General features: G+C 41.2%; 2 protein-coding genes and 1 long non-coding RNA gene across 20 annotated transcripts; 1 reads left to right on the forward strand and 2 right to left on the reverse strand.

Moving 5' to 3' along the window:
• Nucleotides 1-5030: 5030 nt before the first annotated feature.
• LCA5L (lebercilin LCA5 like) lies at nucleotides 5031-52397 on the reverse strand. 16 transcript variants are annotated; one of them, XM_064380153.1, is made up of 11 exons: nucleotides 52322-52397; nucleotides 50793-50858; nucleotides 43631-45404; nucleotides 42544-42696; nucleotides 33451-33529; nucleotides 25693-26204; nucleotides 23444-23581; nucleotides 11795-11879; nucleotides 9462-9583; nucleotides 9170-9287; nucleotides 5031-5984 (listed from the first exon to the last, which is right to left on the reverse strand). In XM_064380153.1, the coding sequence occupies exons 6-11, from the start codon at nucleotides 26134-26136 to the stop codon at nucleotides 5260-5262; spliced, it is 1632 nt and encodes a 543-aa protein (XP_064236223.1). In that variant the 5' UTR covers nucleotides 26137-26204; nucleotides 33451-33529; nucleotides 42544-42696; nucleotides 43631-45404; nucleotides 50793-50858; nucleotides 52322-52397; the 3' UTR covers nucleotides 5031-5259. The 16 variants fall into 16 exon arrangements, 15 of the variants coding, with proteins under 15 accessions (XP_064236223.1, XP_064236224.1, XP_012300680.1 ...); XM_064380154.1 differs by lacking the exon at nucleotides 52322-52397 and having other exon boundaries at nucleotides 43631-43739; nucleotides 45334-45404; nucleotides 50793-51130; XM_012445257.3 differs by lacking the exon at nucleotides 43631-45404.
• Nucleotides 52398-52509: 112 nt separating this feature from the next.
• Nucleotides 52510-114865, forward strand: SH3BGR (SH3 domain binding glutamate rich protein). Of its 2 annotated transcripts, none has more exons than XM_012445232.3 (7): nucleotides 52510-52524; nucleotides 68804-68989; nucleotides 88158-88238; nucleotides 97678-97752; nucleotides 99357-99446; nucleotides 111030-111162; nucleotides 114450-114865. In XM_012445232.3, the coding sequence occupies exons 2-6, from the start codon at nucleotides 68903-68905 to the stop codon at nucleotides 111126-111128; spliced, it is 432 nt and encodes a 143-aa protein (XP_012300655.1). In that variant the 5' UTR covers nucleotides 52510-52524; nucleotides 68804-68902; the 3' UTR covers nucleotides 111129-111162; nucleotides 114450-114865. The 2 variants fall into 2 exon arrangements, with proteins under 2 accessions (XP_012300655.1, XP_012300647.1); XM_012445224.2 differs by lacking the exon at nucleotides 52510-52524 and adding an exon at nucleotides 58976-59224.
• Nucleotides 114866-133381: 18516 nt separating this feature from the next.
• On the reverse strand, nucleotides 133382-141603 carry LOC105713658 (uncharacterized). 2 transcript variants are annotated; one of them, XR_001106606.2, is made up of 4 exons: nucleotides 141515-141603; nucleotides 140939-140984; nucleotides 140617-140790; nucleotides 133382-134753 (listed from the first exon to the last, which is right to left on the reverse strand). It is a non-coding gene; the product is annotated as an uncharacterized LOC105713658 (long non-coding RNA). The 2 variants fall into 2 exon arrangements; XR_001106605.2 differs by having other exon boundaries at nucleotides 140924-140984.
• Nucleotides 141604-144179: the final 2576 nt, after the last annotated feature.

A 144179-nucleotide genomic window follows, 5' to 3' on the forward strand; every position in this document is an offset into this window, starting at 1 on the left:
AGGGAGGTGTTGTTTGGATCACACATCTGTGTACAGTATCCCTGCTGAGACCCTTATCTCTTGAAGACACACTCATTCAGCTGTTACTGTTGAATTTTGGCAAATCTCACTGAGGCTAGAGGAAAAAATTCCTAGTTGACAGCTATTAACTTTCCCTATGCATGAATAGTTTGTGATGATTAAATGGGGGAAATGTAAATGTCCTTTATGTTTTACATTATAGTATCTTTTATTTTTTTTGAGACGGAGTTTCACTCTGTTGCCAGGCTGGAGTGCAGTGGTGCAATCTTGGCTCACTGCAGCCTCTGCCTCCCGGGTTTAAGTGATTCTCCTACCTCAGCCTCCTAAGTAGTGGGATTACAGGTGCATGCCTCCACACCCAGCTAATTTTTGTATTTTTAGTAGAGAGGGGGTTTCACCATGTTGGCCAGGTTGGTCTTGAACTCCTGACCTCAGGTGATCTGCCCACCTCGGCCTCCCAAGGTGCTGGGATTACAGGTGTGAGCCACGCCCAACCTACAATTTAACGTATGATGAACATGGTGCTGAATTCAGACGATAGAGAAAGGGCTACAGTAAATGTGCATCTTATGACTCTTTTCACCCAATTTCCCAGTTTTCCTCTGTTACCAGTTTCTTATGATACTACCAGTGATAGTCCATGCATTTATGAATATTAATATATGTGCTTTTAAGATAAATGTTTTAAAGTTATAAAAGTAATACCTAAAAAGATAAAAAAGTAGTACCTATTTACTGCTTTTTTTTTGAGATGGTTTTGCTCTCGTTACCCAGGCTGGAGTGCAATGGCGCGATCTCGGCTCACCGCAACCTCCGCCTCCTGGGTTCAGGCAATTCTCCTGCCTCAGCCTCCTGAGTAGCTGGGATTATAGGCACGCGCCACCATGCCCAGCTAATTTTTTGTATTAGTAGAGACGGGGTTTCACCATGTTGACCAGGATGGTCTTGATCTCTTGACCTCGTGATCCACCCGCCTCAGCCTCCCAAAGTGCTGGGATTACAGGCTTGAGCCACCGCGCCCAGCCTCTATTTACTGCTTTTTAAAAAAAATTACTTTGGCAATTCTCACATTTCACACTTTTTCATTATTATCTATATATGGTGGTCTGTGGTCAGTGATATTTGATGTTACTATTGTAATTGTTTTGGGGCATCAAGAACTACACCTGTATAAGGCCGCAGATTTAATGAATACATGTGTGTGTGCTGACTGCTCCACTGACTTGGCCATTCCCCCGCCTCTCCCCCTCTCCCCAGGGCTCCCTATTTTTTTTTTTTTTTTGAGACGGAGTTTCGCTCGTTACCCAGGCTAGAGTGCAATGGCGTGATCTCGGCTCACCGCAACCTCCGCCTCCCAGATTCAAGCAATTCTCCTGCCTCAGCCTCCCGAGTAGCTGGGATTACAGGCGCACGCCATCATGCCCAGCTAATTTTTGTATTTTTAGTAGAGACGGGGTTTCACCATGTTGACCAGGATGGTCTCGATCTCTTGACCTCGTGATCCACCCGCCTCGGCCTCCCAACGTGCTGGGATTATAGGTGTGAGCCACCACGCCCGGCCATCCCTATTCTTTAAGACACAAAAATGTTGGAATTAGGGCAGCCTTGGTCCCTAATTTCAATAATGGCCCCTAAATGTTCAAGTGAAAGGAAGAGTTGCATGTCTTTCATGCTAGCTTTTATTTTATTAATTTAATTATTTATTTGAGATGGAGTCTTGCTCTGTCACCCAGGCTGGAGTGCAGTGGCGCAATCTCGGCTCACTGCAACCCCCACCTCCTGAGTTCAAGCGATTCTCCTGCTTTAGCCTCCTGAGTAGCTGGGATTACAGGCATGTGCCAACATACCTGGCTAATTTTTGTACTTTTAGTACAGATGGTTTCACCATGTTGGCCAGGCTGGCCAACAAGCTGACCAGAGCAAGACTCCTGGCCTCAAGTGATCCGCCTGCCTTGGCCTCCCAAAGTGTTGGGATTACAGGCTTGAGCCACCTGTAAAGAGTCTGCGTTCTTAATGTTTTAGTTTGTTGAGCTGGAGATCCCAGGGAGGTCCCAGCATTGTATGGAAAAGGGACCCCCTAACTTGGGCTGCCTGGGTTTTGTCCTCAGGAGGATTCTGTGATGCTCAGTTCTCTAGTTTCGGCAGAAAGCTTACTTTAGAGCTTTGCTTACTTCCTTGGGTGCCTGATTGTACTCAGTGTTTACCTGATGACCGGCTGATTTAGAAACGTTTGCTATAGTTGGTACAGCAAGAGTGTCAGAGTACCTTCTCTGTCAGAGCTCAGGAAATGGATCTGTTTTTTAAAATCTTGTTTCCATGATCATAAAGTTATGTTCATTATAGAAAACATGCAAAAGAAAGCCAAAGTAGGAAACACTGAAAATAAATAAAAAATAGGCCCCAATCTCATACCTCAGAGATAAAGTTAGCATGTTAATCTATTACCCTCTAACTTTTCCTATGCATACAGTTAAGATGACTAGAAAAAAACAGGCTTACATTCTATTTCTATTAAATTAGTTTTCTATACAAGCACTTCTAAATAGCTCTGATTTAATATTATTTGTGCTTTCATTGTGGGTGGGCATAAGAAAAGATCCCTTGAAAAATCCTCTATCTGCTATGAAGCTGGAGCAGACATTGTCATGTTACTCAGCATACCATTTCCAGGAGTCCTCTTAGTGACTTTCTCCAGAATTCAGGCCACTATGTCATCTCACTATTTGCATATTTCCCCTTATGAGCCTATGAGAACTCTAACTCCCTCCCTCACCCCTTCTGTCCTCTTCTTTTCTATCTCAGTCCACCTTGGTTTTCATGAAAGATCAAAGCATATGCCAATTGCAATACTTACCTTTGGTTTTATTTACTTTTTATATTTTTTTGAGACAAGGTCTCACTCTGTGGCCCAGACTGGAGTGCAGCGGCACGATCCTGGCTTACTGCAACCTCCACCTTCCAGGTTCAAGCAATTCTCCTGCCTCATCCTCCCAAGTAGCTGGGATTACAAGCATGTGCCACCACACCCAACTAATTTTTTTTGTTTTTGAGACAGAATCTTGCTCTGTCACCCAGGCTGGAGTGCAGTGGTGTGATCCTGGCTTACTGCAACCTCCGACTCCTGGGTTCAAGTGATTGTTCTGCCTCAGCCTCCCGAGTAGCTGAGACTACAGATGCCCACCACCACGTTGGCTAATTTTTATTTTTCAGTAGAGTTTCACCATGTTGTGATCCACCTGCCTCAGCTTCCTAAAGTGCTGGAATTACAGGCGTGAGCCACCACGCCCAGCCTTAATTTTTGTATTTTTAGTAGAGATGGGGTTTCACCATGTTGGCCAGGCTGGTCTTGAACTCCTGGCTTCAAGTGATCTGCCTGCCTCAGCCTCCCAAAGTGCTGGGATTACAGGTGTGAGTCACCATGTCTGACCCAACTTTGGTTTTAAATACAGTTGTTTTCCCATCAATACAATGACTTTTACGCCCTTTTGAAAGTTTATTTACTATTCTTAATTTTTAAAAATGTGTTACTATTACACACCAACCCATAAACATCATTGGAAATAGTATGGTCTAAATTATAACCAAGTTGCCCTTATAACTAAATGAAGGCAAGCCAAATAAAACGAGGCTGGGAGTATAGCCTCCTTTTTATAGTCCTAATTTAAAATATCCTAAGTTAGTAAATATATTAGGACTGAGCAGCTAGCTTGAATAAATTATGTCTTTTAGAACAAGATTAACAGAAAAATGGTCAACGTACAGGTATGCAACAAATCTCAATAAATGATACTGGATCTCAGGTGTACACAAGGAAAGCAACACCTACAAAGGCAGGACATTGGATACCCCGCTGAGCTGAAAAAGAAACTCAAAAATGATTTTCATGGCTGGGTGTGGTGGCTCACGCCTGTAAATTTCAGCACTTTGGGAGGCTGAGGTGGGCGGGATCACCTGGTCAGGTGTCCAAGACCAGTCTGGCCAACATGGCAAAACCATTTTTAGTCTCTACTAAAAATACAAAACTTAGCTGGGTGTGGTGGTGCACACCTGTAATCCCACTCAGAGGAGGCTGAGACATGAGAATCGCTTGAAACTTGGTGGGGGGTGGAGGTTGCAGTGAGCCAAGATTGTTATCACTGCACTCCAGTCTGGGTGACAGAGTGAGACTATGTCTCAAAAAAAAAAAAGAAAAAAATTTTTCATAAAACTAAGCTTGGTAATTACTATATATATATATATATTTGGTGCTAGGTTCTAGGGTGGTGGTGTGATCTTGGCTCACTGCAGTCTCTGCCTTTCAGGTTCCAGTGATTCTCCTGCCTCAGCCTCCCGAGTAGCTGTGAACCACCATACCTGGCTAATTTTTTGTATTTTTAGTAGAGACGGGGTTTCACCATGTTGGCCATGCTGGTCTTGAACTCCTGACCTCAGATGATCCACCTACCTTGGCCTCCCAAAGTGCTGGGATTACAGGCGTGAGCCACTGCACCCAGCCTATTTTTTTTTTTTTAAATAAAAAGTCTTTTGATCATATTGTTCCCTTTCAAAGCTGCTGCCATGTTTTGTTTTTGTTTTTTGAGACAGGGTCTCACTCCGATTGCACAAGCTGGAGCGCAGTGGCATGATCACGTCTCACTGAAGCCTTAACCTGGGCTCAAGTGATTCACTTCAGCCTCCCAAGTAGCTGGGACTACAGGCACACACCACTGCACCTGTAATTCTCGTAATTTTTGTAGAGATGGTGTTGCACCATATTGCCCAGGCTGGTCTTGAACTCCTGGATTCAAATGATCTCCCGGCCTTGGCCTCCCAAAATGCTGGGATTACAGGCATGAACCACTGCACCTGGCCTGCTTCCATGTTTTTCAGTTACAACTCAACTCTATTGCTGATAAATTTTGTTGTGTATGATATGCATATGTCTTGGCTTGGCTACCTTATAGTTACTAGCTATGGAGTCCCACAGAATACTAAAGCCATATAATAAACCAGTCTTCCAGAAGATAATGGATGTTTCAGTTGTAAAGATGTAAATTTGTATTTAAAGTGTTATTATTGCCTAATATAAAATGGTTTTACTAGATTAGCAATAAAACAAAAATTTAATTATTGAAAGTCAATGTAAGTACTTAAAGACACACACACATACACTCCCTCTCTCACACATTTCAAAAATAAGATGCAAGGCACATAAACAGCATTATATCAAATCAGAATGCAATAGGATATTGATTATATTTAAATAATTCTTTTCCCTTTTCCTTCTGTAGGTGACAATGGCTTAATAGAATTTACCACAGTTACTTTAGAGTCTCCAAATGCATTGCTGGCGGAGGCCTGACTGGGAGGCAGGTGATGCAACTCCTTACTTTGCAAAGGCTCCTCTGAGCCTTTTGTAACACCAGAACCTGACTGATCAGTTTTCAAGACGTAGCCTGATCCAAAGAGTTCTTCCATGAGACTGCTTTTCTTATCTCTGAAAGTGGTATCTTTCACTTTTATTCTGGAAGACTTACCAAATGAGGGCTCATACCCACTGTCAGAATGCTCTAGCTCCCTTTCCTCTCTGTTACTGAGAAGCTTGCTTGTACTATGACTGCACCTCGCGCTGCCGGCATTGGCTGGCCCACCCGAAGCAGGAAGCCCATGATGCAGGTTTTCAGTTGCTTCTGTGAATGAGTAATGCCTTCTTTGTCTGAGGGGGCCTTTTGTGTAGGGAGCAGTGCATTTGCCAGGTGTGTCATCCATGTCATTTCTCTGCATGCTTCTTTTAAACTTTTCTCTTACTAGATCATCTTGATCGGTTTCTCTTTCAGGATGAATAACTTCAATTATTTTTGGTGGTAGTTCTTGCTCTTCTTTCCCTGAAATGTTTTTTTCTTGGTCTTCTTTTTTGTCTTTTTGTCTTCCAAAATTCTCCAGTAGTACTTGTACTTCCAAATGTTTATCTTTCTTTAATAAATCTGTATTAGAAAAATAGGCAATTTAGTGCTGTTTAAAATTAATGGATCTCTATTTCAAGATGGCATATTTAGTACACTTATTTGCACCTCCTCACAAGCACACTGAAATGACAGAAAAGGTAAGAAAATAGAAGCACAGACAATAGGTTACAGAGAAAGGTGCTATTAACAAATATGTTATAGTTTCTTAGAACTTTGCAAGCAAATGGGAATTATGAAACCAAAATAAAAATGACATCCATAGAAGAAAAAATAAAATTTGCCAACAAGGTTATTAATAGATGTTCAATATCCCTAACTGGATGTAGTGCCATTAAACCAATGAAGGCCAGGTGCAGTGACTCATACCTGTAATTCCAGCACTTTGGGAGGCTGAGGCAGAAGGACTTCTTGAGTCCAAGAGTTTGAGACCAGCTTGGGCAACACAGCAAAATCCCGAGTTTACAAAAAAATAAAAATAAATTAGCCGGGCATGGTGGTGCCTGCCTGTAGTCCTGGCTACTCAGAAGGCTAGGGTGGGAGGATCACTTGAGCCCAGGAGGATAACACTGCAGTGAGCTGTGATTGTGCCACTGCGCTCCAGCTTGGGCAACAAAGCAGAGCTGTTTCAAAACAAAACACAACACAATGAGGACATTTTTCATCCATTCATTTGGCAAATAATTTCTAGAGCTAGTGAAAAGATGGGGAAATTGGAATGTTTGATCCCCACTGGTGGGTGTGTTACTGGCACAGCATTTCTGGATGGGAATTTGGCAGTATCAATCAACATTTTAAGTGAATATACTCAGACCCAACAACTCGCTTCTCAGAATGAACCTACAAAAAATAGACAAAGGTAAGTGTTGATGTTTACTGCAGCATAATTTAGTAACAATAAAACCTAAACATCCGCCAAAGAAATAATGAGTAAGTAAGGTACGGCATGTGCAGTCTGTGAAATTCTAGATCATTATAGACAACGATCTGGATACATGTGAACTGATGGGGAAAGATGTTCCCACACTAGAATATAAGCACATGAGGGCAGGGTATTTTGCATCTGCTTGCTGCTATATCCCTAATGCCTTGAACAGTGTCTGACACATAGTGTATGCTCAAGAAATATTTGTCAAACGAATGGACAGACTTTCTAGGACAATATGAATTAGGACAATGGACAATGGACTGAAACATAAGCGGGAAACTTAAAACACACCAGTGACCACAGCATAGTTGCAACTGATGATCAGTTCCACCAAACTGCAACAGAGAAAGTGGCTTTACTGGTCAGTTCTGTCAAGCTGTTGTGTTATTTAAACACAGTAGTTTGCCCTCACAACTAAGGTGTGGCCCTTCTTGGGCCTCTACTGAATGCCCAACGTGTTCAACAAGAGCTCTCCCTGCTGCCTAAGGGAACACATCTGATTTGCAGCCCTGAGTGAACTCTGGGATTCATTCATCATGCATGTTCTTTCCTCAGAAGTTGCTCTTGCCCACCCTTGTGGGGCTGCACCCAGATCTCCTGTGAGCGGTAATGTAACATGAAAGCAATGAGCCATATCTTTGAAATTCCAAAGGAAAATTACCCACAACTTATTTCCTATCTAGGCAATTATTAATGAAGTATAAAGGTGGAATAATGAGACTTCCAGATGAGAGGTATACAAATTTACCTCACATGCACCCATTTACAAGAAGCTAGTGAAGGTTGTGCTCTTTAAGACATGATGGAATTTACCAAGAAAGAGGAGGACCTGGCTTAGGAAAGAGAAGATCTAGTAGAGAAAAGGAGTGACAGGAATCTACAGGAAATGATGAAGGGCGATCCCAGGATGGTGGCTCCACGGACCTCCAGGTAGCAAACACCAGGTGAGCCCGGGCCTTGGCCTGCCTTGCCCATGGCTGACCAAGTGTTGTACTCTCTATTGTGCCCTGCAGCCTGGGCCAGCTCAGGACTCTCCTTGTACCCCACGGAAGCAGTTTGTTTCCACCGACTCCCAAGAGCTGGAGGTAAGTTTGGTGACCTTAGAACAGGAAATTCTGTGCAGCCCATTCCCTTGGCCTTAGCTCTCTTGGGCCTGCACAAAAGAGTCCTGCCAGATGCCATGGATCTGATGGCTTTTCTATGTCCCAGGAGAATTCATGACTTCACCCACTGATTGGGCCCTTGTACATTTAGGGGAGCTGAAGCTGGAGTCCTTTTCCTGGAAGTCTGTATTCAAAAGTGGCAATATTGCCCTTTGCTCAGCTGGATTTGAATACTTTGCTATTCAGTTTTTCAAAGCTGAATATATTATGTAGGGATATTGTTATGAAATGGATGTTTGTATTCCTCCCTCCAAAATGTCATATGTTGAAACAAAGAAACACCAGAGCACTGGTGCTCTCAACTGACCCTTCCTCATGCAAGCATTTCATGTGGAAAGGCCACATGAAGATAGAGTGAGAAGGAGGCCATCTAAAGCCAGGAAGGGAGACTTAACCAGAAGCCAAATGGCTAGAACCTTGATCTTGGACTTCCCAGCCTCTAGAACCATGAAAAAATACATCAATGTTGTTTAAGCCAGCAGTCTGTGGTATTTTCTTCTTATGGCAGCCCAAGCAGACAAATACAGACACATATGAAGACAGGGACCCGTGAGGAAAAGCAAGGGAATGACTGGCATAAAACCCAAGATGGTGGTTGTTTCTGGTGGGCAGGGCAAGGGAATATGACTGTGAAGGGCCCACGGGTGTTCCAAGGAGCACTCATGCACTGTTTCTTAAGCAGGGTACTGGGTACACAGGTGTTCCTTTTATTATAATTCTGGAAACTGTTTTATTAATTTTTTTTTTTTCAGATGGAGTCTCTATTGCCCAGGTTGGAGTGCAGTGGGACGATCTTGGCTCATTGCAATCTCCGCCTCCCAGCTCCAAGCGATTCTCCTGCCTCAGCCTCCTCAGTAGCTGGGATTACAGGTGCCTGTCACCATGACCAGTTAATTTTTCCATTTTTGGTAGAGACAGGGTTTTACCATGTTGGCCAGGTTGGTCTCAAACTCCTGACCTCAGGTGATCTGCCCGCCTCGGCCTCCCAAAGTGCTGGGATTACAGGCCTGAGCCACCATGCCCAGCTGTTTTATGTGTGCTTTATATATATATATACTAATTCACAATTAAAAAAAAATCAAATAAGATAGACTTCAAAAAGTTGTTAAAATTACCTTCATATTTTCTCTTAGAATCCTCTTGCTTTGGTAGTTTATTGACACAGTGAGGAATTTCACGATTTATTTCAGTTGATTTTTCTTTGTGATCAATGTTTCCTGTTGCCTTTTTACCCTATAATTTAGAAAAGCAGCACAAACACATTTTGGGGGTGTCTAGATAACTTTAAGTTGCATTCTATTCTAAGGACTTACAAATACTTTTCACATAGAACCAGTGACTGTAGCCTAATTTATTTTTGTTAAGGCATATTTAATTAGACACTGCAAGATTCCAAATTTACTGTACCTTAGTTGTTAAAGGTGGAACATCTGATTTTTGGGTTGCCTGGTGTCTCATACTTGTGAATGGCAAACTTTTTCTGTCTGCTTGGACTGATTTTGTTGAAGTCTGCTTGGACTGATTTTGTTCTATAGAACAGGTAGATTATGTGTAAGAAACATATTTTACGTTTGGACGCAATATTGATTTTAAGCATAAAATAATATTTATGCAATGTAATAATAAAATATACTAAGTAGTTTCTAAATATTCAGTATATACCTAGCATTCGCTAGTTTCCTGTTTTTCCCTCCAGGACCCTTGTTTTGTTACTTTGGGCTGCACAGTGTTAGAGTGCAAAGTAGCTGTCCTCTGCAGAAGGGATTCAACACTGTAGACGTGTAACTGTGAGAGGCCAGGCCACTGAGCTATCCTGTGGCAGAGCTCTTGACTGTCAGTGGTGAGACTGTCCATGCTGAGGCGCATGACCACTCAATCTAGACTGCACTCTCCCTGAAAAGTGAAGGAAATTATATCATTTCAACAACCCCTTGGTTGATTCATCGTCTCTGGTGGCTGCTATTCTAGATTATAAACCAGAAACAAAGGCAGGCAAGGAAATTAGAGGTTGTTGCATTTGAAAGTAAATATGTAGTTACTTTTTCTAACAACACAGAGGTGAGTATGCCTATGGTACTTCTGAGTAGCATCTGCTACTGGGAGTTCTTGGGGGAAAAGAAGTGCACACGGTCTTGAAGGAAACAAGACTCTACCCATGAGAGGTGTGAACTAGTGATAGTGGCATCAGTACAGACGAATCTCAAAAGCACTATGCTGAACAAAAGCAGCCAGATACAAAAGAGTTCATGCTGTGTGATTCCACTTCCATGAAATTCTAGATTGACAAACTAAGCTATTGTGACCACGGCAAAGTCAGTGGTGGCCTCAGGTGAGGCAGGGGACTGCTGAGAGCAGGGCCACGAGGGAGCATCTTGGGGAGGTGGAAACGTTCAGTATCGTGATTGGGGTGGTGGCTCTGTGGGCACAAGCATCTGTCAAAACCCGCTGAGCTGCATGTATACTTAAAATGGATGCATTTTATTGAGGTGAAGTATACCCCAATAAAGTTCATTTTAAAAAGCCGTATATTGGCTAACAGATATACTTAGAAAGTTCAATTTTCGGCAGACATTTTGCTTAGAGTTGAAGTTATCCTCTTGCTCCACCTGAAGAAAGGACATAAAGGGCTGTGCTGGAGATGGGAGAACAGGAAAGTATTTCTTTTTTTTTTCAGGCTTAATTCGCTTTATTTTTCTTGTATAAAAACACTACATTGTAACCACAGCTGGAGCCTGGGTCCTCTGCACATAGACTCTGGTGCACACCGATGAGGTGGTCAGTGAATTCTTGATAGGGAAACTTAGTGAATACAGTCTCCTTCCAGAGGTCGGGGGTCAGGCAGCTGTAGGTCTTAGAGATGGCATTAAGGGTGGCCTTGGCGAAGTTGCCCAGGATGGCAGCGCCCCCCCAGGCTGAGGTGTAGCAGTCATTGATACCAGCAATCATGAACAGCTTCTTGGGCACAGGCGCCGAGACGATGCCAGTGTCCCTGGGTATGGGGATGAGGTGCACCAGCACAGATCTGCAAGGGGCGGTGTGGGGCTTGCCGATCTCGTTCCGCCGTAGCCTCTGCACACGCAGACAATGGAGAGCTTGGCCAGGATGATGGCCCACGGATGGCAGTGACCACCTCCATGAAGCACTTAACACCCAGACAGACATGGCCATTGTGTACTCCCCAGTGGCAACAAACGCCTTGAACCTGGTGTGCTGGCCGACTCGGGTCTGCTTCTGCACAAGCATAATCTTCAAAACCTCGTCCTTGAGAGAGGCCCCCAGGAAAAAGTGATCAGATTCCTTGATGGGCAGGAAGAGATAAATCTCCTGCAGGGACTTGATCTTCATGTCCTTGACCAGGCGGCCCAGCTTGGTGACGGGTGTTCACTCATCCTCGGCCTTGCCTCTGCGAGCTCTGTGACCCTGGCCCAGATGCCACTGCCGAAAGCTCCATGGAAGCCGTGGTTCCCCATTTCAGGGCCCCCAGCCCACGTCCCCTCCCCGCCCCCCACCCTGCACTTGCGTCATCTGCCATGAGGTGTTTTCTCAGAGAAGCAGCAGAATTTCTATTCTTTTCTAGCGATCTCACCGTATCAGTTTCATTATTCTTCTAGAATCACAAAATGTATTTTAATGCCTACTGAAGTGATTTTTTAAAATATCCATTATTTTGGTTATATAAATTAGGAAAATCTGACTAGTTACTTAAAAATAGATTTTGAGCAAAAGTAATTAAAATATACCTTTTGGATAGTCCTCGGTGTCATGTAAATTTTTAAGTATTCGATGACTATAGATGTTTTTAATTTCAAGTTCACGATCCTTTTCCTAAAGAAAACCACAATACAATTTTTTTGTTTGCTTTTGTCAACTTTGATTTCTTTTAAAAGCAATTTAAATGAGTTCAGTATCCTTTGAATAATATCTATAGATTCTACAAGAAACAGAAATAGGCCATCTCATCATATACCATTCCTGACATCAAAAAGTACTAGCTTTTTAAACAAAGTGACACATTATTGTGACTGGGACAGCATTTTTGAAGAGCCTTGCAGGTAAGCTTGTCCACTGCTTTCCCTCTGTCCTGTGGGCCTGTCCCTGAAGTTTAGGAAATGTTCTCCACTGTGCACTACAGTAGCCACTAGCTATATGTTGTGATTTCATCTAAATGAAAATAAAATTAAAATTTAGGGCCGAAAATAAAATTAAAAAAGGGCGGTGGCTCATGTGTGTAATCCCAGCACTTTGGGAGGCTGAGGGGGCGGGGGTGAATCACCTGAGGTCCGGAGTTCGAGACCAGCCTGGCCAACAATGTGAAACCTCATCTCAACTAAAAATACAAAAATTAGCCAGGCATGGTGGCGATGTGCCTGTAATCCCAGCTACTTGAGAGGCAGAGGCAGGAGAATTGCTGGAACCCAGGGGCGGAGGTTGCGGTGAGTGGAGATTGCGCCACTTTACTCCCCTGGGTGTAAGAGCAAAAGTCTGTCTTGAAAAAAAGAAAAAACAAATTAAAATTTAGGTTGTCAGCCACACTATTTGTGTCAGACACACTATTTCCAGTAAGCAGTCACCAGCTGCGTGTGACTAGTGACTGCAGTGCTGGACAGCACAGGTGAACATTTCTGCCGTCTAATAGAAAGTTTTATGAGACAGGGCTACATCTAGACAAGGGCAGCGGGGGGAAGGCCTAGAACAAGGGTATCATTGTTCAGTTTTAAATTTCAATATTGACTTTTTTGAGTCTTGGCAAAATGGACATTTTGAAACCTTAACTTGTTAAGGAACAAAAAATGGTTTTTATTAAATACCAAATGCTCCTTCTTGTATGTATACCAGGAGGAAAGAAAGGCTTTGAACTCGAGACCACTGAATTGTAGTAACAATTATAGTTAAGAGAGGTGGGCATATATGAAGGAAGGAGGAAGGAACCCAGGAATGTCAGAGTGTGACAGACATGCATGTGTACACACACACAGGTGCGTAGCACACACACACACACAGACAGAGAGAGAGACAGAGAGAAAGTGAGTTCTGGTCTCCTTGTGCCCCTTAAGGTCAAATCTATGGGCTAAGGGATATTCAGAGGGTGAGAAACATCTCTGAAGTTTGGGAAAGTCTCTGCAAAAGGCCTTGGTGTGGTTCAAGAAAATTGCAAGCCCCTTAAAAAGCGCCCCCTCCAACCTAACCGCCTCTACTCATCATGGAGCTAAAGTAACATGGTATTGCCCAAGTGGTAAGTTAGAAAGGGCTAAATACCCTGTGTAGGCCAGAGACTGACTGTGCTTCCCTTACCCTTGCAACCAGTGGGACCTGTGGTGGGAGCTGCACCTGCTCTGGAGTCCTTAGGGGTCCACATGCTCCCACAGCACAGGCTTTGTGACAGAGAATCTAGCCAGGGATCAGATGAAGATGCTCTCAGAGCATCTGCATCAATGGCAAGAGAAGATCACAGGAGTTGTTTGACCAGACTGAGAAGAGGCCGTGAGTTTCAGCAGCCACATTCAGTGCACATCAGACAGGGTCCTGGGAATTTAAGACCAATCACTTGTAAAGAGAACCAGTCTAGAGAGGGGCCAGAGGGCAGAACACAGACCAGAGGCCTCTTTTTCCCTCCGCCAAGAATACACACGTTTTCTCTCATGCCCAGGATGCCATCTCCACTGAGACGGACAACAGGGATGAGGAAAAAGTCTGCAAGTGTAAGAGACAACTTAGCATAGTAATGTTTTCAGTTAGAAGAGACTGAGACGAGCTTTTATCCATTTCTCCTCGTCCACTGCTGTCCTCATCCCTAATTTGTGTGAATGGGGCTAATAAGGAAGCATGGCTCAGTTATAGAAGATAAAGAACATTACATACGTTTGTACCTGAATTGTACAGTGCAGGTTTTCTACTCATTTGAACCATAAAATTAGTTTTTTATCAGAGGTACACAAATGGATAAAACATGAGAATATTAATCTTCTCTAGAATTTAAGTTTCTAGAGGCAAAAATGTTAACGGTTCATCTCTCTTTTCTTTTATTGTGGTAACACTTAGCCAAAAGAACAATAAATGCTGACAGTTCACCACCATGAAGAGTTGATCAAGTATATTCTGGATAATAAGTTTAAGATGAAGGATATTGTGTAAAACATTTTAGAATGATTTTTCATTCACACTGGTTAAGAAACATTTTCATATTTACAGGGACAGATTTTGATTGCCTGAAAAATTGAATTCTTTTGATTTGGTTTGGACAGTTGAGGTCGGCAACAGAGAGCAGGGAGGAGGCAGAGCCAGAACAGGAGGCCGCCACAGGGGTGGCGGGGGTCAAAAGGAAGCAGCGTGGAGGACTGTCCTCCTCGAGGCTTGGAGCAGAGCTTCAGGTTGGGCCTCATGACAGAGCTGGGCCAGAAGTCTAACACAGCAGGTCTGGAACACAACCTAGGATACCTGTGCGGTTGAGTTCAATCAGTCAAGGGAAATGAGAAGATCATCTGTGGCTAGGAATGTTCATGGAATGCTCGTGGAATACTCAGCCTACCCGCAAGCACGAAGGCTATCAAGTCAGAGTTAAGTGGGAAGTTGGCTGACGGTGTGGAATCATATTAAAGTCAGCATTGATGGCTTCCAAAAACGAGATAGAAAGCAATGTCTTATGCAGGAGCGCGACGATAGCCTGGGTATAAGATGAGATGCAGTATCTCATGTGGGAGCTATGGAAGGCCGACATCCCTCTTCCTGCTTCGGCTCATACTCCAGAAGTGGGTCTAGACCTCGGGATGACTTGAAAATGAGTTTCAAGGTACAGAAACAGAACTTTTGACTTTTGGGACCAGACTCTCCCAAGCTCAAATGATCACTTAATGTGGCTGGCTGTATTTTTCTAAAATTGCCACAAGATTTCAGTACCATATGCTCTTCAAGAACCTTGTGACACCTCCCCAAGAGGTGGCGTTCACTGCTTGAACCACCTAGGACCGCCCTGACAAATGCAGTGAGGCAGAAGTGATGCTGTGTGACTGCCAAGGCTAGGTCACAAAAGGCAATATTGCATCTGCCTGGTTCTCTCCTCTCTCTCTCTCTGGCTCTCTCCTCTCTCTGTGGCTTTCTCTTCTCATTTTCCCCTCAAATCCAGACACCAAGATATGGGGTTGTGTGTAAGGTCCCAGCCAACAACCTAGCTAAGATCTCAGCTGTCAGCTGTTACCAACTGCAGACATATGAGTGAGACTTCAGATCATTCTAGCCTCCAGCCTTTGAACCACTCTAGCTGATATCAAGATGGGAAGAGATGAGCTATCCCTATTCAAGCTCTGCCCAAATCGTAGATTCGTGAACAAAATTAATGTTGCTGGCCGGGCATGGTGGCTCATGCCTGTAATCCCAGTGCTTTGGAAGGCCAAGGTGGGCAGATCACTTGAGCCCAGGGATTTGAGACCAGACTGGCCAACATGGCGAAACCCCATCTCTAATAAAAATACAAAAATTCGCTGGGCGTGGTGGTGAACACCTTAATCCCAGTTACTGGGGAGGCTGAGGCACGAGAATCACTTGAACCCGGGAAGGCGGAGGTTGCAGTGAGCTGTGATCATGCCACCGCACTCCAGTCTGGGAGACAGAGGGAGACTGTCTCAAAAGAAAAAAAAAAAAAAAACTAAAGGCAAAAATAGAAACAAAAGAAATATTAATATCGCCATTCTGAAGTCAGTTGAATTGTGGAGTGATTGGTGCTGCAGCACAGTAACTGAGCGGTCAGGATTTGAAAACATCCTGGAAGCTTCTATTCCTTCTCCCCTTGGATGAGTGCAGGACCGACCCTGGAGGTGAGGCATAAGGGGCCACCTCCTTTTTCCAGATGAAACAGGCCTGGTGGGAGGTGGCAGTGGGAGAGTATCCTGAGTGCAGGGAGGAACTACAGGAGATAGGCCATGGGTGAATGACTGAGTTACAGGAAACCAAACTACAGGGTCCGTGGCCCCTCTTCTGCTTTCTTTCGTGCTGCTTGATTTCTTTACAGCTCTGGCTGCCTGAGCCTCTGCAGGAAGGAAGAGCTGGTGGAGCTGTTCCGTGTGCCTGCCGTTTTGTGTGGAAATGCGTGTCTTTGGTAGGTTTCTTTGCTGAATGGGAAGGCAGGCTGGCTCTGTGTCAGTGGCACTTGCGGACTGGAAGGCTTCACTCTGAGGTGGTCTTTTGATTGAATACTTCCCAAATTCCAGAATTTACTCTTTAAAGGATTTTGCCCTGGGATACCAGTCCCAGTAGCCCCATTTCTTCTCAAGCAACATATTCACTTTCCAGGGGAGGAAACAAGACTTTCTCCCCTGGTGGCAAACTTGGGGCTCTCTGATGCTGTGCAGGCTGCTGAGGAGGGTGGGGGGCAGTTGAGACTGCTGTTAATCCGTCCTCTCACTCCTGGCCCCCATGCCTGCCTATGACCAGACAAATGCCTCTCCAAGCATCTCCTGCTGTGGCTCGGGCTCCAAGTCGTTCACTTAAACGCTTCCACCCATTTTCTGTAGTCAGTAAATTTACCCACATGGCCACTGTTTGCTGAAGACCAGTTTTCTTTGCTACTGGGTGCCTGTTTTCTTTTGTAGTCCTCCACTGATATTTCCGTGAGGGTTTTTGGAAGGAAGGACGTTGAACACAGTCTATAATCACCAACAATTGAAGGCCAGACTGAACAGTGTCTTTCTCAGCCTGGCAGAACCCATTTACCTGCTTGTGAGTGTGGCTTAGGTACCTACCTTTGTGACTGCAGTAAATCTCCTGATGCTTGAGTGCCATGCTAGAAATTCTCATTTCATTACGACGTGTGTGGCCTGGGCAATGGAGTTTTAAAACCCCCTCCTCAGGTGATTAATGTACTGTCACATTTGAGGCCCACCCAAGGCTCCTTTTTTTTTTTTTTAAAGAGACAGGGTCTTGCTGGTCACCCAGGGTGGAGTGCCGCAGTGGCTCTATCCTGCTTATTGTAAACTTGAACTCCTGGGCTCAAGCAATCCTCGTGCCTCAGCCTCCCAAAGTGCTGGCATTACAAACGTGAGCTGCTCTACCTGACCTCCTTTTGTTCACCTCTGTTGATTCTGAGGTTTCTCTCCACAAATAAAATTCTAGGTTTCGCTCCAGAATTTTATTTGTGGATATTTTAGTTTGTGATTGTCTATGTTTGATTGCAATCTAAAAAAAAGAAAAACCACTTTTTATCTTCTAGAAATTCTTTGTTAGATCTGGTACAGTTTTGGTATCCTGAGATTATGAATTATTTTATTTATTTTCAGAGACAGAGTCTTACTCTGTTGCCCTGGGTGGAGTGCAGCGGCACTGTCATAGCTCACTAAGGACTCCAACTCCTGGGCTCAAGAGATTCTCCTGCCTCAGCCTCCTTAGTAGCTGGGATTACAGGCATGTGCCACCATGCCTAGATAATTTTTAAATTTCTTGTAGAGACAGGCTTTGTTCTGTTGCCTTGGCTGGTCTTGACCTCTTGGGCTCAAAAGGTCCTTCTGCCTCAACTTCCCCACAAATTGGGATTACAGGTGAAAACCACCATGCCTGGTTTGGAGGGTTATTTTAAAAATACATTTTTCTAGCCGGGCATGATGGCTTACGCCTGTAATCCCAGCACTTTGGGAGGCTGAGGTGGGTGGATCACCTGAGGTTGGGAGTTCAAGACCAGCCTGACCATGATGGAGAAATCCCATCTCTACTAAAAATTAAAAAAATTAGCTGGGCATGGTGGCACATGCCTGTAATTCTAGCTACTTGGGAGGCTGAGGCTGGAGAATAACTTGAACCTGGGAGGCGGAGGTTGCGGTGAGCTGAGATCATGACATTGCACTCCAGCCTAGGCAACAAGAGCGAAACTCTCTCTCAAAAAAAAAAACATTTTCTGTCATTTCCATGGAGCTTTGGCAGGGAGGGAGAAAAAGCATGTGTTCAGGCCATCTTTTTGATTTAGCCTTTTATAATGCATAAAATATGTAATTGCATAAAATTGCATTTTAAAAATGCATAAAATATGTAATTTCAAAAACATTTATCCTTTTGAAACTTTATTACACAAATTAAAATATAAAAATAAAAGTAGAACAGTACAGTAAACCTCCATGAGCCGGCTTCACTAATGAGCAACTCATGACCTGCTTCCCACTCTCTCTCTGACCCCATTCCCCAGCCCTGGCTTATCTGAAGCAAATCTAGATCTCTAATAACTTCTTTTAGTATCTATAGCAAACAAGGGCATCCCTTTTAAAACCTAACTGCAGTATCTTGATTCCACATTCCGGCCATCACACCTGGCCAGAAAAATGTATTTTTAAAATAACAGTCCAATCAATAATAATTCCTTCACATAATCAAATATCCAGTTTAACATTTTCCCAATTGTCCTATAATTTTTAAAAGGTTTGAATTAGAATCTAAACAAGATTGAAAACACTGTGACTGATGAATATTATCTCTTACTGTCTTTTGATCTATAGAGTCTCACTCTTGCCTATTTTTTCTGCTTTGCTACTTAATCGTGGCAATTGGGGGTCTGTAATGCAGTTTCCACAGTCTCACGCTGCTGACTCATCCACCCTGAGCATGTGCCTCTCCCCTCTACTTTTCAATTGGTAGGGAGAGCCCAGTGTGTAACTAGGATTAGGTTCGGTTCTTTGGCATGAGTAGATGGTGGTATATACCTCTGTCAGGAAGCGCGTGTCTCTTTCGTGATTCTAGGAGCCATTGATGATCATTGATTAGAGCCACTAATCCATTAGGAGTTTCCAAAGTAGTGATAGTTCTAACTCTGTCATTCTTTCTTCATTATTGAGTGGAATGATTTTATAAGGAGGATCTTACCCCCTCACAAACAATTTGGTGACTCTGAGGAGTCGTTCATACAGCAAAGGTAAAATGATTCTTCTTGTCCTCTATTGGCCAGTTTTCAAGCCAGCGTGCTGTTCCATAGTATCCTCCACAAGGACTCATCACTGAGGCGTTTTGTTTTTTAAGTATCATTATGAACTTTGGATTCATTTGATAAGTTTTAACCTGTGCAGTTATCTTTATTGATCCTCAAATATCCCCATCTTTGGCCAGTAAGAACCCATTCTAGATGGGCCTGAGTCCTTTTGATATTACCCTAATGGTCCTTCGTAGTTTCCTTGCTTTTGTATGACAGTACATTCCAGACTCATCTAGTATATTCCATGCACCAGACCTGGACTTTTTTTAGGGAGCCTTGGTTGGTTTTAGTGGGATATGGAACTTAAAGACCATAATCTAGGTGCCGGGGGGATTCACTGCTACTGGTTAATCTGAGAATATTTCACAGTTTCACTTCAGATCAAAATCAGGACTATAGGATTTTTATTTGACTCTATCTTACTTCTGTATTTTCTTTTGTACATCCCCCAAATCCCAGTTCTCAATGACGCCACCATAATCAGGAGCTTTATCCCGTAAGATATACACAGTGTTCTCAAAATAACAGTATCAACATCATTACCAACAATATCGATATTCAACAGTGTAAGATTTTTTGTGAAGTTATTTGTGTCCTTACAGTGTATCTCTCTAACCATATGCTATGACATTATGTGTTTTAAGTCACTTGGAACGGCTTCCTTCTGTGGCTTTGTGCCACCAATAGGATACAGTTGGCTTTCCCTGTCCACAGGTTCTGCATTCTGCGGTTACAAAGAGCTAACTGTATACACGTTTGGGTTCATTTGCATTTTACTTTGGATATTTAGGGTAAGCGTTCTAATTTTTTTTTTTTTTTTTTGAGATGGAGTCTTGCTCTGTTGCCCAGGCTGGAGTGCAATGGTGCAATCTCGGCTAACTGCAACCTCCACCTCTTGGGTTCAAGTGATTCTCCTGGCCCAGCCTCCTGAGTAGCTGGGATTACAGGCACCCGCCATCATGGCTGGCTAATTTTTTAACTTTTGTGGAGATAGGGTTTCACCATGTTGGCCAGGCTGGTCTTGAACTCCTGATCTCAGGTGATCTACCTCCTAAAGTGCTGGGATTACAGGCACGAGCCACCATGCCTGGCTGCTTTTTAATTTTTTTAAAAAATTTAATTCTGCTTCATACTTACAGAAATATTTACCTGGTTCCAAAGAGACATTCATGAAGTCCGGGTTCTAGAGCTATCCCTTCCACCCCATTCTCTCTCTCTTTTTCTGCTGTTATCCTAGTACTGGTATTTTTTTTAAATGTAGGCAAATATGTGGGTATATTTCTGTTGCTTCCTTTATCTTAAATAGGATTGTATTAGTTCATTTTCAGGCTGCTGATAAAGACATAACTGAGACTGGGTAATTTATAAAGGACAGAGATTTGATGGACTCACAGTTTCACATGGCTGGGAGGCCTCACAATCATGGCAGAAGGTAAAGGAGGAGCAAAGGGTCTTCTTACACGGCAGTGGGCAACAGAGAACTTGTACAGGGGAACTGCCCTTCATGAAACCATAAGATCTCAAGATCATGAGATTATTCACTATCATGAGAATAGCATGGGAAAGACCCATCCCTATGATCCAATTAACTCCCACCAGGTCCCTCCCATGACATGTGGGAACTGTGGGAGCCACAATTCAAGATGAGATATGAGTGGGGACACAGCCAAACCATGTCAAGGATATTACACGGTTTTGTCTGCCTTCCTTTCTTCACTTATCAATGTATCTTACTACTCCATAGTTGTACATGAAGATTCCTCATTCCTGATTACAGATACATAGATATCCATTGTGTGAAGGTATATTTAATTTTTTTAAAAAATAAATTTGGGGGCCGGCACGGTTGCTCACGCCTGTAATCCCAGCACTTTGGGAGGCCGAGGAGGGTGGATCACGAGGTCAAGAGATCGAGACCATCCTGGTCAACATAGTGAAACCTCATCTCTACTAAAAATACAAAAAATTAGCTGGGCATGGTGGCGTGTGCCTGTAATCCCACCTACTCAGGTGGCTGAGGCAGGAGAATTGCCTGAAGCCAGGAGGCGGAGGTTTCGGTGAGCCGAGATCGCGCCATTGCACTCCAGCCTGGGTAACAAGAGCGAAACTCCGTCTCAAAAATAAATAAATAAATGAATGAATGAATGAATAAATAAATAAATAAATAAATTTGGATCTTATTGTATATAGAATTTTGTATCTTTTCATTAAGCATTTTGTTATTAAGGATTCTCTGTTAAAAATGGTTATTTTTATTTTTTAATTTTTTTGAGATGGAGTCTCACTCTTACCCACGCTGGAGTACAGTGGCTTGATCTCAGCTAACTGCAACCTCCACTTCCCAGGTTCAAGCGATTCTCCTGTCTCAGCCTCCTCAGTAATGGGATTATGTGCATAAGTCACCACGCCCAGCTAATTTTTGTATTTTTAGTAGAGATGGGGTTTCACCATGTTGGTCAGGCTGGTCTCAAACTCCTGACCTCAACAGGTGATCTGCCTGCCTCATCAGATGAATTATCCAACTTATCCAACTCCGCCCCAACTCCTTACCCGCCAGTATTCTTCTCCTGTCTCTGAGTGACCTCAAGGCTCCTGGGAAATCTAAATTGCCTACTTGTCGTAACAAAGTTAAAGATCAGGCTGGATATGGTGGCTCACACCTATAATCCTAACACTTTGGGAGGTCAAGGCAGGAGGACTGCTTGAGCCCAGGAGTTTGAGACCAGCCTGGGCAACACAGCAAGACATTGTCTCTACAAAAATTTTAAAAATTAGCTGGGTATGGTGGCATGTACCTCGGATCCCAGCTAGTTGGGAGGCTGAGGTAGGAAGATTGCTTTAGCCCAGGAGTTCAAGGCTGCAGTGAGCCATGATGGTCCCACTGCATTCTAGTCTCGGCAACAGAGTAAGACCCTGTCTCAAAAAACAAACAAACAAACAAACAAACAAAAGAAATTATTGATATGGTGCTACGGTCTGAATGTTCGTATTACCCTAAAATTCTTATGTTAATATCCTAGCCCCTACAGTGATACTTTTACAAGGTGGGGCCTTTTGGGAGGTGATTAGGTCACAAGGGCAGAATCCTTGTGAATGGGATTAGTGCCCTCATAAAAGAGGCCTAAAGGAGCTCATTTTTGCCTTCCTTAAAAATAAAAAAAGTTGGCTGGGTGTGGTGGCTCATGTCTGTAATCCCACCACTTTGGGAGGCCAAGGAGGGAGGATCATGAGGTCAAGAGATCAGAGACCATCCTGGCCAACATGGTGAAACCCCATCTCTACTAAAAATACAAAAATTAGCTGGGCGTGGTGGTGCACACCTGTAGTCCCAGCTACTTGGGAGGCTGAGGTAGAAGAATTGCTTTAACTTGGGAGGTGGAGGTTGTGGTAAACCGAGATTGTGTCACTGCACTCTAGCCTGGTGACAGAGCGAGATTCCATGTCAAAAAAAAAATTAATAAAAATAAAAATAGTTAAAGATCCTTGTCTTAGAGAATCAAGCTTAAGATTTATTAGTTGAAGCTTGAAACAGTGGATTTCTCAAGCATCTAATCTAAATTGTGGGACATTTTACCAATCTTGAATGCAGAAAGATAGCAGAGTCTGACAAAATATTTTTAAAATTCTTATTTTTAAGCAGTATACGTACTTTTAAAAGACAGTTTTTCAAACATATTTGCAAGTAAAACTAAGATAAACTTATGGGTCATTAAAATTTACCTTAAATATTATGTGATAAGTTAGTTTTTAAGCATTAATTTTGAGTTACATTAAAATGTTAACAAATGCAATATTATTTAACGTGATGAAGTAAGAATGGTAACAAGAAGTCTTGTTAATGAATATAATTTATATTTTTCTAATCACAGTGCACATTCACCAAGCTGTTAATTCATTCTAATAACTGCAGATCCTCTGTTTACGTGATTGTAGGAAAAATATCTGAGAAAGCTATTCACGAAGTTACATAATTTAGGCCGGGTGTGGTAGCTCACACCTATAATCCCAGCACTTTGGGAGGCTAAGGCGGTGGATCACTTGAGCCCAGGAGTTCAAGATCAGCCTGGCCAACACAGTGAAAGCACGTCTCTACTAAAAAATAACAAAAATTAGCCGAGCATGGTGTCGCATGCCTGTAGTCCCAGCTACTCAGGACGTTGAGATATGAGAATCACTTGAACCTGGGAGGCGGAGGTTGCAGTGAGCCGAGATTGTGCCACTGCACTCCAGCCTGGGTGACAGAGAAAGACTCTGTCTCAATAAATAAATAAATAAATACATACATACATAGAGCTGTGGATGGGGGCCCAGACCCCCTGCAAAGGGGAGAGGAGCCTTTTACATATATATGTAAAATTTAAAAAATCATTTAAAGATATAATAGGCATAAATAGCTCATATATTTCAGGAAAGAGAATTTCATTCTTACATTTTGTTTCAAAATAAATACCTTAAGTTTTTGTTGAAGGCGTTCTACTTCCACCTGCAGAGTCTCGGTAGCTGTTTGAGCCGCTAAAGTCTTCCGATTCTCAATAGCCAGCTGCCGACTAAAGGCTCTGCTGTTCAACCTCAGTTGTTTTTCCAAGCTCTGAAAACAGTATATATTTTAACTATTCTGCAACCAAGTTAGTATTGTCAAAAACTTCAACTATAATGAAACTAACTACATTTATGAAAAGTGCACATTTTCAATATAATTTTAATGAAAGACTTATATAGGGAACATATATTAGAATGAAGTATAACTGAAAGAAAGCCCCCAAATCCCAGATCCCAGCTCTAGAGAACAAATATCATATGTTTTGAGCCTGTTTTTTTATATGCTTTAAAATTTGATTTAAAAAGTCTTTAGTTTTTGAGTTAGAGTCTCACTCTGTCACCCAGGCTGGAATGTAGTGGTGCGATCTTGGCTCACTGCAACCTCCGCCTTCTGGGTTCAGGTGATTTTCCTGCCTCGGCCTACAGAGTAGCTGGGATTACTGGTGCACACCACCATGCCCACCTAATTTTTGTATTTTTAGTAGAGACAAGGTTTTGCCATGGTGGTCAGCTGGTCTTGAACTCCTGGCCTCAAGTGATCTGCCTGCCTTGGCCTCCCAAAGTGCTGGAATTACAGGCATGAGCCACTATGCCTGGCTTCATTGAAAGATTTTGACCAGATCCTAAAATCAGTAGACATTGTTAATGGTCATTCCCAGATGACAGAGATTGAATATGGACTCCAGCCACCACATGCATCCATATTGATGGACTATAAGACAATGAAACGACTGATTTAACTCAATAATCAACTACACACATATTCATCTGCTCTCTGGAATGAGGACTATTTTATTGGAGAACTGTTTGATCTGGACTTGACAAATGGCTTACCAAAAGGACTGTTTTTCTTTGTTTTAACATAAAAGTAGGACCTCCTCCATTATAACATCAGTACTTTTCCCAAACAGGAAAGGTAAAAGATATGGAAAGCTAAAAGGATGAAAGAATCACTAAAAATACTACTCCCTAAAACATTAAGGTTAAAAAAACAATATGTTTTGGTCCACATGTTTTCCTCCACTAAATGCCTATAACCAAACAGAGATTTCTCATACTTGGTAAGTGCTTTTTATATATATATTAAAAAAAAGTTATGTAATTTATTTTGGTTTTATGTATAGATATGAAAACATGAACTACTTAGATACATATATAAAAATAATTTCCTTTCACATGACAGACATATGCTAAGTAAATACAGTATTACCTAAAAGGTCAAATAATATCACTTTGGTATACAAGAGTGAAAAATGAGGTTGCTCATTATTTTCTGTAGATCATATATCAATTTCATGTGAGAAAAATTTCTTGGAAAATACAGAATTTTAACAACAGAAGAAATAACTGAGATAAAAATGTGGAGGAAATGAACCTGATATTTACTTACTTCAAGATCATAGAAAATACTAGTGTTTCAGCATCAAATATTAAAGATTTAAATCCTAAATTAATTCCATTTATGTTTATGTCTGTAGACTCAAACTATCTAACAGGCAGAAGAATTCTTAATATGATATCAATGCCTTCCCCAAGTCATCCCTTATAATGTATTCCCCAGGATTTTGACAACCATGTGCTGTTGAGGAAAATCCACCCAGTCATCTCTTTAATTATTTTAATTCCTTTCCCTTCCCTAATATCAGGAACATTATCTGGGAAAAACTGCTTTTTTAAAAATAACTATAAATGTCTGTGTGGTAATGCCTGGCCAAACGGGTGAGGGAGAATCCAAAAGTCACTGAACGGATGCACTGAGTAGCTTTTTAGGGAAATAGCCTTTTAATAAACAGTTTAAGTGCTGATTTCAAAGAGAGTTTTCACGTAACACAATGCAATCTTTTCAGCACAGGAAAAAGTCCCTTAACAGTGTAGCTGTGTTGTCTTAGAGATGGTCATTTCCAGATAAACTAGCCTAGCCACAGAATGAACTCTTGTGCACTACAACAGGATGAACATTTCTAGTTTGAGCTGCTTCTGTTTTTCCTTCAAACCACTCCCTTTACCTGCCCTCTATTAGACAATGTAATTATTTAGTGTAGCATGCCAAGCAAAGCAGTTAGTAATGGTTTGTTACAGAGAGGGCACATCTATGATTAATGCACACCCTCTCTCTATAAATTCTGGAATCTTAAATGTCTGGGCCCCTGAAATACAGACCTGTATTTTTTTGTCATTTGCCTCCATTTTTGTTGTAATAATAGATAATTTCTGAGTAAGTTCTTCCCTTTCTGCAAGGTTTTCGTCTTCAGAAAGTTTCTGCAGTGCCTGCAAGGCATCCTTAGTCTTCAGTAACTGGCTGTCCGTTTCTCTAAGTTTCCTAGATATGGTTCTTTCCTTTTCCTGGGATTTCCTAAGGAGTTGCCTTAATTTTTTTACTTCATTCTGATGTTTAGCCATAATTTGCGGTAGATTATTTTGTGAATTCTCATATTTTCCTATAGCTTTCAAACGCCTAAGCTGAAGTTGTTTCAAAAATTGGTTTTCTGTAAGGATGGCTTCCAATTTATGATTCGTATCAGCTAATTCATTTTTTAGTCCTTTAATTTTATGAAGCCTTGCTGAGAGTATTCGATGAGCCATAGCATCTCTTTGGGCAATCATACTGATTTGAGATTTAAGAAGTGATGCATTCCAGGTGTGCTTTTTTTCAACTGATATTTCCTTCTGGCCTGTGTAAGCAGATAATCCAGTTTACTACTAGTAATATATACAGATATGCAAATATGCACAAATGCATAATCTCCCTCCTTCCCCCATGCACACACGCCACACACATACAAACAAGCGTAAGTGTAACCAGAAGGGGAGAAAAACTAACATTTAATGAACGCCCATGCTTTAGGCTAGGTACTTTATATATAAATAACTCATTTAATACAATTCTTTAAGGTCAGTTGTAATATATTTTATAGCTGGAGATTTTATTCAGCTATAAAATATATTATAACTGACCTTAAAGAATTGTATTAAATGAGACATTTGTATAGCCACAAAGTGAGACAGAATGAATTGAAAACCAGGTCTTCTTTGACTCTAAAATCTGTACTTAGATTTCTATTATAACAGCTAGACTAAAAACTGTGATAATAGGCCAGGTGCAGTGGCTCATGTCTATAATCTCTGCACTTTGGGAAGCTGTGGTGGGAGGACTGCTTGAGGCCAGGAGTTTGAGAACAGCGTGATCAACAGAGTAAGATCTTGTCTCTAAAAAAAAAAAATTATTGTTTAATTTTAATTTTAATTTATTTATTTTTTTGAGATGGAGTTTTGCTCTGTCGCCCAGGAAGGAGTGTAATTTTGCAATCTCAGCTCACTGTAACCTCTGCCTCCCAGGTTCAAGTGATTCTCTTGCCTCAGCCTCCCAAGTAGCTGGGATTACAGGCGCCTGACACCACAACCAGTTAATTTTTGTATTTTTAGTAGAGACGAAGTTTCACCATGTTGGCCAGGCTGGTCTCCAACTCCTGACCTCAAATGATTCATCCTCCTCGGACTCCCAAAGTGCTGGGATTACAGGCATGAGCCACCGCGCCTGGCCTCTAAAAAAAATTTAAGAAGTAGCCTAGCGTGGTGGCACATGCCTATAGCTCTAGCTCCTCAGGAAGCTTGGTGGGAGGATCACTTGAGCCCAGGAGTTTGAGGCTGCAGTGAGCTGGTACAATCCAGCCTGGGTGACAAAGTGAGACCCTGTCTCAAAGACAGACAATCCCCATGATAATAGCTGAAATTTACTAAGTGCTTATCCTGTGTCAGGCATTGAACTAAATGCTTTCTGTATATTATCTGATATAATCCCTTCAACAATATGGTATGGGTAATTACAGTGTAACATGAGAGCCCAATGTAAAGATCTCATATACTCAAAATGATCTTCAAAAAGTCATCAAATTGTATAGTCTATTTATCTACAGATACTGATTTTCCATGTCTCAATAAATCCAACATAGTTTTTCCTGTTACTTTGGCTGGGCACCAAATGAAGTAACTGGCATGTGTTCAGGGGTCTATTTTAAACAAAGTCTTTAAAAGCATCACATTTAGCACCAACCTTACATAAGTGAATTTGAGTATGTTAAATATATGTGTAAATGACTGTACTATTATCCCATTTTAATTTTTTTTTTTTTTTTTTTAGAGACGGGGTTTCACCATGTCGGCCAGGCTGGTCTTGAACTCCTGACTTCAGGAGATCCACCCACCTCGGCCTCCCAAAGTGCTGGGATTACAGGCGTGAGCCACTGTGTCTGGCCTATTATCCCAATTTAAAGATAAACCCACTGAAGCTTGGGGATGTCCCTTGTCAGTGGGCACGCAGCTGGGAAGTGAAGAGACAGAGCCCACTGTCTGTGTGCCTATGCTAGTGCCCCGCAGGTGTGTGCATCTGTACGATATAGGGGTATATGTATGTGTGCACCTGTGTATGTAAACATATATGTGGTGTGCAAGCATACATATTCTTATATCTAGATTCTGAGAAGGAGAAATCGAAACTGGATTCTAAACTCTAAAAATGTCTGATCCTCATTCTGGAGGGAGAAGGACATTTAGTGGCCAATGTCACCAGAGTCCTAACCTTAAAATACTGGTCCAAGTGTGGACACATCTGAGATGTGGCTTAATATGTTTGCTCCAGGTGATGAAAAAGGCAATTCTACCTGTGATAGAAACAATGAACCAAGAGAGCCAAAGTGTGCCTTCTGGAGATGAAGGATTTGAATCACAACTGTGAAAGAATACATAGATTATACAACACAGTATCAGTATCACATCAGTAACTGATGGCCTGTCTTTCCAATTACGTCTTCAAGTGTACGTTTTTTCCCACAGTTTAGTTGGGGCTATGGTTGAATATTGAGTATTTTAGAATAGGCTTCCGAGCACACTAAGAAGTGGGAAGCGGAGCAGGCCAGCCTCTAGGACACCTTCTAGAAGGCCTGCAAAGATGTGTCTGTGGTTTTGTTGAGGCTGTACACTTGAATACTCTGGGCACTGGCTAGGGAAACTTGAAGCCCAGGTAATATGGATCAGGCTGGTTTAAAACGGGGGTGGGCGAGGATTGACATGTTCTACACCATGGACAGCATGACTGAACCTGACCCCCAACTTGTAATGTCTTCCAGCTCTTAGGTGCTCTGACCCTGTAGGAGAGAGGGCTTTCACTGAGACAAGAAGGACTGGTGATGGGTTCCATGGGCACTGGAGACTTATATGCCCCTCTCATGCCATGCTCAAGTGATGGGAAGGCAGAGGCATGAGAGGGTGCTGAGGGACTAAGCCCCATGGCCACAGGAGCTCTGGCCAAGGCTCTGGGAGTCAAGAAGTGCACAGAGGGCATGATGCTTTGAAAAGGGGAGGGGTTGGCCTTTTAAAGATCACATGGGCTTAGACAAGGAGCATGTAAATGGTAAAAATGATGGACAGAGGCTCCTCCCCAATATTGTTCTTTGTGTAAGGCCATTTCCACATCCCTGCCCCCTCATATTCCCTCCATTCCCCAAATGCATCTGAGATTGAACTTCCTGTCTACCCTAGTGAGTGGGTAGGGAGGATGAGCCGGTTTACATACCCCTCACTTGCATTTGAGAGGTAGCAGATTCATACTATATCCATCATGCATACTTGTATAACTATAAAGGCTATGGAAAACTGGAAGAGGGTGTAATCCTTAATGATTTTATATCTCATTATCCTAACCCACACATAATAAGAATTGTATAATTTATAATTTCAATCCCATTTCACAAATAATAGGGGCAGATTTAGCTGAATGACTATTCTTAAGATAACTAAGTTTTAAACTGCTGAATTAAAACATTCACTTAATTCACCACAAAGATAAATTTAAGTCCATAGTTGCCAAAACAGCATCTGCACATTACGTATAATGACGTATGTTCTTCTGAACGGTTCTAAGAATGCCCCCACGCTCACTTCACCCACAAACAGACCTGTCTTCCTTCCTAGCCCGTATCCCCAGGCCCACCTCCCCTTCAAAGCCTTACTTTAGCTCTTGTTCTCCTCTGTCCATGCTGTTTCCTCTTCCTCTCCCTCCTGGCCTCATCCTAGTTCCCTCTCCTGTCACTGTCCCCTTTGGTCTCATCGTTCCATTCTATCCCCGTGCTCCTCCACACCTTCACTCCAGCTCTGCTTCTGACATACGGGGTGAGGGGTCTATACTATATTTTACCCTAAAAGAGATGAAACCATTTTCTCCAAGAACCAGGGTGAATAAGAGGTTCAAAGGAGGAGCCTTTCCTTTTCCTGTTCTCGGTAGTTTCCATTGTTAGCCTGCTAGAGAAGGTGTCTCTTCAATACCACCTTAGGTTGTCCACCTATAGCTGGACCAAGGACAACAAGACAAGGTGTTCCAAGCATTTGAATATGGTAAATTAACTTTTTTTTTTTTTTGAATACTAATGTCTTGAATGACCATGACACATTTTTGGCATTGTATTGACAAAGAAAATACATAAAGGAAGCAATTTCCTAACAGGATACTTAATTGAAAGAATTCTGAAAGGACATTTTCTACAAAAGAAAGATAATTTTTGAAAAGCAAATTGTAGAACTATATTGCTTGCTATTTACAATGATTTAAGTAAAACTCCAGTGTTTGACCAAAGCAAAAATTTTATTAAATTGAAGTCCTCATTTCACATTACTAATTTTCTCTATGAAATATCTTTCTGCCATAAAATTTGCTTTCATCAATTTTCTAAGATGAGAATTGAAAATAATCTCTGATGTTACTGTTCTTTGGTGAATTCTGAATCTCTATTGGTGGTTCCGCATCCAGCGTTACCCGCATAGGGTAAGAGAGCTACTTTTCATTGAACATTTGCTTGAGAAGGGGCTGGACCGGCTAAAACATGAAGCCTCCTTGCTTTGGGTTAGAATTATATTTCCCCAGGGTGCAAGAAATTACTTGCTGCTTAAATTACTTTGGCAAACACTGGCAAAACATGAACTGGGAACAAAAGAATAAAAGAAAAAGACAAGGAAATATTTTACTGTTCTGTGACAAAGCTTGAAGTTGCAATTAGTATTTTACATTTATCACATGCTGGGCAAGGGTTTCCTGGGACATAAAAATCTGAGTTAAAGATACATGCAAGATTTATTCAAAATAATTTCAGAATATTAATATACAAAAGGACACCCAAGTAAGAGCAAACCTTTTACTCTTCTGGATAATGGAATTTAGGATTCTGGTCTCCTGTGAAGTAACTGAATTAATTTAAGTTGCTCTCAAGTTATAAACAGGCGTCTTGCATAAAGAACTCAATAAGCATTTGTTGAATAAATAAATGAGGAATCAGCTTTGAAAAGCTAAATTATAAGGTACTTAGAACTTAAAATGCATTTCTCTCTCGTAGAAAGTTTTATAAATACAAATTGCCTGCTTGCATGATCCCATATAAGCTTAGGATCAATATAATATGTAGTATATAGATTCAAGATCTCTTATTGTAAACCCCTGGAACTGGACTGTTTCAAAATTTGAGGGTTTTTAATGGAAAGTACATATACAGTATTTTCCATAGTTCTCCCAGTGGGGTCTGGAACAACACCCTTTAATAAAACTATACATTATTTATTTAATTATTTTTATTTTTTTTAAGGACGGGGTTTCCCCATGTTGGTCAGGCTGGTCTTGAACTCCCGACCTCAGGTGATCCACCCGCCTTGGCCTCCAAAGTGCTTGGATTACAGGTGTGAGCCACCATGCCTGGCCGAATGAAACTATATTTTTATAGTGAAATATAATGCCTATTCAAACTAAGTGAAATAAGTAAAGATCCATTTCATATTAGTTCAAATAAGGTTTTTATTGCCAAATCAATTTTGATGCAAAGGATATGAAAGATGTTGGATTTTTGGAGATCTGTAAATTTCAAATGTGGATAAGGAATTGTGTATTTGTAGGATCTAACCATGATGTTTACTTTTGATGAATCCAGCCATGAGAGAAAGAGTGGACTTTTCATCTCCTACCCTGGGCCTTGCCAGTGGATGTAGGGCTCCCATCTCTCTAGAAAAGTGACATTTAACCTTTTGAGAATCTGGTGAAAGCTACACGTCCTTCTAGAAAAGTTTACCAACACACAGAGACACAAAAAATGCATAGAATTTCATGGGTTTCACAGACATGTGTCTTAGATAAGAACCCCTGGGCTATAGCAGGGGAACTGAAGATTATAAGTGTTCCAGAAGTGGCACAGAGGGTCCTGGGCACAGCTGGTAACCGCAGGCTGGGATGCAAGAGGCAGGGTAGACATAACAGTGGTAGATGTGCCCCGCAAACAGCAAGCTCTTAATTACTGTGTGCCTGTTGACTGAGGTGCTCTGATGCTCAGTGTGGGCAGGAGCTCCAGCTATTTCTATATAAGGAATACTTATGGGCTCAAGATTGCCTAAAATGGGAGAAAGGAATAAGAAAGGAGATCAAAGATAACACAAGCTAATTCCAATTGGGTCAGCTGGGAGTTGACAGAGTTGGTACTTTAAAAATCTACGAAGAAATGACATTATTAACAGCCTTTTGAATCATCTCTGTTTCAAAAGACTGTCTTTGCCAATATGCCTCACTGGACTTGGAGACCATCCCCTTGGGGTGGAGACAGGTATTTACATTTCACTGGTGATTCCAAGATTGGTTCTTCAGCTGAGATGAAAGGCAAGAAGCCAGTGAAATCCAAGTATTGTGGTACTCTGTAACAAGGTCACCTGTTAACTAAAAATGAACTAACTTCACTAGTAGGTTCCAGTAGGGTAAGCCATGGAGGGACTAGGCTTTATGTTTGAAGCCTTTCTGTTATTTTATAATGATTCTTAATTTCTCCATTTCCTAATTTCTTCTATAAAAGTTCACTTACAACACATATTTATAATATGGGAAAACAAACTGACTATGAACCACTTCAAATACTAGTGCAGCAAAATAATGTCATTATGACCAGAAATTTGGTCTTGCTTGAGAAACTTTACTTCTTACCTTTAGGTTGGGAGATTTTAGAAACATTATACTTTTTCTTCTCCTTTTCTTTTACCACAGGCTGCTTTAAATAATTTCTATTAATGGCCTTTTCTGAACAATCAGAGAGAAAGTCTTTCGAATAATTGTACTGAGAACTTAAACTTCGGCAGGAGCACTGAGATCTGCTATAGTCAACACTCTTATCGGAGGCGTTACTGTTCCATGAAGAATCGCCCGTGTCGGGGCTTCTCCTGCATTCTGCAGACCTGCTACTGTTTTCTAATGCCACACTGGAGAAATGTTCATCTATGTTTGTTTTTGTTAGATCAGCCAAAGACATAGCAAACAACTTAACAAAAGAAAAATATTTTTGAATTTATATTTATTAACATTAAAATGAACCAATGCTTTATTTTATATATATACATATTTTTGAGACAGAGTCTTACTCTGTTGCCTAGGCTGGAGTGCAGCGGTGTGATTATGGCTCTCTGCAGCCACGACCTTCTGGGCTCAAGTGATCCTCTCAGCTCAGCCTCTGGAGTAGCTGGGACTACAAGTGTGCGCCGTCATGCCTGGCTAACTTATTATTATTTTTTTGGTAGAAATAGAGGTCTCACTATGTTTCCCAGGCTGGATTCAACTTTTGAGCTCAAGTGATCCTACCACCTCAGTCTCACAAAGTGGTGGGATTATAGGTGTGAGTCACCATGCTCAGCTATGGACATAAACTTTGAATACTTTGAATAAGCCCTCTTAGTTGTCTAAAGTGAGAATTTAAAAGTTAAGGAATAGAAAGTCAAATACAAGAAAGACCCAAAATTTATATTCTTAATAAAATTAACATTAGTTGAAAAGCAGAAGGTTTTGCATTTCTTCATAGTGCTATGGCACTAAGGCATGGTAATGCCACAAGTGTCTCTTTTATAGCAGCCTACCTCAAAAGCAGATTGAAACAAACAGATCCATCTTCGAGGTCTTTAAAAGGATTATCTTTTTATTTAATTCTCAGTTCTCCTGTTTTATCAAGAAAGCAAAAGGGAATTTAGCTGGCATTAGAGCCTTTGCAACAGGAATCTAATATCACTCTCTCTACTGAGAGATTTTTTTCTGTTCAGTTTCTGCTTTTTGCTGCATCTGCTTAACTCTCTAGCCTTCTCTTCTGATGAAATATATTAGGCAGTCTACAATCTCCTCACTACAAGACATCTTAGTCCAAATGATCTAGTAGTAAATAATATTAGAATTATACTTAATATCTAACTAGTGCTCTTACTTTGTTCAAACTGCTTTCACATCACCTAATCTCAGCCACCTCGAGGAAACAGGTTCAGACAGGTGAACAGTTAAGAGACTGTCCGTGTTTTCCAGCTCCAGGGGCAGTGCTTTTCTCATTAAGCATCGTGACTGCAACAACACATTGGCAGGAACATCACACACTCCTAATGCAAAGAATTTCTCTTTCCAGACACATTCTGCTGTGTAGCGGTGGGCAGAAGCAGATCTTCATTTGTGAACCTTTGCATCTAGATTAAGAAGAATCCAGGCCAGGCACTGTGGCTCACTTTGGGAGGCTAAGGCGGGTAGAGAGCATGAGCTCAGGAGTTCAGGACCAGCCTAGGCAACATGGTGAAACTCTGTCTTTGCAAAAAAACAAAAATATTAGCTGGGCATGGTGGTGCACACCTGTAGTTCCAGCTACTTGGGAGGCTGAGGTGGGATTGCTTGAGCCCAGGAGGTAAACATTGCAGTGAGCTCTGCTCGCACCACTGCACTCCAGCCTGGGTGACAGGGCCAGTCTCAAAAAGAAGAATCTGAGATGTAGGCGTAAGGGATCCTGAAGGACTAAAAATGCTCCACTCTAGCCCTCACAGTCTTGCCTGTCCTTGTCCCCAGGAGCTGTTCCTTCCTGCCCTCTTGCTCATGACCTCAGTCCCTAACTTCCTCCTCACCTATCCTGATAAATCCAAATTGCTCAAACATGGTTGATAATCCACAAGAAGTTGTATTTTGGCCAGTTGTTTCTGACTCAAGCTAGACTTCAGCTGACTTCTCCTGCTCAAGCCCTATAAAAATTCCCTCCTTCTTCCTCACTTTAGAACAATCCTTCAACAAGTCTCCTGCAGGCAATTTTGGATAAATGCTTAAATCAAGAGTGTTTTTCATGTTACATTCTTGAATTGTCCAGCTACAGAAGTGGGGGGGAGTGTGATGGATTAGAAGGTGATGGACAATTTGGAGGTGACAGGCTTGGGTTTGAACTTGCGTCTGCCTGTCACTTAAGTGCTCTTGTCCATCTGTAAAATGTGAGGGACACCACCAATCCCATAGGGTTGAGACAGAAAAGAAGCTTATCTGAGGAATACAGATCCCCTTTAAATGATCAGGCCCAAAGAGGCACTGGAATGAGACTGCAGTCATGTCCCCCATTCCCCCAGCTGAGCTAAGTAATTATTTCTAAGCTGCTTGCTCCGTGGGCTCTGACTGATGCTACAAATAGCTATAAATTAACCTAACATTGCCATATGCTGGACACCACAGCTCATACCCTGTGGTTCAAACAACAATCTAATCGCCAATCACTGTTATTTCTGTAAACCTATGAGAATTCCTGAAAAACAACGTTTGTAATTGTCCCTCTCCTAACTTGTCCGTTTTTCTTTAAAAAATGCAAGCCCCTCACAGAAGGCTAATGTGAGCTTCGATTGTCTCATGTTTGGTAAAGTAGAAGACTAGCCATCTTAGTCTCTTAGTTAATAAAAATGGATATAACAGGAAAAAAAGAAAATAATTTCAAATAGAAATCCTGTAGAGTCACATAGGAATAAACAAGACTATAAATAACTTCACTCCTAAAACAATTCTACCAGATTAAAATGTCCCCTAATGAGGGCTTTCTAGACTTAGCTGTGAGAAAGGTGGTGGATTTGAAGGCGTTACCAGCCTCCCCAGGTGGATGTGCAAGTCATAAGCCTCTGTGGATGCTGAGTTGTTCCATTACCTACTGGCTCCAGTGGACAAAATTATCCACAATCTTTCCGGCTCAATAATTTACCTAGCCTAACGTTAGGGATCTAGCTTCCTCAGGATGGGTAAAGGGTAGTCTTACTATAAAGACAATTTTTTTTTTTTTGGTGGGATGGATGGGTAGAAAATGACTGCCACCAATTTTCTAGTGGATGTACTGTCGGCTTGCTTCATCAAACTTCTAAAACACGTAGTATGAGGCAGTGATCAATTCTACTATTGATCACTATTATAACCTAATCTGTCTCATGTAAAAAAAGCTATAAAGCAACTTCAGATTAATTGCTACACTCACCGATGTGTCTCATAATTAAATAGGCAAAAGTATCTGAAAATCAAAAATCATAATTTCAATCCATATCCTAAGACACTGAATTTTTGGGAGCTTACTAAATTTAAAAGTTTTCATAAATGCTTTATATTTAGAGTATATTTAGATGCTATATTCTTTTGAAAGAATATATTTACAACTTGGTAAGATCAGTGTATGAACTGACTGGCCCAGTGTTTATCACAGTTTATTAATGTCACTAAAAGCAGCTTTTAGGTATAATCGGCTTTTAGGTAAACTTTTTGCTATAACAAAGAGACAACTGTTCTTAATATTAATGGCATAGTCTTTGACAAAAAGAAGTCATAAGAAAAACTGGCATCAGCTGGTTTCATATTAAACAGTTTAGTAACAATGATATCAACATCTACATGAATTTTGTACCTGATTCACTAACATTTTAAAATGAAGATCTTAAAAAATATATCAAATAGGTCAATTTATTTGGCTTACTGAGCATATCTATTTAACACAACTGATTCCTAAGCCTTCTGAATACAATTCTTTATTTTTAACTCCTTTTATTGAGGTATCAAGGAAAATTAGTAAGAGTACAGTTGGATAAGATTAGAAATGTGTATACCCATGAAACTATCACCACAATCATGACAGTGAACATATCCACATAATCTCCCAAAGCTTCCCAGGACCCCACTGTAATTTCTCTCTCTTATCCCTGCCTGTGCCTCACTCCCAACCCAGGCAAACTGTGGTTTGCCACTATCAATTATGTTGCATATTCTAGAGTTTTATATAAATGAAATCGTCCAGTATATGTTTGTATTTGGCTTGGCTTCTCTCTCTCAGCATTATTATTATGAGATTCATCCATGTTACTATGTGCATCAATATCAATAGTTCATTTGTTTTTTTAAAGTTGCTGAGTAATTTCCAACTGTATGTATAAACCATAATTTGTTTATTCATTTGTTCACAGACATTTCAGCTATTTCTAATTTTGGGCTATTACAAATAAAATTGCTGTGAATATTCTGGATTTAAGTCCTTTATCAGATACATGCTTTGCAAACATTTTCTCCTCATCTGTGATTTTTCATTCTCTTAAAAATGTCTTTTAAAGAGCAGATTGTTAATTTTGGTGAAGCCTAATTATCAATTTGTTCTTTGAAGAATGATCCTGGCTGGGCGTGGTGGCTCACGCCTGTAATCCCAGCACTTTGGGAGGCTGAGGCGGGCAGACTGCCTGAGGTCAGGAGTTTGTGAGCAGCCTGGCCAATATGGTGAAACTCTGTCTCTACTAAAAAATATGAAAATTAGACAGGCGTGGTGGCCAGCACCTGTAATCTCAGCTACTCGGGAAGCTGAGGCAGGAGAATCACTTGAACCTGGCAGGCGGAGATTGCAGCGAGCTGAAATTGCACCATTGCACTCCAGCCTGGGTAACAAAAAACTCCATCTCGAAAAAAAAAATAAAAGATCCTTTTGGTGTTGTATCTAAGAAATTTTTGCATGACCTGAGGTCACAAAGATATCCTCGTTGCTTTCTTCTAGACATTCTACTTTAAGTCTATAATCTATTTTGATTTTCTTATTATGGATCAAAATTCATTTTTTGGTATATGGACATCTAATTGCTCCAGCACCATTTGTTGAAAACAATCCTTTTCCCATTCAACTGCCTTTGCATGTTTGTAAAAACTTATATAATCCATATGTGGATCTATTTCTGTGCTCTCTACACTGTTCTACTGATTTATTTCTCTGTCTTTATACAAATACCACACTGTTTTGGTTACTGTAGCTTTTTTTTTTTTTTGAGACAGGATCTCCTTCCGTCACCCAGGCTGGAGTGCAGTGGCACTATCTTGGCTCACTGCAACCTCTACCTCCTGGGTTTAGGTGATCCTCCCACCTCAGCCTCCTGAGTAGCTAGATGGCAGGCTCATGCCACCACACCTGGCTAAATTTTTTTTTTTTGTAGAGACAGAGTTTCGCCATGTTGCTCAGGCTGATATATATATATGCACACATCCACACATACATCCACATCATATATATATATATGCCTTTTTTTTTTTTTGAGGCAGGGTTTCACTCTATTGCCCAGGTTAGAGTGCAGTGCAGGGATGTGATCACAGCTCACTGCAGCCTCAACTTCTTGGGCTCAGGTGATCCTCCCACCTCAGCCTCTGGAGTAATTGGGACTACAGGTGTTCACCACCAAGCCAGGCTAATTTTTGTATTTTTTGTAGAGATCGAGTTTTGTCATGTTGCCCGGGCTAGTCTTGAACTCCTGGGCTCAAGCAATTCCTGCCTTGGCCTCCCAAAGTGCTGGGACTACAGGTGAGAACCACTACACCTGGACAAGTATTTCATATTTTTTGATGGTGAATTGTATTGCTGTTAAGTGGTACTGTCTTTTAATTTCAATTTCTGATTGTTTGCTATATAGATACAGTTGATATTTGCAAATTATCTTGTATCTTGCAACCTTGCTAAACTAGTTCTAGTAGCCTTTTTGTAGATTCCATCAGATTTTCTATATAGATGATTATGTCATCTGTGAATAGAGTTTAATTCTCCTTTTCTAATATGGGCCCTTTTATTTCTTTTTCTTGCCTGATTGCACTGGCCAGAATCTCTAGAACAAAGTTGAACGGATGTGGGGGTGAAAGTGGATGTCTTTGTCTTATTTTGGATCTTAGGGGGAAAACACATCGAGTGTGATGTTAGTTAGCTATAGCTTTTTCAAAGATGCCCTGTATCAAGCTGAGGAAGTTCCCTTGTATTCATTATTTATCTAGGGAAGGTGAATCCTGGGGAAAATAAGAAGAGACAGGACATCCAGAGAGAGAGGAAAGAGATAAAAGGGAGAGAAAAGAGAGGGAGTTAAGAGATGAGGGAAGTCATTTGGGTCACCTGCTGAAGGCCTGGGGCATGTCTACCAGGAAAACCCTTTCTCTACCCTGGCTGAGGCAGAGGCCATCCCCACTGCACAGCATGAGCAGGAGGTACCTGCTAGAACAGACACACAATGGTTCATTTTCCCAAACCAATTCTACTTCTGAGTCTTTCCAGAAGAATCACTTAGGGCTCCCTTAGACTCAGTCCGTACTGTGTTCAGGTTTAGGAAAAGGTGATCAGGCACTGGCAGAAAAACTAGAAGGTCTTCTATTATTAAGAGTGTTACAAATTGTTTGTCACCAAACTCATGCCAAAAAAGAGTGTTAAAAATTAAACTGAGGCACGTTATAAATTTTAAAGAGTTTATTTGAGCAAACATCAATTCAAGAATTAGGAAACACTCAACTGGTTTGGGGCTTTGCTAAAGAAGGGCTTGAAGAAAAAGGCTTTTATAAGATGAAAAAAGAGGCAGAGTGGCGGGGGCGTGGTGGCTCACGCCTGTAATCCCAGCATTTTGGGAGGCTGAGACGGGTGGATCATGAGGTCAGGAGTTCGAGACCAGCCTAACCAACATGGTGCAACCCCGTCTCCACTGAAAACAAAAAAAAATTAGCTGGGCATGGTGGTGCATGCCTGTAATTCCAGCTACTCCTGAGGCTGAGGCAGGAGAATTGCTTGAACTCAGGAGGTGGAAGTTGCAGTGAGCCGAGATTGCACCACTGCACTCCAGCCTCACCGACAGAGTGAGACTCCGTCTCAAAACAAAAAAACAAAAAAACAAAAACAGAGTAAATAAAATAATTGGCTGGTTACAATAATGTAATTGCCTTACTAGGAACATAGAATAGAAAGTTCCTAGTTGTATAATTAGAGGTTAACAATTTTTTTTTAAGACAGGGTCTTGTTGTGTTGCCCAGGCTGGAGTGCAGTGGTGAGATCACAGCTCACTGCATCCTTTGTCTCCCAGGCTCAGGTAATCCTCCCATCTCAGCCCCTCAAGTAGCTAGGATTACAGGTGCACACCACGACACCTGGCTAATTTTTGTATTTTTTGTACAGACAGCGTTTCGCCATACTGCCCAGGCTGGTCTCAAGTGATCCAACCATCTTGGCCTCCCAAAGTGCTGGGATTACAGGTGTGAGCCACTGTGCCTGGCCCAGTTAATGGTTTTTAATCGGTTAAACTTGTTTCACTTCCCTCTAGGTTAGTAATATACAACATAGGCATGTGAGTCAGGTTTCAGTTTGCTTACATAGGAACCCAGGACATTAAATCTAATGGTCTCCCAGTTAATTATTTTAACAACAGGCAGAAGTAGCACCCTCACTGTCAACTACTGGATGGCGAGGATCACTTAACTGCAGACTAACTCACTTTCCTCTAATTCCCTTGGGGAAACAACCAAGTGATTTCTCCTACTTGTAGTCATTTTTCTCCCCCTAGAGACTATTCAGGACACTTCAGGACCTCCAGCTAAAGAAAAGAATTACAACATAATTCTGAGGCTCTATCTTTCTGAGGCTGCCTTTGTAATGCACACTCACTGTGGCAGGAAGCTTCTAATGGCTCCCAATGATTCCCATTTCCTGGTACTCATGTCCTTGTGTAATTCTCTGCCCTTGAGTGTGATTTAGATATCACCTCCATGTTTAGGTCACTAAAGGAATGAATGGCTCCTGTCTTAATCACTCTCTCTTTTTCTATCACTTGCTCACACCAATGGAAGCCAAGTGCTACACCATAAACAGACTCATGGACAGGCACACATGGCAAGAAACCAAGGCCTACAGCCAACAGCCAGTGGTGAACCGAGTCCCTCAGTCCAATATCCTGTGAGAGATGGAATCCCACCACCAACCGTCTGAGTGGGCTTGGATCATTTTCCTGGATGAGTCTTGAGATAAATGCAGTCTCAACTGGCACCGTGATTGTAGCCTTAAGAGACACCCTGAGCCCTAGGACCCAGCTGTGCCTATGACCCACATGATAATAAATGTTTGTTGCTATTTTTCTAGTCAGTTAGTGTTCATTTGAAAACTGGACAAAGACAGAACTGAAAACTTCTGTGTCAATTTGCCACAGGGGTTATAAAGTCAAGTTATCGTGCAGAAAAATGGAAAAATCAGGACTTTATGCTAAACAAATAACTTGGTTCATTTAGATTAACAGTTGCTTTCTACAGTGTTTATTTTCTTAATTTTGAAAAAAAAAAACCCCTCTATAATACCATATTTTCTGTATCTCTAATAGATTAATTTAAATCAAACTATCATCGATATCAAAGTAGTTTTTTGGAGTGGTGTTCAACCATACCGTTGCTTTAAGCTGTTAAGTTCTGGAGTAATTTGTCATGCACACATAGACAATAAACTCAGATGCATCTTGTCAGGGTAGGTAAATTTCCAAAACAATTACTTGTACATAAATTATACCCTTTACCAAAGAGACAGAATATTCTTAGAATTCTAGAATTCCCAGGACCCCAGACGCATCCTAACGTTTCCACCTATATGACCTGAATACAGATATGTTTGGGTTCACCTGGCACTGTGGGAGTTCTTTCTAATGAAATGGAGTCTGAGAGACATTATCAGCAATGTAAACAAACATAAAACCAAGTTTGATTCTTGGCTATTACTATAGTCGGCAATGAATGTGCTCTGACTGCACGTATCAAGTGGGATGATATATTCAGTCTGTTAAATACCAGTTTTTTCACTGACATGTTAAAAATTGACTGATGACTAGTATCAGGCCTGTAATTGCACTTTTAAGTTGATTAAACTGTTTCAAAAATCTTCATAATATACATATGCTATACTTCTCTACTGTTATCAATAAAAAATGTAGTTTCCACACACAAATTTCTGATTATGTGGTGCATTTTTGAAAAATCTAGGCTTAAGCCAATGTTCTTTTTTTTTGAGACAGGGTCTTGCTCTGTTGCCTAGACTGGAGTGCAGTGGTGTGATCACAGCTCACTGCAGGCTTGACCTCCCAGGCTCAAGCAGTCCTCCCACCTCAGCCTCTCAAGTAGCTGGGATTACAGGCACATACTACCATGCCTGGCTAATATTTTTGTTTTTTGTAGAGATGGGGTCTCACTATGTTGCCCAGGCTGGTCTTGAACTCATAGGCTCAAGCAATCCTCCCACCTCAGCCTCTCAAAGTGCTAGGATTACAGGCATGACTCACTGTGTCCGGCCCCTAATGTTCTTATTTAATTAATATCTTCAGTCAAATAACATTTATTTAGTGTCTTCCGAGCACTGGGGTTATGAAGAGGGTAAGCTTTTGCCTTAAAGGATCTTAAAATAGGCAAAGTTAGTAATTATATAATATCTACTGTAGTTACACTAGTTTTTGTTATATCAAATTTACAGTATAGTTCAGATTTAGTTTGGCAGCATTTATATTTTGAACAGTTTACAGTATAATGGTGCCTATTTTGCTGCACATGAAGCATAATTTTATTATGTTTCTATCATTCTGGAGTTTATAGTTGCTTCTTTGCTGTTATGACTCAGGAACACAATGCATAATTAAAACATAGCTCTAATGGAAAAAATCTGATCTGCTTGAGGTTATGTTTTCCTGGAATGCACTATGGTAAAAGGCTGCTTATAAGAACAGTAAACTTCTATATGCATTTATCTAATTTGTGAACTAGAAATAAGAATGTTCAATATCAAGGTATATGTCTGAATCATTCTGAATACAACGCTCAGGTGTCTTTATGCCTACTTTTGCAACAAGGCAGATGGAAAATAAAACATGCTAAAATGTTTTAAAGTGATTACTGCATACCTGCTGTTCTTTATCAAACTTCCCTAAGACGTGTGATAATAAACTGAAGATAAGCAGAGGGTTCTTCATATGTAGTATTTATGAGGTTTCCACGGTAGTATTTTTTTGATAGGCTTCGGTCTCTTTTTAAAGAAAGAATGTATTTTAAAAAACCTAAAATGATATTACAAAAGGAAAATGTTATAATCTCACAAAGAAACATGTAAGAAGAATAAGGTTTTGAAGCAGTTTAATTAATATATATATATTCATTTGTGTTAATGATTGGTCTGGTCTCAGCTCACTGCAACCTCTGACTCCCAAGCTCAAGCGATTCTCCTGCCTCAATCTCCTGAGCAGCTGGGATTACAGGGGCCCACCACTATGCCTGGCTAATTTTTGTATTTTTAGTAGAGATGGAGTTTTGCCATGTTGGCCAGGCTGGTCTCAAACTCCAGACCTCAAGTGATCCACCCACCTTGGCCTCCCAAAGTGCTGGGATTACAGACATGAGCCACTGCGCCTGGCCATAAGGCTTTTTCTCTATGAAAATGAATCACCTATTGGTAGTTGACTCGGAAATTCTTGGATGTGATTATCAAAGAGTGATGTTGAAATAAGATTTCAAGGAGCCATACACAGCAGTACCTTTTCAAAAGTTTTTGGCAGAACAAAAGATCTTGTGGCTCACCTGCCTGCTCTTTCTTTCCAGTAAATAGTTGAACATAAATAATTACAGTTTTTGGATTATGTGTCACTTGCCAGTCAACAACAAAAGTAACAAAAAGACGACCCTCTTGGTAACTACTTGTACGCTGGATCGAACTGGAGAAGCACAGATAGTGATTGATTTAGTATTACATGCTAAAATGTATTCTGGATCCAGAGTTTCATGAATTATCAGATTCTTGTTTAATAATACAACTAGAAAATCCTAATTCTTAAAAATAAACATTTATTGTTACATGCATATAATGAAAAAAAATCTGTAGTGAAGTTACAATTAATTTATAAGGATAATTTAATTCAAATGATTACATCTGTGCTTCCAGCTGAAATTATTCTATGGGTAGGAATTATATATATACATTCTGAGATGGAGTCTTACTCTGTCATCCAGGCTGGAGTGCAGTGGTGTTATCTCAGCTCGGCTCACTGCAGTCTCGACCTCCCGGGCTCAAGCGATCCTCCTGCCTCAGCTTTCCAAATAGCTGGGACTACAGGTATGTGCCACCATGCCCAATTAATTTTTGTATTTTTGCAGAGACAGGATTTTACCATGTTGCCCAGGCTGGTCTAGAACTCCTAGACTCAAGTGATCCACCTGCCTTGGACTCCCAAAGTGCTGGGATTACAGGCATGATCCAGACCACAGCACCTGGCTGGCAATTATATTCTTAACCAGTCCTGCCTCTTGGGAAAAAAAATGTACTTAATATGCAAATTTTCTCTATTTTCTTATTCATTCTCAGCATTTCCTATTGCCTTCTCCATTTCATTTTTTTCTCTTTAACATGTTATGTAACATAACACCTATTTTTACTTCCTCAGCCTTTTTGTAGCCCAACTTCCCCACTAACTGTGTCTTGCACAGTGGCACGCATTCTGATTCTTGTGTCCACTGCTGCATCCTCAGTGCCTAGACGAGTTCCTGAGACTATGAAGTGTCCAATAAATATTGATCAAATAAATTAATGTTCATGATGCCTCTGTGCTTCCTTAATTCCTCTCTTCATATCCATTACTCCTGACAAAACTCATCACTGCTAACCCAATCCGAAAAGCTCTAAATGAAAGCTTTCCCAATATGATAAATGCCTATCTCAAACAAAAAAACAGCTTTAAGCTTAATGGGAAACATTAATTTAGACTGATATAAGAATTAAGATAAGAAATGCCTACTATCACTGTTGTCTGGAGGTACTAGGTCTAAATATTGGAAAAGAAGAGGCAAGTTATTATGTGGAAATAAAATGATTATGTACTTATAAAACACTATGAAGAGAATTAAATGACACTATAGGTTACAAAATGGCTATAAAATTAATCTTTTTTTTTTTTTGAGACAGGGTCTCACTCCATTGTCCAGGCTGGAGTACAGTAGCGTGATCACAGCTTACTGCAGCCTCCACCTCTTGGGTTCAGGTGATCCTCCCACCTCAGTCTCCTGTGTAGCTGGGACAACAGGCACGTACCACCATGCCTGCCAATTTTTTGTAGAGATGAGATTTTGCCATGTTTCCCAGGCTAGTCTCAAACTCCTGGGCTCAAGAAATCTGCCCACCCTTGGCCTCCCTAAGTGCTGGGATTATAGGTGTGCATGGCCCTAAAAATAATCTTTTCTATATGCGAGACATCTTTTCTAAATGCACTTACAAAACAGACAAATAATATCACACTTACTCAGTCCAAATATTTAAAACATCTAAGTTTACTATGAATAATGTGAAGAAAACTTTAAAACTACTGAAATAAAATATGTAAGTGGAAAGACATATTTTGTTCTTATATCAAAAGGACATAGATTATAAAGATGTAAATTCTCCCTAATTTAATCTACATGATCAATGCATTCTCAATGAAATGCCGAGTAATTTTTTGAAATTTGATCGAACGATACAAAATTCATATAGAGAAATAAATATAAAAGACTACAAAGAAATGTGAACAAAAACGGTGAGAAGGGACTACTACTTCGATCAGATACTGAGATTAAAGCTACAGTCACTAAAATAGCCTGATACTAATGCTCTGACAGAACAATATACTGGAATAAAGAGTACAGAAACAGAAACACAAGCAAATACATACGGTAACCTGGGGGAAGATAAAGGCAGAGAAAGTGGACTTCAGTAAATGATGAGAGGTAGGCTAAAATCCATCTGGAAATCAAAGCAAAAGCAGATTCTTATTGCATTTCTTACACTAAAATGATGGTTAGATGGTGTGGAAAGACATAAAGCCCAGAACCATAAAGGAAACAACTGATAAAAATAACTGCATAAAAATTTTAAAACTTCCTTACAATTAAAAAAAATAAAGTTCGAAGGCATCTTACAAACTGGAAAAAAGACTGTCAATACATATGACAAAGACCTAGTTTCCTTAATTTACAAAGACCTCTTAAAATAATTCATTAGTAAATGAGCAAAAGATATGAATGCATTACAGAACAAGCACATTACAGAAACACAGAAAACCAAGAATTATATAAAAAGCTGTTCAAGCTTACTCTTAATGAAATGCAAATTAAAACAATTAGATTCCATTTTTCATCTACCAGAACGGCAAAAATTAAAGATTCAGGTAAAACGTACTACTGTTGTTATAACTATGATGAATAATAATACTGATAATGCATAGTATTAAAAATAATAAAGCATATTTCTGTATGTGTAGACATGTAAAGCTCTCCAAGACATGTTCATTTCCCAATCAATGTCTACATGTTGCTTATTACCTTCCATTAAAAAAAAAGAAGAGTTATATTCTCATTTTTAAGATTTAAGACTTTCCTTTGGTATAGTGGTAGTCTGAATAATGGTCCCCTAAGGATGTCCATGCCCTCATCCCTAGAACCTGTGTTACTATACATAGCAAAAGGGACTTTGCAGATGTGATCAATTTCAGGTCTTGAGGTGGAAAGATTATCCTGAATTATCCCAGATTATCCATGTGGACCTAATGTAATCACATGGGCCTGTCTAAGAAGGACACAGGAGGGGTCAGAGTGAGACGACTCTGTGATGACAGAAACAGAGTTGGCGGGAGAAGATGCTATGCCGCTGGCTTTCAAGATGGAAGAAGGGGTCACATGCCACAGAATACACAAGCTTTTCTAAAAGTTAGAAAAGGGAAGGGCATGGATCCTCCCTGGATTCTCTAGAAGGAATCAGTCTTGCTGACATCCTAATTTTAGCCCCTTAAGACTCATTTCAGACTTCTGACCTCCAGAGCTGCAAGAAAATAAATCTGTTTTAAGCCAATGAGTTTGTGGTAATTTGTTACAGCAGCAATACAGAACTAATACAAGTACCTTGAAAAGCATCACAAATTAAAATGAGACTAAAAGCAGATTATTAATTGCAAATGAAATGCACTGTTATAAATTTCAGAGAAGATGGTGAGTTCAAATGTTTCGGGAAATACTTTAATGGTTCCAGAAATGAGCTTGCTTTACCTCGTTTTGGACTTTATCTAGGAAAAAGATGACCAACCCGGGAGAGATGGTGGGATTGTTTGCTTTGGAAAAATGAGCTGGAGAAAACAGCAGACCCTTTCATAAGCACTCTGTGCATTTCTTTTTTAAAGGAGGTGGTTTTCCTGTGGAGGCAGTGGCAGAAGCATGCCTGAAGGCTGAGAAAGCAAAGTGAAGTAGTTGTAAGGGGAAGGAGTGATAAAGAGGCATCACGGAGCAGGCAAAGGTAGGAAATTAATTAGAGATAACAAGTTAACTTTAGAAATAAGTAAATATATTTAGACTCATGGTGTCACATTTCTTACTGTCTGAAAGAGGGAAGGCTGGGAAGAACCCTGAAGTGCTGGATCAGAATGAGAAATGCTAGGTTCAAATACACAAACACACACACACACACACACACACACACACAGGAGAACGTATATACAGTTACAGATCTATGTGCATATATATCTATAAATGTATGTACATGTGTGCGTGTATTTTTCCCCTAGCTTTGCACTCTGAGAGGGCCTAGAAGCAATGACACCCCCAGAAACAATGAGTACACTGTGCACCATTCTCCACTAAATATCATTCTCTGCTATAATGAATCAGGGTTCCTTGAAGAAATGGATGATCCTAAGCCCTGGGGCAGGCGAAGAGAAGGTACACTGGTGCACATCCGAAGGGCATAGAAGCCAGCTCTAATAATCCACTAGTCAAAGACAGGGCAATTTGTATATCAACACCAATAAGGAGGATACACCAGCCTGGGCAACATAGGGAGATACACTCTCTATTAAAACAAATTAGCTGCGTATGGTGGTGCACACCTATGGTCCCAGCTACCTGGGAGGTTGAGGCTGCAGTGAGTTGTGATCATGCCAACACTGCACTCCAGCTTGGGCAAGAGTGAGACCCTGTCTCAAAAAAACAAAACAAAATGGGGTTTACCATGTCAGAGTATCTCTTCCCAAAGTACTAATCAAATGCAAAGGGAAAACAGGTGACTGTGGAGAAGAAACCTGGCAGATACGTGCTTGAACAGGTAGTCAAGGTTCACGTCACCAGAGTGGGACGGGTGACTTTCATGAGTGTCCATGGCCAGTTTAGAAGACCACAGCACCATTTCTGTGGTCTTGCTGCCATGAGCACAGCCTGTCTGGTTAGAAAAAAACATCAGCCAGACCCAAGTTTGGATCTGGTATCATATAGCTAACATAATCAGCATCTTACGGTTTTCAAGAACATTATTTCAAACACTTTATCTACTTTTAAGATTACGTGTCCCAATTTTTTGCTTCAGAAATTTTGCTAGTAATTCTAAACACTGACAAAGGGAAGTTATGATTCTTAACACTGGTTGGCCTGGCACTGTGGCTCACACCTGTAATCCCAACACTCTGGGAGGCCGAGGTGGGCCACTTGAGCCCAAGAGCTTGAGAACAGCCTGGGCAACATGGCAAGACTCCGTTCCTTAAAAAAAAAAAAAAAAAAGCCAGTTGTGATATTCCCAGCTACTCAGGAGGCTGAGCCCAGGAAGTCAAGGCTGCATTGATGCAGTGAGCTGTGATTGCACAACTACATTCCAGCGTGGGCAATGGAGTGGGACCCTGTTTCTAAACCAAAACAAACAAAAAAACACTGATTGAGAGGCAGTATACTAGAGGAGAAAAAAGATACGCTCCCAGTTCTGCCAATACAACTAGCTGTTAGGCCTCAAATGTTTAAGGCAAGAAATTAGCTGATTTCTCAATGACATCTAAGGTCCAGTCTACCACTAAAATCCATAAATGAAACATACCTATATATATCAGATATTTCAAGTTTATTTGATATCATGAAAATGTGCCGCGTTCAAAGTCTGGATGGTTACAGACTAGCTATGCTATGTAGCTTTTGGTAATTTAACAATCTTATATATTTTTAGACAAATGTTTGAATTCACTACTAGACTGACACCCCAGTCACCTTCAGGATAAAAACCCATGCCTCTCTACTCCCACCAAGTGGTGGCAAATGAAACATACTGCAGGGCTGCAGATCTTTACAGAAGTATCCATTTTTAGCTGCCCTGACACAACATTCTTTTGAATTTTCAGTTTGCTTGATTTTTTTACCAGGATTTTCATTCTATTTTAATATTAATAGAATTTAACTAAAGCACGTGGTGCTTAGAATCTCTTACACATTAGAATGTTCATTTCATTCATTCTTTCAACTGACATTTGAGTGCTTGCTATGTGTCAGGCACTATGTGGGGTGTGGAGATACAATGATGAACACAAATAACAAGGGTTTCTGTCTTTGTGGGACTTATGTCCGTCATAAACTAATCACAATAGTGACTGTCCCAAGTGTCTTCAAGGAAAGAGATACAACTCTTTGTGAAGATGAAGAAACCTGCTCCTGACAGTGATGGGAAGTTATTCCTACAGAAGCACTGTCTGAGTTGAGATAGGAAGGGTCAGTGGGAACCAACTAGGCAAGAGAGGATGAGAAGGAGGAGGGAAAAACACTGCAGACAGAGAGAAAAGACACTGCCAAGGCCTGGTGGGTGGAGGAGGCCCATGTGGCTGAAGCCCAGGGAGAGGAGCCAGTGGTTTCAGATGAGTCTTGAAAAGCAGACGGGGTAAGCAGCTGCAGGGCTTTGCAAAGGCGTGTTTATGATTTGGATCATTAATCCAAGAGCAATGGGAAGCTGGTGGTAAGCAAAAGAGGGAGGCGGGAAGGGATGGCATAATCAGCTCTGCTTTCTGAAGAGGTTACTCTGGCTGCAGGGTGAAGAAGAATCGAGAAAAGCCAGAAGAATGTGGGGACTACAGCAGGCTTAAGGTGGTAGTTTGGACTAAGGTGTCAGCGACAATGAAGAGATGTGAAAGATGCCCAGGAAACAACCCCACCTGGGCTTAACGAGTAACTGGGTGTTGGGGTGTGGTTAAGGGTCAAGGAGGAACCCTAGGTACAATGGAAGAGGTCCCAGTTGGGATTGGGAAGTGGGACTGTTTGTCCTTGTGCATATGGAATTGGAGGAGACTGAATGACATTAAGAAACACTGTCATGCAGCTGGCTGAAGGGGTTAAGTTGGAGAAAGGCAGGAGTCAAGAGCACATGGCTAGCACTTAAAGTTGTGCGTGTGAATCTGTGCCTTGTGCTAGATGAAGGGGCACAACGGAGAACAAAATGGGAACAGACGCTGAACTTTGAGGATCTCTAATATTAAGGTGCTTGGGAGAGGGGGGTGAGCCAGAATGGCAGCAGGAAAAGCAGAAGAGTCAGGGGAGGGTCACAGAAGCCAAGGGAGGACAGTGTTTCTAGAGTGAAATGGGGGTGGCAGTTTCAAATGCCGCTGAGAGACTGAGCAAGATGAGGCCTGGAAATGTCTCACTACTGGTTTTTGTTTTAGCAGAGATGAAGAGGGAAGCCAGACTGGCTGAGGAGTGAGAGACAAATAAGAGGCATTGAATATGGCAGTTCTTTAAAGTCTGCCTGTCGAAAGGGATAAGGGATTGGAAGATAACGGGAAACTGAAGGGGAACGTGTGGTCAAAGGAGATTCTTTTCTTCTCTTTTGTGAGGAGAGACTTGGACATGCTTAAAAGCTATGGCAAAAAGCCAGCTGAGATGGAATAGGTGATCATACAGGAGAGGGAATGGATAGCTGCCGGTGTAGAGCTTTTGGCAAGTGGAAAGGGATGGGATCCAATGCCCGGAGAGGAAGTGGCCTTGGTTAGGAGGAGGAAGATAGGAACAGATGTAAGTAAGGCTTGCAGTTTTGGCAGCTGAAGAATGAGGGGACTCCCATGTGACAGCTTTAAGTTTCCCTGTGAAGTGATGGCACAAAGGTGTGGTGGGAGATCAGATCTGAGTAAAACGGTCATTTACAAAGTGCAATCTCCTATAGACCCTCAGCTAACTGCGGCAGTTCTACTCTGTTACTTTGGTTAATTGGGGTTTTACCTGATGGTCAAAGAGAAAAGATGGGGCTAGGAATTAAAGGGTTGGCAAGGGTACAGGTATGTAGGGACCTTAGCTCCTTGAGGGCAGGGACCTGTCACACTGATCGAGATATCAGCATCCAGGTACTTACTATCAAAATGATCAGCACACGGACGATCACTTGTCTTCATCTCAGTTTGCCTCTTTTGGTGCTTCTCTGAAAAATAAAAGGAAGAGCTTAAACTCCTACATGACTCCCTTCTTTGCACTGGGAAGAAGGCTCTGGATTCTTTTGTTCTTCAGGACAGTCCCTTGTAAAGCTCTTGCCATAGTTCTGTTCTAGGGGCGCTGCTATATTTATACCTAACAAAGCTAAAGAGCGTCTTTACGTTTTTAGCTTGTTAGCAGGATGATGCTTACGTAGCCTTGTTTATCTGGCTTAAAAGTTGCAATCTGCAAAATACACACTGAAAATACTGAAATTTTATCCACAGAAATGGTAAAATTTACATAATCCTTAAAAAAACTTATATGAAATAACAGAGAAAGGGGAAATAGCATGAAGACTGTCATGCACAAGTGGGGAAAGGGCGCACTCACGGAAACCAATTAGGAAGCAAGTAAAATAATCCAGGCACCACATGATGGGGGCCTGGGCCAAGGTGGTGACAGTGGGGTTTGAGAGAAATGGTAGAATTGTGAATCTATTCTGGGTACATTTTGAAGGAAGTGCTGACAGACTGAAGGTGAGGAAGAGAAAAACAGGACTCAAGCAGGATGCAAGGCTCGGGCAACTGGAGGATGGAATTTCCAATAACTAGGGTGTGTTACGAGTGTGGGAGGACAGGCTTGGCCTGGGGAATTATTGAGAGCTATCTTGGACGATCTGCGTTTGAGATGCCGTAGACATCCAAGTAGGGATGTAGCAGGCAGCTGAATGCAGGGCCTGGTGTTCAGGGGAGGGGCGAGGGCTGGAGATGCACACTTAGGGCTCATTGGCATTCAGATAGGCTTTGAGCACATGAGACTGGATGAGTTCATCTATGGAGTGAGTGTACACAGAAAAAAGGCTCAAGCTCACGTTCAGCCGTGAAAAAAGTTAACCGCTGAAAAAAGTGTGGCAACGAAACGTTAAACGTTAAAACGCTGAGGGGAAGGTGTGGACAAACGGCCCCGAGGCTGGGTGAGCTGGGGACAAACACAGAGAAGACATTTCGAAAGATTTAGATTCCTACGAGATAGGGAGATGTCAGCGCTAAGGTTTGAAAGAAAAAAAGCAATCCAAAACAAAATAGCAACTAAACAGAAGCAAAACCGGAGGTCTAAGATTCAGAGAGAAAAACCCGAAAGCCCCTCGGTGGGGCGGCGGTGAGATCGCCTCTGCTGGGACTTAGGCGCGGCTCCGGGGACGCTCGGTCACCTCGGCCCAGGCCGTCCCCCGGCCCAGCAGGCCTGAGAGTGCGTGTGTTGCCAGGGCGCCCGGTCACTGCCGAGCCGAGGCGGCTGTTCCTGGCCAGACCGCGTCGCGGGAAGGAAACGGTGGGGCGGCAAGAGCGAGGACGGAGTGACCCGCGACACCCGAAGCCCAGAAAGAGCGCAGCAGGCGGGTCCGGCCGGGACCAGCGCTGGGGTTGTAACAGGGCAACGGGCTGCGTGGGACGACTGCTATGGGTCCGTTACCTGCTCTGCGCGGCTCCCGCGACTGTGCCAAGTCCGCAGCGCCGGCGCGTCGCTAGGGAAACCCACGCGCGGGGCCTCCTGGGAAGCAGGCCAGCTGGGGCTGGGCGCGCGCATGCGCACTCGGGTCGCGGACGCCGCGGCGGTTGGGGGCGTCTTGGGCCTGGAGGTCAGTGTGGCCTCGCGTTTTTCTTCGGTGGAAGGAAGTGAGTTGCTTGTATAGACGTCTGTAAACGAACCTCCCGCTGTCCCTGCTCGGGGCCGGGGACCCTGCATTCCCCCTTGACCTCACCGGGAAAGAGGGAGCCTGTCGCTGCTTCACGCGCTCGGGCGCTCTCTCGCCCTCTTAAGGCTCTGCCTGCCTTAGGTGGCTTGAGTCAGCGGTAGGCTGCCAGGCAGCAGGTGTAGACGCCTGGTCCGTGGCCTAGAAGCAGGGGACTGAGAGCACAGTGCCCCTATTAACCCTTTAAGACGGTTTTTTTCTTTGTAAAACAAAATCTGATGGCAAAAATAGGCATATTTGGCATAATTTAGAAATGTGCAGGCAAGTACAAAGCAAAAGTAAAAATCACCTAGATGATGGAGTCGTAGGTGCTTTTTAATAACAGCATAGGCATGTGGCATAATTTAGGAAGACTTACATTGTTTCCTTTTATTTCTTTACTTTTTTTTTCCTGTATCAAAGCCATGTTGAATATCCTTGCAGATGAATCTTTGAGGTCACCCCTGATTGTTTCCTTAGTATAAATTCCTACATGTGAGGTTGCAGGGCCAAAGCATATGCTCACTTTGAGTCTTGTTTGAGATGGAGTCTGGCTCTGTTGCCCAGGCTGGAGTGCAGTGGCGTGATCTTGCCTCACTGCAACCTCTGCCTCCGGGGTTCAAGAGATTCTTCTGCCTCAGCCTCCCAAGTAGTTGGGACTACAGGTACCTGCCACCACACCCAGCTAATTTTTGTATTTTTAGTAGAGACAGCGTTTCACCATGTTGGCCAGGATGGTCTCGAACTCTTGACGTTGTGATCTGCCTGCCTTGGCCTCCCAAAGTACTGGGATTACAGGCGTGAGCCACCGCACTTTGAGGCTTTCTAAAGGTGGAGGGAGACTGCCTTCCAGCAAGTGTCCCAGTCCTTGGCTCACATTGGAGATTCTCTCTTAAAATTTTTTTGCCCATTTTATTGTCAAAAATGGGCATCTTTAATTGTATTCACTTCTTGGTCAGTAGGAATAATAGACTTCTTTCCATGTCTGTAGTGCCATTTGTCCTTATTATGTGATTTGCATTTTCCTGTCCTTTGTCCATTTTAAAACTTGGCATTCATCTTTGTAAAAATTGGTTTTGTAAGAACTTGAAAACTTGGCTTGTGATATACGTTGTAACTATTTCCTCAGTTTGTCAGTTACCTCTAATTTTGTTTACAGTGTATTTTGGTGTTTGTGTAGAGTCCACCTTATTACATTTCTCTTTATAGTTTCTGCATTTGGTTTTTATATAAAAGGAGAAATGGGTGTTTTTTTTCAAATTGATTTTAATCCTGCTTTGGTAGAAGTGTAGGACAAAACTTTCCATATCGCCATTTCTTCCTCTAGAAATGCATGGCTCAACCTGAGTTTTAGGGGGCCATGCATTTCTAGAACTCCTTAGGTAAGGAGTTATCCATATAACATGGGTGCTGGTTGTTTTGCTGGTGGTGGTGGGGGGTGGGAAAACATTCCCAGGTTGGCAAACATTAGACAAGTGTCATCCTAGACTTGACATTCCTGGAAAGATGGGCTGATGCTTGGTGGCTGCTGTGGGTCCCATGACGGTAACAAGAGCGGAGATTTGCTGTTGAGGAACCATCCAACCCTGGGCTCAAGACTGGAGGAACTGAAAGGTAGAGGTTCTTTAGAATGGTTTCCTCCTCTTTTCTACCAGCTTTTCCCAGTCTGTAGACATGATAAGATCACTCTGCAAATCTGCCCTTGAATCTTTCTGTTGCAACTGAATAGGTTTTTTTGTCTTTTTTGAGACGTATCACTCTGTCACCCAAGCTGGAGTGCAGTGGCGTAATCTCAGCTCACCACAACCCCTGCTTCCTGGGTTCAAGTGATTCTCCTACATCAGCTTCCTGAGTAGCTAGGATTACAGGTGTGAGCCACAATACTGGCTAATTCTTTTTGTATTTTGAGTAAAGACGAGGTTTCACCATGTTGGTCAGGCTGGTCTTGAACTTTTGACCTTAAGTGATCCACCCGCCTCGGCCTCCCAAAGTGTCGGGATTTCAGGCATGAGCCACTGCGCCCAGCCTTTATGTTTGCTTTTGAAGGGGTGTTCTTTTCTGTGTATACAATGGAAGGAGAAGAGCCATGGCCTTTGGCTGTTCTGGTGGTCATCTCCATCATGCTTCATAATAAATGTAGCTTTTATCCCTCTATATTAGGTTCTTAAGTTCCTAGGGATGCTGTAACAGGTTAGCATGAACTTGGGAGCTTAGAACAATAGAACTTGATCCTCTCACATTTTTGGAGGTCAGAAGTATGAAACCAAGTTGTCTGAAAGTCCACGTTTCTTCTGAAGGCTCTTAGGGAGAATCCTTGGACTCTTCCAGCTTCTGGTGGCTCCTGCTACTCCTTGGCTTGCGGCAACACCACTCCAGTTTCTGCTTCCATCTTCACAGGGCGTTATTCTCTGTGTCTCTCTGTCTTCTCTTCTCATAAGGAGAACCAGTCCTTGGACTTAGGGCCCACCCTAAATCCAGAATGATTTAATCACAAGGCCCCCCACCCCCGCAGCTGATTATATCTGTAAAGACCCTCAGGTTACATGCTGAAGTTTTGGGTGAACATGAATTTTGGGGAACAATATTCAACCCACTACAGTTATTGTGGTAATCATTCCCATCATTCTACATAATAAACACAGGTCTTTATTTGTCATTTTAGGTTATTAGTAAAGTTATGTAAATCAAAACATATAATCTGGTATCATTTATCATAAGATCATCTGGGGGTCTTGATGAAGTTTGTAGCCGGTATCTCATGTCTTTAAATCAAAATTAGTCAAATCAAAAAGTGATATTATTTGGCTTGTTAAAATATATTCCAACAGATGGACAAAATGAACTCCTGGTTCCTAAAATGAGATGCACCAAAAACAGAATGTCACAGCCAGCAGGATGAGGGGCTAGTTACATATTTTTGTGTTATTAACTGCTATTAAGCAGAAACCAGCTTCAAAAAAGCATTACCAACACAACTTCAGCTAGAAAATTTCCAATTGACCCCACTAGACTGCCTGATCCTAGCCAACAGAAACATTCCCTCCCTCCTTCCCCCCACCACAGCAATGCCTTGTGGTCCTACTACAACTCCGATTGGACAAAGGACTGGCCTTTTTTTTTTGTTTTTTGAGACAGAGTCTTGCTCTGTCACCAGGCGAGAGTGCAGTGGCACAATCTCAGCTCACTGCAACCTCCACTTCCCGGGTTCAAGTGATTCTCCTGCCTCAGCCTCCTGAGTAGCTGGGACTACAGGTGTGTGCCACCACGCTTGGCTAATTTTTGTATTTTTAGTAGAGACGGGGTTTCCCCATGTTGGCCAGGATGGTCTTGATCTCTTGACCTCATGATCCGCCCACCTTGGCCTCCCAAAGTACTGGGATTACAGGTGTGAGCCACTGTGCCCAGCCAGGACCGGTCTTACAAACATTCTGTATTGATAAACAACTGCAGACTTCAAGCCAATGTCCACCAGCTTATAGAAATTGTGCATAAAGAAAATGGCCAAATGGCAAAGGGGCTAAGGCCTGGAGCTGGCAGTTGTGAGAAATTGCGCATAAAATGTCTTTGTGCCCTGTAGTTCACAATAGTGTTGATGTAAAGAGCTGAATTCCAGCTCGTTTTAATGCTAGAACTCTACCCCAAAGCAAATATGGAATGTATGATACATATATGTTTATCCACTGCACACATACCTGAATTTCCTCATAAATACTAATAGATCCTCTGCAGCCCTGCTCAATATGTATGTAAGGCTAACCCTGTAAGACACAGATGCCAGCTCCCTCCACCCTTCTGCAGCGTGTGCATTTTTGGTTTTTCCTGTAAGCCACATTCCCCAATCTGCAAGTTGTATCTCCCTCTAAAAATAAAGTATCCTTTCCTTCCTCCGTGGATCTCCTGGTCTTTGTGAACAGACATAAACAGCAAGCATGGGAGATGTTGGATGGTTGGCTGCCTGCATCTTCACTAAATTATCCAGCTTCTTTCTGAAATGGATTTTCTAAGTCAGGGGTTGATTGAGATTTATTTTAAGATGCATTTGGAATGTTCTATATTCATGTTAATTATGTTGAAGCTCATTAGTGTCATTAGTATAATACAGTAGAAGGAATCTTTTAGCTGGAGTTTTCAGATTTTTAATTTGTGCATTTTAAGGCTCATTTTGGAAAGAATAAGCTTAAAAAAATTCCTAGTGAAAAAAGGGAGGACTAGGAATTTGAGGGTAGCATCTCAGGAGCTTCTCTTGGGGTGTGGAGAGAAGTGGGTGGGGCTCAGGTCTTGTATACACCATTTCCTGTTACTGTCATCATTAACTAGTTCTGTGTCCTCATGGTGAGTAGGGAGAGTAATGGAACACAGTTTTAGAGTTCTTGTACAGGTTAAGGGGGCGGGTTTACGCAAAGCTCCTGGAGCAGATATGGCACATGGACGAAACCTACACATTGTTAGCTGTTATTTCAGTAGGAAATTAATTTCTTCCCAGGGTTTGCAGATGGAGGAGGTGTCATTATTGAGGGCAGTTTTCACCTGATATGATTGATCAAGGGACGCATATTCTTTAGAGTTCATGAGAATCCAGCTACAGTTTATGTTACTAACTTACAAAGTCATTTGCAAATATGCCCCCACTTTCTTCAGGAATATTTGGAGGAATGTAGCATGCTCATGTGGCAGACTTCAAGGTGTGACAGTATATAATTGTCTGTATGGAAAAATAGCATGTACTGTAGAAAATTTGAAAATACAGAAAAGAGTAAAAATTAAACTGATCTATAATCCTTGGTGTACTTTAAAATAAAATATATAATTCTACTGACTTAAATTTGGGAAACCATTAATCATCTTCAGCAAGGACCTTATTTTTGGAGCAGCTAACTTTGCATGTTGAAGCCAAAAGTTAACTTTTGGTAGTCATCTCAATTATTCATTGTGATGTAGAGGCATTTAAGCTATATTCCGGGAATTGGGATATTCCAGGCATTGGGGTTTCCTTTCTCATTGCAGGCACCTACCTGACGGGGTGGGAAACATGCCTCTGGGGCTCTGGGACTCAGGTGAAGGGGGAGTATGGAAGCCTGGGAGATTTCTCTCTGCTCTAGAATGTCAGTGCCACCCAGTCCATGATGAGCAGCAGGGGATTTTAAAAAGGGAGTGGGAGAACAGAGAGAGACTAAGAGTCTCAGTTATCCAAGAGGGTTAAAGATCCCCCAAGTACTTCTTGAAAAACTAGCCAGTGTTTGGGCTTCTTTGCTAGATTTTGTATTCCTTTAATTGTATTTGTTTGGTTGGTTGGTTTTGTTTTGTTTTGGAGATGGGGTCTTGCTGTCACCCATGGAGGCTGGAGTACAGTGGGCACGATCATAGCTCACTGCAGCCTCAAACTCCTGGCTAAAGGGCTCAAGCGATCTTTCCATCTCAGCCTTCCAAGTAGCTGGAAATACAGATACAGGCTCCTGCCACCACATCTGGCTGTTTTGGTAGTTGTTGTTGGTAAAGTTGCATCTCACTATACTACCCAGATTGGTCTCGAACTTCTGGGCTCAAGCAATCCTCCTGCCTTGACCTCTCAAAGTGCTGGGATTGCAGGCATGAGACACCGCCCCAGGCCCTCCTCTAACTTTTAACACAATTCAAAGTACCTATATAAACATTAAAATGTATAAACACAAATATATATACATATATATGTATATAAACACAAAGTACCTATGTGAACAAAGAGCCTATTATAAACAGATCATTTAGTTGTTTTCCAAGGACTTTAAAATAGTTAATAAACTTGAGGTCAGTGACAAGTAAATAAAATAGTGAGACAGTTTGCTTGTTGCAGTCACGAGTATTGACAAGCCAGCGGATCATTCCCTGCCTCCCTAGATGTCAGTGAAACCTTAGATGGCCCATGGCTGGTCAGTTTCTGTTCTTTAGGAGAAACAGGTGGGAAAGAGAGAACACTGGAAATACACTACTCCTAAAGGGATTTCTATTGTATGACAGTTTACTTAAAAAATTGTTTTAACCTGCCTGGAAAAAAAAAGAAAAACAAGTTGCTGCTTACTTAAAGGCCTCCGTGGCTATTCTGACACTTCCAATTTATTCATTTGCCAAAAGCCCTGTAAATCTAGCCTCCTCCTGGACTGAGGTGGTGTTTTCTGGGCTTTTCCAGCTCCCAAGAGCTCCTCCCTCACTTCTTTCGCCTCCTGCTGCTCTACTGGGGGCCCCACCTCCCTTTGCCCCAAGGCATCTCTGCAGAGGTCTCCGATTGGTGCATAGCACAGCCTGGCCTTTTAGGGACTGTTGTCCGGCATTTAAAGTGATAGGGAAAGGGTCCAGTGGCTGCTTTTATCAACCAATCAAATATTTTCCTGACAGATCCCAAAATATTCCTGGACCAATGGAGGGGGAATCCCAAGATGCCTCTGCTGCTCCTTGGAGAGACAGAGCCTCTTAAGTTGGAGTGGGAGGGCAGGAGCTCAGTGGAGCCCTGGGCTGCCGCCAGCCCGGACCTGGCACTTGCTCGCCCGTGTCACTGTCAGGATTTGTCTAGCGGCGCATTCCCTAACGGGGGTGTGTTGGGGGGAGTCCTCTTTCCAACTGTCGAAATGGTTATCAAAGTGTTTGTTGCTACATCTTCTGGGTCCATAGCGGTAGGTGTCTGGTGGACTCTTTCTTCCTATACTCTTTTCTGAATATCTCAGGGTTGGAAGTATGGCCAGTGTTGGCCTTCATTTTCTTTTTTGCGTGTAGTCAGCTGTGGCTCTGCAATTAGTGTGTGCGCCCTTTGCTTTCTGCATTTGATTTCATAGTGTTGAAAAAGCATGGAAAAGGTGTAATCTGGATGGTTGGGTGTGAAAAGGGATTCGAGGAAGGAGGCGTGCTTGACGCTGGAGTTTTTAATATGTGATTTGTGTGAATATTATAGAATCAGGGACTTTTTTATGTGTGTTTCTGCCATTCATTCTGCAAGGCTTAAACTAATTTAAAATTGCAAATAAATGACACTTTATGTAACACTATTTGGAGCGGATGATGAACCAGATTGCTAAAATGACTCTGGGGTGTAATCACTTGTATATGCCATGTAATGATGTAATCATACCGAAAGTGTGAAGTTAGCATGTGTAATATATTGTTTGAGGAAAGTGATGTCACAGTGACCAGAGCAGACGTCTCTAAGGCCACAGTTATAAACACTCCAGGCATTCAGACAGCCCCAAAATAGGACCTAAAAGCTGACCTCCGTAATAGTGCTTTGTCTAATTTTCTTATGACCATCCACCTCTTCAATTCTGGCCTTCATTCTGTGCAGGCTAGACCTGCCGTAAGAAATAGGTGTGATGAAGTGACACATTTCTTCTTGGAAATGGATCAGACTTTGATCGTAGGCTTGAACCTGTAGTGTCTTTCTGTCTGGGACTAATATTTTGACCAGCATTTTAGCAGAAATTAGGAAGGCTGTGGAGAGAAAAAACAGTTTTATTAATCCAAAGAGTTAGAGACCAGCAAAGTGGCTGTTTCCTTTTATATCTAGTTTCTGGGGGATCTCAGGTTTCGGTTCAGATTTCAGCAGCCAGAGACGATACCCAGAGTAAGCTGTTGGCTAGGGTGACAGCTGCTGAGTGCCACCACTCCCAGCCCTGAAAGTTCATGAGGTTTCCAGAGAGGGTGAGACGAACACAAGAGAAAATAGCTTGGCCGTCCCTTCTGCTAAGCACAACTGATCAGCGATTATTTACTGATCTCTAGAATAAGTTAACCGAAAAAGATGAGGACGAAATCCAAATGTGAAACTCTGCAAAATCATTTGTGACTGTTCATGACTGCTGAAACTTTCAGTTGATCTGGAAGGAGTACATTTTTTGACTGTTTGGATAAAAAATATTTTTTGGGGGGGTGGAAATGACTTTGGTGAGCTTTAAATATATTGTTGATGCTCATGGCTGAAAACTTTACCTCTCACCTGCCAATCCTCCATACAGTCTATAGACCTGGTCTATGTATTCTTCAGGGACAATGAATATGTGAATGAATTTTTCAGGTTTATTTGATGTCCGGTGTTCTTGAAGTTTGGGTCCATAATTTAGTTAGCTTCAGATGACCTCGGGAGGCAACGTTCATCCCAGGGTCTTGGAAAAGCCAAGTTAATTTTGGTTCCCTAAGCAAATGTTTCAATGATGCTTATAACTGTGTGACCTTGGGAGAGTTATTTCACCTTGTTAAACCTCAATTTCCTTGTCTGTAAAATGAGGATAAGAATAGTACCTACCTCATAGTGTTGTCATGAGGACTGATGGAATGATGTGCTCGGGTGCCCCACTTGGTGTCGGGTGCTTATCAGCACTCAAGAAATGTTCCAATGATTAGTGAATGTTATTTATACTTACTGGCTACTATTAGTTAATATTAGTTGCTACTATAATTGCTATTAGTTACTATTAATGAATATTAATTAGGATTTCAGTTATTAATTACTATAATAATTAGCTAATATTATTTAGTAGATCGGGGTCTATGATATGTAAGAAGAATTTTCCGGAACCACATAAATGGGAGAATTTCTGCCTTAGCCATAAAAATGAGAATTAATTATCCTTACGGTATCATGGGTAGGGGAATTTCACTCAAAAACTTCTTGGCAGGGAAACCCTAGAGTGGCTTCTTGTGTCCATGCTACTGTGTGACAGTCAGTCTGCCAAGCCTTTCCTACTTATTTCTTCAGCCTGTACATTTAAAAAATGGATTCTTGCATGACACCTCATCGGCAAGAGCATTCTGACTTCTGTTGGATGAATGAAATAAATGAAAAAGGAAAAGCAAATTGTAATCTCCTTATGAGGAATTAAATACACGTAGCTGTGTATTACATCTCGATTTTAATAGTTGACCCTAAAGAGCTGTGGCACATTTTACCCACGTTCTGGATGGATTTGGGTTAAGAGACCCTGGAGAGCAGGAGAGGGTGTGTGACTTCTAGGACTCTCCTCTCTTCCAGAAGGCCACAGTGGGGCACGGGGGACAAAGGGAAAGAGGACAGTCCCTGCTATCTCCAAGATGCACAGCCCTTGGAACCAATCTTTAAGGACAGACCCTCATGGTGGCTCTTGGGTTTCTCAGTCCTTTCTCCATATTGATTGACAGTGTCAATATCATGGGAAAAATATTACTCTTGAATTAGATCAGTCTGAGTCTTGGACAATTCATTAATTTATTGGAGCCTCAGCATTGTTATAAAATCCAAATACTGTACACTGGATGGCCTGTGTGACAATGTACGGGGATGGTGGTGTGCTGTGTGGTGCCTGACAGTGCAGGTTTTCAGCTTATGGCACAAAATACTTTTCCATACATCATCTTCTTCAGTTCCCACCAAAACCTGTGAGGAAGGCATTGTTACATTCGGTTTGCAGACGAGGAAATTGGAGATCAGAGCCCTTGCTCAGACAGCAGCCTTCTAAGCTAGGACAGAAACAGGTTGTCTCTGACTCAAATCCAGCGTGCTTTATACTACAGTACAGTGATCTTAGTTGGAAAGTCTCCTAACTGTACAAGACAATAAATGAGAGGTGCCAAGTGAGTGGCATTAAGAGGCACTGCTGTCACATCACTCTGACACAGTCTAGTAGCTAACAGTGTCTGGGTGACTTTAGGATAGAGAACAATACTTTCTTATAAGTAAATGTAATAGAATAGGGAAACAGAGCTCTCTGACTCTTCGCTGAGGTCCCAAAGGCTCCAAACAATGACAGACACCCCAAGTACCCCCAGATCCTGTAGAGCCACTACCCAGGACAGACAGTGCAGCCTGGGGGCCAGCATGGGCCATGGCACCCTGGAGGGTGGAGAAGGGGCAAAGGGGAAGAGATGAAGAGTAGGAGTGTGTCCATGATGAGAACTGGTGGGATGCTGTGCACATGCCTCCCTCTGGGCCATAAAGGGAAGGATTCTTCCGAGAGCTGATGCTGTGTTCCTGGGGGTCAGCTCAGCAGGTGCTGTGAGGAGCTGTACTTTGCAGACTCAGAGGGGCTCCTTGATCAGGGACCTCCCAAGGGGGAGGACTTTGGAGGAGAGGGGCCCTATGCTAGAGTCAGGGCATTGAGGTGCAGCAAGATGACAGTGCTGACCAGGTGAGCTCACATGCTCACTCCCCTCTTCCCTCCTCTGGCCTTGATCCTAAAACCCTTTTCTGGAGACTCCCAGTTCAGGCAGAACTCAAGTGCCCTGAATAGCCTGATGAGCGATGCACTGGGCCCTGTTTAAATGACTGGTGTTTGGGGGAGTACAGGGGGTAAATGGTTTTCATTTTTCCTCTTCTTTTTCTCTTTTTTTGGGGATGAGGGCTGAGAAACAGCACTTAACAGAATGCCATGCATCCAACAGTCCCACAGTGGACCTGGATGCAATTGCTTGTCTCGTGAGGCCCAATCATCAGCATGGTCTTAGCCTCCCATTGTCTCCATCTCTTTTTGCCTTTCTAATAGAAGAAACGTAAGTCAAGACTTTTGGAAATGTTTTTCATCGATTCCAAAATTGTGGAATACCATATAACCCTTTTCCCATCCCACGTCAAGTCCTGAGGCATGGTTGATAGAATGGAAATAATGTTAGTGAGGTGGCATGGACCTGGGCCACCTGCCTCCCAGGCCAATTTGGGCTCCCAAGAGGATATCTTAGAAGGCTTTGGAGAAAGAGCAGACAGGGGTTTGGACTGAATAAAGAAGTTGCCTTCTGAATAGCTAATTAAAAGTAAAACTGCCTAAAATGAAGGCATCTCTACCCTTTGAAACAGTAAAGTGATCTCTGAAAAGATCCAAGGGAATAAGTGCTTTATAAAATGGCAAGAATAGTTATGGACAGGTTGGAAAATATGTATAGAGAATGTGATTAATTAAAATGACGATTTAGTCCAAAACCTGTCATCACGTCTGATGGGATTTTGTAATACTGAAAATTCAGCTGTGAAGCTGTGGAGTTTGGAGCAGTTTCCATGTGGAGGCCAGGTATCCACAGCACAGCTGTGGGAGGAGGCGCCTTGGCAGGGAGTGGGCACCTCCTCCTTTTGTTCTCATAGGCAAGACCCTGGGGAATTGCTAGAGTCCATATGTGCCAGGAGTTTAAGAAAAATTCCACCATTCCACACCTTTCTGTGTATCTATATTTATTTGTCCATGCTTGCCCCAAACTGAAATATGTTTGTTGGCCTGAGTCTTACAGATTCAGTAAGTGTTATATTGTAGCAAACAGAGCCTTTAATTAATTAATTAATTAATTAATTTTTTAAAAGTTTAATTTTATTTTACTTATTTTTTTTTGAGATGGAGTCTTAACACTGTCACCTGGACTGGAGTGCAGTGGTGCGATCTCAGCTCACTGCAACCTCTGCCTTTCAGGTTCAGGCGATTCTCCTGTCTCAGCCTCCTGAGTAGCTGGGATTACAGGCGCCCACCACCACGCACAGCTAATCTTTTGTAATTTTAGTAGAGATGGGGTTTCACCATGTTGGCCAGGCTGGTCTCGAACTCTGACCTCGTGATTCATCCGCCTCCCAAAGTGCTGGGATTATAGTCATGAGCCACCATGCCTGGCCTGCCTTTAATTTATTAATCTAATGTTTTTAGTTCCATTATGTTTTTTATATTCATGGTATAAGTGTTAATTAAAATTAAATGTGTGATTACCATTTATATAAGTTTATATGTGATTTGTATACTTATTTACATAACATTTATAATATAGGTTGACTATGTTAATTTTGTTAAAAATTAACATGTAGTAAATATAAAATTAAAAAAATTAAAAATTACTTGATATTAATTTATATTATGTATACTGTATATACCATATATAATCAAATCACTATCAATATCAAATTATATATAAATCTTATATAACATGTTATATAAATTATATAAAAATCTTATATATAGTTATATATAAATCTTATATGTAAGATTATTATATATTGTATTTTAATGTTATATGTGATTATATAATATAGTTATATATAAATCTTGTATATAAGATTATTATATATTATATAGTTGTATATATAAATCTTATTATATATAAGATCATTATTACATATAAATTTTTTTATATATAAGATTATATTGTTATATATAAATCATATATGAGATTATATATTATATAGTTATATATAAATATTATATATGATATAGTTATAGTTATAAATCTTATATATGATTATTATATATGGTATAGTTATCAATATAAATCTTGTTATATATAAGATTTATATATTATATAGTTATAGATATAAATCTTATATATAAGGCTATTATATATTATATAGTTATAGATATAACACTTATGTATAAGATTGTTATATATTATATAATTATATAATTTGGTCTTGGCGGTCATTTGGTTTTAGGGCTTAAGTATCCAGATTTGTCTTACCTTTCCTTATATTACGAAACACCCACCTGGGCACTGTGGCTCACACCTGTAATCTCAGCACTTTAGGAAGCCGAGGCAGGCAGATCACTTTAGCCCAGGATTTTGAGACCAGCCTGGGCAACATAGTGAAACTCCGTCTCTAACAAAAAATACCAAAAATTAGCCAGACATGGTGGTGTGTCTGTAGTCCCAGCTACTTGGGAGCCTGAGGTGGGAGGATCACTTGACCCTGGGGAGGTTGAGGCTGTAGTGAGCCAAGACCCTGCCACTGCGCTCCAGCCTGGGCAACAGAGGGAGACCCTGTCTCAAAAAAAACCCCAAAAAACACAAAAAAACACAACCCCGCACAAAGAAACATCCTAACACCCTATACATAAGTCATTAAATTTGGCAAAAGTGAATAAAATAGATATTTTGGTTTACATATTTCTAAGAAAGGAGTTGAGTTTAGTTAAAAGAGGGTTTACATCCAGATGATATTAGATTTGGGACAGACATTTGCCTTTTACAGCATTTGTTTGAAATCCTGAAAGTGTACTCCTTATAAACAAGGCACATGAAAGTGACAAGGAGCCCTTGTACTCTGTAAAACATTTTTAATGAGTTGTTTTCATATGAGATAATATTCTATTCAGAAGACTTTTAAAAAATTCAAATATTAGATATTTTCATGTCAAAGAAAATATTTAAAGTTTTTTTATTTGTATTTATTAATTATTTTAATTTTTATTTACTTTTTTGAGACAGAGTCTTGCTCTGTTGCCAGGCTGGAGTGAAGTGGCACCATCTTGGCTCACTGCAACCTTCGCCTCCCAGGTTCAAGCAATTCTCCTGCTTCAGCTTCCCGAGTAGCTGGGACTATAGACGTGCGTCACTATGCCCAGCTAATTTTTGTATTTTAGTAGAGATGGGATTTCACCATGTTGGCCAGGCTGATCTCGAACTCCTGACCTCAGATGATCCACCCGCCTCAGCCTCCCAAAGTGTTAGAATTACAGGCATGAGCCACTGCATCTGGCCTAAATATTACTGGTTTTTTTTGAGATGGAGTCTCACTCTGTCACCCAGGCTGGAGTGCAGTGGCATGATCTAGGCTCACTGCAACCTCCACCTCCCAGGTTCAAGTGATCCCCCTGCCTCAGCCTCCCGAGTAGCTGGGATTACAGGCCCGTGCCACCACGCCTGGCTCATTTCTATATTTTTAGTAGAGGTGGGGTTTCCCCACGTTGACTAGGCTAGTCTTAAACTCCTCAGATGATCTGTCCACCTCAGCCTCTCAAAGTTCACTATGTTGGCCAGGCCTGAGCCACCACACCTGGCCAAGCTTTAATCTTACTCTTAATAAATGGCCATACTTTTGCCTCATCATCCTGAGTGTATTCTATATCTGTATTGTACCAATTAGTTCTGTACATGTTTTTCCCACCCAAACAAGCAGTGTAAGAATCTATTCACATGAAGGACTTAGCACAATGTCCTGTGCAGTGTAGAGTCAATAAATAACTGTTGATTATTTGATTGATTACCCTTCCTTTCTTTTCCTTCCTTCCCTTCCTTTCCCTCCTCTCCTCTCGTCTCCTCTCATTCCTCCCTCTCTTCCTCCCCTCCCTCCCTCCTTCCTTCCTTCCTTTTTTTTTCTGTTTTTCTTTTTCTTTCTGACTTGCTCTATTGTCAAGGCTGGCGTGCAGTGGTATGATCATAGCTCATTGCAGCTTCCATCTCCCAGGCTCAAGTGATTCTCCTAACTCAGCCTCTTGAGTAGCTGGGCTGCAGGCATGCACCACCACTCCTGTCTAATTTTTAAATTTTTTGTAGAGGCCCCATCTCTACAAAAATTTGTTTGCCAGGCTAGTCTTGAACTTCTGGAATCCAGTGATTCTTTTACTTTCAGCCTCCCAAAATGCTGGGATTACAGGTATGAGCCACACACCTGGCCTGATTATGCTTTGTGAGTTTCTCCCTGTGGTTATTAAAATGGGGTGCACAGAGTCTGCTGTAACTTATTTGCCAGTGTTTATAAAAGATGGCATCACATATTTTCAGGAGTGAATTCTTTGAGAAAATTGTAATTGTTTATGGGGAAAAGGTTCTAAGCTTGAGGGATGGCCACGTTGGTAAGAAATGGCTACTGGCAGATGCGGTCATTGCCCCTTACACGGTCATTACACCTTACGCAGGTAGGGAAAGGACGTTCAACCATGTTCCCTTAGGTGTGGCTGCACTGGACTCTCAGGAGCCAGGTGTGAGTAGGAAAGGAGAAATCTGTGGGAGAAAAGGGTTGTTTCACTGTGTGGCTTTTTTACATGCTGGGAGAAACGTCCCCCAGCTTTTTCTAGCCGCTGCTTGTGCCCTTACCCTCCAATCATCTCTGTGTGAGCTTTTTAATCTCCTGTAATATTTCTAAAGCTACTTTTAGCTCAATGTCACTAATACTCTTATTTTTATAACTGAATGAAATACATTTTAGTGTGTGTATATTTGATGTTTGAATTTCATAGTAGATTATCTTTTTTCTCTTCTTTCTAAAACAAAATTTTCATTTTATTTTCAAGAGACAGAATCCTGCTTTGTCTCCCAAGCTGGAGTGCAGTGGCAGGGTCAACACACTGTAACCTCAAACTCCTGGGCTCAAGCAACCGTGTCTCAGCCTCCCAAAGTGCTGGGATCATGGGCCTGAGCCACGTGGCCGCTTTTTTCTCTTCTTTCTCTTTTCCCAATCACATATCTTCCTAATTCGTATTTATTTTTTTGGCCATTGAAGCTTTACGAAAAATTAAAAGTATTTTGAAGACTGCAAATAAAAGATATGAGAGTTCCTCTGTTCCAATTAGGTCATGTTAAAAGACAACACTACAACTCATTTAGTTTTGTAGATCTTAATTGGCTTTTGTGATTCTAGAATCTGGCAGCAGTCCAGACCAAAAAGTGGTTCACAGAGCTCTGCCCCACCACACGTGCAGGTTATATGTATAGCCAGAGAAGAGGAAATGACATTCAGAAAAGGGAAGTGAGATACAGACTGCTGGATAGGGTTATAACTCAATATTTGCTTTATTTGAAGGTGATTTGAACAGTTGACTGCCTGTTATTGGCTGAAGTCTGTCTGCTGTCATTGACTGGAACTCAGCTCTGGTTACAGGGGCAAATTTCTAGTTAGGTTTTTAGTTTGTTTATGTATTAAGCTTGGTTGCAGTTCATTACCTAGGACTCCTGTGAAATCTTCTAAAGCCCAAATTTAGTTTTAACAGTTGATCATACAATTATTTATTTATCTATTTATGTATATTTGAGATGGAATCTCACTCTGTCGCCCAGGCTGGAGTGCAGTGGCACAATCTTGGCTCACTGCAACCTCCACCTCCTGGACTGAAGAGATTCTTTTGCCTCAGCCTCTCAAGTAGCTGGGATTACAGGCGTGTGCCACCATGCTTGGTTAATTTTATACTATTTTTGTACTTTTAGTAGAGACAAGGTTTCACTATGTTGGCCAGGCTGGTGTCGAACCCCTGACCTCAAGTGATCCGCTTGCCTTGGCCTCCCAAACTGCTGTGATTACAAGTGTGAGCCGTGGCACCCAGCCTGATTATATAGTAAGTTAAACATTGATGATACTAAAATTTTAGAATTTAAATAGTCATTTCGTTGATCCTTTATAACAAAGAGGTGTGATTCTATTATTTTCCTTGTTTGAATACTTAACAAAATTATTTGTGTTGTATAGTATAACTAGAGGAAGGATTTAATTTCTGTAAATGTAAGCAAAGTTTTTTTCATAAACAGCCTAATAATATTTCTCTACTCTGGACCAGATTAGGAAGAAACAGCAAGAAGTCGTGGGTTTTTTGGAAGCGAATAAAATCGACTTTAAGGAATTAGATATTGCTGGAGATGAAGACAATAGGAAGTGGATGAGAGAGAATGTTCCTGGAGAGAAAAAACCTCAGAATGGGATTCCTCTGCCTCCCCAGATCTTCAATGAGGAACAGTACTGCGGGGTGAGTGTGTGGTTCTCTTAAAAATTCTGCTGTGTGTGTGTTTATTAGAAATTGTCTAAAGCAGATTAATTTTGAGTCAGGATTTGAAATTGTTGACAACTGTCAGGTCGTGATCTATTTCTGCCATCCATTAGCTAATCCATTATGAATAATCAATATTTAAGATTTAGAAAAGGACAAAAACAATATCAAGATGATTCAGAAGTTTTAGGGATTATTTCAGGTTCGTTCTTTTATTTTGAAGAATTGAGGTCACGTGTTCAAACAAAATATACATTTAGTGAGAAATTGTGTTCAGCCTTGCAGTGTGCACACACATGCATCTGTACAGGAATACGGTAAATTTTCTCTGTCGCCCAGACTGGAGTGTAGTGGTGTGATCGTGGGTCACTGCAGCCTCTTTCTCCTGGGCTCAAGTGATCCTCTCACCTCAGACTCCCAAGTAGCTGGGACTGCAGGAGTGCTATACTGCGCCCAGCTAATTTTTAAACCTTTGTAGTGATAGGGTCTCCCTATGTTTCCTAGGCTGCTCTGTAACTCCTGGCCTTAAGCGGTCTTTCTGCCTTGGCCTCCCAAAGTGCTGGGACAATAGTTGTGAGACACCGAGCCCAGCAAGTTTTCACTTTTAGAAAATTGATTTGCAGAAATAAAGTCTTACTATAGATGCAAGATGTATTTATGTAACTTTATGTAATCAGTTTGAAAACTGTTGGTTATAACAATTTTGTTTTATACATTTGATAGTTCATTTCACCATAAGATCACTTTTTCCTAGAGTTTATAGATCATACTTCATAAATCAGGTTGCTGGAAAAAGGTCTTTAGAAGATGAGAACTGAAAATTAACTTAAGAGGTCATCTAGGCCATCTAGGTTATTTCGCAGATGAGGGAACAAGAGCTGTGTGAAGCAGAGAGAATGTCTCAGTGCCATGCTGCTTCAGACTGCTGGAGCCAGGTGTAGGAATCTTAGCTAACCTCTTCTCTTGCTGCACAGAACTGCTGGTTCTTTAGTTCTTTAGGTTACGTTTTCTTTTCTTTTTTCTTTTTTTTGACACGGAGTCTGGCTCTCTTACCCAGGCTGGAGTGCAGTGGCATGATCTTGGCTCACTGCAACCTCCGCCTCCTGGGTTCAAGCGATTTCCCTGCCTCAGCCTCCCAAGTAGCTGGGATTATAGGTGCCTGCCACAACAGGTAGCTGATTTTTGCATTTTTAGTAGAGGCAGGGTTTTGCCATATTATCCAGTCTGGTCTTGAACTCCTGACCTCAGGTGATCCGCCCACCTCGGCCTCCCAAAGTGCTGGGATTACAGGCATGAGCCACCGTGCCCAGCCAGGTTATGTTTTCTTTATTGTTTACTGCCACTGCCTGTTTTATAAATAAAGTTTTATTGGAGCATGTCCACACTCATTCATTTACCTATTATCTGTGGCTAATTTTGCACCATGGCAGATTTGAGTAGATACAGCAGAGACCATGTGACCCACAAGGCCAGAAAGATTTACTGTCTGCTCGTTTACAGAAAAGTTTGCAGACCTCTGATTTGAAGGATGAATTATGTAGTTGTTGGGGGCTTGTATTAGCTTCCTAGTGCTGCTGTAACAAACTGCCACACACTTGGTGGCTGAAAAACAACAGAAATTTTATTCTCTCACAGTTTTGGAGACTGGAAGTTTGAAATCAAGATGTGGGTGCAGATTGGTTCCTTCTGGAGGCTCTGAGGGAGAATCCGTTCCGTGCTTCTTTCCTAGCTTCTAAAGCTTGCCAACAGTTCTTGGCACTTCTTGGCTTATAGAAGTATCTCTGATCTCTGCCCCCGTTCTCACATGGAGTGTGTCTCTCTGTGTTCATATGGCCTTCTCGTAAGGACAGCAGTCATGGGAATAGGGCCCACTCTAATCTGGTATGGCTTTGCAAAGATCCTATTTCCAAGTAAGGTAACTTTCTTTCTTTCTTTCTTTTTTTTGAGACGGAGTTTCTTTCTTGTCGCCCAGGCTGGAGTGCAGCGGTACAATCTCTGCTCACTGCAACCTCCACCTCCTGGGTTTAAGTGATTCTTCTGCCTCAGCCTTGTTAGTAGCTGGGATTACAGGAGTGTGCCACCGTGTCTGGCTAATTTTTGTATTTTTAGTAGAGACAGGGTTTCGCCATGTTGGCCAGGCTGGTCTCGAACTCCTGACCTCAGGTGATCCGCCTGCCTTAGCCTTTCAAAGTGCTGGGATTACAGGTGTGAGCCACTATGCCTGGCCCAAATAAGGTCACTTTCACTATATAATATCATTTCTATTATATAATTGAGAAATTAATGTATATACCCACTCTGAAAATTTAAGGTGATTCAAAATGGTCTCTAGTGAAAATTATTTCCCTCCATTTCTATTCGTTATTTATTTATTTAAGAGAGAGTGTTTTGCTCTGTTGCCCAGGCTGGAGTGCCTTGGTACAGTTGTTGTACCAGAGCGAGCATAGAAAGTCCACACCAAGACAAAAGTATGCCAAATTGCAGGGTCTTTATTGCCGGCGGCCACGGAGGAGTCACATCTCTCCAACCCGCGGCCCCGAAAGGAGGGTGTCAAGACCTTTTATGCCCGTAAACCACCTCCTGGGCAGGGGTGGGGGCAAGAGGCTTTGGACATTCCGAGGGCCAGTGGACTTTGGATATTCTGTAAACCACTTCCTGGGTGGGGGTGAGGGTGAGGGGACATTCCAAGGGCCAGGGGACTTTGGACATTCCAATTGTTACTTAAGTGGTTCACAGAAGTCAAGATAAGCATTAGTTTACACCTTGCCTGGGGAGGGTGGAAATTACAGACCTTAGTTACTTATTACAAGTCACAGGGGCCAAGATGGCGTAGGTTTGGACTGCTTGCCTGTCACATCAGGGTTACAGAGAGCAGTTTCAACAGAAAGCCAAGGTATGGTTGAGGTATGCAGTTTTATGGGGCTTTTACTATGTTACACAATCATGCCTGGCTAATTTTTATTTTTTTTTGTTTGTAGAGACAAAGGTGTCTCACTATGTTACCCAGGCTGGTCTCAAACTCCTGGCCTTAGGCAAACTCCTGGCCTCAAAGTATTGGGATTGCAGGCATGAGCCACTGTATCTGGTGCCCCCTCTGATTTCTGACCCCTGTCACTCTAGCTACCTTCCCCTGAGCCAGGCTGGCCCTGTGGTCCTGTGATCTGGCATGCCGCACAGGACCCCATGCACAGGAGAGCTCTATACTTGGTTTAATGTTCTCCCATTGCTGTCTTGAAATTCTCAACAACTTTTGAAGGAAGGGCTTCATGTTTTCATTTTGCACTGGCTCTTTTGAATTCTGTAGCTGATCCTACTCTGAGGCAGTAAATTTTGTGTTTGGTCTTCCAGAAATTTTCTATGTAGATTTACAACTGAGTGTCATTTAAAAAATCAGAGTGTGTTATATACTTTGTTCTGTTTACCTAATAACTGCATCTCAGAGTTCACAGTGTAGCTGCTGCACATGTTATTTTATTTATTTTAATTTTGTGATAGGGTCTTGCTGTGTCACCCTGGCAGGAGTGCAGTGGCTCAATCATAGCTCACTGCAGCATCAAACTCCTGGGCTCAAGGGAAGCGATCCTCTTGCCTCAGCCTCCTCCGTAGCTGGGACTACAGGTGTGCACCACCACAAGTAGCTAATGCTTTTTATTTTTTGTAGAGATAGGGTCTCACTATATTTCCCAGACTGGTCTCACACTCCTAGCTTTAAGTGATGCAGCCACCTTGCCTCCCACAGTGTTGGGATTATAGGTGTGAGCTGCTGTGCCTGGCTGCCCCATATTTTAAAGGCTGCAAAATGTTCCATTGTGTTTAACATGGTTTTTTTGGCAGGGTCCTCTAATAAAGAACGTTCAGGTTGTTTTCAGCCTCTCACCATTACAAACAATGCTGTGGGAATCATCTTTATATATAATAGATGTTTGTATCCTGTATGAGTGTGTATATGTATGCAGGATAAATTCCTGGAAGACATCTGAGTTAAAGTACATATGCATCTCACATTTTGATCAATATTGGCAAAAGGCCCCCTGTCGCAGTTGTACCAGTTTATACATTTGCATCAGCTGAGTTTGAGAGTGGCTAGTTCCCTGTGACTTTGATGACACTGCGTATTGCATACTTTTGGAACTGTAGATGAAACATGAATTCTCATTGCTTCTACTTGGATTTCTTTCTTTATGGGTAACTTGAACATCTTTTAAAACTATGTTTATAAGTTATCTGTGCTTTTTCTATGATTTACTTATACATATTCTTTGCCATTTTCCCATTGGGTTATAGGTAATGTTTATTGGTTTCTAAGAGTTTTTGCATATGAAAGAAAGTAGCCCTTTGACCATATTTATTACTTCATTCTCACACTGCTAATAAAGACATACCCAGGACTGGGTAATTTATAAAGGAAAGAGGTTTAATTGACTCACAATACAGCATGGCTGGGGAGGCCTCAGGAGACCTACAATCATGGTGGAAGGGGAAGCAAGCATGTCTTTCTTCACATGACTGCAGGAAAGAGAAGTGCATAGTGAAGACAGGGAAAAGTCCCTTATAAAACCATCAGATCTCATGAGAACTCACTATCATGAGAACAGCATGAGGGAACCACCCTCATAATTCAGTTACCTCCCACTGGGTCCCTCTCATGTCATGTTATGGGAACTACAATTCAAGATGAGATTTGGGTGGGGACACAGCCAAATCATATTACCACAAATGTTGCAAATATTTCCTCCAATTTCTTACTTGTCTTTTGACTTTCAAAGGGGATTTTTTTTTTTTTTGCATTGCAGAACGTAAAATTTTTTTGAGGTAGCCAAATTTATTAGTCTTTTCTTGTTGTGATTCCTGAATTCTGATTCTTGTTTAGAAAAGCTTTCGGTGCTCAGAAATTATAAGAAGAATCATCTCATGCTTCTTCTAGTACTTTTCCAGGGAAAGTAAGATTTTAAAAGTCTTGGTTTGCTTATTTTAATCCTTTTAAATTTAAGTGGGTTACAGTAGACACAATATTGATGTAGTTTTCCACCTATGTTAACTCCTATGATAAAAGTACTACGGTTATTTTCTGCTATAAAAATAAGATCTCAGAGTCATCTCTTATCCCAGGTTGCTGTGATCTAGTAATTTTTCTTCATTTTAATTGTGGAGGAAAAAGAAAAGATTTTCCAAATGACTGCTATTTTTAAGATGTATTTTCCTATTACAAATATGGATCTAATGAAATAAATATACAAATTGTTTCATGCTTAACTGTTTTTAATTCTTTTCAGTTCTACCTTCAGAGAAGTATTTGTAGTTTACTTTACAAGAAAGCTTTGCTTAATTTGCTTTTCTGTGGTCTATGGACACACTTAAAAAAATACATTCATGAAGAAGAGGGCTTTGTTTCCAGAAAGTGGTAAACCCATGATTATTTTTATTGTGTGCTCAGATTTTAAAAGGAGACTCAAAAGTTCTGAAGGACATGTAGGCTTAAAATAATGTCAGTCTGGATAGTCATTGTCTCTTTCTACGTGATTAAAATGTATATAACTGTTATTTAAATGGTCTCCCTGGCTTCTGAAGATTCTTGAATGATCAACCATATGTCATGCCTGATGATGACAGTAGGTGGAAAGAAAACCCAGAGGCAAGCAGTACATTTCAGTGGGCAGTGAGGGGATTGGACATCAAGGGTAGTCCTCAGTGCCTTCCTGCCCCTGCCAGTTTGAACTTCTGCTACTCTATGCAGAGCAAATGAAGATATTATCTCAAGAGCCAGGGCAGACAACTGCTAGATTGAGAAAGGAGTCACCACACTGGAAGCCAGGCACAGTTGAGGCCAGGCTCCCTGCCTGGCAGAGGAATGTGAACTGGAAAGAGCAGACACATCTGTTGATGACAAGTTGGCATCTGTGCATTTCAGCTCAGGTAAGGGCTGGGGTGCCTGCCTGGGACCAAGATAGCCTGGGCCTGACTGAACACAACCTAAGAGGAACTGGATTGTTCAGCACAAGAGGTGCCCATTTAGCAGAGGGACGAGTGTCTCCAGGTATACAGGACTGTGAGGAAAGATAGGATGCAAACCCAATTAGGGTGGGGAGAGGGCTTCTTAACATATCAATGTTACTGAACAAACTATTTTATGTTCCTAAAATTTATTTTGAAATATGTCATAATGTGATAAGATGTGTATAATTTAAAAAGGAATGATACAATGAGCTACCATTGCATGCACCATTTAGTTTAAGAAGGACAGTATACTATTATTAGAAACATGGAAGTCCTTTGTGTGCCTCTCCCTGATCTCATCCCTCCCCCTTTGCATCAGTGATAGTCACTATAATGAAAGGGTCTTGCTCTGTCACCCAGGCTGGAGGGCAGTGGCATGATCATGGCTCACTACAGCCTCAATCTCCTGGACTCGATTGATCCTCCTGCCTCAGCTTCCTGAATAGCTGAGACTTTAGGTGTGTGGCACCACCCTAGCTAAATTTTGTATTTTTTGTAGAGATGGTATATCCCTGTGTTGCTGAGGTTGGTCTTGAACTCCTGGGCTCAAGCAATTCTCCTGCCTTGACCTCACAAAGTGCTGGGATTACTGGTGTGAGTCACTGTGCCCAGACACAGGTTTTTATTTTTTCATTTAAAAACCTTTGTCTTCCTTTACCTCCCTGAATATGCACATAGCTTACTATGACACGTGTTTCCATTGCCATCCCCTATTCCCAAACAAATATAATTTTCTTTTAGAGAGCTTCTTATTCATCTGGGAAGCTCACTGGGTTTGGGCTCTTCCCTGCGGAAAACACTTCAGTTTCCTTAATGAATAGACTGTTTAGGTTTTCTACTTTTTCATAAGTTGGTTTTCATAATTATGTTTCCATAAATTCTAAGATGTCTACTTCATCTATGTTTTAAGTTTTATTTATTTATTTTTTAAGAATCAGGCTCTTTGTTGCCCAGACTGGAGTGTAATGTGCCTAGCTTTGAGCTTGTTTTTAAGTTTTAAAGTCTAGTATAACTTTTTATTCAAAATTAAGAGGAAGGTATAGAAATTTCCCATATACCCGCTGTTTCCACACATGCAGAGCCTCCCCCATTATCAACATCTCCCAAAGTTTTAAATAAGATATTCTTATTACCTGTTTAAAATAAGCAGTTATATACTCTCTTATTTCCTATGTGTCTGTTTTGTCTTCTCTCTCTTTTTAAATTTATCTTGCTCATAGTTTTTTGTTTGTTTGTTTGTTTTTGGTCTTTTAACTTATTGATTCTGTTCTCTCTATACTTATATCTTTATAACTACTTTTTATCTTATTTAAAAAATTTCTCTCTTGCCTTTATCATTTTTCCCTTCTATACACTTTGGTTTTTTTCCCCGACTTACCTTAATGTTAAGTTAGAGGCTAAGCTCACTTTTAACCGTTTTTTTCTCTAATGTAAATATTTAAGGCTGGAAATTTCTCACTGAGTACTGTCAGTTCATTCCATATGTTTTGATATGCAGTATTTTCTTTATTATTAAGTTTACATGTTAAAACATTTATACCTTTCTTTTTTGACCCATGCATTGAAATTATGAGTACGTTTGGAGTTTCTTCTACTTTGTTATATGCTTTTAATTTTTTTCAGTTTTGCAGTCTTTTTTATCTTTTCTTGATATAATTTTATTGATTAAAGTCTTTTTTTTCTAATTTTATTTTCCCCTTAATTCAAATAATCTATCCTTTCAGTGGTTAACTTAGCTATTTTAACACACATGCTTAATTTTAATTAGTTAAAGATAATCAGTATCGTTACTTTTGTCTCAAACATTTTTATTTTTATTTTTTTTAGATGGAGTCTCAGTCTGTCACCCAGGATGGAGTGCAGTGGCACAATCTTGGCTCACTGCAGCCTCTACCTCCCAGGTTCAAGTGATTCTCCTGCCTCAGCCTCCTGAGTAGCTGGGATTATAGGCACCCACCACCATGCCTGGCTAATTTTTTTGTATTTTTAGTAGAGGTGGCGTTTCACCATGTTGGCCAGGCTGGTCTTGAACTCCTGAACTCAGGTGATCTGCCCGCCTCAGCCTCCCAAAGTGCTGGGATTACAGGCGTGAACAATCATGCCTGGTCTGTTCCAAACATTAAAAGAACCTTTAGACATTTTAACCCTAATCACTCTCTCTATTTACATGTGTTTGGTTTTTCAGTATTTTAGTTGGCCTTTCATCCCACTCCACAAATTAGACATTTCTGTTCATTGGTTGTGTAGTCAATGATTGTTCAGACTTAGATTTACCCACATATTTACTATTAATTTTATCTTTACTTCTTGAATCTCAGATTTCCATCTGGAATTATTTTCTTCTTCCTGAATACATCCTATACGTTTCTCTAAGTGATGGTCTCTTGGTGGTAACTTCTCTAAGTTTTTGTTTGTTTAAAAGAAGATATTTTCCAGACAACTGTCTTTTTTTCACCTTCGTGCTTGAAAAAATAGCTTTACTGAGTCTGGAATTCTGGGTTGATGGTTGTTTTTTCTTTTTTTTTTTTTTTTTTTTTTTTTTTTTTTTTTTTAATTGCATTTTAGGTTTTGGGGTACATGTGAAAAACATGCAATGTTGTTGCATAGGTGCTTTCATGGCAGTGTGATTTGCTGCCTCCCTCCCCCTCACCCATATCTGGCATTTCTCCCCATGCTATCCCTCCCCAACTCCCCTCCCCGCTGTCCCCCCCATTCCCCCACAACAGACCCCCGTGTACAGTGCTCCCCTCCCTGTGTCCATGTGTTCTCCTTGTTCAACACCCTCCTATGAGTGAGAACATGTGGTGTTTGGTTTTGTGTTCTTGTGTCAGTTTGCTGAGAATGATGGTTTCCAGGTTCATCCATGTCCCTACAAAGGACGCGAACTCCTCATTTTTAATGGCTGCATAATATTCCATGGTGTATATGTGCCACATTTTTCCTGTCCAGTCTATCATCGATGGGCATTTGGGTTGGTTCCAGGTCTTTGCTATTGTAAACTGTGCTGCAATGAACATTCGTGTGCATGTGTCCTTATAGTAGAACGATTTATAATCCTTTGGATATATGCCCAGTAATGGGATTGCTGGGTCAAATGGAATTTCTATTTCTAGGTCCTTGAGGAATCGCCACACTGTTTTCCACAGTGGTTGAACTAATTTACACTCCCACCAACAGTGTAAAAGTGTTCCTATTTCTCCACATCCTCTCCAGCATCTATTTTCTCCAGATTTTTTAATGATCGCCATTCTAACTGGTGTGAGATGGTATCTCAATGTAGTTTTGATTTGCATTTCTCTAATGACCAGTGATGATGAGCATTTTTTCATATGTTTGTTGGCCTCTTGTATGTCTTCTTTTGTAAAGTATCTGTTCATATCCTTCGCCCATTTTTGAATGGGCTTGTTTGTTTTTTTCTTGTAAATCTTTTTTAGCTCGTTGTAAATTCTGGATATCAGCCCTTTGTCAGATGGGTAGGCTGCAAAAATTTTTTCCCATTCTGTTGGTTGCCGATTCACTCTATTGACTGTTTCTTTTGCCGTGCAGAAGCTGTGGAGTTTGATTAGGTCCCATTTGTCTATTTTGGCTTTTGTTGCCAATGCTTTTGGTGTTTTGGTCATAAAGTCCTTGCCTACGCCTATGTCCTGAATGGTTTTGCCTAGGTTTCCTTCTAGTGTTTTTATGGTGTTAGGCCTTATGTTTAAGTCTTTAATCCATCTGGAGTCAATTTTAGTGTAAGGTGTCAGGAAGGGGTCGAGTTTCTGCTTTCTGCATATGGTTAGCCAGTTTTCCCAACACCACTTATTGAACAGGGAATCCTTTCCCCATTGCTTGTTTTTATCAGGTTTGTCAAAGATCGGGTGGTTGTAGATATGTTGTGTCGCCTCCGACGCCTCTGTTCTGTTCCATTGGTCTATATCTCTGTTTTGGTACCAGTACCATGCTGTTTTGATTACCGTAGCCTTGTAGTAGAGTTTGAAGTCCGGTAGTGTGATGCCTCCTGCTTTGTTCTTTTTGCTTAGAATTGACTTGGCTATGCGGGCTCTCTTTTGGTTCCATATGAAGTTTAAGGTGGTTTTTTCCAGTTCTGTGAAGAAGGTCATTGGTAGCTTGATGGGGATAGCGTTGAATCTGTAAATTACTTTGGGCAGTATGGCCATTTTCACGATATTAATTCTTCCTAACCATGAACATGGAATGTTTCTCCATCTGTTTGTGTCCTCTCTTATTTCGTTGAGCAGTGGTTTGTAGTTCTCCTTGAAGAGGTCCTTTACGTTCCTTGTTAGTTGTATTCCTAGGTATTTTATTCTCTTTGTAGCAATTGTGAATGGCAGTTCGTTCTTGATTTGGCTCTCTTTAAGTCTATTATTGGTGTATAGGAATGCTTGTGATTTTTGCACATTGATTTTGTATCCTGAGACTTTGCTGAAGTTGCTTATCAGTTTCAGGAGATTTTGGGCTGAGATGATAGGGTCTTCTAGATATACAATCATGTCATCTGCAAATAGAGACAATTTGACTTCCTCCTTTCCTAATTGAATACCCTTTATTTCTTTTTCTTGTCTGATTGCTCTGGCTAGAACTTCCAGTACTATATTGAACAGGAGTGGTGAGAGAGGGCATCCTTGTCTAGTGCCCGATTTCAAAGGGAATGCTTCCAGTTTTTGCCCATTCAGTATGATATTGGCTGTTGGTTTGTCATAAATAGCTTTTATTATTTTGAGGTACGTTCCGTCGATACCTAGTTTATTGAGAGTTTTTAGCATAAAGGGCTGTTGAATTTTGTCGAAGGCCTTCTCTGCATCAATTGAGATAATCATGTGGTTTTTGTCTTTGGTTCTGTTTATGTGGTGAATTACATTTATAGACTTGCGTATATTGAACCAGCCTTGCATCCCCGGGATGAATCCTACTTGATCATGGTGGATAAGCTTTTTGATGTGCTGTTGCAATCGGCTTGCCAGTATTTTATTGAAGATTTTTGCATCTATGTTCATCATGGATATTGGCCTGTAATTTTCTTTTCTTGTTGAGTCTCTGCCGGGTTTTGGTATTAGGATGATGTTGGTCTCATAAAATGATTTGGGAAGGATTCCTTCTTTTTGGATTATTTGAAATAGTTTCAGTAGGAATGGTACCAGTTCCTCTTTGTATGTCTGGTAGAATTCGGCTGTGAACCCATCTGGACCTGGGCTTTTTTTGGGTGGTAGGCTCTTTATTGCTGCCTCGACTTCAGACCTTGTTATTGGTCTATTCAGGGTTTCGACTTCTTCCTGGTTTAGGCTTGGGAGGAGGCAACTGTCCAGGAATTTATCCATTTCTTCCAGGTTTTCTAGTTTATGTGCATAGAGTTGTTTGTAATAATCTCTGATGATGGTTTGAATTTCTCTGGCATCTGTGGTGATATCCCCTTTATCATTTTTTACTGCATCTATTTGGTTATTCTCTCTTTTCTTTTTTATTAGTCTGGCTAGTGGTCTGTCTATTTTGTTGATCTTTTCAAAAAACCAGCTCCTGGATTTATTGATTTTTTGAAGGGTTTTTCGTGTCTCTATCTCCTTCAATTCTGCTTTGATCTTAGTTATTTCTTGTCTTCTGCTAGGTTTTGGATTTTTTTGATCTTGCTCCTCTAGCTCTTTCAATTTTGACGATAGAGTGTCAATTTTAGATCTCTCCTTTCTTCTCATGTGGGCACCTATTGCTATATATTTTCCTCTAGAGACTGCTTTAAATGTGTCCCAGAGATTCTGGTATGTGGTGTCTTCGTTCTCGTTGGTTTCAAAGAACATCTTTATTTCTGCCTTCATTTCAGTGTTTATCCAGTCAACATTCAGGAGAAAGTTGTTCAATTTCCATGAGGCTGTGCGGTTCTGGGTTGGCTTCTGAATTCTGAGTTCTAACTTGATTGCACTGTGGTCTGAGAGACTGTTTGTTATGGTTTCCGTTCTTTTGCATTTGCTGAGGAGTGATTTACTTCCAATTATGTGGTCAATTTTAGAGTAGGTGTGATGTGGTGCTGAGAAGAATGTATATTCTGTGGATTTGGGGTAGAGAGTTCTGCAAATGTCTATTAGGTTTGCTTGGTCCAGGTCTGAGTTCAAATCCTGGATATCCTTGTTAATTTTCTGTCTTGTTGATCTGTCTAATATTGACAATGGGGTGTTGAAGTCTCCCACTATTATTGTGTGGGAGTCTAGGTCTCTTTGTAAGTCTTTAAGAACTTGCCTTATGTATCTGGGTGCTCCTGTATTGGGTGCATATATATTTAGGATCGTTAGCTCTTCTTGTTGCATTGATCCTTTTACCATTATGTAATGTCCTTCTTTGTCTCTTTTGATCTTTGTTGCTTTAAAGTCTATTTTATCAGAGATGAGAATTGCAACTCCTGCTTTTTTTTGTTCTCCATTTGCTTGGTAAATCTTCCTCCATCCCTTTATTTTGAGCCTTTGTGTATCCTTGCTTGTGAGGTGGGTTTCCTGGATACAGCACACTGATGGGTTTTGGCTTTTTATCCAATTTGCCAATCTGTGTCTTTTGATTGGGGCATTTAGTCCGTTTACATTTAGGGTTAATATTGTTATGTGTGAATTTGATCCTGTCATTTTGATGCTAGCTGGCTGTTTTGCCCATTGGTTGATGCAGATTCTTCATTGTGTTGATGCTCTTTACCATTTCGTGCATTTTTGGAGTGGCTGGTACTGGTTGTTTTTTTCTATGTGTAGTGCCTCCTTCAGGAGCTCTTGTAAAGCTGGTCTGGTGATGATGAAATCTCTGAGTGCTTGCTTGTTCTCAAAGGATTTTATTTTTCCTTCACTTATGAAGCTTAGTTTGGCTGGATATGAAATTCTGGGTTGAAAGTTCTTTTCTTTAAGGATGTTGAATATCGGCCCCCACTCCCTTCTGGCCTGTAGGGTTTCTGCTGAGAGATCTGCTGTAAGTCTGATGGGCTTCCCTTTGTGGGTAACCCGACCTTTCTCTCTGGCTGCCCTTAGTATTTTCTCCTTCATTTCAACCCTGGCGAATCTGACGATTATGTGCCTTGGGGTTGCTCTTCTAGAGGAATATCTTTGTGGTGTTCTCTGTATTTCCTGGACTTGAATATTGGCCTGCCTTGCTAGGTTGGGGAAGTTTTCCTGGATAATATCCTGAAGAGTATTTTCCAGCTTGGATGCATTCTCTTCGTCACATTCAGGTACACCTATCAAACGTAGATTAGGTCTTTTCACATAGTCCCATATTTCTTGTTGACTCTGTTCATTCCTTTTTACCCTGTTTTCTCTAATCTTGCCTTCTCGTTTTATTTCATTGAGTTGATCTTCGACCTCTGATATCCTTTCTTCTGCTTGGTCAATTCGGCTGTTGAAACTTGTGCATGCTTCACGAAGTTCTCGTGTTGTGTTTTTCAGCTCCATCAATTCGCTCATATTCCTCTCTAAGTTGTCCATTCTCGTTAACATTTCGTCAAGTCTTTTTTCAAGGTTCTTAGTTTCTTTGCATTGGGTTAGAACATGTTCTTTTAGCTCACGGAAGTTTCTTATTATCCACTTTCGGAAAGCTGATTCTGTCATTTCATCACGCTCATTCTCCATCCAGTCTTGTTCCCTTGCTGGTGAGGAGTTGTGCTCCCTTGTAGGAGGAGAGGTGTTCTGGTTTTGGGTGTTTTCATCCTTTTTGCGCTGGTTTCTTCCCATCTTTGTGGATTTATCCACCTATCGACTTTGTAGTTGCTGTAGTAGCTGAACTCATAAACCCCCTTTTCTTCCCCCTAGGTGGTCTGTCCCAGGGATTTAGGGCGTTATGATTTTCTGCTGTTGCAATGGTTTTCCCTGCCCACAAGGTGGCAGCCTAGTCACACTCAGCCTGCAGAGGCTTCGTTGAGCTGCTGTGGGCAAATTGTCCTGGGAACTGCAGGGTGTTTCCCGGTGGGTGACGCCCCTCCTCCACAGAGCTGGACCGTCCCGTGTTCAGCCGTGTTTCCGGAGGCGTCCTCTTTGCCCAGGAAACTCTTGGGTTGAGTCCCTGCCTCAGCTCCCCTTGCTTGCCCAGAGGGGATCCGGTCTCGCTCACTCTGCACAAGGGGCCGCTGCTCCCTGCCTCGGGTGCAGGCAGAGCAGCCGCGCCAGTCCAACCAACGGCGCTGGCAACCCGTGGACCTTCGCCACCTGTGAATCTCCTGGTCTGTGGGCAGTAAAAATCCGCTGCCCTGTGAGCCGCTGCATCAGTCAAAGCAGCGGCTCTGAGATTCGTGGCGCGCCCTTTCCCGGGAGTGTCCTGGCTTGAATCCCTGCTTCAGCTCCCCTTGCTGGCTCAGAGGTGATTCAGTCTCTCTCGCTCTGTACGTGGATCCGCCGCCCCCCACCTCAGGGCGTAGGCTGAGCGGCGCGCCGCTCCGCTCAAACCAGCGGCGCTGGTGACCCGTGTGGCTCTTCCTCCTGTTAATCCCCTGGTCTGTGGTCAGTAAAAATCTGTCTGGAAATGCGGCGTCCACTCACCCTCTGCGCCTTCTTTCGGAGCTGCGATCCCGACTGCCTCCTAATCGGCCATCTTGAAAACCCCCTCCGATGGTTGTTTTTTCTAAACACATTGAAATTATTATTTTACTTTCACCTGGCCTCTATGTTACTATTGAGAAGTCAGCTGTCAGTCTCATTGCTGTTCTTTTATTGGGAAACTTTCTCTTTTCCTTTTTCTTTTCCTACCTCCCTTTCTCCTTCTATTTATCCTTTCTTCTTTTCTTCTTCTTTCTCTTCCTTTTTTTCTTCCTATTCCTCCTCTTATTCTTCCTCTTTCTCTCTGGCTGCTTTTAATAATATTTATCTACGATGTATCTAGGTTTGGTTATTTTTATTTATCTAGCTTAGAATTATTTATTGGGTTTCCTGAGATTAAGGGTTGTTATCTTTTAATAAGTCTAGAAAATTATTAGTAATTGGCCAGGCAAGATGGTGCATGCCTGTAATCCTAGCACTTTGGGAGGCTGAAGTGGGACGATTGCATAAGCCCAGATGTTCAAGACCAGCTTGGGCAGCATAATGAGACCTTGTCTCAAAAAATTAAATTAAAAAAAGAAAATCTTTAGCAATTATGTCCCTGAGTTTAGGTTTTCCCCTATTATCTCTATTTGCTTCTCCAAGAGCTCCTATAAGACATTTGTTAGACTTTCTCATACTGTTTTCATACAAGAATATTTATTCCACATTTTTCATCTCTTTTTTCCTCTCTAGATTATTTATTTATTCATTTATTATTATTTTTTAAAATAGAGACAGAGTCTCTCTATGTTGCCTAGGCTGGTCTTGTGGGCTCAAACAGTCCTCCCTTCTCTGCCTCTTCAGTGCTGGGATTGCAGGCATGAGCCACCATACCCAGCCTGGATGATTTCTTTGATTGCATCTTCCAATTAGCTAATTTTCTCTTCATGTGTGTTTGTTTAATCCACATATTGGGTTTTACAGTTCAGCTGTTACATCTTTTATTTTCAGGAGTTCTTTTGATTCTTTTCTAAATTTACTTGATTGTTCTCTATAGATATTTATTCTGTTTTCAAGTTTCTCTTTGATTTCATTAAATGTATTAAATATAACTATTTTATATTCTTGGCCTGATAATTCCAATATCTGATTCTGATTTCAAATTTCACTTTCTGTTATTTCTTCTTGCTCTCACTCATGTGGTCTTTTTATTCCCTTATTTATATTGTGACTTTTGACTTCAAACTGCTCATTTTTAAAAACTATATTTGTGTCTGTATTAGTCTGTTTTGTGCTGCTATAACAGAGTACCACAGACTGGGTAGTTTATAAACAATAGAAGTTTATTTGGCTCATGGCTCTGGAGGTAGAAAGTCTAAGATTAAGGGGCAGTGTCCGATCATGGATTTCTGGCTGCGTCATAACATGGCTGAAGGCATCACAGCAGCAAGAGAAAGGGAGAGATTTAACTCACAGCCTCAAGCCTTTCCATAAATATCATTAATCAGTTCATGAGGATGGCCCCCTCATGGCCTCAACAGCTCCCTTTATGCCCCACCTCCCAACACTGCTGTAGTTGCAGCGGGGGTTAAGTTTCCAACACATGCTTTTTGGGGGACACATTCAAATCACAGCTGTGGATGTTCTTTGAGGCCTGGAGTTTATTTCTGCTAGTTTTCTTAGAGCTATATCAAACTTAGACACATCTTAAACTCAGATTTCCTTTTAAGATTTTTTCAGTATCACACATGGCATGGGAATTTGAACTTCAGCCTCTCATGAATTCTACTTGTGGTTATATATTCTCAGAGAAGAATATTTTCCCCTCCACTTAGTAGCAAAGTTGAATAAGGGAAGTTTCCTGCCGTTCTGTTCTGTGTGGCAGGGTTATTTCCCATTCACATTTACTTTGAAGGCAGAACGCTCTGGAGTTGTGGTATGTGTGTGCTTTATGAAACTCCCCACCTTGACTAGGCTCTAGGCTTTATCTACTTCCCCCTTTTTCCTCTTCCAGCATCAAAGTGATCATAAAGGTGTCCTGTGTGTGTCAGAAACTCTCAGCATGAATGGTGGCTTTGGTGTGTGCTTACTCTCAGGATTCATGCTCTCACTGGTCAGAGTCTTTTATGCCAGTTCAGCAGTGTATTTATTCTTTGTTTTCTTGATTTGGTTAAGAAATTTTTTTGAGACAGCTTCTCAGGGCCTCTAATCTGCCGTAGTAGCAGAACTGCAAGTTGAAAACCCATTTTATGTTCACTATTTTCTACATATATTTGGTAGCATCAAGTCAAAGATAATGACGAATTGTTCTTCAGCCTTTTGAAATTCTGCAGAAGGTATTTGGTCTTAAATTGAAGCAAAAGATAATTCACTCAACTTAAGAAAACCATTGTTTTCTAATAGCTTCTAAAACCTTGAAATCTAGAGTTGGCCAACTAAAGTTTTCAGAACTTTATATATGGAATTTTTGGGAAGTAGTATAGATTTACTTTATTACATTTCATCAGCTTAATACCACTACTACTATTAGCGCATTATCTGATGTCATCTTTTAACAATGCTTAGTAAGAATGTACTCTGGGAATCAATCAGAATTTCTGATACCAAAGTTCCTGCACTTACTTGTGATGTTAATATTCCTTTCTTTTTTTTTTTTTTTTCTTTTTTTTTGAGACGGAGTTTCGCTCTTGTTACCCAGGCTGGAGTGCAATGGCGCGATCTCGGCTCACCGCAACCTCCGCCTCCTGGGTTCAGGCAATACTCCTGCCTCAGCCTCCCGAGTAGCTGGGATTACAGGCGTGCGCCACCACGCCCAGCTAATTTTTTTGTATTTTTAGCAGAGACGGGGTTTCACCATGTGGACCAGGATGGTCTCGATCTCTCGACCTCTTGATCCACCCGCCTCGGCCTCCCAAAGTGCTGGGATTATAGGCGTGAGCCACCACGCCCGGCCTTAATATTCCTTTCAACTAAGATTTGAGGCAACTTCCAAACGTGTATTCAGTATAAAAGAATAAAATTAATCACTGAGAGACTTGAGGCAATGGATAGGAAAACAGTAAAGCTTTGAATAAAAATAACACACAGGAATACATAGTATTTTTTCCCAATAACTGTGACCTGTATTTGGTTTTAAGCTTCGTGTGTGTGTGTGTGTGTGTGTGTGTGTGTGTGTGTGTTTCGGTGTGTGTTTATGTGTGTGTGTGTGTGAGAGAGAGAGAGACAGGGAATTGCTCTGTTTCCCAGGCTAGAGTGTAGTGGCACAATCACGGCTCACTGCAGCCTTGATCTGCCAGGCTCAAGAGATCCTCCCACCTCAGCCTCCCAAGTAGCTGAGACCACAGGTGTGTGCCACCATGCCCATCTAATTTTTGTATGTTTGGTAGAAATGTTGCTCAGGCTAGCTTTGAACTTATGGGTTCAAGGGGTCCTCCCACCTTGGCCTCCCAAAGTGCTGAGATTAGAGGCATGAGCCACCACGCCTGGCTGGTTTTATGCTTTTTAACATACACTAAGAGTAGGGTAGGCAAAGAACAACTAAGTTGGTTTGTGTGTTTCCCTGTTAAGTAGGACAAATGCCTGTGACTTTGTGAGCCTTTTGGCAACACTGTTGAAATTGCATCAAGGCCCTGATGACAAAGATTGGCAGTAATATAGTAGTCTGGGGGAATATCTTTTATGTTTTAGTTATAAAAATTGAAACTCTTCTAAGCTATTGACAGCTGCATTACTGGGAAGTTGGTTTAGGGCTGGACCTGCCTGGTGAAGGACTGGCCCTGGTGGGATCTGGAGTGGGGTGGGAGCTTCACTGAGCATCAGATTTCAATCCACTACAAAGTTTCAGATCACTCCAGTTGTTTGCATTTTGCCAAAACAACCACCTTCTAAGTCATATTGAGAGGGCCTGAGATGCATCTGCTCCCTTAGAGCTACTTTAACTGCAGTACAGATAGCCTGTGTCATCTTAGTCTCAGCTGATCAGGGACCAAATACATAGGGCCAGATTATAAGTAAACTAGCTAATGGTGTGAAACTTGGAAAAACCATTTACTATGTGTATTTGGGTCTTGTCAGCAATTCCTGAGCATGGATAGGTTGTGTGTGTGCGTGTGTGTGTGTGAGCGCACGCACGAGTTCTTGCTATGGTATACAGGCACAATGAAAGTGTATAAAAACAAATGTAGGGGCCAGACGCCATGGCTCACGCCTCTAATCCCAGCACTTTGGGAGGCCGAGGCAGGCAGATCATGAGGTCAAGAGATTGAGACCATCTTGGCCAACATGGTGAAACCTCATCTCTACTAAAAATACAAAAAATTAGCTGGGTGTGGTGGCACGTGCCTGTAGTCCCAGGTACTCGGGAGGCTGAGGCAGGAGAATCCCTTGAACCTGAGAGGCAGAGGTTTTAATGAGATAAAGTCACGCCACTGCACTGCAGCCTGGGCAACAGAGCGAGATTCTATCTCAAAAAACAAAACAACAACAAAAAAACCCCACAAATGTAAAGTTCATGGTTAGATTTCTTAACTTTGGAGGTTAGTCATCTTTGACAAAGCAAACTGGGATGACTTTGTGTGTGAGCTCCTAACTTAATGACTAATAAATAAAAAAGATCAGTTTCTGTAAATAAACTTGCTCAAAAGTATGCAGTCGTTTTAAACTTTCTTTTTCTTTGCTTCAAGGATTTTGACTCTTTCTTCTCTGCAAAAGAAGAGAATATTATTTATTCCTTCCTTGGCTTGGCTCCTCCTCCAGACTCAAAGGTAAGTTTGCGCAAACTCCTTTGGGGATCAATATAGATAATACCAAATAAAGATAGAAATCAGCATCTAAGACTGCTTAATAAATGATGATCTTTAAATTAATGTGATTTTTATACACTTCTTATTCTGATGAAATCCTATACATAGAGATAATGCAGTTTTTACTAAAAAAAAGTTCCAAAATTATGCTTTTCATGTTTATGCTGTTTTCACCTTGTTATGGCAAATTTTATAACACCGAAGTTAGGAAATATCATTACTTTGAATAATCTTGAGTGCATTCATTAAATATATAAGCATTTGAGCTCCTAGGTTGTGTTTATACAATTCTTTTGTTTTGAATTGACTTCTCATATAGCTTTATGTGAGTTAATTTCATAATGATATATGTCCTTATGGTTTATTTCTATTTAAATGAACTAAACTGCATTTTGGTCTCAGAAAAATGGGACAAGTAAGATCTCGATTCAAGAACAAGGTAAGTTTTATCAAGTTTTTTTCTTCTAGTGATGTCTCATCTTTGATTATGTATAATTAGAGAATTATGCTAATAAAGCCAGTACCATGAATTTGACTTGTGTGTACGTTTAATTCACGAGAATTGCTAAGACTTGCTGATGGATTGAATGTGGATAGGGATGGATTCCATGATGACTTCTAACCAGTGTGTGTTAGATTCTGCTCTGAGAGAGGGCCATACAGGGGAAATTAAGTTTGAATGAGACAGCTGAGTGATGAAGTGAGGTAGGCAGTTGCATGCTGACCTGTGTCTCTGCGAAATCTGGTTGGAGATGCACACGTGGAAGCTGCAAGCATGTAGATGGAGCTGAAGTCGTGAAAAGTGGGTGAAACAAAGTAATGAGAGAATTGACAGAAGGGAGACCAGAGTGGGGGTAGGGGTGGGGCTTCAAGTTTAAAGTTGGCTGGAAGATGGAAGGTGAGAGCAGTTAAGGAGGCTAAGATGGAGAGTGGGGAAGGCAGGAGGAGATCAGGGGCGCGTGGTGTTATGGAAGCCCAGGAGGAGCTCAGCTCTTTACAGAAGAGGGTGATGTTAGTTATGACAAATGCTGCTGAGAGATTGAGTCAGGTGAGGCCATAAAGGTGACTACTGGCTTTGATGACATGGAAGTTATTGGAGGCCATGACAGAAGTAGTTTCTGAGGCGAGGTAGAGGCAGATGCATGTGGTCCAGACAGAGTGGTGTAAGGAGGACTGGTAGTGAGAGGGAAGGACTATGCATAGACAATGATTTTGGGGGAATTTTCCCACAAAGGGAAAGAGAAAATGGCAGACATCATTGTTTTAAAAAGCTAATGGGAATTTATCCTAAGGAAATATTCCAAAATAAAGAATACTATTTCATGGTGACAACCAGTGCAGAGTTATTTCTAATTAAAAATAGTGAGCAACCACAGGTTCAAAAATATAAGCATAGTGAAAAACTATTATGCTGGACACAGTGGCTCACACCTATAGTCCTGGCTTTTTAAAACTCCTTCTCACTACTGGAAATTTGGGCAGAGTCCCTTGAGTCCGTGCTTGCTGCCAGTTCCCTAGCTTCCTCTCTCCTCCCTGTGTTCTGGAAAGTTCCCCCATCTCTCTTGTTTACCCCAGCTCAATCTCTCTTCTTAACCCAAGTTCTCTATCTTTGAATAGACATCTCTCATATTCCTGCTACTTCCTAATCCCCTTCTTCTGTTCTGGAAAGTTCCCCATCTCCCTTGTTTACCCAAGCTCAATCTCTCTTCTTAATCCAAGTTCTTTATCTTTCAGTAGACATCTTCCATATTCCTGCTACTTCCTAATCTCCTTCTTCCAGACCCCAGACCAGAGGGTGGTAGGAGGGGAGAGTCTAGTTTTCACAAGGCCCACTGGGGGTTGTCTAAACAAAAGGGAATTTTCTCTTCTTGGTCAATAATAATGTGGCAAAACTCTGAAATGACTTTTTCTTTAATCTTTTATAGATTAAATTCTTAGACAAAGCTACTGTCTTCACCAAGAGACTCAGTAAACAGAAGGGGGAGAGGGTAGTAGAAAAATACATTTTCTTTCTGTTCACCACAAGTTCCAGGAATCATGTTTTCCTTATTTCTTCCCTTTGCAATATCTTTTTATGTTTTTCATTCCTTTTTTTATAGCATTAGAATCTTTTCTTCATGTGGCTATAGGCTTCATAATGATCATTTAAAACTTGTCTGATATTCTATCATGTTGATGTATCACAATTGACTTATTCCTATATTTTTAATTTTTACTTATTATTGTATCATAAATGTTTATGCTTTTATGGTGTCATAATGGTCATTAAATATTTTGTATAACATTCCATAAAGTTGATGTTCCATACATTTTTAAAAAATTTTTTGGCCAGGCACGGTGGCTCATGCCTGTAATCCCAGCACTTTGGGTGGCTGAGGCAGGTGGATCACTGAGGTCAGGAGTTCGAGACCAGCCTGACCAATATGGTGGAACCCTGTCTCTACTAAAAATACACACACAAAAAAAATTAGCCAGGTGTGGTGGTGGGCACCTATAGTCCCAGCTACTTGGGAGGCTGAGACAGGAGAGTGGCTTGAACTTGGAAGGTGGAGGTTACAGTGAGCCAAGATCACGCCATTGCACTCCAGGTAGACAGAGCGAGACTCCATCTCAAAAAAATTTTTTTTAACTAATTAATTTATTTACTATGTTGCCCACACTAGTCTTGAACTTCTGGGCTCAAGCCCAGATGTTTTATAAATAGATTAATAGATGTTTAATAAATAGATTAATAAATAGATGTTCCTAAGTATTTTATTTTTTTGCAGGTATTGTAAAAGTAGTTGAGGTCTTGATTTGATGTTTGGTTACTGTTGGTGACCAACAATCAGTAGGAGAGCTACTGATTTGTGTACATTAATTTCGTATCTGGAAACTTTGCTGAATTCTTTTATTAGTTCTTAGAGCTTTTTGTAGGAGTCTTAGGATTTTCTAGGTATATAATATATATTCTTAATATCTCATCTGTTTGGACTTAATGTTATAACACTTATGTAATATGTAGAAACACATGTATCCATTGACCGTTTCCCATCTTTATGCTATACTATCATGTGTATCACATTTCCATATACTATCAACTCTACTATGTAGTGTTCCTATTGAACAGTCTTTTTTTTTTTTTTAAGTTGGAGGTAATCTTTTGTGTTTACACAGACTTTTAAATTTCTGATGCCTTGTGGAGAGTGAAGTTTCCATCTGGTGCCATTTTCTTTCAGCCCAAAGAACTTCCTTTAGTCCTTTAGCATTGTTTTGTAACGCAGGTCTGCTGGCGATGAGTTCTTTAGGTTTCTTTTATCTGAAGTATCTTTATTTTACTTTCATTCTTGATATTTCACTGGATGTAAAATTCTTAGTTGATAGATTTTTTTCCTTTCAGCATCTTGGATGTATTTTTTTCCTTCTGCCTTCTGGTCTCCATAGTTTCTGATGAGACATGAAAATAATTTGAGTTAGAGGGATCCAAGATGGCTGATCACTAGCAGCTCAGGCACGTAGCTCCCAGTGAAAGCACAGAGAACGAGAGGACACCACACTTTCAGACGAATATTTGTTGCTCACGGACCAAGAGATTCCCAGTGGAGGAGCCCCACGGGTCACCAGAGCGACTCTTGTGGCCAGTACGGTGGTTTTGCTGGCGCCTTAGCGCAGCAGTTCTAGGTGCAGAGTCCGGAGATTCCCAGGCAGAAAAGCACCATCAATCTTAACACCGCTGTTTTGGCCGGCGCAGTGGATTGCTCAGATTTCGGCTCTGGGAATCAAAAGTTGGACGTCCGCTCAGAGACCTAGTTAGAAAGTCGGTAATTACAAAGACGACAGAGGGATAAATATATAATGAAGAGAAGAAACCAGCCTAAAAAGGCAGAGAATACTCAAAATCAGAATGCCTCTCTCTCTACAGAGGATCGCAATTCCTCATCAATAACGGAACAAGGCTTAATGGAGAACGAGTGTGTTCCATTATCAGAAGCAGGCTTCAAAATGTGGGTGATAAGAAACTTCTGTGAATTAGAAGAACTTGTTCTAACCCAATGCAAAGAAACTAAGAACCTTGAAAAAAGGTTTGACGAAATGCTAATGAGAATGGACAATTTAGAGAGGAATATAAGTGAATTGATGGAGCTGAAAAACACAACACGAGAACTTCGCGAAGTATGCACAAGTTTAAACAGTCGAATTGATCAAGCAGAAGAAAGGATATTAGAAGTCGAGGACCAGCTCAGTGAAATGAAATGAGAAGACAAGATTGGAGAAAAATGGATAAAAAGGAATGAGCAAAGTCTCCAGGAAATATGGGACTATGTGAAAAGAGCTAATTTACGTTTGATAGGTGTACCTGAATGTGACGAAGAGAATGAATCCAAGTTGGAAAATACTCTTCAAGATATCATTCAGGAAAACTTTCCCAACCTAGCAAGGCAGGGTAATATTCAACTCCAGGTAATACAGAGAACACCACAAAGATATTCTTCAAGAAGACCAACCCCAAGGCACATAATTGCCAGATTTATTAGGGTTGAAATGAAGGAGAAAATACTAAGGGCAGCCAGAGAGAAAGGTCAGGTTACCCATAAAGGGAAACCTATCAGACTTACAGCAGATCTCTCAGCAGAAACCCTGCAAGCCAGAAAAGAGTGGGGACCAATATTTAATATCCTTAAAGAAAAGAACTTTCAACCCAGAATTTCATATCCAGCCAAATTAAGCTTTATGAGCAAAGGAAAAATTAAATCTTTTGCGAACAAACAAGTACTTAGAGACTTCACCACCACCAGACCTGCTTTACAAGAGCTTCTGAAAGAAGCACTATACATATAAAGGAACAACCAATATCAGCCTTTCCAAAAATATATCAAAAAGCAAAGAGCATTAACACAATAAAAAGTGTACACCAACTAATGGGCAAAACAGCCAGCTAGCATCAAATGGCAGTATTAAACTTATATATATTCTAATTGGATAAAAAGCCAAAACCCATCGGTATGCTGCATCCAGACCCATCTCACATGCAACAATACACAAGGACTCAAAACAAAGAGAAGGAGGAAGATTTACCAACCAACCAGAGAGTAAAAATAAACAAATAAACAAAAAGCAGGAGATGCAACTCTCACCTCTGATAAAGTAGACTTTAAAGCAATAAAGATCAAAAGAGGGAAAGGACATTACATAATGGCAAAAGGATCAATGTAACAAGAAGAGCTAACGATTTTATAGATCAACGAGACAGAAAATTAACAAGGACATCCAGGACTTGAACTCAGATCCAGAACAAGTAAACTTAATAAACATGTATAGAACTCTCTACTTCAAATACACAAAACATACATTACCACCTCACACCTATTCCAAAAGTGACTACATAATTGGAAGTAAATCACTCCTCAGTAATCGCATAGCATTTCATAGGTTTAAATGAAATATTGGTTGGCTGCTTGTTTATTTTCTTCCCTTATTCCTTCCTGTCTACATCATTAAGTATAATTATTGGTATAAAAGTGCAATACCCATTACTAAATTGCATTCTAGCCTGGGCAAGAAAGCAATACTCCCATTCTCTTTCTCTCTTTCTCTTCCTTTTTCTTCCTCTTCTTCATTCTTTTTTCTTTCTTTAAAAAAAAAAAAAAAAAAGAAAATAATTTGAATCCTTGTTTCCTGTAGGTAGTATATCTTTTTTCTCTGGGTGCTTTTAAGACTCATTTTATCTTTGGTCTCCAGCCATTTGATTATGACATACTTACATATGATTTTTTTGTGTACTTATTATTATTGGGATTTTTCTGAGAGTCTTGAATCTGTCTATCATTTACCAAATTTAGAAAATTTTCAACCATTTTATTTTTGAATATTATTTCTTCCCCATTTGTTTTTATTTTCCCTTCTGGCATTCTAATTACGTATATGTTAAATCTTCTGTTATTATTACACATTTTCCTAAAGCTAAAAATTTTTTTCAGTCTTGTTTTTCTTTGGTCTTCATATTGGATAATTTCTATTAATTTATTTTAAGTTCACTTATTTTTTCTTTGTCATTTTCATTCTGCATTCTGCATCCAGTTCAGTAAATTTTTTATTTCATATATTGTATTTTTCAATTCTGAAATATTACACTTCTTTGATTTTTATAATTTCTATTTTTCTATTGAGAATGTCAATTGTTCATTCATTGAAAGCATGTTTGCCTTTACATCTTTGAGCATAGTTTTATTAGCTACTTTAAAATCCTTGTCTGCAAATTACAGCATCCAGGTCTTTTCTGTGTTGGTCTTCATTGGTTATTATTTCTCTTGAGAATGAGTAACATTTTCCTGGTTCCTTGTATGTTAAGTATTTTGGATGGTATCTTGAATATAGTGAGTCTCATGTTGTAAAGGTTTTGTATTTTGTTATATTCTGCTGAAAAACATTGACTATTGTGTTTGTTTTAGCAGGCATTTACTTTGTTGGACTCGAACAGCAAACTCTATGTTTCTAGTAGCAGCTATCCTATTACTTAGTAGGATACTTTCAGTTGTACCAAGATCAATCTCAGTTATGAATCAGAGTGTAAAAGTTTAAGGTTTTTTTTTTGAGTAAGGATCTTGGTCTGTCACCCAGGCGGGAGTGCAGTGGCATAATCATGGCTCTTGATCTTAGCCAAAAGGCTGAGAAGCAATATAATCATGACTCACTGCAGCCTCAGACTCCTGGGCTCAGGCAGTCCTCTTGTCTTAGGTTCCCAAGTAGCTGGTACTATGGGCATACATCACCATGTCTTGCTAATAAAAATTTTTTTTTTAGAGAAAGGATCTTGCTATGTTGCCCAGGCTAGTCTCGAACTCTTGGCCTCAAGTGATCCTCCCACCTAGGCCTCCAAAGTGTTGGGATTGCATATTTAAGCCACCATGCCCTTTCTCAAAAGTCTAAATAAAATATTAGCAAAATATATTCAGAAGTGAATTAAAGATAATTTACCATCATCAAACAATTTATTCAGTTGCCATAATTCATTACGTGAACTGATTAATGGAGAAAAACCATATGATTGCACCTATAAATGCCAAAAAGGTATTTGATATAATTTATCAGATATTTCTAGTTAAGAATGGATTAAAATATAAGTAGAAGGAAACAACTTCAGATATAAAATACATTTATCAGAAGGCAATTATAAGTATCATAATGAACCATGCAATACTGAAGCATTTCTATTAAAATTAGAAGCAAGATAGGCATGCCTATCATCACCAAATTATTAAGCATTGTTTTAAGAGCTGTAGTTATTGTAATAATGTAATAACATGTAATAAGTCTTATGTATATGACATAGATAAAATTTAAAAATTATCTTCATTTGCATATGATATAATTGCATGCCTAGAAATCTTTAAAACTCCAATGAAATTCATTAGAATTGATAAGATAGTTTATTAAGTTTCTAGATGAAAGAAAAATATGCAAACATTTGTAGGTTTTGTTTACATCAATAATTATACGTAGTAAGTTAAAATGTAAGAAGGAAAAATATCCCATTAATGATAGTGATAGTCTATAAAATGTTTAGGAATAAATTTATCAAGAAACATACAGGGACTCTATGAAGAACAAATTAATTTTATTCTGAAGGACACTGACAAATATTGAAGAAAAAACCTGCAGTGTTCCTGGTTGGAATGATTTAACAATAAGGAATGAAAATTTCTAAATTTATAAATGTTTAGTGCTATTTAAATCAGAATCCTATTTTTTAACTTTTGGAACTAAGAAACATTATCTTAAAATGTATTCAGAATAGTAAATGTCTGAGAGGAGCCAAGAAAATTTTGAAAAAGACTTTGTGTAACAACTTGACTTTCCAGATATTAAAATATACCCTATAAGCTACCCTATAATATACAGTGATAAAAGTAGTAGTATATTGGCCTTGGAACTAATACATACTTTATATGTATATCTGAGAAATATATTTATATGTTTATATAAAATATTTTAATTTTAATTTTCATTTGTATCAGTATTTATATATAGGATAGCATAGAAACAGCAATTTATATATATATTATAATAGATGGCAAATACATAATCTTAATTCAATGGGAAATGATGGTTTATATATAATACAGGCATAATTTGCCATCTATCTAGAAGAAAACAAATGTAGACATCGACTCTACATCATACGCTAGAGTAAATTCCAGATGGATTAAAGCTCTAGATATTAATAACAATATAAAGTGATAGAAGTATATTTTAGAAAATAAAAATTAGATAAATTTGTTCATATAAAGACTAAAAACAAAAAAATACAACAAAATCTGTAAAACTGTAGACTGGAGAAAAACATTTGTAACATAACAAAGGGCTAAAATTTCTAATATAGAAAGATACTCTAAAAATTGATGATAAAGGACAAACAACTCAAGTAAAAATGATCAGTGCATTCACTGCAATGTCTACAAAAAAGAAAACATCAAATAAAATGGACAAAACCTATGAAGACAGTTATCTGAAGAGGAAATAGAAATAGCTAAAAATTTATGAAAAATATGCCCTGTTTCCAATAATGAGAAACATATAAATGAAACAGAAAATGAAATTCTATTTTCTCCTCAACATATTAGTAAACATTAGAAATAACAAACATCTTCACTGGTTATGAGGATAAAGGAGAAGGGGACATTCAAATATTGCTGTGGGGATATGAATTGCTGCCACCTTTTTGAAAATGAATAAGAATAACCTCACATTTTATTCAGTTTAGTATGGTGTTCTTTGTAGTGGAAGAAACAAACAAACATTTGGAGCACGCATTGATTGGCGAGTGCTTGAATAAATTATTATATATTTAATATGAAGCAGATGTTAAAAAGAATGATTCAATAGGATCATATGAATTAACCTGGACAAATGTCCATGGTACATTGGGCTAGAAATGAAGTCGTGCATACTGTGTTCCTATTTCTGTTTCAAAACCACAAAAACAAAAGAAAAATGATAACCAATTCCACCCTAAAATAGTCTTTATGTATTAGGATACAGAGGTACCCTATCACATTTTTAATACTGATTATCACAGGAGGGTGAGATTGGAGGGTGTATATATGACTTAATTTGCTCCCACGAGCTTGCAGTACCTCTGTAATTAAAAATATCCTGATATTTTAAAAGGCTGGGACCCATTTTGTAAATTAAAAGAGCATCAGGGAGGAGGTGTAGACCTAGTTCTTCCCCTAACTCACAATGTGACATTTTCTGCCTTTATTTTCCTGTCTCTGAAGTGTGGGTGGTAATGACTGCCCTCCCTACTTAGTGAAGATAAAATGAAGGATGAAGACAAATATAGTTTGAATAGTTAAGACATTGAAATGCAAGCTATTGTCCTCAAGAAAATTCTCAAACACTCTCACTTTACATAATGCAGGTGACAAAATCACCCGAAGAAGCATCGTCCCTTCCCAATGGTGATGTAGTGGGAGAGGCACCCAGCACCACAGAGGTAAGCACTGGTGTCTTAAGCCGTATTCCCCATGTCAGTTTCCTCGAGTGTCTATTTCCTCAAGAATGTCTACCTGGTCCTAATCTGTCTCTCTCTCTCTCTCTCTCTCTCTCTCTCTCTCTCTGGTCCTACTCTCTCTCTCTCTCTCCCCCTCTCCCCATCTCCCCATCCATCTATCATCTATCTATTATCTATCCATCTATCATCTGTATCTATCCATCTGTATTAGTCTACTTTCATACTGCTATAAAGAACTGCCCAAGACTGGGTAATTTATAAAGGAAAGAGGTTTAGTTGACTCACAGTTCAGCATAACTGGGGAAGTCTCAGGAAACTTATACGATCATGGCAGAAGGTGAAGGGGAAGCAAGGCACCTTCTTCACAAGGTAGCAGGAAGGAGAAATGCCAAATGAAGAGGAGGGAAGCACCTCTTATAAAACCATCAGATCTTGTCAGAACTCACTCACTATCACAAGAACAGCATGGGGGAAACTGCCCCATGATTCAGTTACCTCCACTGGTCTCTCTCGACATGTGGGGATTATGGTGATTATGGGAATTATAATTCAAGATGAGATTTGAGTGGGGACACAAAGCCTAACCATATCATCCATCTATCCATCCATATCCGTCATCTATCCATCATCCATCTGTCCATCATCCATCCATCCATCCATCATCCATCCATCCATCCATCATCCATCCATCCATCATCCATCCATATCCATCATCCATCCATCCATCCATATCCATCCATCCATATCCATCATCCATCTGTCCATCATCCATCCATTCATATCCATCCATCCATCATCCATCCGTCCATCATCCATCCATCATCCATCCATCCATCCATCCATATCCATCCATCCATCATCCATCCATCCATATCCATCATCCATCCATCCATCCATATCCATCATCCATCCATCCATCATCCATCCATCCATATCCATCATCCATCTGTCCATCATCCATCTGTCCATCATCCATCCATCCATCCATCCATATCCATCCATCCATCCATCCATCCATCCATCCATCCATCTGCCTACCTGCCTATCCATCTGTCCATCCATCCACCCATTCGTCCTTCCATCCGTTTGTTTACATATCTGTCTCTTTACATTATCCATCCATCCATCCATCCATCCATCCATCCATCCATTCATCCATCCAAGCATCCATCCATATATCCATCTATGTATGTTTACCTGTCTACTTTATATATCTACCTTATCTATCTTCTTAATTTTTAATCTCTAAAATTACAAGCCTCCATCCATACAAGTGATAGAAAACACTGTGTAAAGAAAGAATTCTTTGAATTTCTCCTCATCAGCCTGAAGTGGGTGAATTGAAGCTCCTCACTTAGACAGTTTGTTGCCCTGCAATGCACATAGGTTGGATCTTTGACTTATCCCAGTCAACATTTTGTGGTTTAGAGATCCTATGCTCTAGTTGCTAAGTGACCTAATGAATGGGCAGTCTGTGTTTGCTTCATTTATATACCATGTGTCTAAATAAGAAAGCCACAGGATGTGTGGCTTATTTTTTTTTTTTTTTGTGGGGAGCTCATATCCTGGGTTTCCTTTGTGACCAGGGATCAGAGAAGGCCGAAGAAGAAGAAACTGAGGCACAAAAAGAGGGCAGTGAAGATGCGGGCAATCTCTCTGAAGCCCAGGAGAAGAATGTGAGTGTTCACTTTTTCACAGCAGTTTGACTGGATTCACTGCTGTTCAATAGAGACTTTTACAGGGCTTGTACAACTTGACTCTGGGCACAAGCAATGAGAAAGAGTGAGAAGCTGAGAGTTCAGCCAGGGAGGAAGCAGGTAGTTTCCACTGATGTGTTCAGCACTGGGGTCCCGGTGCAGAGTCTAAAGGGAAGACAAAGGAAGGAGCCTGAACCTGGGCCTGGAGGGAGCCGGCTAGTCAAGGCTTGGAGAATTTGCTGTGGTGTTGTTATGGCTAGGTTAGGTGCATGCTCTTTATAAACAAAGGACCTTTCTGCTTGGTCATGATTAACGACAGACTCCTAGCTTACAGCCACCCAGGAGCCCTGCCCAGTGGGGAAACAGAGCTAAGGGGGTGCAGTATATCTGGGGCAAGACAACAGGAACTTGAAGATAACAGGAACTCCTTGGGGAGGGAAACTGACACTCAGTTAACATAAGTTCAGTTAGGAAAATAGCAGATCCTGGTGAAGTCACACTATTAATTCTAAAGGGGTTCCCATGTAGAAGCAGCGGATAAGGAGTGGGCAGTGTTGGGGGAGACTGTGGTTCTGTGAGTGCCAAGCTGAGATGATGGGGGACGGGATGGGCCACTTATTCAAGGAGTTCTGAAAACGTGCTGGGAAGCCAGGTGCCAAGGAAGGAGCCTGGTGGGGCTGGGAATGGGGCGCAAGCATGGGTCTGGGCCTCCTTGGAGGAGAATCTCAGAAGCCTTCTCCATTGGGTCAGTTGTAGCAAAGACTGTTTTTTAAACTCTGATGGTTTGCTAATTTATTTATTCCAGGAGAGGTGCGAGAGCTTTTACATGAGTTGGACCCTCATTCAGCAGATAGAATGTAGCTAGAAAAGGGCTAAGACCCCCATCCACACTATGGGAAAAGGGATGTGGGGCTGGGCATTGATTTGTCTTTACCTTAAAGAATTTAAATTAGGAGGGGCTAGGGCAGGAACTTCCCTGATATATAATAGACTTATATTTGAAGTAGACTGCTATTTCAAAATGTTGATATTACAATTCTGAAGTTTTTGTTTTAAAGAAAGACAAATCTTCAATCTTAACCTAGAAGTTAGATGGTGTTTCATGGCAGCCTAAATAATACTTTAAAAATTAAATATAGTGACAATTTCATTATCTTTTAATTAAAAAATGTTTCACAATTTGAACTTTGCATGAGTTGCCTAATGTACCCTTAAAGTCATATTGATTAATACTTTGATGTTGAGTTTGCTTCTTTTAAGACACAGAGACAAAGGTGAAAAGCATTATACCTAGCCCCTTTCTCCCATGAGACCAGAAGGAAGGTAGCATTTTTATAATCAGATCCTACCTCCTGTAGCCAGGGTGGGCTTTGCTTCAGCTTCTCAGGCACTGGGGTGGGTTGGTTCTATGAAGTGATGAGTCACCCAGCTTGGATGTTCTCTTTGTTACTACTTTTTAAAATTGTGAGTCCTTGACAAAGTAAATTACAATCTTGTGAATCCTGATGAGAATTAAAAAATCATTTTTGTTATTGTTGTGTGGGCTATGATGAAGAAATGACCATAAGTGAAAAATATTTTTATTTTAGATGGCTATATTACTAACATCATATTATCCAACTCACTTTTCAACTCTTTAATACTATTTATTCTACAGAAAGATGGATTTTGACGTTTTCCCATTTGAAAACCAACACCTGCTCTTTGACTTACTTTAATTCAATTAAGTGAGAAAACCCCCACATGATTGTCAGTAAACTGATGAAAAATGATGTAAAAACATGATTAACCTTCTTGAGTATATGTGAAAATAGGCTGAACGTTAAAATTTAAAAAGGAGACAAACACTGCTTAGATATTTAGGATGCTTGCATTTTGTGCTTCAAGAACCTACTGGTTTGTTTTGATGGTCTTTGGTTTGTTGTTAAAAGCTGAGATGGGTCTGGGGCGTGCCTCACACCTATAATCCCTGCACTTTGGAAGGCCGAAGTGGGCAGATGACTTGAGGTCAAGAGTTTCAGACCGGCCTGGCCAACATGATAAAATCCTGTCTCTACTAAAAATTCAAAATTAGCTGGGTGTAGTGGTACATGCCTATAGTCCCAGCTATTTGGGAAGCTGAGGTGGGAGGATTGTTTGAACCCAGGAGGCGGAGGTTGCAGTGAACTGAGAGTGCACCACTGCACTCCAGCCTGGGTGATAGAGTCAGACCCCTGTCTTAAAAAAAAAAAAAAAAAAAAAAAAGCTGAGCTGGGAGGATATCGTGGGCTATTTGTAAGGGCATCACTCCTCCCAGGGCACCCCAGGCACAGATAGGCTGGTAGGGAATCAGAAAGACAAGGAGGAGTTCTGTGTGTCTTGAACATTGATTTTGAAAGTACAAGACACATCCTCGTAGTTTCACGTGAGTATGACACCTCAGATAAATCCAAGGCTTTAAAACTCCTGGCTCTGTTGAAAGCATCTTGAGGTGACTTCTTTTTCTCCTCTTGGCTCACTGTGGTTAGACTGTGGCTCTCCCCTGGGCTTCCCTCCTTAACCAACATGCTGTGTTGGATATAATGTTTAGAATATTATGGGTCCACAAATGGGTCCACATTTGGTTCCTAAGACTTCCGGGCCAGGAATGTCACCTTCCTTTATTTCTTTAAAGTCCCTCTCTCTGCTCCATGTCCCCACCTCATGGCTGGCAGGAGCTTCTAGCTGGGTGGGGGTGTTTTGAAGACCCTGCCCTCCTGAGGGTCTCACAGCCATCTGGGGTCGTTAGTGGTGACTGGGCAGGGAATGGGTGCTGGTTATTTGTCTGCAGTGGTGTTTCTGCTGTCTTTTGGCACGGGCCAGGCCCTCTGCTCTGGCTGGACACAGACCGGCCTGTCACAGTGCTGGCCTTCTGACCATGGACGCTGCTGCCTGTGCAGAGTGACTGGTGCTACTGAAATGCCCCAGCAGTCCCTGACTCTGTTTCTGTGTGTGAGCAGGGCCTGGGCAATATCCCTCCTGGAAAACCCTTCTTTCCTCCCCAGTCTGGCCACCTCTGTCTTGCCAATTCCAAGCTCGAGCCCCAAGCTCTTTTTTTTTCGGGGACCACCTAGCTTTATCACCCCATTAGCCTAGGGTTTTGAAAGCCAAGCCTACACTTTCTTCCTTGGGGGTGGAAAGCCAGAACAAATAGGTGGCACGTGGGAAGAGAAAATAACTCTCACTCTGACCTCTCCACCCCTCAGCTTTGTGTAGCACAAAGAACAAGTCACAATTCATATCCTGGCTTTCAGCCATGCTCATGAGAAGGAATGAAAACGGTTTTAAACATTTTATTCTGAAATAGCTATAGACTCACAGGAAGTTTAAAGAATAATAAGAGTCTTGTGTGCCCTTCACCCAGTTTCCCCAAGGGTTGACATCTCATCTGGCTTTAGTACAATAATGAAACCAGAAATGCGACCCGTTGGTGCGTTTCTGTAACTAGATGACAAACCAGACCAAGTTTCTACCTTTTTAAAAAACCTGCCTTCATTTGTGTGTTAAAAACAATTGTAATGTGTGCAGTAAGAACATAAAACAAGCAAAAACCTTTCTCCAGCACCTGGTAATGTTGAGTGATAAACCAGGTAAGTGCCTAAGTCAGGGGCATGCTCATCTGATCTCTGCTATTAAACATGCACACTCAACACACACTTGTAGGCACTCCTACAATTCCATTTATTGGAAAGGAATATTTACCTAATGTTTGACATTGATTAAAACAGTCAACAGAAATGGAAACAAAAACTGTTATCTTCTTTAATGATAGGACCACCTCCCCAACCTCCAGGGTTCTTAAACACAAGATGCCAAGATGTCAGTTCTCTCCTTGGTAATGGATTGAGGCAGGAGGACTTGGGAGGTCAGGAGGGTGAACACTGGAAAGACCATTCCTTCATCCCTAGGAAGATCTTACCTGTAACTTTAGGAAATAGGGGAACTCATGGAGCCTGCTGGCCTCATGACCCAGGGGAGGGGTGAGGGGCTAAGGAACCGTTGCCTCAGGAGTAAAGGAGGAAAACAGAAAGTCAGTTCAGCTTCTGGGCATTCTCTAAGAAACAAATTGCAGGCTGGGACATCATGAGAACTTTAGAAAATACTGGAAATGTTGGCACCTTGTGCAGGTTTGGTTTGTGTTTTTGATATACAATTATTTAAAATTGTATGTTTTGTCAACCTGTCATCCTGTCTGAAAGTCATAGGGCCCTTGCTTGACAGACAACATGATTATGGACTGTAATCACCCCTCTTGGCTTCCCCCAATAGCAGTCTTGAGAAAAGTTTCAAGGGGCAAACATTGGTATAGGTTTGTGGGAGGAGTCATGGGTCTCTCAGGCTGGGTCCCTGGAGTGCCTGAAGCTCAAGAGGACTCTGGCTCTGTCCTCTCCTCTCCAGCTGCTCTGAGGCTGGCTGCCCTTGCAGGTCACGCTGGGCCAGCCCTTTGCTATCCCCCACGCCTGCCACCTGTCCCCACTGAACGCTGCCTGGCACTCAACACCACTGACACCTGTCCTTAGTTCTGGCCACGCACTACCTCTGCAGTCTGCTTTTCTGGCCAAGTTTCCAACAAAAATAGCTGCTGTGGAAGGTTCTAAGACTTCCCACTTCTGAGGTTTCTTTCTTCTGGCTTTCTCTGAAAAACAAGGTGAAATTACTTTAAGGTGTATGCTTCCTCAAATGATAATTATGTGAGATCTTGGCTTAATTGACCAGGTGATTATAATTATCTTAAAAAAATGCTTTGTGAATATAATTACTTGCCAACTATGAAAGTCAATTCAAGCATTTTACATAGATGACCTTAAAGATATGCCTAATTCCAATACTTTATAATTCTATGAGCCAAGGTTGGAAGTTAATTATTTTTATTTATTTATTTAGGTTTATTTATTTATTTATTTATTTTTCCAAGACAGAGTCTTGCTCTGTTGCCCAGGCTGGAATGCAGTGGCAGGATCTTGGCTCACTGCAACCTCCACCTCCTGGGTTCAAGCGATTCTTCTTCCTCAGTCTCCCGAGTAGCTAGGATTACAGGTGCCCACCACCATGCCCAGCTAATTTTTATATTTTTAGAGACAGAGTTTCACTGTGTTGGCTTGGCTGGTCTAGAACTCCTGATTTGATTCACCCACCTCAGCCTACCAAAGTACTGGGATTACAAGTGTGAGCCACTGTACCCAGCCTTTTATTTTTTTAGAGACAGAGTCTCAGTCTATCACCCAGGCTGGAGTGCAGTGGCACAATCATAGTAGGCTTGAGTTATCCTTCCACATCAGCCTCCTGAGTAGCTGAGACATAGATGCAGGCCACCACACCCACCTAATTTTTATACTTTTTGTAGAGATGGGGTCTTGCTGTGTTGACCAGGCTGGTCTCAAACTTCTGGCCTCAAGTGATCCTCCCTCCTCAGCCTCCTAAACTGTTGGGTTTACAGGCATGTGCCACCACACCAGCCATTATTTTTAAAACAAATATATCCCACCTCATTCTAAGGGGGATTTGAAGCTGAGCTGGAGTAGCGTTACGTAAATGCATTCATTCAACATTTTATGGACAGATTGAGTGCTGCCACATGCCAGGCAGGATTCCATAAACTGTGGAGGGAGCAAGGAAAATGACAGAGTCACTGCTCCCACAGAGCTTATGTTCTGGGAGAGCTTGTGATGGTAATATCCAAAGTTCTTCCAGGCTTACTTGTCCTTTCAAGGCTAAGTATTTTTATACCTTCTCTGAGCAATTACTTTCCCTGCTTAACATATCTTTTAAGAAATTAAGGTCAATTAAAATGTTGTTAAAGAGTGCTAGGGGCTGGGCGTAGTGTCTCACACCTGTGATCCCAGCACTTTGGTAGGCTGAAGTGGGTGAATCGCCTGAAGGTCAGGAGTTTGACCAGCCTGGCCAGCATGGTGGAACCCTGTCTCTACTAAAAATACAGAAAATTAGCTGGGTGTGTTGGCGGGCACCTATAATCCCAGCTACTCGAGAGGCTGAGGCAGGAGAATCACTTGAACCCAGGAGGCGGAAATTGCAGTGAGCTGAGATTGTGCCATCGCACTCTAGTCTGGGCAACAAGAGCAAAACTTCATCTCAAAAAAAAAAAAAGAGTTCTGGGTTCCTCCGTAGTTTTGCTAGCTAACTATGAAAGTTGAAACTTATATTCTTATAAGACTTCCTACTGCCCCCCAGGCTCGCTCTACGGTTGACCTTATTTTTAATAGTGTATATCTGGTTAATTCATTTGTTTCAGCTGAATATAGTTAATAAAAATAATTGGATTTAGAAGAATGTAAAACTCTACATAATCAATAATTCTATGCTACATATAATGAATTTTAATCTGATCCTATGTGAAGAAGAAGAAAATTAATGTTCTTTGAGATCCAAAGAGTTACTAACAGATTTCAAGTGTTCCTCTATCCAATCATGAACACATATTTATTGAGCTTGTTTGCTGGTTCCAGACAGTGGCCTGGAGTGGCCAGACATTTCCCAGAGATCCAAAAATGAATAAGACACAGGTTATACCCCTAAACACACAGACTAGTGAGGGAGACAGATAAGTAAATTTGTGATTATGGGAGCAAATGAGAAGGTCCTTAACTCAGCCTTGTGGGTTAGGAAAGTCTCCTTGGAAATGTATAGAGCATATCCTGGAAGGCGTGGCCAATGTGAGAAAATTGCATGTGACTCAGGATGGCTGAGATAGAGTGATGCGGGATGAGGCCAGAGGGGTATGCAGAGCCAGACGGCTTTTTCACTCTTCTAAGGAGGCGTGTTAGTCTCTTCTCATACTGCTAATGAAGACATACCTGAGACTGGATAATTTATAAAGGAAAGAGGTTTAATAGACTTACAGTTCCATATGGCTGGGGAGGCCTCACAATCATGGCAGAAGGCAAAGGAGAAGCAAAGACATGTCTTACATGGTGGCAAACAAGAGGGCTTGTGCAGGGGAACTCACATTTACAAAACAATCAGATCTTATTCACCACCACAAGAACAGTATGGGGGAAACCCCCATGATTCAGTTATCTCCACCTGGCCCCACCCTTGACACGTGGGGATTATTGCAATTCAAGGTGAGATTTGGGTGGCGACACAGCCAAACCCTGTCAGGAGGGTAGAGTATCTTGAGGAGATGGAAGTTTCTGAAGATGAGGGTAGCACAGTAAGGTTGGTTGCTTTTTGGAATGATCTCCCTGGCTGCAGTCTGGAGCACAGATTGCAGATGAGAAAGACAAGAAGAGGTGATAATCACTCCTTAGGAGCTTCCTTCAGCAATCCAGTGAGCAAAGATGGCAGTCATGGCAGAGGAGGGGTGGGACAAGGGCAGGATTAGGCAGGATTAAAGAAGCACGATCAATACGTCACTGTGAAAGCAACACCTGGATTTTGCAACAAGTGTCAGACTCTTCTCCTGCACATTAGTTGAGTGCCAAAACTCGGGGTGTCACCAGTGGCGGTTAACGTAGAGATTAGTTTGAAGATTCCTAGTGCCGAAAAAATCCTCTTGGCCTGATTCAGACCTGGCCAGCACTGTCAAGCTTTCAAGTTCAGTGCCCGTCTCAGAAATATGAAGGTGTTGTTCTGGAAATGGCTAAAAACATGATGTTGGGCCAGGAGATGTGGGAGTGTGTTGGACTATCTATAACTTGCCTGCTGTGATTTTAAAAATTTTATTTTATAGACAGGGTCTTATTCTGTCACCCAGGCTGGAGTGCAGTGGCACAATCAGAGCTCACTACAGCCTCAAACTCCTGGGCTCAAGTGATCCTCCTGCCTCTGCCTACGGATACCTGGCTAATTTTTAACATGTTTTGTAGAGATGGGGGAGGGTATCTTGCTATGTTGCCCAGGCTGGTCTTGAACTCCTGGTCTCAAGTGATCTTCCCATGTTGGCCTTCCAAAGCGCTGGGATTACAGGCATGAGTCGTTGCACTCTGCTACCTTCTGTGATTTTGATTTTTCCATTATTAATCTTGAGAGGCAGCCTGGTAGTGTAAGAAGAACACTTAATTAGGAATCAGTAGACTTGCAGTGAGTCCTGATGGTGTTGACTCCTTGTCCTGTGACCTTTGGCTTTGGCAAATGACTTCCCTGTGTGGCCTCAGTGTCCTCATCTGTCTAAACATGGTGCTGGGTGGAGAACGTATATGACCGAAAGATCACATTCAGTGCCCCCTGTCGATGATTCCCTGAGGTCACTGCCTGAGTTGTGAGACATTGGGAATTTTTAGGGACTGCTCTTAAGAACCACATCTCTCTATTTAATTAAAGAAACTGTGGCACTCTGGCTCCAGGGGGGCTTATTGGACCATTCTGGGAAGTGATGGAAAAGCTTGCTTTCTTCTTAGAGGCATGTTTAGAAGATATAACCTGGTTCTCTTGCTTTGATCTGGAGGAAATAGAAATTCCAGTGAGTTGGTGGCTTATACAATAGATACCTATTTGAGCCTTGGGTGACCCTACCCACTCTTACCTTGCAAGTTTCTTTCTTTACCCAGAAATCAGTAATTACTATGTGATTCAGAAATATTACCATTTTGTTCTCATAGAGGAAAAATTTAGACCTACTTTTATTAATTTGCTCAAACCTGAAGTAAAGACATAGTTATAAGGGCATAAAGTCAGAAAAGACATTTTTGTTCAAATTTGTGAATTGCTTGCATATAGTCTGAATTTTGCCAGATAGCACTATCAATCTTTGGTATGCTTTCGAAATAGAATTGAATGTATTACTAAGCAGTATTAATAATTAATTACATTTTCTCAGGAGTACAAATGATGGGAAACTGTCTTTACTCTCACAATTATTTTAAGAGCTTGAAATATAATGTATGAAATAAGTAGGGATCACACAGCTATCATATCTTTGCTATTTACATATTTTATGGATAAATTAATGTGTTGTTCATTTTGATTAGCTTATATTTTATTCTAGTTTGCTTGATTTTCAGATTCAACTTCAAATTTACTTGAATTATGTTTTTTTCTTTAATTTTTATTTATGGACATAAGGAAAAAGGAGAGACAGCCACAGAAGAGGTATGGTCTACCATCTTCAACAGCTGTGCTTAATCAGCTTAATAAAAACATCTTTTAGGTGGGAGGATTGTGGCTTTCAGCATGTTCTTAATAACATAAGAGAGGATGCAACCCACACATCCAGAAAATCCTCCTTTAGCCTGCTGAGAAGGGAAGTCAGTTGGAGATAAGTTCGTCCGAGGGAGGTGGAGAGATAAACAGGGCTTGGCTGTGGACCCTATTCTGAGCCCCCTCGGGTGAAGGTGTCTTTGGTGGTTTCTCACTGATGTCAGGCCAGGCCGGGCCACGGCACTGGCTGGAGATACTGCTCCTGCGTGGTAGTTAGTGGTGTTTTCATTGAGGGAGGGATTCCTACCTATGTTTATGTTTTTGGACATCCTTGGATTACTTTATTTTTTTGTTCATTTTTAATTTTTTTGAGATAGCGTCTCACTCTGTTGCCAGGCTGGAGTGCAGTGGTGTGATCTCAGCTCACTGCAACCTCTACCTCCTGGGTTCAAGTGATTTTCCTGTCTCAACCTCCTGGGTAGCTGGGATTACAGGCATACACCACCACGCCTGGCTAATTTTTATGTTTTTAGTAGAGATGGGGTTTCACCATGTTGGCCAGGCTGGTCTCAAACTCCTGATCCCAAGTGATCCACCTGCCTTGGCCTCCCAAAGAGCTGGGATTATGGGCTGGAGCCACCACGCTGGACCTGGATTAATCACTTTTAAATGCTGGGGAACTAACGTAAAATTGTGAACACATGGGTAGGGAGAATAATTTGCTAAGTCACGTGTATCATCTAGATGTTTCAGCACAGGGTCATCAACATTACAGATGATTCCAAATGTCAAAAGGAATCCCTCCAAAGAAACTTCCGTTTATTCTTGAAATTACAAAATTCATGATCTTCATAGAAAATTTAAAAAATGCAGATAAAAGAGGAAAATGAACATAGCTTTTAACCCTGGTTACCCGGAGATAACCACTCTAGCTACACACAGACACACACACACACACACACACACACACACAATCAAATTTTGATGAATGCTCTTGTAATCTTTATTTCATTGACTGTGTCTGTATTTGGGGAGGTAGTAAGTATAGATCTGCTTTACTATTTTAATATCAAACCAACTCCTCTTCTTAGACCTAAAGATTATTTCTAGTATGCTCTATACCATGATTTCTAATTATTTATATATTTCCAATAAGTATTTCTTACATTTCTCTGTTGCTAGGTCAGCTTCAAAATAGAATTTTAAAAATAAGATAAAAACATATTGTTAATTTGGAAGCGATTCCAGATTATATATATAGGCTGCTGATAACTTTTGCTTGAAGAAATTAGCTTGTTACAAGAAAATATAACCAACTTGTGCATTTAACAGCTCACTGTTTGTGATAAAATTTGATTTGCCGAGATGCTTTTTGTATTTGATTCTTCTAACTGGATATAATACCTTCTTAATCTGTAAAGGTTATTTGATGAGAATAGTTTGTTAATATGAGTGGAGACTATATGCTGAGGAGGAATGATATAAACTTTAGAATTAAGGTACCATTCTAAAGCAACATTCCAAATTGAGGAGTCTGTATTTAGAAGGATTTTTTTTTGTGTGTGTGTGTGTGTATGTATGTGTGGTATGTGTAGTGTGGTATATGTGTGATGTATTTATATTTGTGTATGGCGTATGTGGTGTGTGGTTTGTGTGTGTGTGTTAGTGTATTATGTGTGTGGTATGGTGTATATGTGGTATGGAGGGTGTGTGTGTATGTGTGGTACGGTGTGGTGTATGTGTGATATATGTGTATTTGTGTGTAGTGTATGTGATGTGTGTGGTGTAGTATATGTGTGTGTTTGGGGTGTGGTGTGTGTGTGGTGTGGTGTGTGTTTGGTATGTGATGTGTATCTGTGTGGTGTGTGTTTGTGTATGATGTGTGTGTGTTCCGGTGGCAGTGTGTGTGGGGTTGTGTGTGCTGTGTGTCATGTGTGTTTCTGTGGTGCGTGTGGTGTATGTGTGGGCAGTATGTGTGTGGTGTGTGATATTTGTGTGTGGTGTGTATGTGGTGTGTGTTTCTGGATGTGTGTATTTGGGTGGTGTGAGTGGAGTGTGTATGCTGTGTGTCGTGTGTGTTTCTGTAGTGTGTGTGGTGTGTATTTGGGCAGTATGTGTGTGATGTGTGTGGGGTATGTATAGCATGTGTTTGTGTGGCATGTGTAGTGTGTGTATTTGTGTGTTTGTGTGGCATGTGTGTTGTATTTGTGTGGCATGTGTGTTTTGTGTGTGTGCTTGTGTATTGTGTGTGTGTCATGTGTGTTTGGTGTGTATGTTTGTGTGTTGTGTGTATTTGTGTGTCATGTGTTTGTGTGATGTATATGTTTGTGTGTTGTGTGGTGGGGTGTGAGAGGCCCTGACCTCTAGTCCAGCATTTTGCAGTCTTTTTCTCACTGTATCCTTGGCCCTGACCCTTCTTAATATTATTGTAATGTTTGTTAAAATAAGACGGAGGAAATAGCCACGGAGGGCGTGGAAGGGGAAGCTGAGGAGGAGGAGGAAGCTGCAGAAGGAGAAGAAGAGCCAGGAGAAGATGAAGATTCCTAGGCCTTTTCACGCTTCATTTCTTCAACTTTTCCAGGTAGCTACAGAATTCTGTCGTTGAGAACCTGCTAGTTACCATACTGTATTCTGTCTGTGGTACGTTTTGCTTAGTAACAGGAGAAAGTGAATTCCAATTCAGAGCTGTCTGTCTCCTTCCAAAGCCCTGGTCTGCACACCTGACCGGAGGGGACTAGCTCCTTTCTAGAGCTGAGGGGCCGCTGACCTTTCGTGGGTGTGTTTCTTGTGCACTAGGGCACAGAAGGCTGTGGTTGATGGGATTTCTAGGAAGAAGTGCACCTTTGATGCAGGGAAGGCTTTTGTTTTGTATTTACTTCCTCCCCTTCCTCTATATAAACTTTATTTGAGAGAAGACACAGCCAGTTAATCAGCATTTAATACACAGCCAGTTAATCACAATCCTTAATCGGCATTCTATAACCTCAACCCCTCCACTGAACACGTGTACAACCATAGGGGGTGACTACCAATGTTTCAGAATGATGGCAATAAATTATAACCTTAAAATTCACAAAGCTGGTGTTGATTCATGAAAGAAAGTTATCACTGCCACAGGTTTAGTCATAAGTGCTTGATATTCCATTTCCGTTTCTATTAACCAGAACGCTCCTCTAGAAACATTGGGGAACATGGTGAAGTTCCTTTAGGCATCTTTGACAGGTAAACTTTTGCTCTCTTGCAGTTTTAAACTTCCATTGATGATGGAAAATAATTATGTAATTCTTACTAGTTTGATAAGTGCCACATATTAATTGACATGTATTAAGTATTAAAAAGACAATAGACTCTAATAATGAATATTGAGGACATGGATGAATGCTTAAACGTTGTGAGCCATACAGATAGGACAGTATGTGTGAAAATCCCTAAAGACATTAAGTGCATTAGCCGGGCACGGTGGTTCACACCTGTAATCCCAGCACTAGGGAGGCTGAGGCACGAAAATTGCTTGAACCCGGGAGTCGGAGCTTGCAGTGAGCCAAGATCGCGCCACTGCACTCCAGCCTGGGTGACAGAGTAAGACTCTGTCTCCAAAAAAAAAAAAAGACATTAAGTGCTATAAAAATATCTGTTTTTACCTGACATTTGGCAAATACCTAGGTACATGTTATATTATGAATGTGATTGACTTTGAAATGGAATTTGAGGTGGTAGTTTATTCTCTAGGGCAGCAATGCTTATGGTTTTGCTCTGGAGCTATAAGGGTTTTTAAAACAATTTAAATTAAAAAAAATTTTGTCTTTTTACCTCCCATACTATGCCTCCACTGAAAAATTAAGACAGATTTTTCAACTGCTACTCTCAAGAGATTATGATAGAATATGCACTCATTATTCTTTAAATCAGTGACACTTATCAAACCAGTAAGAATTACATAATGATCTTCCCTTGTCAGTAGCAGTTTAAAATTATAAGGCAGCAAATGCTCACTTGTCAAAGATACCTAAAATGACTTCACCATGTTACCCAGGCAGGTCTCCAGTTAAGGTCTGTGATAAAAATTGGTGCCTGTACAAAGAAGGGTGGATAGAAAGGTTTATTTGGAGAAGGAAGAAGAAATCTTTGGTGCTCTTTAAAAATTGGCTGACCAATAGCAATGCTCTTTGCACCAAAGGCCAATTTGAATAGTAGGGACATCCCTTCTTAATAGGCTTATAAATAAAAAGCTAATGTAAAAAAATCACTTCATATATTTTTAAGGCATCTTGGAGCTGGTGAGAGTGGCCATCACAGTTTGTTATTGGGCCGTAAAGGTTTTGTCATTCATTTACTTGAATGACAGAGTGAATGTAGCTCACGATTAGCTGTCTCCCCAGGGAGTTTCTTTCTTGCTCTGGACCCACAGACTTCTACTTTAAGGCCCTCTGCTTGTCACTTGGTTACAATTCCATTTCTAAGGAGTGGGTTGGGACTCATTTTTGAAAAAAGGAAAACTGGCAAGCTTCAGATATTCTACCTGAAGAATGGCAGGAAATGAACAGATGCTGATCTTTATCCTCATACCAGAAACAAAACAAAACAAAGCAAAGCCCACAGTAACAGACTCGTCGGTCCTGTTTAAATCCATGTCTGTTTACTCATATGGAAAGTTCTTTAAAAATCGTGCGGTTTTAATGTTATAATTATAAAGAAATATTGAATGTGAAATGGCACAGCTGAGAGAGAATCTTTAATGTAGACAGATGGCTTCTTTATAGGCCGTTTCCAAAAAAGAAAGAAAAAAAGGCAAGTTACAGCTGTGGCTAGCACATTCTGCCTGTTTCTCTGATGGGTTCTAGTTTGGAATCCAGTCCCTGATAGTCTGTCGTGAGGTCAAAATGCCTGACGGTGAAGGAGTAAACCAGGCAGCAGCCTAAATTCCAGCCCCTGACTCACGCAGAGAGTAACCTTTAAAATGTGGCATGATGATGCAGTCAGGTATTCTGCAAACCATTTGGCTGCCAAAAACCAAACCCATCTCATAGCTCATAGATTATCCATGCATTTTATTTGAAAAGATGATTTTTAGACAGAGCATGGCAATGAATGGAACTATGAAAGAATTCTCATTTCCCATAGTTGGAGAATTGGAGTCAGAATCTTTTTTTTTTTTTGAGATAGGGTCTCACTCTGTCACCCAGGCTGGAGTGCAGTGTGAGATCATGGCTCACTGAAGCTTTGACCTCTCTGGTCTCAGGTGATCCTCCCACCTCAGCCTTTTGAGTAGCTGGGATTACAGACACACAGTGCTATGCCTGGCTAATTTTTGTATTTTTTGTAGAGATGGGGTTTCACCATGCTGCCCAGACTGGTATCGAACTCATAGGCTCAAGTGATCTGCCCGCCTAGGCCTCCCAAAGTGTTGAAATCACAGGTGTGAGCCGCCACATCTGATCTAGAATCTAAATTGATGTTTGAGTCCCAGGGCAAATAATGTCCAATATGAGACTGGATTCTACCTCCCAAAAGATTGCCACTTACTACCTTCCTCTGGTGTAGCCATGAACCATTGAGAGCTCCCCGTCTAGGCCTAAGCTGTAAATTCAGCCTATTTTCCATGAAAGCACAGTGGGAAATTATAATTGGAGATGTTGACTTCCTTATGGTATTTGATGTGTGTTTGTGCAGAGAACAGATATAAACCCGACTTGGTTTAAATTGAGACAAATTTCCTTTCCTCCTTTCAGTGGGGAGCAAATGATGACTAGTGGTTTATGGAATAAAAGGCAACACTTTCCTTTATTGTACGTTAAGTGATAAAGATTGTGGTAAACATTCTGTGTCTTTCTTTAACAGTCTTGCCCTACTATTTGCCTTTTCTGTTAGAAAATGGAAGCTATGAAGCAACATTTCAAATGTCTCTCCACAAACCAAACACATTGGAGTACTTTGGCTTGAAGCTAGCATACCCGGGTTCCCTGAGGACTTGTACTACCTGACCTGGTTAGATGTACATGGATGTATCTCCTGAATCCTATGAAATTAAATGTGAAGACAGTTTATGCATACCTTCAACATTCTTGGCTTGTGAAGATTTTTTTTTTCTTTTTTGCTCTGCACCGCTAGACCATCTTATTAATAATACTCTGAAAAAAATGATTTCACATCACATGGAAGTTCTCTTTGTGATGCAGCAATAGTATTTCTTCAAATGTGCCTCATGCTGCTTATCTCAGAAATAGGTTTGAAAATGAAGTGCTTTCCAGAGAACCATCATATAAATAAAGATTAATAGAAAAATATCTTGTTCCAAGGTGCATCATTTCATTATTTATAGTCTCTGACTGCATGTGCCTGAACTCCGCCTGTCTGTTGCTAAGTCTAAATCTTCAGCAACACTTTTCTGTCTGCGTTGGGATGTGTGCCTTTTATTGCACTGATTATTTGGTCCATGTTTTCAAATTGCATTGATTGTCTCGTAACATCGTATTTTTTATTACACACACGCTGTGCACATCATCTTTGAAGCCTTATCTCACTGTAACTCTATCATCCACTTGTGTGGGGATGATGGCAAGGAGGGATGATGGTAAGAACAGAAATTTGCAACCCAATGCCCTTTACATGTTTCTGAGCTGAAGGGAGTGGCTGCTTCTGTTTCTCCTGCTGTTGATTGATTTGTAGCCATGGCCGCGGAGCCGGGTCCTGTAATTTTTCTTCCTGTTGGCCAGGAGTGTGTGTTCACCTGCAGCTGATTCAGTGCCAATGACTTGTACACCAGGTAGGTTTGATAGCATTTCTCTCCTCACCTGCCCCGCCTCAGTTTACTGTAGATATTTTTTTTCTTGTAAGATTTTGCTGATATTCCCCCCACCCTGCCACCTCCCTGCCTATGTGTGAGTCCTTGTGTTTTTGCAGCAAACATTGCTTCTGTATCGTCAGAAGGGCTGTCTCCTTGCTGTGCTGTTTTCCTGTTTCATGTTAATTATGGCAATTCAACTTAGAGTGGCATAAACTTTCCCCTCTTGAGTCCACCTCTTAATTTTGCAGCTGAGTCTGTTGGTGTCATTTCAGAATGCATTCTACAGTTGCAGAAGTCTCGTGGCTGTCATGAACTCTGGGAAATGGCTCTTTTCTTGTTACCCTAGTAGCAAAAAGAGGCATTTTGAATAGAATTATTTTGTTTTCTATCATTGAAGTAGTCTGCATTAAAAACATTTCTCCCTTTGCTTAAGTTAAGGTAAAAGGCCATGGTACAATGGAAATTCATATAATTGAAAATTTATTTCTACTTTTAATTTCATTGCATTAAATTATGTCCTGTCTAAAATACTGGCATAATTTTTACAACAACCTCCTACACAAATAGGCCTTAACCTTGTTGCTCAGGGCTGACTTTTCTCTCTTTCATGATAGAGTAAGATGGAGAAACATTTAGCTAGGTGCCAATTGTTCTCCTATTCCTCTCTCTCTGTCTCTGTTTTTGAAATGGAGTATTGCTCTGTTGCCCAGGCTGGAGTGCAGTGGCACGATCTCGGCTCACTGCAACCCCCGCCTCCCAGGTTCCAGTGATTCTCCTGCCTCACCCTCCTGAGTAGCTATTATTACAGGCACCTGCCACCACTCCCAGCTAACTTTTGTATATTTAGTAGAGACGGGGTTTCACCATATTGGCCTGGCTGGTATGGAGCTCCTGTCCTCAAGAGATCCACCCACCTTACTATTTCTCATATTTTAAAAATGAAAATAAATATCTATGCTGACAATAAGCAAAGATAAAAATCCAGACCACTTATTTAAATTGAATTAATTTTTTCTTACATTGTTTTCCTGTAGTCAGATACATTAATATCTTAGGAGAGTATTTTTATTTGCTCCTGTTTCATCTTCTTTAAAGTATCATTGAAATGCAAAAATCGCTTAGATCAAGAGTACCCTGTGAATGCTATCAGTTCTCTTCTAGTTTTGGCTTCTGCTGTCCCTCCAACCTTCCATGGTTACTAATCCAGTGGCACAGTGAGGAGAATCCCAAATATGGACTGTACGGTTAAAAAAGTCTGAATGCTTTTCAATATAGGAAGCTTCTAGAAACTAAGCAGCATTGTGAATCTGTAAAAAAAGAATAACTCAAAACCCCAAGTGAGCAAGCAAAAATCATTTTGGGAAAGTCCAGAAGAGACCAGAGAAATTGAATAATTGCATGATGATCTGAAGTGAATGAAGTTCAAAGAGCTTCGTTTAGTAGATAAGGGGGGCCTGAACACGCAAAAGAACTTTCTTTTCTTTTTTTAATTAGAAAAGCAACTACACAAAAATTTGAGTGTATTTTGTTTCCAGCCACTGAACAATACACTCTTCTTTCCCTTCCCTCCCCTCCCAGGCTCCCTCTTGATTCTCTGGACTGAAATCTTTCTTTGGTTTGTGCTTGTCTTTGAGTTCTTAGTTTTCTCAATGAAATGTGAAAGGTATAGGAGGAGACTGAACTGTATTGCCTGCAAAGATTCTTGAAAAATATTTACGATTTTTTTTTCTGTTTTTGGAGTCAGGATCTTGCTCTGTCACCCAGGTGGGAGTGCAGTGGTGCTCACACTGCAACCTCTGCCTCCCAGGTTCAAGTGATTCTCCTGCCTCAGCCACCTGAATAGCTGGGATTATAGGTGTGTGCTACCGTGCTTGGCTAATTTTTGTATTTTTAGTAGAGAGGGGGTTTTGCTATGTTGGCCGGGCTGGTCTCAAATTCCTGACCTCAGGTGATCGGCCCACCTCAGCATCCCAAAGTAGTGGGATTATAGACGTGAGCCACCATGCCCAGTCTACAAATGTTTTCTTTCAAAACTCGTTTACCTGGGCCAGGTGTGGTGACTCATGCCTGTAATCCCAGCACTTTGGAAGGCTGAGGTGGGAGCCAGGAGTTCAAGACCAACCCAGGCAACATAGCAAGACCCGTCTCTACAAAAAATACAAAAATTAGCCTGGCATGGTGGCGTGCGCCTGTAGTTCCAGCTGCTCGGGAGGCTGAAGTGGGAGGATTGCTTGAGCCCAGCACTTCAGCCCAGCCCATTGATCATGCCACTGCACTCCAGCCTGAGTAACAGAGCAAGACCCTTTCTCAAAAGGAAAAAAAACAAAACAAAACAAAAAACCCCACCTCATTTAACTGCATACCTGTGCAAGCACAGCAAGTAGGTGTGTAGTGGCCTAGTACATTGTAATAATAGAGAATGGCCACTAGGTGGTGATAAAAGACAAGCTTCTTGATAAGGGGTCGCTGCCCCTGAGGTCCCCTGGCTATGCTGAGTCAGGGTGTTGCTAGTTGACATCAGAAGGTGGGAAGAGGTATTTGTCAACCAGATGGAGGAAAACAGATAAAAACGCTGCTCATTCAATTGGTGAATTAATTAGTGTATCATTTATAAAGCTTTTATCCAAGATAACTTTATTTTGGGCAAAATGTTATGCATTTATTGTTTGAATGCACATCCTTGCATTATACAAAAGGAGCCAAAGTCAGTCAACAGCTGAATGTATATTAACAATTTTGATAAAGATACAGAATCTTCTCTTAGCCTCTAAGGGTGTTCTATCTTATCAAAGAAGTAAAAACAGAACCCTGATTATTGAAGGGGCTGATTATCCTTTTCTGTTGCAAGACTTTTAGTCCGAATAGAACATATATCCAAATATTTGGAAATATATTTATGATCCTAACAAAGGCATTTCTTTCACAGTTGTCTAGGTACTTGGCCTTTTCACTACTTTGTTTTAGAAGGACTTTCTTGGGAGTAGAAAAACTGAATTGGGAAATATTTAAAACGTGTCAGTGTATCTGGCTGTTTTCCAAACCAGAAGTCCAGAGATTGTTCAAAGATGTGGAATCGTACTCGGGTATGGAAAATTCCAGTTGGGGAGGGGCTTGGGGGCAGGTGTGAGTAGCATGGAGAGGGTGTGGGGTGGGGGCTTAACTTGGCAGTCCTGGTTCCAGTCCAGCATTCTGTAGACTTAGCATCCAGATCTTGTCAGGGGAGGTGAGTGAAACCTCCTCCCAGGCAGACTCCCCAGAACCAAGCTCACAGTCTAGGATTATGATCAGGGTGCGGGCTTTCATATTTTTATTCACTAACACTGACTGAGTGCCTGCTTTGAAACAGGCTCTGTATTAAAGGCTTCATGTGCTGTGACAGTAACCTGATGAGGTGGATACCATCTTTATTTGGCAATGAGGAAACTGAGGCATGGGGACATTCAGTTCAGTACTTTGGCAATGGCTGAACTGGAGCTGAGATATACCTGTGTCCCACTCCAAAGCCACGAACAGCCTCCCCAGCAAGCCCTTTCCTCTCGTTCCTGGACCGCAGTATGGTTGCCCCGCAGTGCCTGGCTGGCCATGGGCAGTGTGTGCTTTGACCCCAGAGCACCTCTCCCCTCGGCTTTGGTCCACCTATTCTGTCTTTAGACTCCATGCCGTTCAGGCCCTGGAGCAAGGTGCCTTGCGCTTCTCACTTATGATCCATGTATTTTGTTTTCTGAGTTGCACCATCACAGGCCAATTCCATTCTCTTCATCTTCCAGTTCTTTGGGGTGCTAGCTGTGACTGCCACGACCAGCGCCAGTTACAGAGGGAATTGGGCCACTGTCAACCCACAAGGTTCTAGAGATTGGTCAGTGGCCTCAGATCCGAAGTTTCAGGTTGCAGAGAGAAAAAACCGAAAACTGGCACCTGCCTTTTCCAGTGTGGTTGTCCTTGGGTATATCTTGCCCACAGATGCTGAAGGACACACCAAGAACTCATTTGGTTCCGAGCTGTCAACTGCCACGCAGTGATGTGCCAGGGTTGCAACCAGCCCCGCGAGGTATTTTTGGCAGAGAGAACAACTCCTTCTGCCTCTTAGTTGAGGATGACTTAATGAGTACATCTTAATCCCATAACATGAATTTTAATTTGTTTTGTAACAAGTCAGGTTTCTCTGTAGTCCCTGATTTTTAAAAAATTAATTTTAATAGTAAATTAGAATTTTTGTGGGTACAAAGATTTATGTATTTATGGGTTATATGAGATATTTTGATACAGGCATGCATTTTGTTTCTTTGGGAAAGTCTTTATTTCTCCTTCGTGTTTGAAGGATATTTTCACTGGATATACTATTCTAGGGTAAGTATTTTTCCTTCGGCGCTTAAACTGTGCCATGTCACTTTCTCCTGGCCTGCAAGGTTTCCGCTGAAAAGTCTGTTGTCAGACATAGTGGAGCTCCATTGTATGTTATTTGTTTCTTTTATCTTGCTGCTTTTAGGATCTTTATCCTTGACCTTCAGGAATTTGACTACAAATGCCTTGAGGTAGTCTTCTTTGGGTTAAACCTGTTTGGTGTTCTATAGTTGTCTTGCATTTGGATATCGATATCTTTCTCCAGGTATGGGAAACTCTGTTATTTTCTCTTTGAATAAACTTTCTATCCCTACCTTTTTCTCTACCTCCTCTTTAAGGCTAATAACTCTTAGATTTGCCCCTTTAGGATACCTTCTAGATCCTGTAGGATTGCTTCATTGCTTTTTTTATTCTTTTTTCTTCTCTGTGTATTTTCTTATTTTTGATGCACTTTTAATTTCAAAAATTTTTTGGGTACAGGTGGTTTTTGGTTACATAGATAAGTTCTTTAGTGGCGATTTCTGAGATTCTAGTGCACCTGTCACCCAAGCAGTGTATACAGTACCTAATATGTTGTCTTTTTTCCCTCAACCCCCTCCCAAACACCCCCCCATCCCTCAAATTTCGTTATATCACTGTTACGCCTTTGTGTTCTCACAGCTTAGCTCTCACTTAGAAGTGAGAACACATAATATTTGGTTTTCCATTCCCAAGTTACTTCACTTAATGGGCCTCCAGCTCAATCCAAGTTTGCTGCAAATAACATTACTTCGTTCCTTTTTACGAATGAGTAGTATTCCATGGTTGTATATACACCACATTTTCTTTATCCACTTGTTGGTTGATGGGCACTTAGGTTGGTTCCGTATCTTTGCAACTGTGAATTGTGCTGCTATAAACATGCACATGTGTCCCTTTCATACGTTGAGTCCCTTTCCTTTGGGTAGATACCCAGTAGTGGGATTGCTGGGTCAAATGGTAGTTCTATTTGTGTAGCCTGGAGATTCTTTTAAGAATCTCCATTCAGTTTTCCCTAGTGGTTGCACTAATTTGCATTCCTACTGGCAGTGTAAAAGTGTTTCCTTTTCACCATATCTATACCAACATCTATTGTTTTTTTGACCTTTTAATTATGGCCCTTCTTGCAGGAGTAATGAAGTATTTCATTGTGGTTTTAACTTGCATTTCCCTGCATTCGTGATGTTGAGAATTTTTTTTTGTATGTTTGTTGGCTGTTTGTTTTCTTTTGAGAAATGTCTATTTATGTCCTTTCCCACTTTTTGATGGGATTATTCTGTTGGGATTATTATTTTTTCTTGGTGGTTTGCTTGAGTGCCTTGTAGATTCTAGATACTAGTCCTTTGTCAGATGCATAGTTTGCAATATTTTCTCCCACTCTGTGGGTTGTCTGTTTACTCTGCTGATCATTTTTTTTGTGGTGAAGAAGCTTTTTAGTTTAAATTTTCTTCTAGAATTTTTATGATGTCAGGTCTTAGATTTAAGTCAATCCATCTTGAGTTGATTTTTGTGTCATGTGAAAGATGAGGGTCCAGTTTCATTCTTCTACATGTGGCTAGCCAGTTATCCCAGCACCATTTATTGAATAGGGTGTCCTTTCCCCAGCTTATATTTTTGTATGTTTTGTCAAAGATCAGTTGACTGTAAGTATTTGGCTTGGTTTATGTGCCTATTTTTATACCAGTACCAGTATCATGCTGTTTTATTAACTATAGCCTTGTAGTATAATTTGAAGTCAGGTAATATGATGCCTCCAGATTTATTCGTTTTGCTTAATATGGCTTTGGCTATGTGGTCTCCTTTTTGGTTCTATATACATTTTAGGATTGCTTTTTTTCTAGTTCTGTGAAGAATGATGATAGTGTTTTGATGGGAATTGCATTGAATCTGTAGACTGCTTTGGGCAACATGGTCATTTCCACTATACTGACTTTTTCCCGTCAATGAGCATGGGATGTATTTTCATTTATTTGTGTTATCTATGCTTTCATTCAGCAGTGTTTTGCAGTTTTCCTTGAAGAGATATTTCACCTCCATGGTTAAGTATAGTCCTAGGATTTTTTTTTTTTTTTTTTGCAGCTGTTGTAAAAGGGATGAGTTCTTGATTTGGTTATCAGCTTGGTCATTGGTGTGTAGCAGTGCTACTGATTTATGTACATTAATTTTGTAACCCGAGGCTTCATTGAATTTGTTGATCAGATCGAGGAGCTTTTTGGTTGAGTCTTTAGGGTTTTCTAGGTACATGATCATATCAGTGAACAGTGACAGTTTGACTTCCTCTTTCTAATTTGAATGTCCTTTATTTCTTTCTCTTACCTGATTGCTCTGACTAGGACCTCCAGTACTGTGTTGAATAGAAGTGGTGAATGTGGGCATCCTTGTCTTATTCTGGTTCTCAGGGAAAATGCTTTCAACTTTTCCTCATTCAGTATAATGTTGGCTGTGGGTTTGTCATATATGGCTTTTATTACTTTGAGGTAAGTCCCTCTATTCCTGTTTTGTGGAGGGTTTTTATCAGAAAGGGATGCTGGATTTTATTAAATGCTTTTTCTTCCTCCGTGGAGATGGTCATATGGTTTCTGTTTTTAATTCTGTTTATGTGATGTATCACATTTATTGACTTGTGTATGTTAAACCATCCCTGCATCCCTGGGCTGAAACCTACTTGATAATGATGTATTGTATTTTTGTTGTGCTGTTGGATTTGGTTGGCTAGAATCTTGTTGAGGATTTTTATATCTATGCTCATCAGGGATATTGGTCTGTAGTTTCTTTATTTGTTATGTTCTTTCCTGATTTTGGCATTAGGGTGATACTGGCTTCATAGAATGATTTAGGGAGGATTCTCTTTTTCTCTATCTTTTGGAATAGTTCAGTAGGATTGGTACCAGTTCTTTGAATGTCTAGTAGAATTCAGCTGTGATTCCTTCTGGTCCTGGACTGTTTTGTTATTGGCAATTTTTAAAAATTACTGATTTAATCTTACTGCTTGTTATTGGTCTGTTCAGGATTTTTGTTTCTTCCTGATTTAATCTTGGAGAGTTATTTGTTTCCAGGAATTTATCAACTTTCTCTAGATTTTCTAGTTTGTGCTTGTAAAGGTTTTCATAGTAACCTTAAGTGATCTTTTGTATTTCTGTGGTATCAGTTGTAATATCCCAGTTTCATTTCTAATTAAGCTTATTTGGATCGTCTCTCTTCTTTTCTAGGTTAATCTTGCTAATGGTCTATCAATTTTATCTTTTCAAAGAACCAGCTTTTTGTTTCATTCATTGTTTGTAATTTTTTGGTTTTAATTTTATTTAGTTCTGCTCTGATCTTTGTTATTTCTTTTCTTCTGCTGGGTTTGAGTTTAGTTTGTTCTTATTTACCTAGTTCCTCGAGGTGTGACATTAGGTTGTCAATTGGTGATCTTTCAGATCTTTTTGATGTAGGCATTTAATGCTATGGACTTTCCTCTCTGCACGGCTTTTGTTGTATCCCAGAGGTTTTGATCAATTTTGTCACTGTGATCATTCATGACAAAGAATTTTTAAATTTCCATCTTGATTTCATTGTTAACCTCCAAAGTATTCAAGAGCAGATTATTTAATTCCCATGTATTTGTATAGTTTTGAATACATGGAAATGATTTCCAGTTTTATTCTACTGGAGTCTGAGAAGATACTTGATATTATTTGTATTTTCTTAATTGTATTAAGATAGTTTTATGGCCTATCATATGGTCTATGTTGGAGAATGTTCCACATGCTGAGGAGAAAAATTTATATTCTACAGTTTTTGGGAAGAATGCTTCATAAATATCTGTTAGCTTCATTTATTTTAAGGTGTAGTCGAAGCCCACTGTTTCTTTGCTGACTTCCGTCTTGATAACTAGCGCTGTCAGTGGAGTATTGAAGCCCCCACTATTATTATGTTGCTGTCTATCTTATTTCTCAGGCCTAGTAGTAACTGCTTCATCAATCTGGGAGCTCCAGTGTTAGGTGCATGTAAAATTAGGATTGTAATACCTTCTTGTTGGATTAATCCTTTTATCATTATATAATGTTCTTCCTTTTTTTTTTAAACCGTTATTGCTTTAAAGTTTATTTTGTCTGACGTAAGAAAAGCTGCTCCTGCTTGCTTTTTGTTTCCATTTGTGTGGAGTATCTTTTTTTCCACCCCCCTTGAGTTATGTGAGCCCTTATGTGTTAGGCGAGTCTGTTGAAGACAGCAGATGTTTGGTTGGTGTTTTAAATTTTTTAAATCCATTCTTCCATTCTGTGTCTTTTAAAAACAGCATTTAGGCCATTTACACTCAATGTTAATATTGAGATGTGAGATACTGTTCTATTCATCATATTAGTTGTTACTAGATACTTAGTTTTATTTCACTGTGTCATTGTTTTGTAGGTCCTATGAGGTTTATGCTTTAAGAAGGTTCTATTTTGGTACGTGTCAAGTTTTGTTTCAAGATTTAGAACATCTTTTAACATTTATTGTAGTGCTGGTTTGGTAGTGGCAAATACCCTCATTATTTGTCTGAAAAATACTGTATCTGTCCTTCATTTATGGAGCTTAGTTTTGCTGGATACAAATTTCTTAGCAGAGAATTACTTTGTTTAAGGAGGCTGAAGATAGGACCTCAATTCCTTCTGGCTTGAAAGGTTTCTGCTGAGAAATCTGCTGTTAGTCTGACAGGTTTTTCTTTATAGGTTACCTGATGATTTTATCTCACAGCTGTTAAAATTCTTTCCTTCGTATTGACTTTAGATAGCCTGATGACCATGTAGCTTGGTGATGATCTTTTTGCAATGAATTTACCAGGAGTTCTTTGAGCTTCTTGTATGTGGATATCTAGATCTCTAGCAAGGCCAGGGAAAATTTCTTCAATTATTCCCTCAAATAAGTTTCCAAAACTTTTAGAAGTTTTTCTTCTCCCTCAGTGTGCTGCAGCACACTGAGAGGCCACAGAGAGCTCCAGAGCATTTCTGCTTCCAGAACCTCTGAGGCAGGGCTTCATAATCAACCAACCCCAGACTGGAGAAGAGGAGGCGGGAAGTCAGCAGCTTCCAGAACCTCTGAGGCAGGGCTTCATAATCAACCAACCCCAGACTGGTTATAACCAAGCCAACTGGAGAAGAGGCGGCGGGAAATCAGCAGCTTCCTGGGTCCAAGGGACCCAGAAGACCTGGAGGAATGGCTCGAGCCCACATTCTGCCCGTCCACATGAGGCACGGTCTGTAGGAAGTCAGGGGAAGGACGGAGGATGTGATGAAGAAGAAAACTTGGGGCTGGGTGCAGTGACTCACTCCTGTAATCCCAGGACTTTGGGAGGCTGAGGGTGGAGGATTACTTGAGGTCAGGAGTTTGAGACCAGCTTGGCCAACATGATGAAACCCCATCTCCACTAAAAATATAAAAACTAGCTGGGTGTGGTGGTGGGAGCACGTAATCTCAGCTACTTGGAAGACTGAGGCAGGATAGCTTGAACTCAGAAGGCAGGGGTTTGAGTTGAGATTGTGCTACTGCACTCCAGCCTGAGCGACAGAGAGAGAGAGAGACTCGGTCTCAAATAAATAAATAAATAAATAAAAAAGAGGCAGCTTAGAAAGAAGAGTTGAGGATGTTGGGTCCTGCCAAGTGGCTGAACATCTATCTGCCTTGAAAGCTGCAACCAGCCAAGGAAATTAGAGTGGCAGGTGTCTTACGGTGATGGGGGAAAATTATTTCAAGATCTGTACTGTTCATTCAAGGAGAACACGTTTCGAATTCTCAAAACAAAGAGAAATTCCAGTTATTGCCTAGAACTCGCCCCCTCCCACCCCTGTAGCCCTCTGACCCAGAGCCTGAGTTGCGTGGAAATTTCCATTCCATTAAATGACAGACATTTACCTAAAATGCCACAGTATTCCCCCAATTATGCACCAAATTTGAAATTCACAAGTGACCCGGAGAAGGGTAGCTCCTTGGCCTCTCCTCCTAAAGTTTTAGGCCTGTTTGCCTAAGTTTGGGAGACCCCCTGAAACCCCAAAGCTTGCAGCTTCTTCCTGGTGCAAAGCTGGGAGGGTCTAGTGTGTTCCTGACTCCAAGATGTTCAGACCCTGCTGCCTCTGAAGCTCAGATGCTCACAGCATTCCCTTCTGGTGACCACAAACAGAGGTGAAATGCCTGCAGCATGAAAGGTCACAGGTCCCTTGGCCCAGCTGGCAGCACTGCTTTCTCAAGGACTTTCTTGTCCATAAATCAGACACTGATGACAAAAACCGGCTGAAGTCAGCCCTGTGTGGGTGTCTATGGCCATGCATCTTCCGGGCAGTAGATGGAAGCTTGAGAGCAGAGAAGAGACACCAGGAGGTTGACAGTGGAGGGAATGAGCCCAGGTCCTGCAAAGAGAATGATGTCTTCAAGGTCAAGTGCCACAAAACCAGTGCCCCTATCCTATCCGGCTGAGCCAAGGCATCCCAGGAAAGTCAGAAACTTACCAGCACTTTCAGTTCTGTGAAACTGAGTGAAGTGGCCCCTTGGAAGGTTGATAGTGGTGGAGAGAGGGACACAGTAGTCCCACTATCCCTGACTAATAAGAACCGAGGGCTTTTGTCACCAGACTTTACAGGCTATGGTGTTCCCCAGAGGGCAACAGCAGAGTGCCAGCAAACTAGAGAGGTCTTTGAGTGAAGTGGGTGCAATAGAATCCCCCCAAGGTGAGCCCCTGCAAGTGAGGGCTGTGAGGATCCTGGGCATTGAATGGTGGTGGCATTTCTCCTGCCAGTACCCTGAGGGTGGGGGCAGAACCAGTTGCCCTGACGTGAGTGTCTGCAGCCCGGAGGTCCCCAGAGAAGAGTCGCTGTCCTGCTTAGCACTGGCTGATGGCCCCACGGTGTCCACTGGTACCTTTTATGGCAGGAGAAAGTGTGGCTGGACTGAAAGCCCTCTCTTGATAGGGGAAAGGGACAGTGCCAGGTGGGTGTCCCAGGCTTCTGAGCACTCTTACCTCGCTTGGGGTTGTCATCAATGAAGCCTCCAGCCTTGAGTCTCAGCCCAACCCCTGGGAGTCCAAGTCCTTAAAGGATGTGGGTGCAAAACTGCCATTCAGATTCACTTTGTTCTATTTCACAGAGAGGATCCCAAGTGTGTCAGCTCAGAAAAGAGCCTCAGAAGGGCTTTCAAAGTGATTGACAGTTCACAAGAGACGCTGGCTTCACCCCAGTCAGGAGAGCAGACCGAACCACGTGATGAGAATGGAAGAGGTGTGTTGAGTGTCCTGAGCTTCAGGAGTGCTGACTCCCTGGAGGAGGTAAAGGGAATGAAGGCTTGGAGGAGCCAGGTCCAGCTTCCAGGAGGCTCTGTGTCTCTGAGAAGCAGGGACGACAGGGCCAGGGAGTCATTCTCTTTCTCCAAGGATGGTCTCTCTTGGGAAGAAAATGAGCGTCTGGTGTCTAGATTCCTATGTCCCTAGTGGAGAGGAGCGACTGTGAGGATATGCCGGTGACGCTTGTGTGTGTTTGCTGATTGAGTATTCTCTTTTTTGTTTTCTTTTCTTTTTTTCTTTCTTCCTGCCCATCTGCTGGAGTATTCTCTGATTCAGTCTATATAGGATCTGGAAACTGCTGGTTTTTAGTGTACTGATAACATTCTTTACCACCGTCACTAGGAAACTTGCCATCTACACGTAATTGTTTTGTGGAGATAAAGCAATAGTCCATTGAAACCATCTTTTTTTTTTTTTTTTTTTTTTGAGACGGAGTTTCGCTCTTGATACCCAGGCTGGAGCGCAATGGCGCGATCTCGGCTCACCGCAATCTCCGCTTCCTGGGTTCAGGCAATTCTCCTGCCTCAGCCTCCTGAGTAGCTGGGATTACAGGCACGCGCCACTGTGCCCAGCTAATTTTTTGTATTAGTAGAGACGGGGTTTCACCATGTTGACCAGGATGGTCTCGATCTCTTGACCTCGTGATCCACCCGCCTCGGCCTCCCAAAGTGCTGGGATTACAGGCTTGAGCCACCGCGCCCGGCCTGAAACCATCTTTTTTTAAAAAAATTAAATTTAATTAATGAATTTTTTTTCGAGATGGGATCTTGGTCTCTTGTCCAGGCTGGAGTGCAGTAGTGTGATTTTGGCTCACTGCAACCTCTGCCTCCCAGCTTCAAGTTATTCTCTTGCCTCAGCCTCCTGAGTAGCTGGGATTACAGGCATGTGCCACCACGCCCAGCTAATTTTTGTATTTTTAGTAGAGATGAAGTTTCACCGTGTTGGCCAGGCTGGTCTCAAACTCCTGGCCTCATGTGATCTGCCTGCCTTGGCCTCCCAAAGTGCTGGGATTACAGGTGTGAGCCACTGCATCAAGCCCTTTTTTTAAATTTTAAAAATAAATGCGATGAGGTCTCACTATGTTGCTCAGGCTGGTCTTGAACTCCTGAGCTCTAGAAATCCACTCACTTCAGCCTCCCAAAGTGCTAGGAGTATAGGCATGAGCTACCGTGCCTGGCCGAAATCATGTTTTTATAGCATGAAGATTCAATGCCTATAATTAGGAAGGAGTTTTCACAGAAACCCTCCTTCATGAAGGATTTGGCCTAACTGGTAAATAGTTTGGTGTTACTGTGGTTCTGTGTGAAAATTAGATATGGAAGATCGAGCAAATGGTTTTAAAGGACTGCAAATGCCGTACATTCTCCTTCGTGACTCTGTGGCCTGTGGTCCATGCTTAGCCTTTGCAGACGTCGTTAAGTTAAGAGGAGCTGACACTGGGATAGAGTGGGCCCTAATCAATGATCTTCTAACTAGAGGAAATGCCAGGCAAAGACAGAGACACTCAGGGAGAATGCCCTGTGAGGACACAGGCAGAGATCAGAGTGATGAGGCTGCAAAACACAGAGTGGGAAGGATTGGCAGCCACCAGCAGAAGCCAGGAAGAGGTAAGGAATAAGCAGAGCCTTGGAGGGGGCGTGGCCTTGCTGACTCCTTTGATTTCAGACTTCTGGCCTCTAGAACTGCCAGAGAGTAAATTTCTTTTGTCTTAAGCCATCCATCTGTGATGCTTTGTTAGGAAATCCCAGGACACACATGCTTGGCTTCTGTGATTCTTTTCTTTCCTACCTCTCCCTCCATTGCATCTCTGCCTTGCCTTTCTTTTCACACTTTAAATAGAAAAATTTCTGAAGGACCAGTCCATGGCTCTCTATTCTTCTCCACTGATTCTGTCTTCTTCGGCAATTTCTTTCATTTTCATGATTTTGCTATAAATCCTGATGATTCTCAGGTCCTGTGTTAGCTAGGCTATTGGTTGCAAAGTTTGGGGACTCCCTCAAGCCACCTTTGAAAAAGGATGCTTAGCCCTGCACATCATTTAGACTGGCTACTATAGAAAAACCAGAAAATACCAAGTGTTGGTGAGGATGTGGAGAACTGTTAGTGAGAATGTTAAATGGTGCAGCTGCTATGGAGAGTGGTAAGGGGGTTCCTCAAAAAATTAAAAATAGAATTATCATATGATCCAGTAATTCCACTTCTGGGTATATGCCCAAAAGAATGGAAAGCAGGGTCTTGAAGAGGCATTTGTACACCCATGTTCTTAGCAACCTTATTCACAGTAGCTAAAAGGTGGAACCAACCATCAGTGGAGGAACTCATCAACACAATGTGTAATGCCCATACGGTGGACTGTTATTCAGGCATTCAAAAGAAAGGAAATTCTGTCACACGCTACAACATGAATGCACCTTGAGAATATGCTAAGTGAAATAAGTCGGTTGCAGCAGGATAAGTACTGTGTGACAGGTGGAATCATACAGTGTGATGCATGAGTCATCAGATGGAGACAGCGAATGGAATGGTTGTTGCAAGGGGCCATTATCGTTAATGTTTATAGAGTTTTGGTTTTGCAAGATGGAGAGAGTTCTGGAGATACGATAACAAAGACCAAACAAGGCTGAGAAGACCCACTTGTGTGTGGGTGCTGGGGGTACTTTTCAGGACATAGGCTAAGAAAGCACCCCAAAATGTACTGACTACACCCATAATTCAAAGCACCGCTAGATGTCTTGGGTGTCCCACAGGTACTTCAAGCTCAAGAAGTCAAATATTTATTTATTTATGTTTTAGTATTATACTTTAAGTTGTGGGGTACATGTGCAGAACGTGCAGGTTTTGTTACACAGGTATACACGTGCCATGGTGGTTTGCTGCATCCGTCACCCCGTCATCTACATTGGATATTTCTCCTAATGCTATCCCTCCCCTAGCTCCCCACCCCCTCCCCACTCAGGCCCCAGTGTGTGATGTTCCCCTCCCTATGTCCATGTATTCTCATTGTTTAACACCTACTTATGAGTGAGAACACTGTGTTAGTTTGCTGAGAATGATGATTTCCAGCTTCATCCATGTCCTTCAAAAGGACATGAACTCATCCTTTTTTATGGCTGCATAGTATTCCATGGTGTATATGTGTCACATTTTCTTTGTACAGTCTATCATTGTGGGTTGGTTCCAAGTCTTTGCTATTGTAAACAGTGCTACAATGAACATATGTGTGCATGTGTCTTTACAATAGAACGATTTATAATCCTTTGGGTATATACCCAGCAATGAGATTGCTGGGTCAAATGGTATTTCTGATTCTAGATCCTTGAGGAATTGCCACACTGTCTTCCACAGTGGTTGAATTTAATTTACACTCCCACCAACAGTGTAAAAGTGTTCCTATTTCTCCACATCTTCTCCAGTATCTATTCTTTCCTGATTTTTTAAGCCAGTTAGAATGACGATCATTAAGAAGTCCACAGCTATTTTCCTCTTGGTGCCAATATCTAATCTTTCAGCCGTTTCAGCCATTGTGCTGTCATAAAAACATTTTTCTTGTTACCAAAGCAATTATATGTTCATAATTTTTAAAGAAGATATAGATAAGTAAAAAATAAACATAAAATCATTTATAATCTCTGTGCCCAGAAATAGCCATTAATATCATTGTAACGTATTTTACCATTATTTTTCTACACAATTGTCAGAACTTCATGTACATGTAGCGTGTTCTCATCCATGCTATGCAAATCTTTGCTTACTATGTCCACATGCCTGAATCTTACCTAGGTTAAGACCCAGCTTGATGTCACGACTGTCATTAAGCTTTCCTCACTATTTCCACCAGAAAGTATTTACTACTCCAAACTTGACCTCTCAGAGCAATTTTTTTTTTTGAGATGGTGTTTTGCTCTATCACCCAGGCTGGAGTGCAGTGGTGCAATCTCGGCTCACTGCAACCTCCACCTCCCAGGTTCAAGCAATTCTCATGCCTCAGCTTTTGAAGTAGCTGGGACTACAGGTGCCTGCCACCACGCCCGGCTAATTTTTTGTGTTTTTAGTAGAGACCGGGTTTCCCCATGTTAGCCAGGATGGTCTCGATCTCCTGACCTAGTGATCTGCCCGCCTTGGCCTCCCAAAGTGCCGGGATTACAGGTGTGATGCCCGGCTGACCTCTCAAGAGCATTTTAACTAACCTTTCTCATGATACGATTATTTTCATGTAAGTCAGTGCTCTCCTTCAATCCAGTAGTTTAAAATTTTTTAAAGCCATAGGATTCTGTTCAAATGGGTCCCTACCATAAAGAATCAGATGGAAAGAGAGCTGCTCTGACTGTAGTTACAGAGACCTTGAACCCCAAGGGGACTAAATTTGGAGCTCAGGTTGAAAGCCCTGTGCTAGATTGCAGGACTTTTAGAAATTTTATTGAGGTTGAATTCATATAGCAATATGCACCCTTTTCGAGTGTACAGTTTGATGAGTTCTGACAAGTGTGTATAACCAACGCCCCTGTCAAGACACAGATCATTCCTCTCACGCCGTAAAGCTCCCTTACAGCCTGTGCAGCCAATCCCTCCCTCCCACGTGACCCCAGGCAGCCGCTGCTGTTTTCTGACATTATGGATTAGATTTTCCTTTCCTAGAACTGCGTAGAAATCTGTACGACAGCGATTTCCTCTTTTTGTGCCTGACTTCTCTCCCTCTGCGTGTGTTTGAGACTCACCTGTGTTGTTGTTAATAAAAGTAGTTTGTTCCTTCTTTTAAATTTATTTTTGTTATTTATTTACTTAAATTTTTTTAAAAACTTTGCATTAAAAAATTTTTATTTTAAATTTTATTTTAATTAATTAAAATTTTGTTTTTCTTTGTATTTTTTGTATAGATAAGCTTGTTCCTTCTTCTTGCTGATGGTGGGATTACCAGTTTGTTTACTCACACAGCTGTTGATAGACATTTGAGTCCTTGCCAGTTTTGGGGTATTTTGAATAAAGCTGCCACAGACATTTGTGGACAAGTCTTTTTGAGTGCGAATGTTTTTATTTCTTTTCTGTGAATGCTAAGTAGTCACTGAGATGGCAGGTCTCTGAGAATAGAATCCATGTTCCTTTTATTTTTGTGATCCAGAGTGCACTGCCTTGAGTCCATGTGTTAAATGAACTTCTTGGTAAGAAAAGGGAACGAATATTTAGTGAACATTTACTAATTGCCAGCTGCTCTTTAAAGGATTTTTCATATATTGTCATATTTAGTTTTTTCAACAACCACATAATGTGTTATTTTTACAGAATTTTCTTTCTTTCTCTCTCTCTTTTTTTTTTTTGAGAGAGTGTCTCATTCTGTTGTGCAGGCTGAAGTGCAGTGGCATGATCATGGTTCACTGCAGCCTCAACCTCCTGAGCTCAAGCAATCCTCCCACCTCAGCCTCCCAAGTAGTTGGGACTACAGGTGTGCACCACCATGCCTGGCTATTTTTTTTTTTATTTTACAGAGATGGGGGTTTTACTACGTTTGAGACCAGGCTGTTCTCGAACTCCTGGACTCAAGCAATCTTTCTGCCTCAGCATCTCAAAGTGCTGAAATCACAGGCATGAGTCACTGTGCCCAGCCCAGAATTTTATTTCTTCTTCTTTTTTTAAAAATTATACTTTAAGTTCTGGAGTACATGTGCAGGTCTTGCAGGATTGTTGCATAGGTGCATACATGCCATGATGGCTTGCTGCCTCCATCCCCCCGTCACCTACATCAGGCGTTTCTCCCCATGTTATCCCTCCCCAGCCTCCCCACCCCCCGCTATCCCTCCGCTAGGCCCCCACCCTCAACAGAACCCGGTGTGTGACGTTCCCCTCCCTGTGCCCACATGTTCTCATTGTTCAGCACCTGCCTATGAGTGAGAACATGCGGTGTTTGGTTTTCTGTTCTTGTGTCAGTTTGTTTCTAGTCTCTTGTACCTAACTTAAAAATTAAACTTTATCGTAGGTATATATGGATAGGAGAAAACAGAATATACAGGGTTCAATACTATACAAGGTTTCAAGTATCCACTGGGCATTTTGGAACATATACCTCACAGATAAGGGGGACGATTGTATGACAGAAGCCATCGTTTCTGATTTTGATTCTGCTCTTTCTGATTCCTACATATACTTTAAGCACAAACAATTTGGTTAAAGTCTGTTTCCGAGTTTCTGTGGTGTAGAAAAGGAAAATTTTAGTTTCCCTCTAGTCTTTGCAGTTACTGGTTGGGATGGACTCCTGTAACAAAAGACAGATTAATAAGAGAAAGGCAAATGGACGTTTATTAACAAACATGCCTCATCTGTATGTGATAGATACCCAGAGAGATGAGTCAGTATCAAAGAGGCTTTGAATTCAGGCTTCAATATTTAATACCATCTTCAGCTGTCACAAAGAAAGAAGGATGTTGCTGGCAGGTGTGGGGAAGTAACCAGGGAAAGCAGAATCAACAAGGGTAAGGTTTCATGCAGATTTGAGTCATCCTTGAATTTCTGGTACAGAGAGGGAGGCACCCTCATAAAAGGAGGGCTCCTTTACAGAGGCAAATTTCCCTTACAAAAGGGTAACTGCTACTGTGTTTTCAGGGCTTCCTCTGGGCCTCAGAATCATGGCAGGAGGTTAAAAGCACTTCTTACATGGTGGTGGCAAGAGAAAAATGAGGAAGAAGCAATAATGGAAACCCTTGACAAACCCATCAGATCTCATGAGACTTATTCACCATCATAAGAATAGTGCAAGAAAGAAAGACTGGCCCCCATGATTCCATTACCTTCCCCTGGGTCCCTCCCACAAAACATGGGAATTCTGGGAGATACAACTCAAGTTGAGATTTGGGTGGGGACACAGCGAAACCATATAATTCTGGAAGACCATGGTTCCTCCAAATCTCATGTCCTCACATTTCAGTTTCTCAAAATAATCCTTATGCCCAAAAGGCATATTTTGGGGTGGCATATTGTGGTCTCCCAGAGTCATATTTTGGGGTGGCATATTGTCTCGCAGAGTCATATTTTGGGGTGGCATATTGTGGTCTCCCAGAGTCATATTTTGGGGCAGCATATTGTTTCCCAGAGTCACATTTTGGGGAGGCATATTGTGGTCTTCTGCACAGGTCATGACAAAGCACTGGCAACCATTATAGTGTAGCAGCTATGAGCATGGATTTTAGAGTCTGACAAGCTTCAGTTTTGATTTCTGGTTGTGTTACTTCCTATCATGCTGATCTTGGATAAGTTACAGCCAGTCATACAACTTCTCTAATGCCTCAGTTTTCTCATCTGTAAAATGAATATGATAGTATCTACTTCATAATTGTTAGAGATTGTCAGCAGCAGTGAATCCTTACGGGTCTGCAGCAACCTCAATTCTTGCTTCCTCAGAAGAAAGAATTTGACAGAGGGGCATAAGGCAGAGTGAGAGACCAAGGCAAGTCTTAGAGTAAGAGTGAAAATTCATGAAAATTTTAGGGCAAGAATGAAAAGAAGTAAAGTACACCTGGAACAGAGCCAAGTGGGAGACTTGAGAGAGAAGTGCACTGTTTGACTTTCGACTTGGGGTTTCACATGATGGCTTGTTTCTGGGGTCTTGCTTGTCTTTGTCCCTGATTCTTCCCTTGGGGTGGGCTGTCCGCTTGCGCTGTGACCTGCCAGCACTTGGGAGGGGCTGCATATGTGGTATTTACTGCAGTTGTGCGCATGCTCACTTGAGGCATTCTTCTCGCACCAAATGTTCCTAGAGGAAGATCATATACTAGTTAAGTTCTGCCATTTTGCCTCCTAGTGCGCATGCTTGAGTCCACTTGTTCAGCTCCTGAGATCGTCTCCAGAAGCTGCTGATCACCAGTTTCAGGTTTTTTCTTTCTATTGGGAGACTGCCTTTTCCTGGCACCAGCTGTGACCAATTATTATTTTAGAGCTTAATGACTGCCTGGCATTAACTCATGGTTGCCTGACATTGCCGGTGTGGCAGGACCCTCTCCTGACCTGCTCATGTCTTCCCGACTACCTGCTGCAACAGGACCACGGAGGGGATGGGTGCGAAGACCTTGCCCCAAGTGCTCCCTGCATGCTGGCTGCTGTTACACATTTCAGGGGAGTTTTTATAGATTCATTCAATGCTGAGTGTTACTTTCTTCAGCTATTGGAAGCTGTGACTGATAATTCCAAAAGAGCTTCTTCCGTTGCTTTAAAGTGACTTTATTTTGCATGAGTTGATTTCAGCTCCATGCTTGTCTTCTTTTTTTGATTGGAGAACTTCCTTCCCAAAGGAGTGATTGATTTTAAATAATAGAAAAAACAAGTTGTGAAGTTGAAAAAACAAACTTAAGGCTTGAGTTTTGAACCTAGGGTCTCAACTTCCTTTGCCTATGCAGTAGAAAGGACGGAGATGACCAGTATGTACCTTGCATATAAAATCAGTTGAACAGAAAGAAGTGCAGCTTTTCTGGGCAGAAGAAACAGCAAGCATCTTGGGGCTTGTATTAGTTCGTTTTAATGCTGCTGATAAAGACACAACCCAAACTGGGAACAAAAAAAGTTTAACCGAACTTCCAGTTCCACACGGCTGTAGACGCCACAAGGCCTCAGAATCATGGTGGGAGGCAAAAAGCACTTCTTACATGATGGTGGCAAGAGAAAAATGAGAAAGAACCAAAACCAGAGACCCCTGATAAACCCATCAGATCTCATTAGACTTATTCACTATCATAAGAATAGCACAAGAAAGACTGGCCCCCATGATTCAATTCCCTCCCCTAGGTCCCTCCCACAACAGGTGGGAATTCTGGGAGACACAGTTCAAGTTGAGATTTGGGTGAGAACACAGCCAAACCACTCCAGAAGATCATGACCCCTCCAAATCTCATTTCCTCACATTTCAAAACCAAGCATGCCTTCCCAGCAGTCCCCCAAAGTCTTAACTCATTTTAGTATTAACCCAAAAGTCCATAGTCTAAAGTTTCATCTGAGACAAGACAAATCTCTTCCACCTATGAGCCTGTAAAATCAAAAGCAAGCTAGTTACTTCCTGGATATGATGGGGATACAGGCATTGGGTGAATACAGCCATTCCAAATGGGAGAAATTGGCCAAGACAAAGGGGGCCTATGTAAATCCAAAATCCAGCTGGGCAGACAAATGTTTTCATTTATTTCTTTATTTTTTGGTATTAGCAACTTTTATTGAAGCAACAGTGTACAGCAGCAGCAGAGGTACTGCTTCCTGCAGAATAGGCCCACCCCATAGGCAGTGTGCCAAGAATAGGTGCTCAGAGGCAGTGCTGCAGTCATATTTATACCCACTGTTAATTATGTGCAAACTAAGGGGCAGATTATACAGACATTTCTAGAAAAAGGATGGTAATGTCTGGGTTGTTGGATTGTTGCCATGGAAAGAAGTGGTAACTTCCGGTAGTTGCCATGGCAACAGGGTAAACTGACATGACACACTGGTGGGTATGTCTTATGGAAAGGTGCTCCCGCATCCTCCTTGTTTTAGTTAGTCCTCAATTTGGTCCGGTGACTGGGCCCTGCTTCTGAAGTTGATTGAGTCCTGCCTCCTGGGTCACTTCCTGTCTCCACCCTCAGTAAGACTTCTCAAAGTTTACCCTCTTAAAACATTTTGATATTTGAATCATACAAATATATAACTCTTCAAACAAAATCCAACAAATAAAGTCTCTAAAGAAAAATATATTACTTTTTATAATTCTAAGAGTAACACCTACTTATAGAACATTTTAAAAGAACAGGGATATAAAAACAATTGTTCATATCCCCTTTCTAGAAATAATCAATGTAAACATTCTGGCATATTTCCTTTCAATCTCCTATGCAGCTCTCCATAAATATTTGTGTCTATACTTACAAAGTTGAGATCACACTTCAATGCACTTTTGTATTTTGCAGTTAACACTTGAGATAATTTTACAAGCATTTTACTATGTCATTTAAAACTCTTGATAATAATCATCTTAATATTAATTCTTCAAAAAATGTTCACAGTAAAGTTCATTCTTCCTAACCATTGATTTAAGATTTTATTCCTAATTAACTGTAACCTTAAGGCTTCCCTCAGATGTCCCAAACAGGGCACATGCAGGACAATGCTTTCAAGACATCTTTGTCAGAACTCCCTCAGCCATGCTGAGATGATGTTTTGCCACATCAATAGTGGGTGCCATGAGAACCACTCTAGGGGGTTTGTTAAGAGGAGATGCGCTCAGCAGGCATACTCATGGAATACACAATTCCAGAACTTCACCAGTGCCCATGACTGTTGACGTTGTTGATTGGGCAATCAAATTTTAAAGCTCCAAAATGACCTCCTTTGACTCCAGGTCTCATATCCAGGTCACACTGATGCAAAAGGTGGGTTCCCATGGTCTTGGGCAGCTCGGCTCCTATGGCTTTGCAGGGTACAGCCTCCCTCCTTGTTGCTTTCATGGGTTGGTGTTGAATGTCTGTGGCTTTTCCAGGTAAATGCTGCAAGCTCCCAGTGGATCTACCATTCTGGGGTCTGGAGGACAATGGACCTCTTCTCATAGCTCCACTAGGCAGTGCTCCAGTAGACTCTGTGTGGGTGCTGTGACCCCACATTTTCCTTCTGCACTGCCCTAGCAGAGGTTCTCCATGAGGGCCCTCTGCCTGCAGCAAACTTTTGCCTGAGCGTCCAGGTGTTTCCACACATTTTCTGAAATCTAGGCTGAGGTTCCCAAACCTCCATTCTTGACTTCTGTGCACCCGCAGGCTCAACACCACATGGAAGCTGCCAAGGCTTGGGGCTTGCACTCTCTGAAGCCACAGCCTGAGCTGTACATTGGCCCCTTTCAGCCACAGCTGGAGCAGCTGGGGTACAGGGCACCAAGTCCCTAGACTGCACACAGCGCAGGGACCCTGGGCCCAGCCCATAAAACCACTTTTTTCTCTTGGGCCTGTGGGCCCATGATGGGAGGGGCTGCTGTGAAGGTCTCTGACGTGGCCTGGAGATATTTTTCCCCATGGTCTTGGGGATTAACATTAGGCTCCTTGCTATTTATGTAAATTTCTGTAGCCAGCTTGAATTTCTCCTCAAAAAATGGGGTTTTCTTTCCTATTGCATTGTCAGGCTGCAAATTTTCTGAACTTGTATGCTCTGTTTCCCTTATACAACTGAATGCCTTTGATAGTACCCCAATTACTTCTTGAACGCTTTGCTATGTAGAAATTTCTTTTGCCAGATACCCTCAATCATCTTTCTTCAGTTTAAAATTCCACAAATCTCTAGGGCAGGGGCAAAACAATGCCAATCTCTTTCCTAAAACATAACAAGAGTCCCCTTTACTCCAGTTGCCAACAAGTTCCTCATCTCCATCTGAGACTACCTCAGCCTGGAGACCACCTTATTGTCCATATCACTATCAGCATTTTGGGCAAAGCCATTCAACAAGTCTCTAGGAAGTTTCAAACTTTCCCAAATTTTCCTGTCTTTTTCTGAGTCCTCCAAGCTGTTTCAGCCTCTGTTGGAACAGCCTGTTACCCAGTTCCAAAGTTGCTTCCACAATTTTGGGTATCTTTTCAAAATATGCCCCACTCCTGGTAACAATTTACTGTATTTGTTTATTTTAACACTTCTGATAAAGACATACCTGAAACTGGGAACAAAAAGAGGTTTAATTGAACTTACAGTTCCACATGGCTGGGGAGGCCTCAGAATCATGGCGGGAGATGGAAGGTACTTCTTAAATGGCAGTGGCAAGAGAAAAATGAGGAAGAAGCCAAAGCAGAAACCCCTTATAAACCCATCAAATCTCGTGAGACTAATTCACTATCATGAGAATAGCATGGGAAAGACCAGCCCTCATGATTCAACTACCTCCCCCTGGGTCCCTCCCACAACATGTGGGAATTCTGGGATATACAATTCAAGTTGAGATTTGGGTGGGGACCCAGCCAAACTGTATCAGGGCTTAAACCCTTGATTTAAAAATCTTTAATGACTAGTGATTCCTATTCTGTAAAGCCATTTTTTTTCCTTTATAAGAATGTATTTTTTCTTTTTTTTTTTTTTTGAGATGGAGTCTTGCTCTGTTGCTCAGGCTGGAGTGCAGTGATGCCATCTTGGCTCACTGCAACCTCTGCCTCTTAGGTTCCAGTGATTCTCCTGCCTCAGCCTCCCCAGTAGCTGGGACTACAGGCATCTGCCACCACATCCCCCTAATTTTTTTGGTATTTTTGTAGAGATAGGGTTTTGCCATGTTGGCCAGGCTGGTCTCGAACTCCTGACCTCAGGTGATTTGCCTGCCTTGGCCTCCCAAAGTGTTAGGATTACAGGCATGAGCCACTGTGCCCGGCCAAGATTGTAGTTTTTCAATTGAAAGAATATACACAGTTTAAGGACAAAAGCAATAACAACTTTCACTCTAAAAATGCCAGGGTGTAAAGATGAAAAGATAGGCTCTGCAATGTGTGCATGCATGTGTGTGAACATGTATTTGTGCACGTGTATGTGAAGAAAATAATAATACCAAGGAGAAGGAAACCATGAGCAGGAAAAGGTGCATTGGGAATCCCCAGATCAAATGCACACTCCTCACTATGGCAGTTTGTTGAGTCACTTGGTTCCTCCTTTAATCACACATCGATCCAAAGAAAAATGTTTGCAGAGGGTGGATATAGTTTTCTACAAGATTATGATCATTTTCATATAGGAGTGCTTCCTTTGTGGACATTGTCAAGGCCAAGAGAAATACCTTTCCCTTCACCCTCTAAAATTTCCCTGAAAATCATGACAAGAGGTTAACAGGAGAAAAGGCACACACATGCATTTGATCATAGTTTCATGTGACACAGGAGACTTCAGAATGAAGAACCCAAGAGGGAAACTAACCATTTTTATGCCTAGGATCAACAAAGTATGAATGGCTGTGTAGGGATATGATTGGACAGAAGGGGTAAGATCTAATGTTAATAGACTGAGGGGGAAAACCAGCAAGGCCTGTCTGTCTAGATTCTTCTTGGCTTCTCTGAGCAACATCCCTTCCTTCTGGGTTTGGGAAGGACCCTCTCTGGAACAGGAGTCTTATGACATACAATCAAACAAGGCAGGCCTGATCATTTCTTAAAACACTCTTTTTAAATAAAAATGGAGATGTGGTTTTACCATGTTTCCCAGTCTGGTCTCAAACTCCTGAGCTCAAGTAATCTGCCTCAGTCTCCTAAAAAGCTGGAGTTACAGGCATGAGTCACCATGCCCGGCCTTGATAATCTCTTTATGGCTAGTTTTTACACAGAAAGGTGGAGGAAAAGTTAGAGCAATATTTTTTGATTTATGGCTGGCTTTGCGGAAAAGGGGTTCTGGTTTCTGTGCCTAGCCTCAGGGAAAAATGAGATGGATAATAGGAGGGCAGGGGAAGGTCAGAGAAAAACGTTTGCTTCTAAGGTCTTCATTTTAAATATCGTTTTCTGAGTCCCACATTCCCTGGTCTGAAACTTTCCCAAGAATCACAATCCAGAAATTGTATTGGTGGATTATCTTGTAAGTCATTGAGCCAGGATCGTAAGGTCCTCCAAATATCTTGAGGCTCCCAGGCCTGTCAGAAAGTGACATTCTTTACTTACCACAAGGTCAGAAACACTGTAAGGGAACTGTCTAGACAAGATACCAGGCCAGTCTTTTTCCAAGGCTATTGGCTTATAGAGTCGACCTCAATCCGCCAAAGCAATCTGGTCACCTTTGAAAATATGACATTCCAGTCAGAGCCTTGACAAAATAACCAGCGTTTCCAATGTTTCCTGTTACAAAAAGAAAAGAGATTCTTATAAAACTTATACAAAAATCCGTATTGCCATAGAATGAGAATACTGGTGAATAGTTTTCAAATTTTGGAGAGTTCAGGTAGACAGAAAATATTTCAATTTTGCTTACAAATGTATACTTTACCAAATTGCTGTCAACTATAAGTAGCTCCAAAAATGTTTTCTTGGCTCTGGAAAACAAAATATAAAAAGAATCAACAATGTTTCTGATATGGTTTGGCTGTGTCCCCATTCAAATCTCAACTTGAACTATATTTCCTAGAATTCCCACCTGTTGTGGGAGGGACTCAGAGGGAGGTAATTGAATCATGGGGGCTGATCTTTCCTGTGCTATTCTCCTGATAGTGAGTAAATCTCATGAGATCTGATGGGTTTATCAGGGGTTTCCATTTTTGTTTCTTCTTCATTTTCTCTTGCTGCTGTGATATAAGAAGTGCCTTTCACCTCCCTCCATGATTCTGAGGGCTTCCCCGCCATGTGGAACTGTAAGTGCAATTAAAGCTCTTTCTTCCCAGTCTCGGGTATGTCTTTATCAGCAGTGTGAAAACAAACGAATCCAGTTTCAAACAAAGAGTCATAGAACATCATTTCAGTCCTCTACTGGTTCAGTCCCATGTAATAATTTTTGTTCTGCTTGATGGTGGGTTAGCAATCTTCATGAACTCATCAGTTTTAAAATTAGAGTTTTGAAGGTTTTTGCCTAGTCCAGTGGTATAGTCTCCAGAGTTAGCAGAAACCTGGATTCCAGAGTACTGGTCAGAATCAAGGGTCCTTTCCATAAATTTCCTTGAAGACTGAACACTTAAGGATTTGCAAAAAGCTTTTAGAGTAAAAGCATCAGAATAAAACAATTTACTGCATACACTAAGACCTATCAGAGTTTAGGAATCTCATACAATTTTGGAACACATTTGAATAACATATCCATACAAATACAATTCAAAGGAAGTTAAACACCATTTCTTATTTGACAGTGTTTCCCATGTAATTTAACATACCAAGCTTGAAAAGCAGTTGGGTTTAGTAATTTATGAGCACTCATTTATTTATAAGTTAATTTGGTACCATGTAGATGATATGACATGAATTTATGTATGCATAAAAATACAGAGAAACACAAATCAAGATTTTATAGCTTAGAATTTAAAATTTTAGCCATAAAACTTTAGTGTCCATTTACAGAGTGTCCATTTACAGATGCACATTTAGTGTTATTTGCAGAGGCACAATTTAATCCAACTGTCTTTCTAAACTAGTGAGTTTTACTAGACAAGTAAAGTTTTACTAGACAAGTAAAACTCACTAGTTTAGAAGGACAGTTGGAGTAAATTGTGCCTCTGTAAATGGAACAAGTTATGGCCAAAGCCCTTACCAAGTTTTAGGTAAAATGGTAGCATATTTATACCTCAAAGCACAGATCAAGAATTTGAACTTTTAAAAAGGAGTTTGAGTGTCTTAGAGGAAGATTAAAAATGAATGCCAATGTAACACAAAATCATTGGAATTTGTTCTAGGATTTTATAAGGCGACCAATGTCATTTGGATAGGAAGCTTCTAATTTAATCTCCATTTTCCAACTAGACCACTGAGCTTAGGGTGAAGCCCACGAATGAAAAGTGCCAACGAAGCATTTGTAATTTTCAGGGAAAAATACTTACATATGTGAAATGCAGGTGCCACTGGAAGGCAGAACACCTAGATTTCCCCAAAAGTAAGAATCTTTGTTTCACATTGAATTCCAGGTTCTCAGAAAAGGGAAATACCATAGGACTAGGCTGTGCAACACTTCCACAGCCCTTTTCTTGGTTCATAGATGGCTGTCTTTTGTGTCCTCATGTGGTAGAAGGGGTGAGGGAGCTCTCTGGGATCTTTTATAAGGGCACTAATCCCATTCATGAGGGCTTCACCCTCATGACCTAATTATCACCCAAAGGCCTCACCTCCAAATATCCTACATTGGGTATAGGTTTCAATATATTTTGGGGGGACACAAGCATTCAGTTGACAGTGAAACATATGCATATACATGTATTTGTTATAGTTGCTTTCCTCATGGGGCAAGTGGCATAATTATATTCATCAGATTGAAATACTTTTTAAATAAAAAAGGAATGAATGAGGCCAAGAAAATTTTTAAAACTTCTAAAAATATGAGTTCATTTTTGCATAATTACGGGGCTAAATTTAGACTGGTCTGACTTTGGCGTCATGTTTGGCTCACTGTAGTATATTTGTTGTCTCACGGAGTGTGTGTTTTTCATATTAAATAGAGTTGGTGGCAGAGGTGGGACTCAAATATGGATATTACGGCACTCAATGGTCACACTTAGGTGAGGCTGGATGCTCCGTCCCATGTTGGAGAGAGAACCGGGAATTTTATCTGGTGCTGTTTCTCCAGCCTTGCCCATGTTCACTCTACTGCCATAAGGTACATCATCCTTATTATGCCACTCCAAAGCTTAAAATATTTTGTTTCCTGCCTAGGGTGTTCAGCATAAAACCCAGACTCCTTTATATGGCCAATGTATTACTTCGTTCTCACATCGTTCTAAATAACTACCTGAGACTGGGTAGTTTATAAAGAAAAGAGTTTTAATTGACTCACAGTTCTGCAGGCTGTACAGGAAGCATGGCTGGGAGGCCTCAGGAAGCTTACAAGCATGGCTGGGAGGCCTCAGGAAACTTACAATCATGGTGGAAGGTGAACGGGAAGCAGGCACAGACTTACCATAGTGGAGCAGGAGGAAGCCAGATTTGGTGGAGGTGCTACACACTTGAAAACAACCAGATCTCATGAGAACTCTGTCAGGAGATAGTACTAAGGGGATTGTGCTAAAGCATTAGAAACCACCCCATGATCCAGTCACCTCCCTCCAGACCCCACCTGCAACACTCAGGATCACAATTCAACATAAGATTTTGGTAAGGACACATCAGCTGAGAAGGCTCTACCTACTGAGACCCTGCTTTTCGACACTGCTCGTCTTTCTCCATTTCTGTGTTACAGTGCAGCCATAGGTAATTGCTTTTTTGTTTTAAAGTATCCCATGTTCTGTCTTACCTCTGAGCCTTTGTCCCTGCTGTGCCCTCTCCTGGAATACTCTTATTCATCTTCAAAACCAGAAATCTCCCATCCTTCATGTTGTGGGTGAGATACCAGTTCTACAGTGAAGCCTTCCCTGACCTCTTCTAACTCCCTCTGTGCCCAGTTAGTTTCCCTTAGCAATTCACACACTGTGTTTGTTTATAATTCCCATTGCCTTCTTAAATTGTAAACCTGAGGCCATCCTGGAAAAATCAAGGAGTTAGCCACAGCAATCAAGACTTCCAGGAGATGCAAGTAGTCAAGCCTATCTGCTCCCTTT

This window comes from Aotus nancymaae, unplaced genomic scaffold (assembly GCF_030222135.1).
Source record: "Aotus nancymaae isolate 86718 unplaced genomic scaffold, 86718_ANA_hifiasm-v0.15.2.pri h1tg000022l_1, whole genome shotgun sequence".
In the NCBI taxonomy this organism is placed as follows: Eukaryota; Metazoa; Chordata; class Mammalia; order Primates; family Aotidae; genus Aotus; species Aotus nancymaae.

Coding starts and splice junctions, on each gene's coding strand:
- SH3BGR (XM_012445224.2), top strand. CDS start 58,991: ATGCCTCTGCTGCTCCTTGGAGAGACAGAGCCTCTTAAGTTGGAGTGG. Junction 59,225..68,803: donor CATCTTCTGGGTCCATAGCG/GTAGGTGTCTGG, acceptor ACTCTGGACCAG/ATTAGGAAGAAACAGCAAGA. Junction 68,990..88,157: donor ATGAGGAACAGTACTGCGGG/GTGAGTGTGTGG, acceptor CTTTGCTTCAAG/GATTTTGACTCTTTCTTCTC.
- LCA5L (XM_012445282.2), bottom strand. CDS start 32,852: ATGTCTTTGGCTGATCTAACAAAAACAAACATAGATGAACATTTCTCC. Junction 9,584..11,794: donor CACCGAGGACTATCCAAAAG/GTATATTTTAAT, acceptor CCTGTTCTATAG/AACAAAATCAGTCCAAGCAG. Junction 5,985..9,169: donor TTCTAAGAGAAAATATGAAG/GTAATTTTAACA, acceptor TTTCTAATACAG/ATTTATTAAAGAAAGATAAA.